The sequence below is a fragment of the Salvelinus alpinus genome, chromosome 5 (assembly GCF_045679555.1).
Source record: "Salvelinus alpinus chromosome 5, SLU_Salpinus.1, whole genome shotgun sequence".
NCBI classification, from domain to species: domain Eukaryota; kingdom Metazoa; phylum Chordata; class Actinopteri; order Salmoniformes; family Salmonidae; genus Salvelinus; species Salvelinus alpinus.
Genome location: NC_092090.1, coordinates 71570256 through 71689271, shown reverse-complemented (window position 1 = coordinate 71689271; position 119016 = coordinate 71570256). Strand labels below are relative to the sequence as shown.

At 43.3% G+C, this 119016-nt stretch overlaps 3 protein-coding genes, 1 long non-coding RNA gene and 1 pseudogene across 6 annotated transcripts; 1 reads left to right on the top strand and 4 right to left on the bottom strand.

Moving 5' to 3' along the window:
• Positions 1-9054: 9054 nt before the first annotated feature.
• Positions 9055-15602, bottom strand: LOC139576695 (uncharacterized). The gene is made up of 3 exons (XR_011675159.1): positions 15497-15602; positions 15110-15298; positions 9055-14871 (listed from the first exon to the last, which is right to left on the bottom strand). It is a non-coding gene; the product is annotated as an uncharacterized lncRNA (long non-coding RNA).
• Positions 15603-15748: 146 nt separating this feature from the next.
• On the top strand, positions 15749-19702 carry LOC139576694 (protein adenylyltransferase FICD-like; annotated as a pseudogene).
• A 605-nt stretch (positions 19703-20307) lies between these two features.
• Positions 20308-35016, bottom strand: LOC139576693 (squamous cell carcinoma antigen recognized by T-cells 3-like). Of its 2 annotated transcripts, none has more exons than XM_071403038.1 (19): positions 34747-35016; positions 33924-34050; positions 32895-32999; positions 32616-32800; positions 31874-31979; positions 30997-31121; positions 30584-30739; positions 27329-27467; positions 27012-27140; positions 26837-26914; positions 26692-26750; positions 26465-26574; positions 26232-26344; positions 25548-25624; positions 24266-24437; positions 23657-24129; positions 23406-23558; positions 22205-22395; positions 20308-21984 (listed from the first exon to the last, which is right to left on the bottom strand). In XM_071403038.1, exons 1-19 carry the CDS (start codon positions 34930-34932, stop codon positions 21795-21797), a joined length of 2874 nt encoding a protein of 957 aa, XP_071259139.1. In that variant the 5' UTR covers positions 34933-35016; the 3' UTR covers positions 20308-21794. The 2 variants fall into 2 exon arrangements, with proteins under 2 accessions (XP_071259139.1, XP_071259140.1); XM_071403039.1 differs by having other exon boundaries at positions 27033-27140.
• Positions 35017-40989: 5973 nt separating this feature from the next.
• On the bottom strand, positions 40990-46470 carry LOC139576692 (uncharacterized). Its single transcript, XM_071403036.1, has 2 exons — positions 46328-46470; positions 40990-42940 (listed from the first exon to the last, which is right to left on the bottom strand). Exon 2 carries the CDS (start codon positions 42923-42925, stop codon positions 42113-42115), a length of 813 nt encoding a protein of 270 aa, XP_071259137.1. The 5' UTR covers positions 42926-42940; positions 46328-46470; the 3' UTR covers positions 40990-42112.
• A 2448-nt stretch (positions 46471-48918) lies between these two features.
• On the bottom strand, positions 48919-118264 carry LOC139576691 (coronin-1C-A). 2 transcript variants are annotated; one of them, XM_071403034.1, is made up of 12 exons: positions 118142-118264; positions 112690-115258; positions 81980-82179; positions 66912-67034; positions 63354-63483; positions 62714-62895; positions 56274-56393; positions 55965-56069; positions 55637-55782; positions 55127-55184; positions 54719-54961; positions 48919-51980 (listed from the first exon to the last, which is right to left on the bottom strand). In XM_071403034.1, the coding sequence occupies exons 2-12, from the start codon at positions 115250-115252 to the stop codon at positions 51861-51863; spliced, it is 3990 nt and encodes a 1329-aa protein (XP_071259135.1). In that variant the 5' UTR covers positions 115253-115258; positions 118142-118264; the 3' UTR covers positions 48919-51860. The 2 variants fall into 2 exon arrangements, with proteins under 2 accessions (XP_071259135.1, XP_071259136.1); XM_071403035.1 differs by lacking the exons at positions 112690-115258; positions 118142-118264 and adding an exon at positions 102862-102999.
• Between the last annotated feature and the right edge of the window lie 752 nt (positions 118265-119016).

The window sequence follows — 119016 nt, the reverse complement described above, 5'->3', positions numbered from 1 at the left end:
GCCACGCAGAAGTGGGTGAACAGAGAGTACAACAGAAGGCTGAGGACACACCCCTAGGAGGCCCCTGTGTTAAGAGCCAGTTTTGAGGAGGTGTTGTTGCCAATCCTCAGAGTCAGTGGTCTAGTTGCAGAGGATGGTGTCCCGACCCAGGGCTCTGAGCTTAGTGTCAAGCTTGGAGGAAACAATAGGGTTGAATGCTGAACTGTAGTCAATGAACAGCATTCTCACATAGGGCTTTCCTCTTGTCCAAATGTGTTTGGGTTGTGTGAATAAATGGTATCTTCCGTGGAACGGTAGGCAAATTGGCATCTGTTGGAGCGGTAGGCAAATTGGAGTGGGTCCAGTGTGCCTGGAATGCTGGCCTTGATGTGGGTCATGACCAGACTCTCAATGTACTTCATGCTGACTGGGGTGCAACGTGGCGATAGTCATTTAGTCATGTCATCTCTTGTTTCTCTTGGGCACTGGGACAATCAATCAATCAATCAAGTTTATTTTATATAGCCCTTCGTACATCAGCTAATATCTCGAAGTGCTGTACAGAAACCCAGCCTAAAACCCCAAACAGCAAGCAATGCAGGTGTAGAAGCACGGTGGCTAGGAAAAACTCCCTAGAAAGGCCAAAACCTAGGAAGAAACCTAGAGAGGAACCAGGCTATGAGGGGTGGCCAGTCCTTTTCTGGCTGTGCCGGGTGGAGATTATAACAGAACATGGCCAAGATGTTCAAAATGTTCATAAATGACAAGCATGGTCAAATAATAATCAGGAATAAATGTCAGTTGGCTTTTCATAGCCGATCATTAAGAGTTGAAAACAGCAGGTCTGGGACAGGTAGGGGTTCCATAACCGCAGGCAGAACAGTTGAAACTGGAACAGCAGCAAGGCCAGGTGGACTGGGGACAGCAAGGAGTCATCATGCCCGGTAGTCCTGACGTATGGTCCTAGGGCTCAGGTCCTCCGAGAGAGAGAAAGAAAGAGAGAAGGAGAGAATTAGAGAGAGCCAAGATGTTCAAAATGTTCATAAATGACAAGCATGGTCAAATAATAATCAGGAATAAATGTCAGTTGGCTTTTCATAGCCGATCATTAAGAGTTGAAAACAGCAGGTCTGGGACAGGTAGGGGTTCCATAACCGCAGGCAGAACAGTTGAAACTGGAACAGCAGCAAGGCCAGGTGGACTGGGGACAGCAAGGAGTCATCATGCCCGGTAGTCCTGACGTATGGTCCTAGGGCTCAGGTCCTCCGAGAGAGAGAAAGAAAGAGAGAAGGAGAGAATTAGAGAGAGCATACTTAAATTCACACAGGACACTGGATAAGACAGGAGAAGTACTCCAGATATAACCAACTGACCCTAGCCCCCCGACACAAACTACTGCAGCATAAATACTGGAGGCTGAGACAGGAGGGGTCAGGAGACACTGTGGCCCCATCCGATGATACCCCCGGACAGGGCCAAACAGGAAGGATATAACCCCACCCACTTTGCCAAAGCACAGCCCCCGCACCACTAGAGGGATATCTTCAACCACCAACTTACAATCCTGAGACAAGGCCGAGTATAGCCCACAAAGATCTCCACCACAGCACAAACCAAGGGGGGGGGGGGGGGGCGCCAACCCAGACAGGAAGATCACGTCAGTAACTCAACCCACTCAAGTGACGCACCCCTCGTAGGGACGGCATGAAAGAGCACCAGTATGCCAGTGACTCAGCCCCACAATGGTGGTCTCCTTGAAGCAGGTGGGGACTACAGCCTGGTACAGGGACAGGTTGAAGATGTCCGAGAACACACCCTCCAGCTGGTCAGCACACACTCTGAGGATGCGGCCAGGGGTGCTATCCGGGCCGGTGGCTTTGTGAGTATTCCCTCTTTTGAGAATGTTCTTCACATCAGCCTTGGAAGGCGAAACCACATGGTCATCCGGAGCAGTGAGAGTCTTCCTGGAAGGCTCGGTATTGTCTGCCTCAAGCATAGAATGTGTCAAGCTCATATGGGAGAAAGGCGTTGGTGGGCACCACAAAGCTGAATTTGCCTTTTTAGTCCGTGATAGTCTGTTGTCCTTGCCACATGCGTTGCGAGTTTGAGTTGTCGAACATGAATTCAAGTTTGAGTCTGTATTGTCTTTTTGCATCCCTAATGGATTTGTGGAGCTCGTACCTGCTTGCCTTGTACGCGTTTTACCACAGAGTCATCAGGGTTCATTCTGCTGACATTGAATGCTGCAGTACAGGCTCTCAGCATGGTACAGATATCTCCTTTCATCCAGGGTTTTTGGTTGGGGTATGTGCGGATTGTTATTGTGTGTACAACATTAACACATTTCCTAATGAAACCTGTGACTGACAATATACAGTATATTACTCAATTTTGATGGATGAGACCGAGTGGATGAATCTTTGAACATATTCCGATCAGTATTCTCAAAACAGTTCTGCAGAATTGAGTATGTCTCCTCTGTCCAGCGCCTCACTATTCTCTGTGTTGATGGCTCCCTCTTGAGTTGAATTACCTCTGCTCTAGTGGCTATAAGCATATACACCACTGTACAATATCAAGCTGGATGTGCTGTACAGCAGAGATGAAAGTAGGCTGTGGCAGACCAGGGGGTTTGGTCAAGACGTTTACACAGATCAGACACGGACAGAGTAGGATTAGCTCGGTTTCAAGGGTGTTTATTTAAATAATAAATCAAAAAGAAAAGGATAGGTCTCCCCCATGAGAACCTCTCCGGGATACCGCCTTCTGGACTCCGGGTCTCGCTGTATCCTGTCAGGAACAAAACTACACTCCCTCCTGTTACCTCTGTAACCATCCCCAACTATACAGGAGTAACTTTCTTCCCCAACTATACAGGAGTCCTTTCTTCCCCAACTATACAGGAGTCCTTTCTTCCCCCACTCTCCCTTGTGTGCTGCCCTTCTGGCAGCTTTATGGGCCTTGCACAGCTGGTGAGCAACCAGCCCTTGATTACTCACCAACTCCCAATCAGCCCCAATTAGTCCTGGCCGGAGAACCTGTCGAGACCTGGCACGTCCAGCAGATGGAGCCATCGCCTTTTGATGTATAGCCTCGACTAGTTTCCCCCTGGTGGCTGACCTGGAAGAAATAGCCACGAACATGCAGTTTGGTCGTGTGGGATGGTATTGCGGACCTAGATGGCATACTAAGTAGACTGTCGATGGGAAACGGGGTGCAAAGCAATGGATGCTCCTCCTCAGAAGAAGGGGAGGACCTTCCGCCTCAGTGAATTTCATACAAATGAAAATAGTAAAACATTGAAAAAGTTATCCTTTTTAGATAAAACTATACTAAATATATTCACATCACAAAATAAATTATTAAAACACACTGTTTTGCAATGAAGGTCCACAGTAGCCTCAACCGCACTCTGTAGGGTAGCACCATGGTGTAGCTGGAAGACAACTAGCTTCCGTCCTCCTCCTCTGGGTTCATTGACTTCAATCCAAAATCTAGGAGGCTCATGGTTCTCACCCCCTTCCATGGACTTACACAGTAATTATGATAACTTCCGGAGGATGTCCTCCAATCTATCAGAGTGCTTGCAGCATGAAATGACATGTTGTCCACCCAATCAAAGGATCAGAGAATTAATCAAGTACTGAAAGCATACAATATTTGAACAGTTTTGAACCAATTAATTTCTTCAAAAATGAAGGAGACGCAAGAGAGACATATAGAGAGATCGAGAGAGAGAGCTATATTTCGTTTATTTTTTTCAATTTCACTTACACTTGTACCGTTCAAAAGTTTGGGGTCACTTAGAAATGTTCTTGTTTTTGAAAGAAAAGCAAATATTTTGTCCATTAAAATAACATAAAATTGGTCAGAAATACAGTGTAGACATTGTTAATGTTGTAAATGACTATTGTAGCTGAAAACGTCAGATTTTTTATGGAATATCTGCAAAGGTGTACAGAGGCCCATTATGAGCAACCATCACTCCTGTGTTCCAATGGAACGTTGTGTTAGCTAATCCAAGTTCATAATTTTAAAAGGCTAAATGATCATTAGAAAACCATTTTGCAATTATGTTAGCACAGCTGAAAACGGTTAAAGAAGCAATAAAACTGGCCTTCTTTAGACTAGTTGAGTATCTGGAGCATCAGCATTTGTGGGTTAGATTACTTTCTTCTGAAACTCGTCAGTCTATTCTTGTTCTGAGAAATAAAGGCTATTCCATGCGAGAAATTGCCAAGAAGACCATGCTGTGAAGGGTAGCATCCTGCATATGTCCCTACCGAAGAATCCAGGTTTATCTAACTCCAAATCTATCCTTTTGTACAAAACATGTGAAAATGTGAGAGCTCACGTGTAGCTGTATCTCTCTCTCTCTCTTATGGAATTTCAATTCACATTTCAAACCACTCCCTTACAAAAATGTATTTGTTGCTGCAAACTAGGGGTGTGCCGAGTACTCAGACAAAACGAGTATCGTAATGGATACAGTGGGGCAAAAAAGTATTTGGTCAGCCACCAATTGTGCAAGTTCTCCCACTTAAAAAGATGAGAGAGGCCTGTAATTTTCATCATAGGTACACTTCGACTATGACAGACAAAATGAGGGAAAAAAATCCAGAAAATCACATTGTACACATTGTAAATCACATTTTGTCAATAACAAAAGTTTATCTCAATACTTATGTTATATACCCTTTGTTGGCAATGACAGAGGTCAAACGTTTTCTGTAAGTCTTCACAAGGTTTTCACACACTGTTGCTGGTATTTTGGCCCATTCCTCCATGCAGATCTCCTCTAGAGCAGTGATGTTTTGGGCTGTTGCTGGGCAACACAGACTTTCAACTCCCTCCAAAGATTTTCTATGGGGTTGAGATCTGGAGACTGGCTAGGCCACTCCAGGACCTTGAAATGCTTCTTACGAAGCCACTCCTTCGTTGCCCGGGCGGTGTGTTTGGGATCATTGTCATGCTGAAAGACCCAGCCACGTTTCATCTTCAATGCCCTTGCTGATGGAACGAGGTTTTCACTCAAAATCTCACGATACATGGCCCCATTCATTCTTTCCTTTACACGGATCAGTCGTCCTGGTCCCTTTGCAGAAAAACAGCCCCAAAGCATGATGTTTCCACCCCCATGCTTCACAGTAGGTATGGTGTTCTTTGGATGCAACTCAGCATTCTTTGTCCTCCAAACACGACAAGTTGAGTTTTTACCAAAAAGTTCTATTTTGGTTTCATCTGACCATATGACATTCTCCCAATCTTCTTCTGGATCATCCAAATGCTCTCTAGCAAACTTCAGACGGGCCTGGACATGTACTGGCTTAAGCAGGGGGACACGTCTGGCACTGCAGGATTTGAGTCCCTGACGGCGTAGTGTGTTACTGATGGTAGGCTTTGTTACTTTGGTCCCAGCTCTCTGCAGGTCATTCACTAGGTCCCCCCGTGTGGTTCTGGGATTTTTGCTCACCGTTCTTGTGATCATTTTGACCCCACGGGGTGAGATCTTGCGTAGAGCCCCAGATCGAGGGAGATTATCAGTGGTCTTGTATGTCTTCCATTTCCTAATAATTGCTCCCACAGTTGATTTCTTCAAACCAAGCTGCTTACCTATTGCAGATTCAGTCTTCCCAGCCTGGTGCAGGTCTACAATTTTGTTTCTGGTGTCCTTTGACAGCTCTTTGGTCTTGGCCATGGTGGAGTTTGGAGTGTGACTGTTTGAGGTTGTGGACAGGTGTCTTTTATACTGATAACAAGTTCAAACAGGTGCCATTAATACAGGTAATGAGTGGAGGACAGAGGAGCCTCTTAAAGAAGAAGTTACAGGTCTGTGAGAGCCAGAAATCTTGCTACTCTGGTTATCGACCCCTGCCTGCCTTGCCCTGTCATTTGCCTGCCCTGTGTCTGTAAATAACATTGTTACTTCGACACAGTCTGCATCTGGGTCTTACCTTCAAACCTGATACCTGCTAAGCATTCAAAATGTAACTAGTACTTTTGGGTGTCAGGGAAAATGTAAGGAGTAAAAAGTCAAAGTGAAGTAAAAGTAAAAGTTGCAACAATATAAGTAGTAAAGTAGAGTACAGATACCCCAAAAAACTGCTTAAGTAGTACTTTAAAGTATTTTTACTTAAGTACTTTCCACCACTGCATATTTTTGCACAATTAATGTGATAGCTAGTAAGCTAACTAATGATTTTATGGATATTTTACACACATATTTTTGGGTGATGACATTGGTGTCTTTTAATACCAATATGCATTTCAATATGCTAAAGTCACTGTTCGTTAGCATGTTAGTAAGCACAACAGCTAAGGTAACGTTAGCAACAATATGACTTGACATCAAAGTAAACTTCACTTTTGCAGATGGATACCCTTCCGCTACCCGTGGTGTTGGAAGAGGCTGCATTAGGAAGAGATGTTTGTGGTGCAGTCACACATAACACTTTTTTTGAGTGATAAATGAGTGTATCGTCTTCAAGCTTGATAAGGTAAGAAAATGCATGTATTATTGTCGTAAATGTAGCAAATATATTCCTTTGTGTAACAATTAGATAGCTACAAGTTTAAAGCAATGAAAGAGCTAACTCATCTCTATCATGTGGTGTTCCTTCTCTATTTCTTTCTAGAAGCAATAACTTACCAGGCAAAAAGACAGATTGAGGTCTTCAATCAAACGGAGGACAGAGAAATATGCATGCGCCAGGTCAAGACTTCTTGCATGTATGGCCTTATTTAAATATAATTCATTTTGGAAAAATAATGAATTGCCATTTTAGGCATAACTACATTTTTATGTTGCTTTACTTTCACACCTGAGTCAGAAAGAAGTGACAACTAGTAGAGAACTGTGTCAGAAGGTGGGTGTAGCTGGTGCATGAGGTCAGGCGCAGGAGAGCAGAATGAGTGAGCAACGTACTTTACTCAAAATAAAGGCACAAGGTAACAATACACTTGACCAACAATAAACGGTAATCAATTACGCACGGGTGAAAACAGCACCCGTCGAAAACCAGCCATAATGTACCGAATGAACATAGAAACAATCACGCACAAAAACATGGGGGAAACATGAACATGTAATTGGGGAATGAAACCAGGTGTGTAGAAAACAAAGACAAAACAAATGGAAAATGAAAGGTGAATCGGCAATGGCTAGAAGACCGGTGACGTCGACCGCCGAACACCGCCCGAACAAGGAGAGGGACCGACTTCGGCGGAAGTCGTGACAAACTGGCTCTTGATGATGACATCCCCAGTCAAGATTGAAGATCATAATTAGTTGATTAGTTTGAATCAATTGTGTTGAGGCTTGGCTGGAACAAAACATTCTATGCTGCAGCTCTCTAGGAACAATTGGCCACACATTTAGGTAGATTTAGTAGGTCCCAGTTTATGCTAGTGTCATGACGTTGCCCTCTTTGGACACCGCGAGCACCATCCCCCTACCTCGGCACCATCTCTCTCTGTCTCCTACAACCAGGCTGCTGTGGTCAGAGAGGTTGTAAATTCCTAGGGAAGATCCTGCCTCATGGCCAGACAGTATAGAGAGAGAGTGAGTGTCAGAGTGAACAAAGGAATTTCTTCCACTTCACAGATCTGGAGAACCGAACAACATTTATGTTCTGGAGAAGGTATAAAAGATCGGTGAAGAATCCAGCTATGAACTGGTCCGTGTGGTAAAATTTTATGAAACTCATGGGACAATACAGCCACATTACCATAACGCTGTTTATACAATTGTAACGGGTGTCGTTGTCTGAAGAGGAATCGGACCAAAGCGCAGCGTGGTAAGTGTTCATGATTTTTAATTAAACTGAACACTAGAACAAAATAACAAAGTGAATAAACGAAACCGAAACAGTCCTGTCAGGTGCAAAAAACACTAAACAGAAAATAACTACCCACCAAACACAGGTGGGAAAAAGCTGCCTAAGTATGATTCTCAATCAGAGACAACGATAGACAGCTGCCTCTGATTGAGAACCACACCCGGCCAAACACAAAGAAATACAAAACATAGAAAATGAACATAGAATGCCCACCCAAATCACAGCCTAACCAAACCAACATAGAGACATAAAAAGCTCTCTACGGTCAGGGCGTGACAACAATAGCCTCAGATATGAGGCTTACATCTAATTGTTGTATAAGATGAATGAGTGAGGATGATACTGTTTGTGAAATTGTGTAATGTGATTTTGGACTGTTTAATGAAGGAAACTCCAATTCCCTTTGGAGTTTAACTAAATCAGAGGACCGCCCATGAGCACAGTTATGGTCTTGCGTCCTGGGACAGGCCCTTTTCTGCTCTTCCGAATAAACCCTCCCCCCCCCCGGGTTTTCCATCACCAGACCGAGCTTACCTCAATAACGAGATGGCTAAAGGTTGCAGACCAGCTTACCTCGATAACGAGAGGGCCAAGGTTTGAGACCAGACTGCTGAACTTTTAACCATCCCACGTGGTTAAACTCGTAGACTATCGATACCGACAGAATAAGAACAAGTCTTTGATATTAATTACTAGTCTGCAGCTAGGAATTCGGTATCATTGAACGCGAAGACCGACAACCGCCGAAACATCTATTCTATAACAACATGAATGAATGTCACTCTGAACTATCCATTCTAACCACGACAGAGAGAGAGAGAGGGCAGACAGACTCTCCAACAGAAACAAACTTTCAACAGAGATCCCGACGACACACTGAGCTTAAATATATATATTGATTGCAATTGTTCCTGAATGAGTGAGCGTTCATGTGCAAAGGATTAGCATTTCAATTGTTATAATTATCACTCTGTCTAACAAGCCGCAATACCGGTTTAGCCCACTAGGGCACATCCCCCAATCATTTCTTTGTAAACATATCTATTTTGTTTGTTTGTGTGATGCATTTCTGTGAATTACTTAGTTAGTAAATAAATGATTTTAAGACAATTGATGTATGGATGACTCATAGTGAAGACTGGGTTCGTGCAGATAACCAACAATTTACAACGTTTTAGTTTAGTTTATTAATTCGACCATTTAAAAAAAAACAAGCACACATAAAACTTAAAAGCCATACATGCACATAAATAAAATCATCGAGGATAACACACAATAAAGTCTGGGACTTATTTCCATTGTGGTCCTCTTGAGACAAAATGGCTATACAAGATCGAACACAGTATGGCAGTGAAATAATAAAACAAAAACATAAAAGAAGAACATCCATTTCATCATTCCAGTTACATCATAGGGGTTATTCATATGGGCACAGAAGACATCAAACATATTTTGACTTTATTTTTTAAAGCTGTCCAGAGAGGACATTGTTTTTATAGGCAGAGGCAACTCATTCCATTCTGAGGCTCCAGTATACAAGAAAGTACCTTTCCCAGCATTACTCCTGAACCTGTATAAGCACACATCAGCAACACCTGATCTGGTGCTGTTATTGTGTGCATCCCTAACACGAGGAAAGTAATTACTCACTTAAATATCTGGGCGCAGGACCATAAATACTCCTGTAAACTAAACCTAGTCTAATCTGGGACACCCTAGCCTCAACAGGCAGCCAGTTTAGTTCCTGAAAGCAGCTCCTGCCTATGTGAGTACGTGGACTCACCTTCAATACTAGCCTGATCAACTTATTCTGGGCTATTTGGAGCTTCCCCTTCATAAGTTTAGAGAAGCCCCCGAACCAGGAAGTACTAGCATAGTCAAAATGGCATTGAATGAGGGCAGTAGCTAGCACTTTCATGGAGTCCTTGTCAAGCAGCTTGGACTTTCTAGCCAAAAACGTAGTCCTTGCATTAACCTTCCCTAGCACCTTATTGGCCATGCTCTCACCTCCCAAGCTTCCATCAAGGATACATCCCAAGTAGTTAACAGAGGTTTTAGTAGTCAGCACCTCACCCCCTAACTACACTGAGTTTGGAATGAGACTAACGTGAGGTAAATAATAATTACAGAGAATTTGATAAAGATAAGTCTTCAGTTTTAATGATGCCAAAGACACGACACTAGCTACAGTACGTCATTTGTTTATATAGCATTTATACAACGCAGATTGTTACCTTTCTGAAGAAAAAAATATATAATGCAAGTTTCAGCGAGAAGCATAGCAACATCAAGGCAACTTTGTAAATGCTAAATGCCAAACCTGCCCATTAGCTGCTGAGTAATTTTTAAGATGCCAAAATAGAAAATGTTTCAGTAGGCCTATCTTAATGTTGTCTTTGTTTTATGTTTTCTGATTGTTTCAGTGCTTGCATTCAACAAGCTTTGGACGAAGGACTTCTAGAGAGCCGCCATCTCCAAAGTTCACTCAAAAAGGCAATAGTTCTGAATTGAGTTTGATTTTGTTGTTTTAATCATTTCGTATTGTTCATTCTCTTTTAACCTTCCATTGGTTTAAAGCTCATTGTTCAGTTATCACTTGGCTCGTGTACATTTCTGAAGTTGCCCCTTTAAACTCCTACGGTTAACATCCCCATAGTGTTCACATTTCTCATGTAAATGTTGTACCTGCATAAAAAAGATTAAACAAACAATTTATTTGGGAAATATTCAATCTTCCTCTTTTCTTCATTAGTATGCAGATGATTTCAAACATAATATTGTAGCAGTCTGCCTACTGTTTCTTTGTGAAAGATAAAAAAGAAATTTTTCTGTTAAGACATTGAATACACGTTGTTTAGTATATTTTGTATGTTTAGTTCTCTGTGAGAAGCAAGTTAATTTAAAGATATGTGATTTGTTTTATGTAGATAAGATATTTCAATGTTAACACACAAAGTAACTAAAAACCCGATCTAACTTGCATATTCATGAAGAGTTTGCAAAACTTGCATGTTCGGCACAAGTTTCCCAAAATATTTTGCCAGAAGTTCACAAGTTGCTGCAAATTTGCCGCAACAGTTTTCCACAAAACTCATTTGCATGTGAAAATTTGAGTTGGCGGGAAATTGGCCAAAGATTTGCCACAATTGTTTGCCAAAAGCCATTTTTTTTGGTAAGGGCCATCGTAGATGGTTTGAATCAGGTACAAATCTGACTCCTGGCCATGCGACTTGTGTTTGAACGGTCAAATCTAATTGATTTGCCCTCAATAGTTTATTAAAACTTATTTGGCATATCTTGTTGCTTGCTAGCTACTCTGACAGCTTGACAAGAACATGCGATCGCTAACTAGTTAATCGTTTACAAACAAAGTAGTGAATGTGCTAGAAAGCTAAACAGCTGCCTAGCTAGTTGATTGCTGTGGCTAGCCAAAAAGGACTTGTTTTGAAAGTTGGGTCATCTTATCCTTTAAAAGCATTCTTATACTATGATTTTGAACATTCAAAGCAACTTTGAAACGTCCATTGCAGGCATTGCTGTCACTTTAGCTTGCTACATAACTTCTGAGTGATAGGAAACACGAGAACCACCACCAATCAGCCTACACCACTGTGCATGCATGCACCTATCGTTACTATGACAATTAGCGTAGCCATATCAGCAAGTGACTGCTGTCTGAACACACACATTCGATTTGGTCTCTTGTAACTTGCTGTTTGGGCAGTCAGTATTCCAAAATGGATTTGAAAACACAAATGCATCTTTTGTAAATAATCTCTAAGTGTTGGAGTGTGCCCCTGGCTAAAAACAAGAAAATGGTGCTGTCTGCTTTGCTTAATATAAGGAATTTTAAGTAATTTATACTTCTACTTTTACTACTTAAGTATATTTTATCAATTACATTTACTTTTGATACTTAAGTATATATAAAACCAAATACTTTTAGACTTTTACTCAAGTAGTATTTTACTGGCTGACTTTCACTTTTACTTGAGAAACTTTATATTAAGATATCTATACTATAATGGGATGGTGCAATATTGAATTAGTCATATTTTGATAAGGTGCATGCATGGGGATGCCCATGCTTACATTTACATTATAGTAATTTAGCAGACACTCTTATCCAGAGCGACTTACAGTAGTGAGTGCATACATTTTCATGCTGTAGAGATACACCTAGCGGACTGAAACTTCACTGTTGTAGGCATAATACAGCTAGTGCTATCTAGACTTGCGCTGGCAAACAAATTTTTGCTAAGCACGACACATGGAGGGTTTATCTGATCACACAGTATAGCCCATAGATATCATGTTCATTAATATGTATATGCTACAAACATATTGTAAATATCCACTGTATTAACCGGAAAGAAATGGCATTTCAATTTGCAATAAACACCTACTCAAGGCGACAATGACTGATTATCAGTGGGTTAACAAAATATTGGCTTAGCTGATAGGCATACACTAGATCTATTCAATACAAGGAATACAGAGATATGAGCAGGTGGAACAAGATATCTGTTCAGTGAAATATGTTTGAGTGAGAGTTGGAGAGAATTAAATATCCAGCTCATGACAAAAGTGTGCCTTGTCACTGTTGAGCTCAAAGCTCCAGTGGATAGAATCTTTTTTTATGATATGTAATAGCTGCCGGATCTACAGTGGCTTGCGAAAGTATTTACCCCCCTTGGCATTTTTACTATTTTGTTGCCTTACAACCTGGAATTAAAATAGATTTTTGGGGGGGTTTGTATCATTTGATTTACACAACATGCCTACCACTTTGAAGATGCAAAATATTGTTTTATTGTGAAACAAACAAGAAATAAGACAAAAAAACAGAAAAGTTGAGCGTGCATAACTATTCACCCCCTCAAAGTCAATACTTTGTAGAGACACCTTTTGCAGCAATTACAGCTGCAAGTCTCTTGGGGTATGTCTCTGTAAGCTTGGCACATCTAGCCCCTGGGATTTTTGCCCATTCTTCAAGACAAAACTGCTCCAGCTCCTTCAAGTTGGATGGGTTCCACTGATGTACAGCAATCTTTAAGTCATACCACATATTCTCAATTGGATTGAGGTCTGGGCTTTGACTAGGCCATTTCAAGACATTTAAATGTTTCCCCTTAAACCACTCAAGTGTTGCTTTAGCAGTATGCTTAGGGTCATTGTTCTGCTGGAAGGTGAACCTCCGTCCCAGTCTAAAATCTCTGGAAGACTGAAACAGGTTTCCCTCAAGAATTTCCCTGTATTTGGCACCATCCATCATTCCTTCAATTCTGACCAGTTTCCCAGTCCCTGCCGATGAAAAACATCCCCACAGCATGATGCTGCCACCACCATGCTTCCCTGTAGGGATAGTGTTCTCAGGGTGATGAGAGGTGTTGGGTTTGCGCCAGACAAAGCCTTTTCCTTGATGGCCAAAAAGCTCAGTTCTAGTCTCATCTGACCAGAGTACCTTCTTCCATATGTTTGGGGAGTCTCCCACATGACTTTTGGCAAATATCAAACGTGTTTGCTTATTTTTGTCTTTAAGTAATGGCTTTTTTTTGGCCACTCTTCCGTAAAGCCCAGCTCTGTGGAGTGTACGCCTTAAAGTGGTCCTATGGACAGATACTCCAATCTCCGCTGTGGAGCTTTGCAGATCCTTCAGGGTTATCTTTGGCCTCTTTGTTGCCTCTCTGATTAATGCCCTCCTTACCTGGTCCATGAGTTTTGGTGGGCAGCCCTCTCTTGGCAGGTTTGTTGTGGTGCCATATTCTTTCCATTTTTTAATAATGGATTTAATGGTGCTCCGTGGGATGTTCAAAGTTTCAGATATTTTTTTATAACCCAACCCTGATCTGTACTTCTCTACAACTTTGTCCCTGATCTGTTTGGCGAGCTCCTTGGTCTTCATGATGCCGATTGCTTGGTGGTGCCCCTTTCGTCGTGGTGTTGCAGACTCTGGGCCCTTTCAGAACAGGTGTATATATACTCAGATAATGTGACAGATCATGTGACACTTAGATTTCACACAGGTGGGCTTTATTGAACTAATTATGTGACTTCTGAAGGTAATTGGTTGCACCAGATCTTATTTAGAGGCTTCATAGCAAAGGGGGTGAATACATATGTACGCACCACTTTTCCGTTTTGAATTTTTTTGAATAAGTTCTTTTTTTCATTTCACTTCACCAATTTTGACTATTTGTGTATGTCCATTACATGAAATCTAAATAAAAATCTAATTAAATTACAGGTTGTAATGCAACAAAATAGGAAAACCCCCAAGGGGGATGAATACCTTTACAAGGCACTGTATAATTAATCAGGAGATAAATGTTCTGGTGGCAAGGATGTCTTTGCCAGCAGTTGTCTTCCGTGAAAGAGTTAATAATACCCCTTTGAAAGATTTCTGTTTCTCCCAATCATCTAACTGCAGACATCATCTATCAGGCCCATCATCTCTCAGGCCGTTCTCCAACGCCAGGACACCTCAATTATTTAACTCTATTGCCATCTACTGGTGGTACGAGTTTTTGGTGTTGAATGAAAATGGTTGAATGAACTTTAGCGTATTATTATAGCTTGTAGGCTTTGTTGTGGGGATCTTAATGCTTGTGTGTAACTGACTTTTGATATTCTGGATTCCCCTTTATTGTCTATGCAATTGAAATATAGCTTAAAAGGGAAATAAAAGTATTACCAAAGTGTTTAATTTAGTCTGGGAGATGATGGGCCTGACAGGCTGACCAGACCGGTCACGTCGCATGCGTGAGCATTGCAAAATAAATGTACACATACATGCTATTCAATCATTGCACCCACACTGCTAGCACGCGTCAGCGAGCATCTGCGTGGCCAGGCGCTAAAATAGAAATTGGTTCTATTTGTGACGCTCAACGCGCTGCAAGTCCGTCCTCTGCCATCTTCTCATTGGTTTTTAGGAGCATATACCCACGTGGGTGATTGAAAGATGAATTTAGGTCCACACTCTGGTCGGTTGTAGTAATGCTGTAAAGTTGGTTGCCAACAGCCATATAAAGTCCAAAGAAGAAAAAGAAGCCTGAAAGAAGGAGGAGAGATGACAAGAAACAAATTCAGTTTACCATTTTATCTGTGGATTAATTGTTCAGAGTAGAGGACCTTGTGCATTTCAGGTAAAATAACAACCCAATGTTTATATACCAGGACAAATTAGCTAGCAACAGCAAGCTAGCTAGCTAAATTGCCATAAATGTTTAATGCTTTTTGACCTGTCCCCAAATTAATATAATTGGTTCAGAGTTGTCTTTTTGTTTTACCTGCTTGTCCTGATCACTTCTGGTGTGTGTGAACAAAATCAACGTGCGCGCGATGGCGTATGCACTTGTCCGGTTTTGTCAGCATGTGAGAGTCTGGGAGATGATGGGCCTGAGAGATGATGTCTGCAGTTGGACCCCTCTCGTTGCTCCGGCCAGTGTGTAGTTTTGTCAATTACCCACCCCCTAAAACTGGTAGAAGACTTTTCTCAGCACTGACTCTCGTGGAAAAATGAAATGGAAATATCTATAGGCCTATTTGCAATTTAGGACTGTGTTACATGATCACCAAGTTAGTCACTGCTGACTGTCAACATAGGCTGCAGGCTAGGTTATGATACAATAATATACAGGTCGACCAATTTAATCAATGCAGAATGATTTACTCACCAAAATCCAATGGCATAACCTGACAGTTATTACATTGCATAATATTCAACTATGGTTACATTTTAATCAGGCAGAACCTAATTTGTGCAGCGGTAGCCTACATCCAATCAACGAGGGCTAAAAAAAACGGTGTTTGTCTGGCTGAACACACGCTTGGAAGATCTGAGCCAATCAACCATAGCAAACAATTTTCAAGTGCCCAATCATATTCCAGTATATATACCAGCCTGCTTTCCCAGGAAGTTGATGTGTATGTCAGCTAAGCAGACCTTTAGCTACTTAAGTTATCTTTAGTTTACAAACGATAGTGGGTACTTAAAGACTGATACTTTTTATTTAACATTACACATAGCTTGTTGTATGATTTCTAGTCAAGAATGGTGCAATGTGGTGAGTACGCAGACGAAGATGCTAGTATTTTTGCAGTAGCCTAATTATTGAAAATGCTGCCTGTAGTTAGCTAGCAATCCGGCTGTCTTGTGTATTGGGTGACTTTTTATTTATTTATTTAAATATATTTAGCCATATAGCTACTCTTACTAGTTGGTTGAATTAATTCTTTGGCTACTCATTTAAACACAGTTAGCTATGTTTAACGTTAGTTAAAGAATGCCTCCTAAGTTTTTCGTTTGACATGCACACAACTTACACAGCTATCAAAAATGAAACAATCATACATTTTGTGCAGTGGTGTAAAGTATTTAAGTAAAAATACTTTAAAGTACTACTTAAGTAGTTATTGGTGGTATCTGTACTTTACTTTCTATATTTTTTACAACTTTTACTTCACTACATTCCTAAAGAAAATCATTTAATACATTTTCCTTGACACCCAAAAGACTCGTTACATTTTGAATGCTTAGCGGAAAAGGGTCCAATTCACACGTTTATCAAGGCAACATCCCTGGTCATCTCTACTGCCTCTGATCTGGCAGACTCACTAAACACACATGCTTCGTTTGTAAATTGTGTTGGTGTGCCCCTGGCTATCCGTAAAAAAAAACATTATGGCGCCACCTGGCTTGCTTAATATAAGGAATATGAAAGTATATTTTAAAAGTACAAATAATTAAGTCTATTTTTGCTATTTACTTTTGATACTTAAGTATATTTAAAACTGAGTACTTTTACTCAAGTAGTGTTTTACTGAGTGACTTTCACCTCTACGTGAGTCATTTTCTATTAAGGTATCTTTACTTTTACTCAAGTATGACAACGGGGCATTTTTTTCCACCACTGATTTTGTGTGAACTGCTCCTGATTCTGCCTCTCTCCTACACAGCTGTTCCTCGGCTAGCCCAACTGGAATAGATGGGGAATGTGTCACTTGAGAATGGTGGATACCATCATCAGTGATGATAGCTGCATTAACGGCGTGGTGGCGTTACAGCAGTGGCTGTCTCCTTGGCGGATGGGGACTGCTGCTCTGCCTGCTCCTGTGCTCTCTGGTGGCGCTGTTGGTGGGGGTGGAGGACCAGTGCTGTGCCACTCTAAAGGGGATTGCCCAGTTGCACTGCCAGCTATGGGGTAAACTTCCGCTGTCCAGTCCACCAGCCTCACTGTCCCTTTCACAGCCCTCGATCTCCTGCCCCTAAGGGCCAAGCCCAGTATAGGTATGTGTGAAGTTATCATGAATATATTATACTTCTGGTTGTAAGAACTAAAAACATTGGTCGGTGGTAGTACACTGTTCAAAATAAAACACAGTTGTCACATAATGGGGCTAATTCATTTATGGAGTGCATTAGTGGTGGGAAGATTGATACTAGAGCTCTGATGTGGTTTTCAAAGCACTAAATCAAATCAAATTGTATTTGTCACATGCTTTGTAAACAACAGGTGTAGACTAACAGTGAAATGCTTACTTACAGGTCCTTCCCAACAATGAAGAGGGGAATAAAAGAGATAATACAACTTATAAATGCGCAATAAGTAACGATAACTTGGCTATATACACGGGGTACCAGTACTGAGTCGATGTGCAGGGGTACAAGGTAATTGAGGAACATGTGCAGTGAGCTCAAAGTATTGGGACAGTAACACTTTCTGTTTTGGCTCTGTACTCCAGCACTTTTGATTTGAAATGAAATAACGACCGAGACTGTATTGGGTGAACCGTTTAGAAATTACAGCCCTTTTTGTACATAGTCCCCACATTTTAGGGGACTGAAAGTATTGGGATAAATTTACTTGTATGTGTATTAAAGTAGTCAAAAGTTTAGTGTTTGGTCCCATATTTCTTGCATGCAATGATTACATCTATCTTGTGACTACAAACTTGTTGGAGACATTTGCTTTTTTTTTGGTTGTTTCAGATAATTTTGTCCCCAATTGTAAATAATGTTTTGTCGCTTATTAAGAATAGATTGTTTCTAAACACTTCTACATTAATGTGGATGCTACCATGATTATGTTCATACAAATATTTACACATGTTAAGTTTGCTGAAAATAAAGCTGTTGACAGTGAGGATGTTTTTTTTGTTGAGTTTACTTCCCCACAGCCAGATTAATTTGTGGAGACCATTTTTATGTCTCTGCGTGCAGTTTGAAGGAAGTTGCTAACTAGTGTTAGTGCAATTCCTAACTATCTTTAACACAATCACAAAGCTAACTTTAACTTACTTCATAGTGCATGCAGACATACAAATGGTATCCATGAATTCATCTGTCTGGGGAAGTAGATAAAATCCCAAAGTATCCCTTTAACACACTTCTGACAGCACAGCCTGGTTATGTAATATGTGTGTGTGTGGTTTGCAGAGGCCCAGCTGGAGGCCAAGGCAGCGCTGCAACAGGCTGTGGAGATGAAGACGTGAGGGAAAAGGCCCACAAGTTGCTGGTGCATGCGCGCGACGTGAACCCGGACTTTGTGGAAGCTCTGACAGAGCTAGGGACCATTCTGGAGGAGGAGAATGATGTTGTCCAAGCAGACCACCTATATACCAAGGCCCTGGCCATCTCACCATGCAACGAGAGGGCCCTGGTTAGCCGTGACCGCACACTCCCCCTGGTGGAGGAGATCGACCAACGCCACTTTGGGGTTATTGACAGTAAAGTAAGCAGGATGATGTCCATCCCAAAGGGTAACTCTGCCCTTAGACGTGTCATGGAGGAAACCTACTACTACCACATCTACCACACAGTGGCTATAGAGGGCAACACACTCACTCTGTCTGAGATCCGCCACATCATTGAGACACGCTACGCCGTGCCCGGCAAGAGCCTCCAGGAGCAGAATGAGGTCATTGGTGTGGACGCAGCCATGAAGTACATTAACACCACGCTGCTGTCCCGCGCTGCGGCCATCACTGTCAATGACATCCTGGAGATCCACCGGCGTGTGCTGGGCTACGCAGACCCTGTAGAGCACAGGTGTCAAACTCATTCCACGGGGGGCCGAGTGTCTGCGGGTTTTCGCTCCTCCCTTGTACTTGATTGATGAATTAACATCACTAATTAGTTAGGAACTCCCCACACCTGGTTGTCTAGGGCTTTATTGAAAGGAAAAACCAAAAACCTGCAGACACTAGGCCCTCCGTGGAATGAGTTTGACACCCCTGCTGTAGAGGGTGGGCGGCTGCGTACCAGCCAGGTGTTTGTAGGGCACCACATCCCACCCCACCCACAAGCCCTGGAGCGCCACATGCAGGAGCTGGTGCAGTGGCTCAACTCAGAGGAGGCCCTGCAGCTGCACCCTGTGGAATCCGTAGCGCTCACCCATTACAAGCTGGTCTATGTGCACCCCTTTGTGGACGGGAACGGGCGCATGTCACGGCTGCTAATGAACCTGGTGCTCATGCAGGCACGCTACCCACCCATCACCGTCCGCAAAGTTCAGAGTACTACACTGCTCTGGACACAGCCAACAAGGGTGATGTCTGACCCTTCATCCGCTTCATAGCCAAATGCACAGAGATCACCCTGGATACCCTGCTGATCGCCACCACTGAGCACACTGTGGGGCTGCCTGGCTCCAGCCACCACCAGGCCTGTCCCAACTGTAAACAAACCATCCCTGTCCATAACAGTGAGGGGACGGGAGTGAGTGGCGCCTGACTGTTTGGCTTTGTATTTCTCTTTATTTAGATTTGCTAATTTGGGGTTAATCTTGCTCTAAGTGTAAAGATATGTCAGTTGATTTATGGATAAATAGCAGCCATGTGTCAATGATAGCATGACCTTGAAAATGATTACTGGGAGAATGCATCTTTACAGAAATTAATATTCACATATCTCATAGTTTGTTTCCTCATACCAGGTAGAGGTGCAGCTGTTTGAACTAATTATTACGTATGTGCCTTGCATAGAAAACATGTTTTCTGCTTCAGATTGTTGTCTGTAAAGGGATAAGGGTCAAATGTTTATAACATCGAATAAACATAAGGGTCATGAACTTGTTGGCGCACAGACACAAATGGACCTGTTTCCTATAATTCTGAATTTGCATTCCATTCTTCTGAGTTATTTTGATGACTGAATGCGTTACATTAACTGAAGGTGTTACAGTATGTGTACATGTCTGAGAAGATTGAGTTGTGATTCTACTTTGAATTGTCCCCATTATGGACAAGAAATACAGTGCACAGTAGATCACTAGCTGACGAACAGTGACGATTCAACATGTAAAATGTTCTGTGGTCAGGCAATAGGCAGGCCAACAGTCATGTTATTCTGTCTTGTCATTTTGAGAACATGGTTTGCATCAATGTACTGTACAGTATGACCCAGTTGGATGAGCTACTCACTTTCACTGAAGCACTTTCATGTATTACCTGTTGAATGTGATTTCCTTAGTTTCAAAACTCAACATCTATTTGAATTGCTTTAATAAACTTAAGGTCAGAAACTGCAACAAAACCACAAGATGATATTTTTACAACACTCAAATGACAAGTGTAAAACTTGGAACAAGCAGTAAATAAAAGAATCACTGAACAAAAGTAGACCAAGTTCAATCTCCTCACAGGGTTGTGTTGACAATTTTGTAAATAAAAAATAAGTTTTACATTTGTGTTCTCGTAATAAAAAAATGTGAACACCGTGACAATGATTTCAAAATTACTACACAATGTACATACATCATATTGGACAAACAGAAAGCAACTTCTAAAGCTCAAACATTTGTAGTCTCTAACTAGATTAGGCCACTGTGGTGATAGAATGTCGCTAGATATAGCTAATAATTCTCAAACATACAAAACTATGGCCAATCACTTGGAGTGTGTGAATTCTGAACACACATGACGTTCCCCACTCATCCAAACAGGATTACTGGGCTACAGAATTGTTAATGACCACATTCATTTGAAAGGCAAAGGAGACTTAGGAATTTAGTTCAAACCTTTACATTCCCATGATGTAATTTATTGAACTGATCAAATCTGCCTACAATATGTGGACATGGAGGGCTCGTGCAATCAAAATAGCTGCATAGATTTTCTTTCTCTCAACAATGGTTGATTCACTTGTGGACAAGACTGGTTAGAATGAGATGACAAAAGCCAAGGCCCTTTAGTTTATTCCCTACCCATCTCATAGCTTATTCAATACCTTAGACAGGAATGAGCAAATTGGAAACAATCTCTGGAATAAATGAGAATACACAAAAAAAAGTATTCCCTTCTAACCTTTCAGGTAAGACAGCCTAAACATGATAGTCAAGAAAAATGGGGCGTTGGGTTTTAATGACAAGCAGTCAGACAACCTTAAATTACAGTTATTTGTACAACTGCAGTTATGTCATATTGTGTAAAGCAAAGCATTAGTCATCCACTGCATGGAAACAAATATTGTTGCATGTAGAGCAAACAAAAGATGAGTGGTATGTTGACACCTTAAGTTTGCTTAACACAAAAAAATCTTTCATTGTTGTAATACATATTTACACATACATCTCAATGTCAAGTTCTTGCATATAACTTTTAAAACATGAGTCACAAGCTGGGTTTTTTTTATTTATTTTTATCCCTTTCCAAAACAGAACACACGATAAGTATTATTTACATACACATATGATACGTCTTCTATAAAACACCTTTCCCAATTAAAAACAAACTGAAATTGGTAATTAAAATAGGCACTCACACTTGTTCAAAAGGATGTGGTAATATGGGGTCTGGGGCCAGTTGAGCCAGGGAGATAAAGGCTTTCTTACAGAAAGTGACAAGGAAGATGGGGGCCATTGGTGTGGAATAAAGGGGAGTCAAAAATGTACAGCACAATATCTGCCATCTCTTCTCAAGGACACAAGATGGCTTTCCATACAAAAGGCAGTATTTATTATTTTCAGCCCATTTTCACTTTTTGAAAAGCATTTTTGCAAAGTCTGAATTAGACAAGGGCTTGGCTTGTGCTTCAATCCCAGCATCTCCAGATGCGCCACCTGTGGGTTTAGGTGCAGTCCCATTCTCTGCTTTACTTTCTGATCCAGTCTGCCGATTTAGTGAACGAGGGAGTAGTGAGAGCTGGGTGCGCCCTTTTCCCCTCCTGAAAAACAAATCCAAAGGAAATCAGAACTCTCAAATTCAAGTTATTGTTTCACATCTCTTTAGTGGGTGAGAATAGCAGTTTCAAAAAGTAGCTTATGTCTTATGAGTTAGATATAGGAATGAGTACCATGTTAAGGGAAATATCTTTGTCTATTAAATTGTTTTAGGTGCCAGTGTGTGTGAAGAATACATTATTGCTCAATCGCTGGGCAACTTACGATCCATAGACCATAGACCGGGGCATCATGGCTCCCACGGGTCTGCTGAAGCCAGGCTTGTCGGCAGTGTTTCTGCTAGGCGGGTTGCTAATGGCAACAGAGAGTGTGTGTTCCTGTAGTACTGTGCCATCCAACTTCAGCACGGCCTGAGAGGCCTGAGCCTCATCCCCAAACTCCACGTACGCCAGACCCTGCAGACACCACACAGTAGCACATTAGACCAGCAAAATCGAATGACCAATGTGTCAATGGAGCTTTTATGTTTGGATTCGAGATTTGACAAATAGAACATTTAATTAAACTGAATTTGTTGAAATCAGTTTTCCATTAAAACCACGTGAATTTACATTGCAGCTGTGCTGCCGCCAGCAATGGTTTGGGTCTCACGGTGTGTCCCTTTCAGAAGGCTAAGCATTGCACCTCAATTTCACCTCGCAAAGTTCACATTACATTTTCTTTTCATTTAATTTCGCAAAGTATTGCCATAGGAGGCTGCTGTCGCTCGCCTTTCTCTGCCATTTTTCCAACTTCATGACGTAGTGGTGGAGAGTCAACTCCAAAATAATTGACTCCTTGCACATCGACTCCCAACTTCAGTAAAGCAGGGCCTACCATCAATGAACAGGTTAGAATATTGAGATGAGCGAGATGCAACACGTCGCTCTCACACAGTATCTCCGCGTGTGCACGGGTTCACTTCATGCTGTTCTCCGGGTGGTGGTAGCCAATACACCAAAACAAATGAAAAGTTGAGCCTTGCGCTTCAACACTGTGGAAATTGACCTACTATACTGTTCACTTTCTGCATCTACATAAAAAAAACAGTTAGTGCTTTTACTTAATGTTAAGGATCCCAATTTCGTTTAAAATGTTCACACCCCTAGTTGGGGCTCCAGAGTGGTGCAGCGGTCTTAAGGCACTGCATCTCAGTGCTAGAGGCGTCACTACAGACCCTGGTTCGATCTCAGGCTGTATCACAACTGGCTGTGATTGGGAGTCCCATAGGGCAGTGAACAATTGGCCCAGCGTCATCCAGGTTAGGGTTTGGCCGGGGTAGGCCGTCATTGTAAATAAGAATTTGTTCTTAACCGACTTGCCTAGTTAAATAATAGTTTGGATGTTTTATTCACATTACAACAAATAAAAGACTCGAGCAAATAACTATTCTTAACATCTGGATAGAGAAAGGATTATGCTTCACCTTGGGTTTGCCTGAGCGGTTGGTGACCAAGCGGATGTCTTTAATGGTGCCATGATCCTTGCACAACTCCTCTAGCTGCTCCTTGGTGCAGGAAAAGGGCAGGCCCGAGATAAAGATCTTGTGTTTCTCTAGGTTTGTGTTGTACTTAAACACCTAGAGGAAGAGAAATTAAGTTACTTACTAGCCACATGGTGAACCACCATTCCATTCATCCACCTCTAAATGCAAACTAACACATGTGGGTCTCTTACCTTAAAATCAGGGTTCTTGTTTTTATCCACACAGGGTGATACGAACATGGGCCTGCCTTCCACCTCTTGCCGGTCCATCTTCAGGGCCTCGAGCACAGACGCCTTGCCCTCAAACTGTACGTAGCAGTACCCTCTGAAGCCCTTGGCAGCATAGACGGGGCGCACCGACTGGACAGGACCACAGGGCTCAAACAACTTCTTCAGCCTCTTCTCTGGATCGTCCATGGTGAAGGCCAGGTTACTGATAAACACACTGCAGTCGTCCTTGCGTAGCTCGGGGTCGTCTTCCTGGGTCTTCCATACGGTGGCTGGTGCCACCTGCTGGCCCCTCTTAGCACCAGGGGGTTCCTGTCTGCGGCCGGGGAGGGCTCTCCTCCCAAACAGCCCACTCTCTGTCCCAATTAACCCAGCACCACCGCCTCCCCCCCTGAAGCCTTGGTCGCTCTCCCCTCTGTGCCTCTTTGGCGGTTGCTCTGTCGCACAGAGGTGACAAAGATTGAGCAAACACACAGGATAACTTCTATACATGCCACTTTATTAGCAGAAGTGGAGACCAAGCAATAATATTCCTATGTTAAATAAAGGTATGATCTTCATGCTTCTCCTTACCCGATTCCTCTCCCCACTCATCCTCGTAATTCTTGTCCTCTGCCTTCCTCTTGTCACCAGGCCTGCTGCCTTTCTGGCCCTTCTTCTGGTTCTTCTTGTCTGCCTTGGCCCTCCGTCGCTGTTCAGTCTTCTCCTCCTCCTGTCGAGCCACATGGGCCTCTTTCTCTGTCACCTGAGAGGGACAGGGATGACGTTATGAACCTGACAGTTCCAGTCCTCAGGAACCTGATTTGTGTCACAGTTTTGCCCCAGCTAACACACCTGAATCCAATAATCAACTAATCATGATCTTCAGTTTAGAATGCATGTTGATTAATCAGCTGTGTTTGCTAGGGATGGAGAAAAAGTGTGACACCAATCAGGCCCCCCGAGGACTGGAGTTGCCCACCCCTGTGTTACAGCCTGAATTTAAAATTTAGTAAATTTAGATGTTTTGTGTCACTGGTCTACACACAATGTGATGGAGTATCAATACACCCAGTCACTACGAATATACAGGTGTCCTTCCTAACTCAGTTGCCAGAGAGGAAGGAAACTGCTCAGGGATTTCACCGAGGCCAATGGTTACTTTAAAACAGTTTGAGTTTAATGGCTGTAATAGGAGAAAACTGAGGATGGATCAACAACATTGTAGTTACTCCACAATACTAAATTAATTGAGAGTGAAAAGGAAGCCTGTACACAATAAAAAATAATCCAAAACATGCATCCTGTTTGCAACAAGGCACAACAAAATGTGGCAAAGCAATTAACACTTTGTATTCAGGACAAAAAGTTATGTTGGAGGCAAATCCAACAACACATTACTCTCCATATTTTCAAGCATAGTGGTGGCTGCATCATGTTATGGGTATGCTTGTAATCGTTAAGGACTGGGGAGTTTTCTAGCAATGCTCAACAACCAATTTGACAGAGCTTAAAGAATAATGGGCAAATGTTTCACAATCAAGGTGTGGAAAGCTCTTACAGACTTACCCACAAAGACCTACATCTGTAATCGCTGCAAAAGGTGCTTCTACAAAGTATTGACCCAGGGGTGTGAATACTTATGTAAATGAGATATTTCTGTATTTCATTTTCAATAAAAAAAAATTACATGTTTTTACTTTGTCATTATGGGGTATTGTGTGTAGATGGGTGAAAAAATAAATCAATTTCGAATTCAGGCTGTGCCCCAACAAAATGTGGAATAAGTCAAGGGGTATGAATACTTTCTGAAGGCACTGTGTCCACAGTCATAACTAGCAGCAGTGTTGTTTTGAGTGTTGCTGTGTCATCCTACCTTGGACCTCTGCTCATTGACTCTGTTCAGCCGTGTCTCAGTCTTCTGCACCGCTGCATCCCAGTCCTCCAGAGAACCTGGAGGTGACACAGAACACACTGCAATGAAACATTCACCTTACTCTCAGACTAAGGTTTACCATTACAGTGTTGTGTTTTCAACAAATAAGCCAATCCATCCCATTAACTGACACTCCAGATACCTGTCCACTTATTGAGGATTTTGATTAAGCTGACTCGGGAGCACGGTTGGTGAGAGTTTGCATCCGTGAAAAGTGATTACATTAATTTTGGAACCAGGCTGCCTCCCGGGCCTGACCTGGGTGCCACGCTATGGCCGACGGCGAAGTCATCGCAAAACAAAAGTGACACAAGTTAAGTACGTGGAGTAATGAGTAGGATTCTGTGTTTTCACATGCTAAAGTGATTGTTTGATAAAAACGCTTTCTGCCTTCCCAATGAAAACTAGTTTGAAAATACTAAAATATATTTGAATGGAAAATAGATGTTTCTGAACCATGAATCATGCTGCCTTGTTTTACAATATGACCAAGAGGCACAAAGTACGGCAAATTCGCACCTCCCTTGCCGGCTTTGCGGTCACGTGACGGGCCATAGTCCAGTGCAACCCAGACCAGCTTAATCGAATCCCCTCATTCATGACATTTCCATCACGTTGACTTACCCTCAACCCTCTCAAAGGTGAGCAGGACCTCGCACACATGCTCTGGGTAGTCGGAGGTACACTGGACAGCCCTGTGGAGGGCTTTCCTGCAGTGGAGAGCGTCTCCATACGACCTGCAAGAGTCAGAAAAGATCACACACAAAATCAGCATCAGATTTGTCACTGATAAATCAATATCTCTAACCATTAAATCAACAGTTTATAGGTGATGACTAAAGAGTGACCTCACTGACCTCTCCAGGTTATAGTACTCCAACCACATGTTGGCGAATTTGGCGTTCCCTTTTGTCATGATGCTGTCCCACAGTTCTCTGGCCTTCTGCATGTTCTTACAATGCAAGGCCTGGTCAAAGAGAGGAAAGAGGTGGTATAAAAATCACATTTTAATTTGTATTGATGCTGTTTTTGCACTGATAGAAGCAAGTGAACACAAAACGAGTGTCATAATCTTCACCCTTACCTCTATCTTTGCCCAGACCTGCATGATAGTACAAGAGGGGTCTCCACTTTCACTAAACCCTTAAAAGGAGCAAGACATGGTGGTGAGTCTCCAACACAAACACACAAAGACAGATGAACAGCACACAGGCTGCAGGTCTACTTACTCTCTTCCACATCCTGTTTCATATAGTCCAGAGACCGGGTGAAGGCTGCCCGCAGCTCCTCCAGCTCTCTGCTCGACTCTGGAAACACATAATGCCATTATCAATAGGGGACTTCTTTCATGTATACACTTGACTCCACTAATAAGATCGTATTACTTATGTTACTTTGCATTACCCAATGTTAAGGTGCTTTCACCTTTGCTGAAATCGACGCGCCGCCTCAGGTAATCGAGGTACACTTCCCAGATATTCACATAATCTGTGGCTTGTATGAAACCAGCATTCAGGGCCTTTTCAAAAACATCTGTGGAAGGAAAAAGAGATGATCTTCATAATTCCAGTCTCATGGGCAAAACAACTCCTGTAACCAAGTTCACCTATTTTCATTGAAACATACATTAAACAAATGTCTTAAAATATTTGTTTACATCCACTCCATGCATAACAGATATCAGTGCTGCCACCATAACCCTCCTGTGGTCCACTGGTTACCTGAGATAGTGTGGTGGTCGGCCCCATGCCTCTCCAGGGCCAGCAGGTAGTTCTTCCACAGGCCCATTGTCCAGGAGCAGTTCCTGACCGCACGGTCGTGAGAGGACAGGACGAGGTCTTTGATCTTCAGTTGGCGGTCCTGAGGCAACAGCAATTTGATTCAGAGTATCCGCATATTATTTTTGATGATATTATATTGATTCTATGTCTCCAAGTATCGAGAGAGATATATTAGTACTAGTCAAAAGTTGACACCTACTCATTCAAGGGTTTTTGTTTATTTACTATTTTCTACATTGTAGAATAGTATCCAAAAAAGGTATTACACAAATCAAAATATATTTGAGATTCTTCAAAGTAGCCACCCTTTGCCTTGATGACAGCTTTGCACTCTTGGCATTCTCTCAACCAGCTTCACCTGGAATGCTTTTCCAACAGTCTTGAAGGAGTTCCCACATATGCTGAGCACTTGTTGGCTGCTTTTCCTTCACTCTGTGGTCCAACTCATCCCAAACCATATCAATTGGGTTGAGGTTGAGTGATTGTGGAGGCCAGGTCATCTGATGCAGCACTCCATCACTATCCTTCTTGGTCAAATAGCCCTAACACTGCCTGGAGGTGTGTTGGGTCATTGTCCTGTTGAAAAACAAATATAGTCCCACTAAGCCCAAACCAGCTGGGACGGTGTATCGCTGCAGAATGCTGTGGTAGCCATGCTGGTTAAGAGTGCCTTGAATTCTAAATAAATCACTGACAGTGTCACCAACAAAGCACCCCCACACCATCACATCTACTCCTCTAGGCTTCTCGGTGGGAAACTCACATGCGGAGATCATCCGTTCACCTACTCTGCGGCTCACAAAGACACGGCGGTTGGAACCAAATATCTCAAATTTGGACTCAGTAGACCAAAGGGCAGATTTCCACCGGTCTAATGACCATTGCTTGTGTTTCTTGGCCCAAGCTAGTCTCTCCACAAGTTAACTTTTAAAAAGGCACACCTGTTAATTGAAATGCATTCCAGGTGACTACCTCATAAAGCTGGTTGAGAGAATGCCAAGAGTGTGCAAAGCTGTCATCAAGGCAAGGGTGGCTACCTTGAAGAATCTCAAATATAAACTATATTTTGATTTGTTTCACACTTTTTTGGTTACTACATGATTCCATATGTGTTATTTCATCGTTTTGATGTCTTCACTATCATTCAACAATGTAGAAAATAGTAAAAAATAAAGAAAAACCCTGGAATGAGGTGGTGTCTAAACGTTTGACTGGTACTGTATATATAACCAAATAATCACACTCACTACTTCCCAACTATATAACACAATAGTCAGATTCATTACTTACCAACAACAGCTGCAGATTCCAATAAAACTAATGTTACATCACGTTTTGAAGTTCACTTTCCTTGCTTTGTCTAACACTATCATGACTCTAGCAAAGAAATTGTGAGTGCAGTATTTATTTTGTTTGTGCTATGAATATAAAACTATTGTTAGCAAGTTTCACACACTGACATTAGCAACGAGGGAAAGGCCTGCCCCAGCAAGTGCAGTGGGGGGTTGCCTAGCAACACATGTCTGAGGGAGTCAATGTCTGTACTGCACAACAAATTCCAATGATTTGTGAAGATGTATAGCACGGCAGCTAAAATGGCTTTGAAAAATAAAGATTTCAGCTAATAGGGAGAAGTATCTAACAAAATAACTACATTATGGCATTCACTGATCCTAAACTATTTACCTATAATAGAAATGTTGATACATTTGTGGGAAAAAGTCTTAATTCTTAGCTGCAGTAGCCAAGACGAATGCCAGCTGAATTTTTGTAGAGCTGTCTTTCTGTATACTATCAACAGTAGCCTATTGCTAATTTTCAAATGTGTTCGCTATTGAAAGTGAACTTTTGTAAATCACTTTCCCTCAAAATAAACAAGCTCAGCGAGTGGATTGATTCGTTTTTTTGCTAGTCTGGACAGCCCGCATGTGAATTATATTTTACATTTACAATTTAGTCTGATGCTTTTATCCAGAGTGACTTAAGATAGCTAAGTGGGACAGCCACATCTCAGTCATAGTAAGTCAAATGTTCATAAATAAAGTAGTCATCAGCAAAGTCAGTGCTAGTAGGGGGACAAAAGTAAAGGGTTAGTCTTAGTTTACGAAGGTTCTTAGTTCTCAGTTCTTTTGGGGGGGGGGGGGGTTATTGAATGATTGATTTATCGACTCACCCATGTACTGCTCAATAAAATGCGACTTGCATCAAGTGTGGTGGTGCTTGAATGAACAGCCAATCATATTGCTCAAATATAGCATGAGTTTTCCACGTGTAATCTCAATGCGGTGCACCAGCAGTTTTCTATTGGACTTCTACAAGGCATGTAAAAGTCGAACTGGAACACCAAATGCACTGAGAAGTTACTGGCCCGGTTGGCAAATGACTACAGACTTGATCCTCTCAGTCAGCATATGAAGTGAGACACATTTGATAGACGAATCGAAAGTAACAAATTCTAGTACCAAAATGTTTTTTCATGTTATAGTATCAAAAAAGTACCCACGTTTCCATACACCGTGCAACACTATTGACAAGGAACTCAAAGACAGCAAATCTTCTATAATTTCTACCTGGGTGATATTAAGGACATGTTTTTGTTAGGTAGGTGCAACCATGGGATAGCAGAAAGGTTTCACTACGGCAGCTACTGATATTCCACACCTCTGTAGATGTGTTGCTGGTGTAGGTGTTTTCACAACACTGCACACAGAATAATATACTGCCAAACTCCATTAGGCAGTGTCATGATTTGATTAATGTGTGGAAGCATATAATTTAGTTAAATCACACTTCCAATGTAATCAATTCCCTGAGTATATGCAGGAGAGGACTAGATTTAATCACAGCACTTCTACAGCATATAGCTACCTTGATGGCTTTCTTTATTTCCTTAAATTCTATTAGTTGCTGAGCCTGGGTTCCTATGTGAGACACAGCAAGTGCCAAAACGGGGCTACTTAAAGAGAGCCTAATGGATTACAGGTTAGGAACCATATGATTAAAAGTAGTTTTTTTCTTCAAACTAGTAAAACGCCAAGGCTCTGATGAATTACTCTATGTCTGTGTTTGCTATCGCAGCATCTAATTACCATCCCATTAAAGATATTCAAAGGCCCATGAATACATTTCAGGAGCTGCTGGAGAGAGAGGGAGACGGCTGGCTGTGAGTAATTAAAATGGGGGGGGGGCACTCACCAGGTATTTGGTGTACTTTGCCCACATGTCTGGTACCAGGCAGTTTTCTGACAATGCCCGCTCAAAGATGATTTGGATCCGTGCTGGGTCACCCTCCTTTTGCTCATAGTCAATGTAAGTCTGATACTCTGCCAGCTTGGGCGGCTCGGCTATCATCTGAAACACAAATGTTGGCATGTTAAAGGCATTGAGGAGACAACCATGTCTAGAATACAGACTCACACAGAGATTTCACACATAGAAAAAAGCTTTGCTTAAGCACATAATACTTAAAATGATACATAACTTTACTACTAATCTACTGCTACTTTCTAGGCAGTGTAATCGAATTGAATGCTTAAAATCCATTAAATCCTTCCAAAACAAACAGTATGGTACAAATGTCCAGACTAGAATACAATCTAGGTAAGTACCAGAGTCTCCTCATAAGGCTTGCTCTTCTCCATTTGTTTCAGGGCCCTCTTGTACTTCTGGGAGACTGTATCAGACACCCCCTGGTCAGACCACTCCTCATACTCTGCATATGTTCCGTCCATGTCTGCAAAAGAGCACAGTTATCATTAGGAGAAACCTTTCACACTCAACCCCTGAATATGCATACAACAGCCAGCCACATTCTAAGTGTGGCTAAGAATGAAGGTGATTATATAAAAAGCATCCTGTGCGTTTATTACAATGACTTGAATGGAGACACACCAAAAGTTCCAAATCTCCTTTATTGGGATATTGGCTTTTGAAATGTTCAGAGTTCTTCCTCATTTGACCAATAACACACAGCCATGTAAATGCTTGACCGGTTTTCTTTCTCTTTGTGCCATCATCTTGTGGGGGTACAAAACACTGACTGACAGGCCATAGATAAGGAGGGATTATACACTGAGCTTTGGCACAGGTCATAGAAGAGAGAGATGGGTTTAGCCGTTCCAGAAATGCCTCCGGTGGCCGTTCAGCCGTATCAGAAAAAAGGCAGCAGACAATGCCAGACCATTTATCTCTTGGCCAGTCCTGCGCTTGGATGAAAGGTTGGTCAGGGACCACATTACTGGGCCTGGTGAGGATGAGTGCTTTCTCTGTAAACCTCTGTTTAGTCTTTGAAAAGCCACATAGTAAGAGAAAGCAACACACCACAACTCTCCTGACATTGCACTGGCTCTCCACATCTCTGTCCTGAAAAGGTCTTTGCAATGGGTACCTCCCAAGTCTGCCATGATGGACTCTTAAGGACATGCTATTCCATCCAACCGAATCCTCTCCCCTCTGTACAGCACCACCGCCAGAGACGAGCCTTACCCATTAAGGGGATGGACAGCTGGCGGCGGAACAGAGTGTGGATGCGCTCGAGCTGAGTGTTCAGAAGCTCCTGCTGCTCGCGGGTGGGAACGCTGCCAGGGGGCGGCTGAGGAGAAAGCAGGGAGAAAACGGATTCAAAATCCAGCAGAGACTGGTTTGTGTAATATCAGATTGAGTTCAAATAATGCGTTTTTTGTTTCTGCCTAATACTCAGAAATAAGATAAACGTGCCATCATTCATTTAGCAGATGTTCTTATACAAAACACTAGTGATTGGGAAATCGATAGTTACATATCGGCATATAATTTTAGGCGATAAATCATCATATCGTATTGACAATATCGCAATAATTATTGCACTAGTTTGCTGTACGTGCACCAAAACACAAGTATTTTTCCTTCATAGCTTGTTCTCCATCTTTTTTTCAAATAGGGAGGCAATTTATTTTAGGCAATTATATTTCCATGACTGATCAAAACTTGTTTTCTCATGGCTCTCTTGTTCTTCTGCAGCAGACATATGGTCAGCAATATGTTTGGAACATCAAATCACAGTATCGAATCGCAATACATATAGAATCGTGAGAACCGCAATACATATCAGCACCTAAGTACCGTGATAATAACGTATAGCAATTCCAAGCCATACAAAACAGCCTAAGAAATAAAGACATGGGGAGGTATAGAGAAATTAGTAGCATGTTGCAGCTACTTGAGATCATTATTCTTCAGGGGAGCTCACCTGAACAGTTGCCAGTATGGCATTCTCAAACTCCCTGTAGGCCTCCCACACTGTCGCTCCCTTGGTCATGTGCAGCCCCACGGCTGTCAGGGCTCTCTCGAAGATGGACCTCACCTTCTCCATCCCACCAGGCAGTCCCATGCCCCCGATAGAGTATTGGGCATATTCCAGCCAGATTTCAGGGCCTGAAGGCCACACAAGAATTGCAATGTTTAGTTTACAATAACATCACATCATATAGAATCGTAACACCAGCCAATGAGTGGGGGCAGAACTCACAGATATAATCTTTCACAGCCGTCTCAAAGAGCTCATAGACTTTCTCCCGGTTCGGCTCCTCTTCTGTTAGGTGGATCTCATCCTTGAGCCAGTCCAGCCAAATCTCTGCAGGAGAGGACAAGTCAGCTTTGCATACAGTTCACAACAACATTCAGTATGTTCAAAACAATGAAACCATCACAACTTTCCACAGGAATGTGTTGAAACAGTAAACCTTGTTCCAAATGATTAAATCATCATCCATAAAAGGCCAATCAAATCCCAACAAAAAGAGCAGCAGACCTATTTTCAACAAGTCTTAAATGCTGACTAGACCTGGCGTGCGCGTACGCCATCGCGCGCACGCCATCGCGCGCAAGTTGATTTTAATCCACCCACTCCAGACATGATCAGGACACGCAGGTTGAAATATCAAAAAGAACTCTGAACCAACTATATTAATTTGGGGACAGGTTGAAAAAACAAACAATTATGGCAATTTAGCTAGCTTGCTGTTGCTAGCTGATTTGTTATGGGATATAAACATTGAACTGTTATTTTACCTGAAATGCACAAGTTCCTCTACTCCGACAATTAATCCACAGACAAGTGTAAATCGAGTTAGAGAGATTACTAGAAACTTCTTTCAGGTTTCTTTTTCTGACTTTATATGGCGGTTGGCAACCAACTTTAAGGTGCATTACTGGAGTGTGGACCTCAGCTCATCTTTCAATCAACAGTATATGCTTCTAAAAACCAATGAGGAAATGGGATGGGCGGGCCTTGCAGTGTGTCACTCGTCACAAATAGAACCAAGTTATATTTTAGCGCCTGGCTATGCAGACGCTTGTGAGCAGTGTGGGTGCAATGATTGAATAACATATGTGTACATTTACTTTGCAACACTCGCTCATGTGACGGGTGGTGTGGTCAGCACATTAGATGTAATCCAGTCTACTACATGAAGCACTTCAGCTCAATAATAGAAGTAGTAATGCACAAAGCTGTCTGCAACACCGCATCTCCAGAGGGCATCAGACACCAACCAACCTTCAGTGAGTGGGAAGAGCTCACTCATCTTCTGCCTTGCCTTACGCAGCCGAGGAAGCTCCCCCTCCTGCCTCAGGAGTTTTATGAGGTCCACATGACAGTTGTAATCAAAAGCATTGATGGACAGCTGAAAGTTAGAGTATAGAGTCAGACCAACAGCCATTGGGGAGCATTTACAAAGTGTATTTGGTAAGCAAACAAACTTACAACGTAACTAACTAAACAGGACTCCACCACTTAATTGTGTAGTAAGTATTGTTTATGCAATCAACCAAATACTGTTCAATTTTGTTGCTGACTGTCTAACTAGCTGCAGCTCGCAAAAAAGGGCGCGTGTTTACAGCTGCTGTAAGCACGTTGTCGTTGGGGAAATCAACTTCGCAGAAAGCATGGATTTGCTGGCTATCTCGCTAACGCTAATGTAACTAGCTAGCTAACTCCCTAGAAATCCGTATTTGATATTTACTAAATTCTTAACTATTATATTATTGTGGCTAGGTAACATGCTAGCAAGTTATATATTGAGTCACCATTAGCTAGTATAGTAACGTTACATAGTCAACGTTACTCCAACGACGCTAGCTGGCTAATAGTAGCATGTGAACTACCGTTAGCTCGCTAGCTAGCTTTCGTTCTTTTCAATGTAAGCGGTGCAAGTCTGCAAACAAGCCAACTTGCTGTTTGTGATGTGGATTGCTTTCAAATCTCAATGTAACCGACAACGTTGTTGACAAACGTTAGATAAATGGCTAGCTAGGTTTCCATTAATTTCTCAAACAAAGCTAGAGTAAGTTAGCTTAGCTAGCTAAATTTGCTAACGTACCTGCTCCTCCAAACGCTGAATTTCGGCTTCAGTCTCTTTTTCGTCTTCTGATGAATCGTCTATTTCATCGTCGGAATTTTCAATTCCCAAACCCTCCTCTTCATCTGAATCCATTTCATTTTCCATCCCTGCCTCTTCCTCCATCTCTTGCACCTGAGTCTCCTCTGCGTCCCCCGTTGCTGCCATGTTGGAACTTTGTCTGCCTGGTAACAGTCAGTGAGAGCTTTCCAAGGTGAGAAGGGTGCAACTGCATCCCGTAATTCGGGGCGTTCCTGCATGTGGGCATTCCTGCACCTGCAGGAACCCCTCTTTATAAACTCAGCGAAAAAGAAACGTCCCTTTTTCAGGACCCTGTCTTTCAAATATAATTAGTAAAAATCCAACTAACTTCACAGATCTTCATTGTAAAGGGTTTAAACACTGTTTTCACTGTTTAATGAACATGCACCTGTGGAATGGTTGTTAACAGGGGCGGTTCTAGACCATTTCAACTGGGGGCCAAGCTGGGGCCAGTTGTACTGTTAGAGGGGCCAGTTACATTAGACGTTATTGTTGTAATATCGTTTTCTTCACTGCATTGCAGGCATTAGCAGGCAAAAGACCATGTTCATAATCATCATCGTTGCCACTGTCTAATAACGGATGTAAAAAAAGAACGATAGCAAAAAAAAAATGTTAAAATTATTTCGTACCCCACATTTGGGGGCCACAAGGGGGTCCAAAATTGTTGTCACAGGAGCACCCCCCCCCCCGCTAGTGGCCGTTAAGACACTAACAGCTTACAGACAGTAGGCAATTAAGGTCACAGTTATGAAAACTTAGGACACTAAAGAGGCCTTTCTACTGACTCTGAGAAACACCAAAAGAAAGATGCCCAGGGTCCCTGCTCATCTGCCGGAACGTGGCATGCTGCAAGGAGGCATGCAGATGTGGCCAGGGCAATAAACTGCAACGTCCGTACTGTGAGACGCCTAAGACAGCGCTACAGGGAGACAGGACGGACAGCTGATCGTCCTCGCAGTGGCAGACCACGTGTAACAACACCTGCACAGGATCGGTACATCCGAACATCACACCTGCGGGACAGGTACAGGATGGCAACAACTGCCCGAGTTACACCAGGAACGCACAATCCCTCCATCAGTGCTCAGACTGTCCGCAATAGGCTGAGAGAGGCTGGACTGAGGGCATGTAGGCCTATTGTAAGGCAGGACATCACCGGCAACAACATCGCCTATGGGCACAAACCCACCATTGCTGGACCAGACAGGACTGGCAAAAGTGCTCTTCACTGACGAGTCGCGGTTTTGTCTCACCATCGGTGATGGTCGGATTCACGTTTATCGTCGAAGGAATGAGCGTTACACCGAGGCCTGCACTCTGGAGCGGGATCGATTTGGAGGTGGAGGGTCCATTATGGTCTGGGGTGGTGTGTCACAGCATCATCGGACTGAGCTTGTTGTCATTGCAGGCAATCTCAACGCTGCGCATTACAGGGAAGACATCCTCCTCCTTCATGTGGTACCCTTCCTGCAGGCTCATCCTGACATGACCCTCCAGCATGACAATGCCACCAGCCATACTGCTCGTTCTGTGCATTATTTCCTGCAAGACAGGAATGTCAGTGTTCCATTGAGCACGTCTGGGACCTGCTGGATCGGAGGGTGAGGGCTAGGGCATTGCCCCCCAGAAATGTCCGGGAACTTGCAGGTGCCTTGGTGGAAGAGTGGGGTAACATCGCACAGCAAGAACTGGCAAATCTGGTGCAGTACTTAATGCAGCTGGTGGCCACACCAGATACTGACTGTTACTTTTGATTTTGACCCCCCTTTGTTCAGGGACACATTATTCAATTTCTGTTAGTCACATGTCTGTGGAACTTGTTCAGTTTAGGTCTCAGTTGTTGAATCTTGTTATGTTCATACACATATTTACACATGTTAAGTTTGCTGAAAATAAACGCAGTTGACAGTGAGGACGTTTCTTTTTTTGCTGAGTTTACTTCTATTGGTAAATTTTTAAGTTACTACTCCAGTACATAGGCAGAAGGGCTCCAATACAGTCAATGACGGTAATGCACCATAACATTGAATACCAACCGCATATAAACCCCACAGAAGAGGTGGGGGCAACAATGTAGCTAGCTATACTTTGTACACACCGGTAGAGTGTCCTTTGCCCCTGCCTGTCGGGCACTGTTTTCCCGCAGTTCTGTTAAATATGGCAAGGGAAGGTGTTAAGCAGGAGGGAGTGAAGGAAACTGAGTGCTACCTTAGCCAGCTAGTCCTAAGGAGGACACCGGTACATGGAAGGCGGGGGCGACACCGTATTCTACCCTTACAAAAAAGATTGCAGTAAGTGCAGTCGACTGGTATTTTGGATGCAGTAATTGCAGAATAACTGCAGTTATACTGCACTGTAACTGCAGTTACAGTAAGGGTAGCTAGTTAACTAGCAAGCTAACTAGCACACAGTGTAGCCTCCACCTCCCACCTGCTGTGTACCGGAGAAGTTAGCGGTAGGCGACACTGGTAGACAGTGTACTTCGCTCCTGCCTGTTGGGCAAGGTTTTTTCCAGTACAAAGCAGGCCGATGGCAGAGGCGAAACCGTGTGCTAGCTAACTAGTAAGCAAGCTAGTTAGCACATAGTGTCACTCCCACCTACTGTGCTAGCAGTAGACAGTGTCCTTCGCCCCTACCTGTCGGGCACTGTTTTTCCGTTAACAACGGTGAGAGCAGGTGTTCAGCAGACGGGATCGAAGGACACTGTCTACCGGTGAAAAAACTCATAATACTTTTATTTCCCTTTTGACCCACATTCAAAAATGTCACACATGCATGAAGATGTTGTGCTCGAGGGGGGCGTTCATGCAGGAACCAATGGGGTGCTCGAGGGGGGGGGGGGGGTGGGGGGGGGGGGGTTCCTGCAGATGTAGGAATGCCCACATGCAGGAACACCGTGAATTGCGGGCTGCAGTTGTTCACTATTGTCCAAGGTAGAGCCTGGCAAGTGAACACACCCCCAGATTCTATGCAAAATTCAAAACGTTATGTAATCTGGTACCTTGCCAAAATATCAGACTTCATAGCTTAGGTGCTCTAATGTGTATTGGTCAGATAGATAGCGAGACTGAGGGGCATCTTCGTGAAGGTATGGTGGTTGAGTGAGGCTCTTTACATTGAAGATTCCCTTCGACGCTTGCTTTCATGAACCAGAGACTTCCAAAATCCCTGGTTTTGATGGATGAGTATAGGGAGTGATGGATGAGTATAGGCAGTGTGGTTTCCACTGTGTAGGTATCCAGCTCTGTCTCTGGCTTTGTGGTGAAGCTGAGGTGAGAAACTTTCTCATTAGGCTGCAGGACCCGTGGACAGATAGACATGACAGATAAGGTGAGGAGCATGCAATGTGTGAGATGTGCTGGCTCAGCATACACCAGGTCAGTGGCCATCTTTAGCCTTCCATTAAGTAGCCACCGGTACAGGATGTCACACTCATCCTGTGGCTGAGGCGGAGCTCCTGCAGCCCAGAGAGGGCCCAGAGTAGGTGGGCCACAATACAGGGCTGGTTCCAGGCCACAGAAAGGACAGATGTGGTGAGAGAGATGGAGATGGGCAGGGACTCAAAGAAGACCATCAGCCCTGGGCGAGGACAGCAGCAGCCCTCGGGGCAGGGGGATGTCACAAGGCAGGCCAGGGGAGACACACACAGCAGTATGAGACCATAGAGGCGCCACGGCATAGCTCATTAGGAGGAGTGGGGGAAGAGAAGGAGAGGGAGGAGAAAGGACAAGGCAACGTGGAGACAAGCACCAGCTGCAATCTACCTACTAATGACTACTAAATCCTTTGGATAAAAACTACAGCAGCATGCACTGCACTGTCATTGTAAATCTCTAAGAAATAGTCTTAAATTCAGATACACAACCTGTAACTACTACCGTACTTAATAAACCATAATTGACCATTTTTCCAAGGCTCTGTTTCATCCGCTCTTCCCAAGAAGTTGGCCAGCCAAGACGGCTATAATCGATCCATTGTGTGACTGGCTCTCCAGAAACCATCGTCTTTGAGAATTTCAAGCAGCCGCCCATCAAAGTTTGACGATGCCCTTAAGATGCTCTATTACCTGTTTTTTATCCTCTTCATTAATTCATTTTCAAGGGCAGAGAAACAACACTGAAGTCTCGTAATAACATGAGAGGTAGAACCATGAAAATAGAAACACAGCAATTGTCTCTTTCAGGAGCAGACCTCCCTCAGGTAGCATCCCCTCTACGATTAACATCCAGGTCATAGGACATCCTCCAGCATCCTGCCACTCTGAGAAGCTGCACTAAATGAAGCCAAGCCAGACAGACGCGTTGGGTGGTCATGTCCTTTGGCTGTGTGCCTTCCGTTTTCCCGGTAGAAAGAAAGAGTGAGAGTGCAGGAGTAGTATATTGCAGAATTATTTAGCACCTTGTTGAGAAAGAGGGAATCTGACCCTGGTGCGAGGCTCCCTCGGGGCTCCATATTTCAGGCTCTACAAGGTTTGCACTTGCTTTTGGGCTGTTCTGCCTTCTTCTTTGATGTTTGCTCTTCGGTAACTTGGCTCTGAATAACTGGGATCAAAGTTCCATTTTTCACTTTGACAAATACCAATTTGTTTTCAATCATTCACCCCCTTTCTGTGGTAAGATATTTTATGATCATTAAATCAAACGTTTAAGATGGTAATCGATTCTTTCTCTGTTTTAACTATGTTCTGTTAAAATAAAGATGGAAATCGATACTTCATCTCTACGTTTTAACTGTGTTCTGTCTGGCAATGTAAAAAGCCGGTGCTTACAATACTTAAAACATTCACAGGAGGGCAGCATTTGCCTATCTTTAAGAATCCCTGGTACAAAATCATATACAGTAGAAGTGATCTGACTTGATCTGAGCTTGTGTGTACAAATCAGTGTCTTGTATTCAAATACACTCATGTCCCATTTCAATGCAAAGTACATAATGTAGCTGGATTGACAGCTGTTGAAATATTGATTGAATCTTGTAAGGAAGCTAGGGGGCAAGACATCAAGGCTCTGGTTCCTTTCACTGGCTTTGTGTTTGGGCATGACATTACATGGTGGTGCCAGCCTCCTTGAACTGGCAAATCACCAATGTGGATATGCAGGTGACACTACGGACACATTTCCCATGTAATGTGTGAGTGGACAGAGTATTTCAAAGTTTGTCACCAAAATATTTAGAGTATATATAATATGAACATAAACATACAACTGTAGGCACATCTGTCAATGCAGACAAAGTACATGCAGTGATGCGCATGTCACTATAATTGTCCTTTTGCTTTTTGAAATTTGAGAACAGACATAAACCAGAAAGCTTTTCTTCAAACATATTCTTGGGTAGAAATAAATGAAAATGAGGAGCTCCAAAGTTGTATTTAATGTACATGCAGTATGCCTCATCCCTTTCTTCAAAGGCTGTTTTTACACACCCTGTGACCAAACATGCCAACACTACCATTCAGAGATGGCCAAACTCCATATGGCAATTTATACTGAACAAAAATATATACGCAACATGCAACAATTGAAAATGTTCTACTTTAGTTCATATAAGAAAATCAGTCAATTGAAATAAATAAATTAGGCCTTAATCTATGGATTTCACATGACTGGGCAAGGGTACAGCCATGGGTGGGCCTTGGAGGGCATAGGCCCACCCACTTGGCAGCCAGGTCCAGCCAATCAGAATGAGTTTTTCCCCATAAAAGGGTTTTATTACAGACAGAAATACTCCTCAGTACCCCCTCCACCTCCCCTCAGACGATTTCCAGGTGAAGAAGCCGGATGTGGAGGTCCTGGGCTGCCGTGGTTACACGTAGTCTGCGGTTGTGAGGCCAGTTGAACGTATTACCAAATTCTCTAAAACGACATTGGAGGCAGCTTATGGTAGAGAAATGAACATTAAATTATCTGGCAACAGCTCTGGTGGACATTCCTGCAGTCAGAATGCCAATTTCACACTCCCTCAAAACTTGAGACATCTGTGGCATTGTGTTGTGACAAAACTGCACATTTTAAAGTGTCCATTTATTGTCCCCAGCACAAGGTGCACCTGTGTAAAGCTTCTTGATATGCCACACCTGTCAGGTAGATGGATTAGCTTGGCAAAAGAGAAATACTCACTAACAGGGATGTGAAAAATGTGTGTACAAAATATGAGAGAAATAAGCTTTTTGTGCATATGGAAAATTTCAGGGATTTTTTTATTTCAGCTCATGAAACATGGGATCAACGCTTTAGAGGTTGCATTTATATTTTTGTTCAGTGTATGTTTTAGAAACACTTAATGAACATGGTGAAATCTCACACTCAATGTAAGTCTTTTACACAATTTCCAGAAAAACAAATATCAACAAAATCTCTATTGAAACTGGACAAAAATAAAATAAGATCCATTACCAAACAAAATGACCATAATGTACAGCAGAACTGAGGGTCACTGTAAAACAATCCTTAAAGGGATTCAGGAGAATTTGGGGATTTTAATTTACTTGAGTAATGTAAATCCATTTTTAATAAAAACTTGCACTGACCTTTGTAACCACATCCTCGCACCTGCAAATCACAGTTGTTTTGATGTTCGGAAAAAATAGATAATGTAATACAAAAACAAAAGCAGCTCTACCGTCTATCCATATAGCATTAGCAAATTCTCTTCAATATTAATCCACAAAGCACCCAGTGTGACGTGTATATAATTGTAACATTTCTAATGAAGTAAAAGAGAAAAAGAAGTCCATTGCTTAAAGAAAATACATTTTCTCACATCAATCATTGACTGTGTTGAAATCAACTGGCCAGGTTATCACCATAGAGTTAGCAAACAGAAATAATCTTGGCTTTCTCTCGTTCACAGAAGATAACTTTCTTTTTTCTGTGTGATCTACATCTCTTTAGTTAAGCTTAACTGAGCAGTACAATTTCCCAACAGTAATAACATGCAAACATCCTATAAACACTGTCTTGGTATATGTTTTGATATGTCGCTTTGAAAGCTATCAATTGATGAACAAATCTCATATTTCACAATGACTGTTTTCTACAACAAGGAAAGTATAGGAGGAATAAATTATCAGATATATCAAAAAGGAGTCAGGGCTGAAATTCATTATGTTTTTAAGGCCTGATAGTATGCTCTTTAGACCTAATTGTACAGTATCTGTATGCTAAAAGGTATCCACAAGGTCAGATTCCACATACAAGTTTGGCACACAGCAGCGGACATACCCAGGGAGTTCCCTCCGCACAAGAAAAGGTTTCGCTCTCCTTTTTTTGCTAGTTTACATGGTTGGAGCCCCAACCTATACTTAGTGGTTGGCCTTCCTCAGGTGGCAGGTGCAGACCATAGGCTGGCTGGTGCTGGTGCTGGTGCTGGGGCTGGAGCATTGCTGCACCTCCTCAGCCTTCTGCCCTTTGTGCTTAGGCTCCACTCTCCGCGTCTCCTTCTCCTCTACATCCTTCACTTTCTGGACCTCCTTCGGTTTGGGCTCCTTGCCCACCTTTTCCCCCACCAGCGCAGCAGAAGGGGTGCGCAGATTCTTGGGGGTTCCCTGGATCTGGACCCTCCTGGCTGAGTCAGGCCCGCCGCACACCCTAGTCTGGACCTCACTGGAGGATTTGACTCCTTCCGCCGTGTGGTCCATGTACTTGCTGGGTGAGTTGGCAGGGAGTTTGTAGGCCTCCAACTTGCGCTTTTGGCTCATGGTAGCGGCACAGCAGATGATGAAGATCATGACAATGAGGAGGGAGGTGACCACAATGATGATCAGCATATTATCCTGGAGGAAGTCCACCACCCGGGTGACCATAAAGTCCTTGAGGCGGATCATGGTGGTGGTGATGGTGTTGGTGATGGTGCTGACCAGGGTGGGGGCTAGGGTAGTGGTGGGGGAGACAGGGGAGACATCAACGGGGCCGACATCGACGGTGGGGGCGACATCGGCGGTGGGGGAGACAGGGTGGTGGGGGCTATCAACGGGGAATATAAGATCCGGCTCCCCTCCGTCACCACTGCCATCCATGGAAATGCTGTAGACCATTGGCACATGCCTGGCACAGCCATGGCCCCAGAGCATAACCAGACTCACACATGACAGGTGAAGAATCAAGTGGTGCCTCATCTTTCCTTCAGAATCCTGTAAAGACAAGAGGGAGACTTTCAATAGAACCTTTCTCAAAATTGCAGATGGTTTAGAAATGTTTTGATTTCAAGAAGATAGGCTTTCATTTTCTGCATCTGTATTACAGCAGCTACTGTAGGCCTACACCAAGCCTCCTTTCCTCTCTACTAAGAATGCAGGGGCAGTTGGGTTTCTAGTATTAGTATGAAGAAACATTCATCTAATGGTCTGATACAGTGTGATGAGGGATTTTGTGTCATAACTCGGAACAAAGTAGAAACAGCTCTGGTGTGCGGATTTTCCCAATGACCAGATTAATATTTTTTATTTCTGTATTTTATTTCACCTTTATTTAACCAGGTCAGCCAGCTGAGAAAAAGTTCGCATTTACAACTACGACCTGGCCAACATAAAGCAAAGCAGTGCGACACTAACATAGTTACACATGGGCTAAACAAACGTACAGTCAATAACACAATAGAAAAAACCTATATACAGTGTGTGCAAATGTAGTAAGATTAGGGAGGTAAGGCAATAAATAGGTTATAGTGGCGAAATAATTACAATTTAGCATTAACACGAGTGAGATGTGCAGAAGATGATGTGCAAGTAGAGATACTGGGGTGCAAAGGAGCAAAAAAAGAAATAACAATATGGGGATAAGGTAGTTGGGTGGGCTATTTACAGATGGGCTGTGTACAGGTGCAATGATCTGTAAGCTGCTCTGACAGCTGATGCTTAAAGTTAGTGAGGGAGATATGAGTCTCCAGCTTCAGTGATTTTTGCAGTTCGTTCCAGACATTGGCAGCAGAGAACTGGAAGGAAAGGCAGCCAAAGCAGGAGTTGGCTTTGGGGGTGACCAGTGAAATGTACCTGCTGGAGTGGAGAGCGTGCTACGGGTGGGTGCTGCTATGGTGACCAGTGAGCTGAGATAAGGCGGAGCTTTACCTAGCAAAGACTTATAGCTGACCTGGAGCCAGTGTGTTTGGCGATGAATATGAAGCGAGGGCCAGCCTACGAGAGCATACAGGTCGCAGTGGTGGGTAGTATATGAGGCTTTGGTGACAAAACGGATGGCACTGTGATAGACTACATCCAATTTGCTGAGTAGAGTGTTGGAGGCTATTTTGTAAATGACATAGCCGAAGTCGAGGATCGGTAGGATAGTCAGTTTTACGAGGGTATGTTTAGTAGCATAAGTGAGGGAGGCTTTGTTGCGAAATAGGAAGCCAATTCTAGATGCTTAATGTGAGTCTGGAAGGAGAGTTTACAGTCTAACCAGACACCTAGGTATTTGTAGTTGTCCACATTCTCTAAGTCAGAACCGTCGAGAGTAGTGATGCTAGACAGGCGTGCGGGTGCGGGCAGCAATCAGTTTAAGAGCATGCATTTAGTTTTACTTGCATTTAAGAGCAGTTGGAGGCCATTGAAGCGTTGTATGGCATTGAAACTCGTCTGGAGGTTTGTTAACACAGTGTCCAAAGAAGGGCCAGAAGTATACAGAATGGTGTCGTCTGCGTAGAGGTGGATCAGAGAATCACCAGCAGCAAGAGCGGAATCTAAGTTTAATCACTACAGAACATCCACAATATTTCTCCCATTTCACATCTTGTATTACATCTATTTTAACTGTCTGTAGTCATTACTTATTTGGGGTGGAGTCCGTAAGTTTGGTTGAGGTTTTAATTTGCATAGAGAAGAGAGGCCACCCATCCACCACACCAAAGAGGGGAGGAAGCTATATATGCCACAGGGACCAGGGAGGCGTGGGAGACTTGTGACTGTGGCCTCTATATTTACACTGGGCTGCAGCAGGCTAACGACAGGTTACAGGCAAGGATCTGATGGGTTATTTCTGCTCATATGGAAGCCTGCATTCAGCCTGCCTTAGGAACGTGTGGACTTACAGTATGCTCTACAGACAAAGAATCAAAGTGTGTAGAGCATCTAATGCAGTTCAAATTCAGTCTCAACATTACCTCGCAGTCCAAGCTCTCTCTAAATGTAATGTCTTTCTGCCTCTCTCCCCCTCTCTCTCTTTAGCTCTGGTGAAATTATAATAAGAATATTTAGAGACTTGAAAATCAACTATTGAAGTGTTTAAAAAGGCATAGAACGGAGCTGAACTCAAATCTGTAACCCAGCACCTTCACTGTGTCTGGAAATACATGTAGTGTAATTACTACTCACTCATGAGGATGACTGGCTTCTAATCAGCCGCTTGTTACAATCAACCTCTGCTTCCTTACTCCTTCCTGTAAATGCTGTGCCCATGTCTGATTGTGTGGTCATGAATATGCATGTACTGTAAACCACAGTCATACTAAAATGGATGGTTATCTTGATCTCCCCACCCATGCATGTGTAGTCAGGGTGGCTACAGAGCCATATGCACTCTGAATGGACCATAGTATTAACCAGCCATAATTACATCTTCAGGAATAGTCATCATTTCTATAATCACTGTAGGCCCTCCACTGAAAGACCATCTAAAGAGAACCATCCTGAATTCCTCTCTCCATCTTCACCTACAAGCTACAGGAACAACATGTACACAGTTTACAGCAGGTATAAAAGGTGCGGCGAATTAAATGCTTGTGTGCCAGTTCCATCAACATTGCAGTACAATGATCAATATCAATAATAAGAGTCAAATACAAAATAACAAGTAATAGAAGAGGTAGTGTCGTAGTAATAGCCTCGTATGTACACGGTATGATATACAGTATAGATACAATAGGATAATAGACACTGAATGTGCTATGTCAATTATGACTGTATTTACACCTATAAAGTGGGTAGTATCTTGGTCGCGCAGTTGGATAAATAGTATACAATAGAACAGCAGAGTTGACTGTGTGTGCTTGTATGTAAGGGTTGGATGTGTGGATGTATATATAATCTCTAGGGTGCAGGTCGTCTCTACGTGCTAATAGTCACTAAGGTGCAGGTCTGTGCCGGGAGACAGCTAGGGTTACCAATCACTTGTGTGATTGTGACTTTTTCCCCTGTCATTATTAAGACCAGCTCTCTGTGACATGCACCATAACATCTCGTTAAAGGTTCTATTCGCTCCAGGTATTGACTTCTCTAATTTTGATATATATATATATATATGAGGAACTTTATGTTTATCATGTTCACGCTACACTTTTCTCAAAACATTTTCTGATGTCTTCACTTAAAAAGGAAGTCCACAACTGTTAGTAGATGACAAACGAAAAGGCATGTAAATGCAATTTCCCCAAAAAGAAAACATCTCCTTCTTGTCAGTCTCTAAACCTTAAATTGACAGGTTTGTCATCACTGTACAGTCTACAGCAATCAAAACAACTTGATTCTTGTTATACATGTTCTAACCATGAATTAAACTGAACAAAAATGTAAAAGGTCAGTACTTACAGATTGTATGTCTGGCTGGTGTCTCCTCTGGACTGAATGGTACTGGGATTCTAAACAGCAGAGAAGGGGAGAGGGAGCGCAAGAGAGAGAGAGAGAGAGAGCAGAGAAGGAAATTGAGGGAAAAAGAGAGAGAGCATCCAAGTTTCCACCCTTCTCCTATAACTTGAAGTATACTGAAAGTTATTTCTCCAGTTCTAAAAAACAAAAGCCTGCTGATTGCAGAAAGATGTCCATCCCTCTACATTTCCATCTTCTCCTGCTACCTCCCCCAAATCCTCCTCTCCTTGCAGAGGGACATTGGTGGATGCTCACACACTTTGGTGGATGCTTTGGTCAGTCTAGAAAGGGGGGACAGTTAGGGGCTGCCATACTGAATATATTTTCCTTGTCTGCTCCTAAACATTACATATGATGGGAGATATTGATGAGGGGGACTGGGACATATTTGTCCACTACAAATAGATACGTCTAATTATTCACAATCCCTGATTCACTGGTTCATGTGGCAATCCTGAAAGTTGAGCAATGAGGTCAAATACAAAATGAGGCTGAAGTGTTGTCGATGTTAGTGCAGGACTAAAGCACTGGAGCAGCAGCACAATATGTGCAGGACTTTATTATCAAAAGATGAAAATAAAACACTTCCCCCTTACCTTTACTCATAGTTGAATCAGTATTCTCTAAAATGGAAAATAACACTTATTCTTTGTACATTTTGAAGGTTAGTGGGTATTTTAGTTCTCCACAGGGCGAGTCCCTAGGTTTCTCTGCCTCCCACGGAGTCCTCTAATTACGTGTTCCAGATTACAGCCCGTCTCCACACGGCCTACAGGACCAGCTCACTGGCAGAGGGCCCGTCTTTCATCATATCACACACACACAAATCTAACGTATAAACTTTATGGTCTGCTATAAACACGTTGGCGCTGCAGGGCTTTTGTTCTGCCCACGGCTGTTTGGAGCACCTCGTGGCTCAGCCTTGCCATAATAAGATTTGAAATCATAGGTTGAACAACTCAGTTTGACAGATGTTTTTTTTCTCCCCCTATTGATGTATTTTTTGAAGGTTTTGTTCAGTAAGTACAGGAAAGGTCAGGTGTACACATGCTTGGCCTTAGTGATAGATTTGTATTTCTCAGAGTAATGCTGAAAGTTAATGCTTTTTCTGTATGAGAACAAAACATTTGCTATGTAGTTTACAGACTCAAAGCTCTAGTGTGTTATATATTGTGAGTTTGACTAGTGTTACAAGCCTCCGTCAAGGTCTGGGATGGAGCTGTTGAGAGTGAGGTTGTCCCCATCCTCTGCTGGACATCAGGGTTACGTTGCTTTTGGGACGTCTGGATCTCCCCTGGCCTCAATCAGTAGTACTGGTGGGGACCATTGCACACCATCTCTGTGCTCTGCCCCTGTAGCTGCTGGCCCGTGTCTGTACCTGCTGCCCCTCAGCTTGGTCAGGATGACGGTGCTAACAATGAATGTCATTACAGCAGCCAGCACAGCGATGGTGATCAGGCACTGAGACCTACCAGTCACTGGATGTCCTGGAGGATTTGGACATCCATTCTGTGGAGGAGTTGATGGCAGTGGTAGGGTAGGGGGTTGGATGCAGGGCTGTTGAGATGGGGGTTCGTTTACCGCTCACAGTGGTGTGGGCGATCTCAGTCTCATGGCCCGTCTCAAAGGTTTCAGTTCTCATTGTTTGCTGGGCAACGGAGACAGTTGTGTTTTCTAGCAGGTCTTTGGTGAGTGTTTTCTAGCAGGTCTTTGGTGAGGGCTACAAGGGGCGTTGTTTGATGTGGTAGCTCGGACAGGTTTGGGGTCTATGGGTTGCTACCTCCCTGTGGCTAGGTAGATATTTTGAGACAGCCTTGCTTGAGAAGCAGCAGTAAAACAAGAGCTGGACATCTCCCAGGCCGTGGGGGAAATATAGTGGAAATCTGTAAAGTGAAACGACAACAGCAAATATTGAGACTGAGTTGTACAACTGTTTCCTTGCACACAGACGTTCATCACAAGCACCAAACTTTAAGAGGCATAGATGTGCCCAATTCAAACCATGTTATGAGAAAATTATTAACTTGTTATTCTGTAATATATTGTGATACATTACAGAACACTGCACTGCCAAGCACAATTACCCAATACTTGCAATATGCATTTGCTTCATATTTAAGCTCATGTGATGCTCATCAACATTACATCACTTGAGCCACTTTAAAGAGATCCATTTCCTTCACAAAGAATATCAGTGACTGAAATAATCATCTGATATGTCAATCTACCCCATCAGTGATGTTGCAATGTTCCCTCAGCATTTCAGACAAAACCAAAGAAATCAATAAGTGGAGACTCTAGTAACTATACTTTTTTTTTTTTTTTACACTGACAAATGAGGAATGTGTGGTATGGTTTCATACATAGGTTTCAGACACAACGAAAGCAAGAATCTCCTGATAAAGAATAACAAGTCTGAGAGAACACTAAATACCTTGGCACATCTCAGATATTGCTTGTTTGAAGATGGCCAAGTCATGTTTGTTTTTTGCAGTCCTCTGCCTCACTCATGAACTCGACACCAGATGACAAACTTCTTTTCATTTCTTTATTAATTTTTCTGATAATGAGTTGTTGATACTTGAAGCAGGAAAAATTTACAAAAATGTTGAACAGACCTCCACAAGAGGCTGAATTCTTGTTTGTTTTTCTTCTGTAATTCATTTAGCTCTTTTTGTATCTATAATACCTGTGACAAAATGGAGATTCTGTTCTGTCATGATGCATTATGGCAAGGACAGGGAACGCAGACAAGAGGAAACATTTAAAACCCACCATAACCAAACACCAGCTCAAAAACAAAACAATTAAGAAAAAGTACAAAGAAAAATACAATTACATGGTCATGTTATTTACAAAGCTTTCAATCATATTCTAGGCCTTTATTTCAAAACATCACATACATGTCTACATATTTCGCCAACCTACAGTGTCCCTTTGAATCGCTATTCACTAATATTCCAAACATCACAGCTCTCACTGCCTCGAGTGGTCCAAGGAGGCTCAGTAGAAGCACTGATGTACATACAGGACACAAGGCCCAAGACAACCTCCCCTGGCCCTGGCCAATCCATATCGCTACAGCACAGTAGAACACCTTGGAGTCATTCTCAACCCCAATAAAATATTCCACAACACCAGACGGTGCATATTCTGTGTCCAATTGCATCCATGGTTATAATCTTAGATACTTGGATTCCAAGATGGATTGATGAAAACGTACATTTCTCAGTGCTTTCTATGCCTTTCTAGCCACTCAGGCAGCCCATTCACTCCCTATCCTGCTAAATAACTCACACCATTCTCAAACCCTGTCTTCCATAAGCACTTCCTGTGCACACCTCTGCGGCACTTTCTGATCTATTCAGTGGTAACAAACTTTAAAGGCTAACATTGAACCTTAACCCACCCCGTCTGGAAAATAAACAAAAATAGCATGACAACAGAACCTACTGTATTATCGTAGTTGGCAACACCATCAAATATTCAGATGATCCAAACGACTCCTTGTTCCTCTGATTCTCTAGTGATGTGACAGAGTATTTAAGGGTAGCTATTTAAAATTCTGCTAAGGAAGTACATAGTGGGATATCTGCAATGGGAGAGCCGGAGAAGGAAGCAAGGCTAAAACATACAGTATTTAAATTACTAGCATCACCACCACACCATCTAATTCTGTTATCATCGGCCAGAACCTTGGTCACACCCTACGGTGAATCCATTTCATATACAAAATCCCTCTCACATTCCCTATCTGGGAAAACAAAAAACTCCAACAAGGACAAAGTAATACGAGGCACATATTCACACATCCTGAAAGCCTTGCCTCTCCACGTTACATCTTGTCGTCCATTGTTAACAAACAGGGGTTCAACGCAGGATCAAATTGTTTTAGTTTCAGACACACCCGTCACTCACTCTGGTCGGCTGTACTGATATGGGCCAATGAGATGGTGAATAGTGAGCATCCTAGCACACGGACCCTGAACACAAGGGCATGGTTCAACATTGGGGTTTATGACTGCACAAACGACACACAAACACCTCAGAGGCAGAACAAGTCTGATATACTACTAAAAGCCTGTGGAAATGTTAACCAGCGACATAACCCACAATTGCATTGGTCCTTCTCTGGGCAGCACACAGGTCATTGGCACACGAACCCGTACAAAAGAAGCACCCCAGGTGACTGCATGTCATGAGTCAGTAGCACTGTGACTTACAGTGCAGAGCTTACAGTACATACATACCATCTGTGTCACAGGGAGGGGGGACATACTGACAAACAAACAGTGGCAAACTATGACAAATTTCTGTTTCATAAGACTGGAACTAACAATGTTGATGGCAGTGGTCACCTAAATGATTGAAAGGGATTTTTGGATTGGGGCATGTGCATTGTAAACTCCAAACAAGAAACCAGTTTAAGGTGAAATCTAAGGCTACGAGAAGTACATGTGACATCTAACCTGTCATTTTTATCTAGTTCACTAATACCCTTTCTGTTCCTGTGACACAAAATAGATGGAGATGATGAAAACGTTGTTCAAGTCGTTTACTGTGATAGATGCATACATACGTTATAGAAGGTATCAAATGATATGAAAGGACTTTGTTTGCTGCTTGCTTAGTAAGACAAGCTAGAGATCAAAAGATAGAGAATGAACAGTGGAGCATTTCTCTCTTGAGTAGAATATCTATTGCATGCATTAACTCTGGTCAGGAGATGTTAGCAAGTGTACAGACAGTGGTCCCGTTACGATGTAGTCCACTAAGAGGGGAGGGTAAGGGTTGAGTTTCAGAAAAAAGGGAACCGTCACAACACTTACAGCATGAATCATGTCACCACTTCTGTTGTCTTTGATATCTAACAGCTCTATGATACATTAGGATCAATTTCTCTGAGTGTTTGGTGGTCTGTCAGTCAGTTTCTCATTGATGTCTTTTACAGTATTTGATTGATTGTTGAAATCCCTCTCCTTGCATTACCAGCTTATTGCATTGTCCCTTATAGTTCGGATTTTGAATCTTCCCAGAAAACAAAAGAAAAAATATATACCGTCAAGGAGGTGTGTAAACAAAACTCCTTAAAAATTTGGCAAGATAAGAAGTTGGGGTATGGGGGAGACAAAATACTGATACCTACATATAAAAACATTTTGGTTTACCCAAATAGGAACTGTTCACATTGGAATTTTCTAGGTCACAATCTTAAAAAGGAATTTGTAAGAATTTTCATACAAACAAAACTAAACTGCCACTTATTAAAAGGAATGGAAAGGTTTGCCATATTTCATCTGTTTTATCTGAGGGTTAGGGGATGGCTAAGAAAAAAGTTAAATCTCGGAATGTTGCTTGGGATCGTTACTAGGCAGGTTTCAGGCGGAACACTGTCATCTAGATTGCCAGTGACATGTCCCGCCCACCTCCCCGCCAACGGATCGTCCTGAATTGTGTCGGGGCGAGGGGAGGGTCCTTAAATGGCGATCTTGGACATCTGCTCCTCGAGTTGGATGATTCGCTTCTCCTGACTGCTGACCAGGTCCTTGAGAGATTTGATTTCTTTCAAGATCTCTTCCAGCTTGCCTTCGTTTTTCTGAGGAATACAGAGACAGGAGCAAGACATAAGATACCTTTTCTGGAGAAGTTTGTGCCAGTTCCCCTAACCCCCCACCGGTTAGGTTTGGTACATTGTCATCTAAAAACAAACATACATTGTTTATATCCACTGAATTTCCCCAGATCCTTATTAAATCCTCACATCAGAGTCTATCCCTGCCGTCTGCTCTGCAGGCAGGCTATGCTGCAGGCAGGGCTCTAGTACCCTGTGGCACCCTGGGGGTTAACATGGCGTGCCTGCCTAGTCTGCTATGATTACAGGCCAGAGCTGCAGATAGAAGCTGAGGCCAGGGCTGGGTCCCACACGGGCGTCTGTGTTGTGGACGAGGTAGGGCAGGACGCCCAGAGGCAAAGTGCCCAGAGCACTCTGCCTCTGGGCAGGGGGGGACGATTTCTAGTAACCACCTTATGAAGCCAGGCAGCCGCCCCCTTCTAAATCACACCCTGCCAACATAGTGCCCATAAGAGTTTATTTTCATCCTGCATTAAGGCAGGGCTAGTGTCAAACGCATGTTAGTTTGCAATTTTGTCATGTAAAAACTGTCACACTGGCATTTTCCAGCCCTAAAGCCATGTTCAGCAATTTACCAGTCTTCTATCAGCTCGCTTACACTCAGATGGATGGGGTAGAAATTATCCAAAGTGCTAATTTCAGGCAGCACTGATAAGGATATTTATGACCAACCAAAAGCTGGTTTTAGCAGTAACGCAGTTGGTTATGTCATGAAATGTGACAGTGGAAACGCATCCTATCCAGGCGTGACGCACACTGCCCATATGAACATGGAACAAGAGTAGCTTAATGTGCTTTTGGTGCCCGTTTACTTCGTATGTAGAAACATTAAAAAAAACATGTTTTCCCCACCATTTTGTTTTATTTGATTATAAACCAAGTATAGCCTCCCCTCTCAATGAAGGCTTTTTCTTTGTCTGCCCAATGCAATCACGAAAAAGTCAAGACTGAAAAAGTCAAGATTCACCTTCCTGGAATTATGGTGACAACATCTATGGCGCGCTTGTGATGCAACTTCTGGAGATGTGTGAATGCGATCTGACCTCCAAGATGGTTCTGATCATGTTCATAAAACATCATATTTGGGAGCAGTATAACGGTGAGTGGACATTCTCCCTTTCTCTTTGTCCAGCGACTGAAAAGTTTGGATGTGTGTAAAACCCTCCATAGTCTGCGTTGTTTTAATATTATATGACCATGGGAAGCAATGATGGTGCCTGTTAGTGTATTTAGACATAGCCTATTTAAAAACAAGTTTGTTAATTTTGTTTAGAATTTGATTCAAATTTTCTCTTTTTAGTGAATTTAATATCTTGCTTATTGACAACATTTGGCACATCCATGCTCAGCCATAATGCAATTTACACTATTCTATGCATTTATTTCCACATTGTTCTAAGTAATTGCGTAGCTTCAATGTGGACTGCAAACAGGTTCAATTTAACATATTTAGCAAAGATGGGATAGGTCTACATTGTTATTTGGTTTCTGTAAGCTGTTTAACAAACTATAAATGGACTAACATTGTAATTTGAGTTGATTCCAAGGCAATACATAAAAAAACGTAAATACACAACTTGAAGCAACCACACTATTTAGCCATGGAGCACGTTCTGATTTGCCAGTGAGGGGCCAAGCCTCGACACACCTATAACTTGTTTATTCATCAAAACCCAGCCCTTTCGCGCCAGAGCCGGTAATTGTGCTTGTGAAACACCCCCGGACCTATAGTGCTACCGCCCAGCGCTTAGATTGACCATTGCATTAGGCAGTGGTGTAAAGTACTTTAAAATATTTTTACTTAAGTCGTTTTTTTGGAGTATCTGTACATTACTTCTACTTCACTACATTCTTAAAAATTAGGTACTTTTTACTCCATACATTTTCCCTGACACCCAAAAGTACTCATTACATTTTGAATGCTTAGCAGGACAGAAAAGGTCCAATTCACACACTTACCAAGAGAACATCCCTGGTCATCTCTACTAGAGGCGGACTCACTGAACACAAATGCTTTGATTCAGACTGATCTGAGGTTTGGAGTGTGCTCCTGGCTATCCACAAATTTAAAAAAAAACAATTGTGCCATCTGGTTTGCTTAATAAGGAATTTTAAATGATTTATACTTTGATATAGAAGTACATTTTTGCAATTCCATTTACCCTTGATACTTAAGTATATTTCTAACCAAGTAGTTTTTACTGGTTGACTTTCACTTTTATTTTTATTATTTCACCTTTATTTAACCAGGTAGGCTATTTGAGAACAAGTTCTCATTTACTTTCACTTATTTTTTTACTTTTACTCAAGTATGACAATTGGGTATTTTTTCCCACCACTGGCATTAGGTTTGTTAAAATAGAGCCTTACATGTTCCATGGCCCTAGCTGCAATGTGCCAAGGCCAGGGCTAAACTAAAGGCCATTAATGACTGCGTTTCAGTGGTGAAGGACGGGGTAGGCATGGTGATCATCAGACTAGTCCTGAGAAAGCACTGTAATCATACAGATATAGATACATACTGTAGTGTTGGTATACTGATCCAGTCTGGTGTCAACTTTCACTCAAATCACATTGCACATACAGAAGAATATCCTGGCATCTGGTGAGTAGTACTTTGTTCACTGAATTGTATGTAGATTGTAACAGTTTCTAGCATACAACCCAGGCAGAGTCCTCTCAAGAGAGACAGCAGTACTCACTATGGATGGCGTGGATGAGGCAGACTTGTTGACTGTGCCCGTGTTCTCCGCATTCTTGCTCAGCTTGTTGTCCAGGATGTTCTTCTTGACCACCTTGAGGTCGCGGTTCTTGCCAGGGACGTAACCGTTCTTCAAGGAAATGAGGATGGGCTCGCCGTTCCTCCCCTCGAACCAATCCTCCGCCTCAATGGCACAGTCTGGTCCTGCCGTGTCTGGGTACAGGTCATCCTGGAACAGGTCAGACTGCAGGGAGAGAGAAAGAGGGGTATAGAGACGGCTGTTAGAGAACACTGGACCAAATGCATATAATAGAGCCTGGCCTCAAAACAGAGTTTGAGTTAAATGTGGCATTGATTGTTGAAATCATTCGTATATTGAGTGTCTCTAGATCAGAATGAAGAAGCTCACCTTTCTTGGCACAGTCATGATGATCGGTTCACACTTCCTTTCGTGCAGTTTATAAAACCTGTCAACATAGAAGTACAAAGAAGCATATTATCCACAACATCATATAACAGACCTGTCTAATATCCTTTCACACACTCCAGCCCAGCCCAATGCACTTCTACTTCCATGACACTGGCAATACTCTCAGGGCAGCCTCAGTAAACATGGAGCTGTATAAAGGCATGGTACATGATTCTGATTGGCAGGGCCTGAGGTAAACAGATGAGAGCTCCCCTTCAACATCTGGTTCTGTACTGCCTCCTGGTGGACATAGCTGGCCAATAGCTTCACATCACAAGTCAGGTCTTCCTCTTAGACCCTCATCATAGACCCAGCCAAGCACCAAAACACCTGGTTCAACTAATCAACTAGACATTGCTGAAATGAATCAGGGGTGTGCCCGTCAAAGCATAATAACCAGATGAGCAGCCCTAAAATGGCTGATCTGTTTCCTTATCCAGCGAGCCGTACCTGGCGATCTCACACTTGTTGACATCCAGGCCTCTCTTGGGCATATATCCCATTCCCCTCTGGGGCTCCTTGGTGGTGAAGGTGCTGAGGTAGTGGACAAATGGGGCTTCGTCCGTGATCTCAAAGTAGCGAATGCTGCTGTCACCCTACAAACCACAGAAACAAGATAACAGCCTTCTGTGTTTGGAACAGTACAACGTTTTAGTAGTGCCTTTACGGCTAACACTTCATCATGCCTAACTTCATGGATCAGAGGCTTGTTGTAAGTTACATGCACAGCAGATCAAATGGATGTGTATGTAATATTTGCCGGAGAAACTCCACTCACCTTACCACACAGGTAAACCACATTGGTATCTGGGTCATAGAAGGGCAAGAGGACTCCATTGCTGGTGTCCATCTCATGCACTGAGATCGCCTCATCCATAGCTTGCTGTAAATGAAACATCGACAGTCAGTTACTGAGCAGTGCAATAAAATCTTTAAAAATCAGGGGGGCTGCGTCCCAAATGCCACCCTATTCCCTATATAGTGCCCCTATGGGCCCTGGTCAAAAGTAGTCCACTATAAAGGGAATACAGTGTCATTTGGGACGAAGCCCAGGAGTAGTGATGGTGAGGAGGACGAGGTGACCCACCGGGTTCCACAGGGCTAGCTGTCTCTCACTCATACGGCTGAAGCCTGTGGTGAACACGTTCCCGTCCGACAGGAAGATGGCCCTCATGGGCCGCGCCCCCTCGTGTGCCTTCTCCTTCTCCTGTGACACAGAGGGTCAACAGTCAACATACTGAGGGTACATCCTAAATCATCTCCTCAAAGAGATCCCTTTCAAATTAGGAAAAGAGTAGTCTCCCTAGGCAGATGGGTCGCCTCCCACAATGTTCCAGCATACACGTCAGCACGTACTGTAATAAAACGTCCGTTTGCATAGAGGAACCCACATCCCAACACAAAATAGTAGCTAGCAAGATGGAGATTACGGAGGTTATTTTTTAATGAGTGCATTTTGAAAGTGTCTTGTTCGAATCAACTACCTTCACTAAAACCACCGCAAAAGGTTGCCTGCAAATTTTAGTTTCGAATCACGACATTCTGGCAGGACTCACCCCAGAATTGTTCTCTCTCTCTCTCAAAGTTACCAAAAGAGTCCGTCATATCTACCAGACCCTAGTCACTGCTGTTGCCTAGGCCTGGGTTTACTAAACTAGGAAATGGTAACAAGTTGTTGAGATGAGTGGAAACATTAGTAAGATTACAAAATTCCAGTAACTTTCCCAAAATGTCCAGGTTTATCAGAATTCCCAGTAGGATTCCCGGATTTCCTACTTATTCCGTCCTGATTCCAGGAATATTCCAACCGGGATTTCAGGAAACGCTGGGAATTTGATCACCCTATAGAGCAGCAGGTTTGTTAGTGAAAAGTCCTGTCAGTGGTAGAGTTGAATACCGGTAAGCGGTATCCCGGGACTTCCCGACCAACTCCTTCCAGTTTCCCTCTAAAAATTATCGCAGTCCCGTGGACCAATAATCTCAAATGTTTATGCCGCACTAATGCAAAAATACAACATTTGCACTTGCGAATAACTGCATGAACCAGACATATCAAGTCTCTGGCTTCATACATCAGAATAGTCATCACAACTCTAGCACCTCTTTTGAATTGAACGAAACCTTCCATACATATTTGCCCATTATAGAAGAAGTGCTTGGGAAAGTGACTTTTTGGACCTGATTTCCCCACCATACCATGGGACGTCACTGAAAAATATAAACAGTTGAGATTGATAACATTTAAATTCAAATCAAAATGTTATTTGTCATCTGCTCCGAATACAACGGGTTTAGACTTTACCGTGAAATGCTTGCTTACGAGCCCTTCCCAACAATGCAGAGTAAAACATATATAATAAAAATGAAAAATAGTAACAAGGAATAATACACAAGAATGGAGTCATCTACATGGAGTACCAGATCAATGTGCAGGGGAACAAAGTATCTGAGGTAGATACTGTATGTACATGAAGGCAGGGTAAAGTGGCTAGGCATCAGGATACATAAGAGTCAAATATAGAACACATTAGCAGCTGCATATGATTAGTGTTAGTACAAAAACAAACAAAAAACGCACATAAACACACTTTGTTTTTTTATTAAGAAAGTACAAATAAAGTAAAAGAACCAAAAAAGATCTGTCAGTTACAGCACACATCATACGTTCACCTTTGACAGCCCACATTCTCTCCAACAAGGGTGTAGGGAGCCGGTCCGGTTTGATTTCAGTTGAGGTGTTATGAAGAAACATAACATTCTTCCAACAGAATTCTCTCCATGACCTTGAGTTGGTGGAGCTTTGTTGAGTCTCATATGTTCAACCATGTTTCATCAGTTCTTTCAATGTTAAGTTCCTCCTCCCATTTCTGTTTAATATAGTTTGTAGATTTTTATTTGAGGATTGAATACCCAAGTAAAAATTGGAAATGTTTTTTTTTTGATACTCCAAGTTGTATGAGTTAGTGAATACTTGGATTAATTTTTGAGGTGCTCGAGGGTCAATCACTTTTATCTCCCTTAAGAAATAGTGTCAAACTTGTAGGCATCTGTAAAAATCTTGTTTATCTAAGCCAAGTTTTTTTTTCTTAGGTCCTGGAAGTTATCTAGGTCCCCATTCCTTATAAATGTACTGAATGATGATGCCTTTCTGCATCCACTGTTTAAATCTGCTGTCCTGACTTGCAGGGATGAAGCTGGGGTCGTATACGGGCCAACTCAGCAGTTTGACCTCTCTGTCTAAATGAAGTTGCTTAACTACCCTAAACCATGTCTTAAGATAAATTAATCCACTCATTTTGTCTATTGTATATTTCTATTTCCCAAAACTGACTGTATGGGTATCTCTGTATGGGTGTCTCTGTATGGGTGTCTCTGTATGGGTGTCTCTGTATGGGTGTCTCTGTATGGGTGTCTCTGTATGGGTGTCTCTGTCAAAGTAGTCTCCACGTCATTCCATTTGGATTCGTATTCTGAATTGCACAAACACACCAGAGGTCTCAATTGGGCTGACAAAATAATCGTCTTTTAGGTTTGGTAAGGCCATACCCCCATAGTTTTTTGGTAATTGTAATGTTGTGCATCTAATTCTTGATCTCTTACTGTTCCAGATAAACCTTGATATCCATTTATCCCTAAACTGTTTAGGTGGGATTTCTATGGGCAGTGACTGGAACAAATACAGTAACCTTGGCAGGATGTTCATTTTGATTGTTTCAATTCTACTACTAAGATCCAAGGGAAGTGAATTCCACCTGTCCAGGTCATCATAGATTGTTTTGTTGATGTGATCGTTATTCATGTCATAAAGTTTGGGTGTATCTTTTGGTAAATTTACGCCAAGATATTTAATGGATGAAGAGGTTCAGTGGAAGTTATACCTCCTCTTCAGCTCTTCCTGTGGGGTAGAATTATATACTAGGGTCTTGTGTACGTTTAGCACATACAAACATTTGGAACATATTCAGGGTCAAACATCCATCAATCTTGGTACACATGAGCCTGGGTCTTTAAGGAATTACAGAACATCAGCATACATGCATATCTTATGTTCTGTATGTGTGTGTTCTGTGTAGGTGTGCATATGTAGTGTATGTAACTGTGTGTGTGTATATATAGCCTTGCGAGTGTGTGTATATATAGCCTTGCGAGTGTGTGTATATATAGCCTTGCGAGTGTGTGTATATATAGCCTTGCGAGTGTGTGTGTATATATAGCCTTGCGAGTGTGTGTATATATAGCCTTGCGAGTGTGTGTATATATAGCCTTGCGAGTGTGTATATACAGTGGGGAGAACAAGTATTTGATAACCTGCAAAATTGTCAGTGTTTCCTACTTACAAAGCATGTAGAGGTCTGTAATTTTTATCATACGTACACTTCAACTGTGAGAGAAGGAATCTAAAACAAAAATCCAGAAAATCACATTGTATGATTTTTTATTAATTAATTTGCATTTTATTGCATGACATAAGTATTTGATACATCAGAAAAGCAGAACTGAATATTTGGTACAGAAACCTTAGTTTGCAATTACAGAGATCATACGTTTCCTGTAGTTCTTGACCAGGTTTGCACACACTGCAGCAGGGATTTTGGCCCACTCCTCCATACAGACCTTCTCCAGATCCTTCAGGTTTCGGGGCTGTCGCTGGGCAATACGGACTTTCGGCTCCCTCCAAAGATTTTCTATTGGGTTCAGGTCTGGAGACTGGCTAGGCCACTCCAGGACCTTGAGATGCTTTACGGAGCCACTCCTTAGTTGCCCTGGCTGTGTGTTTCGGGTCGTTGTCATGCTGGAAGACCCAGCCACGACCCATCTTCAATGCTCTTACTGAGGGAAGGAGGTTGTTGGTCAAGATCTCGCGATACATGGCCCCATCCATCCTCCCTTCAATACGGTGCAGTCGTCCTGTCCCCTTTGCAGAAAAGCATCCCCAAAGAATGATGTTTCCACCTCCATGCTTCACGGTTGGGATGGTGTTCTTGGGGTTGTACTCATCCTTCTATTCCTCCAAACACAGCGAGTGGAGTTTAGAGCAAAAAGCTCTATTTTTGTCTCATCAGACCACATGACCTTCTCCCATTCCTCCTCTGGATCATCCAGATGGTCATTGGCAAACTTCAGACGGGCCTGGACATGCGCTGGCTTGAGCAGGGGGACCTTGCGTGCGCTGCAGGATTTTAATCCATGACGGCGTAGTGTGTTACTAATGGTTTTCTTTGAGACTGTGGTCCCAGCTCTCTTCAGGTCATTGACCAGGTCCTGCCGTGTAGTTCTGGGCTGATCCCTCACATTCCTCATGATCATTGATGCCCCACGAGGTGAGATCTTGCATGGAGCCCCAGACCGAGGGTGATTGACCGTCATCTTGAACTTCTTCCATTTTCTAATAATTGTGCCAACAGTTGTTGCCTTCTCACCAAGCTGCTTGGCTATTGTCCTGTAGCCCATCCCAGCCTTGTACAGGTCTACAATTTATCCCTGATGTCCTTACACAGCTCTCTGGTCTTGGCCATTGTGGAGAGGTTGGAGTCTGTTTGATTGAGTGTGTGGACAGGTGTCTTTTATACAGGTAACGAGTTCAAACAGGTGCAGTTAATACAGGTAATGAGTGGAGAACAGGAGGGCTTCTTAAAGAAAAACTAACAGGTCTGTGAGAGCCGGAATTCTTACTGGTTGGTAGGTGATCAAATACTTATGTCATGCAATAAAATGCAAATTAATTACTTAAAAATCATACAATGTGATTTTCTGGATTTTTGTTTTAGATTCCGTCTCTCACAGTTGAAGTGTACCTATGATAAAAATGACAGACCTCTACATGCTTTGTAAGTAGGAAAACCTGCAAAATCGGCAGTGTATCAAATACTTGTTCTCCCCACTGTATATAGCCTTGCGAGTGTGTATATTTAGTCTTGCGAGTGTGTATATTTAGTCTTGCGAGTGTGCGTAGTGTCTGTACAACTTTTAGGATCCGAGGGCCCATGCCAAATCTTTTCAGCCTCCTTAGGGGGAAGAGGCGCTGCCGTGCCCTCTTCACGACTGTGCGGATGTGTGTGGACCATGTTAATTAAGTCCTTAGTAAGCTTACAAACATGGGTTGTACAACTATTTTAGCCTTAAACGTCAATTATCTAAATGTGTGAACTTTCATATTGGCATTTGTTGTAGCTTAGAACCTATTTTACATCTGAGGTTTTTGTGTTGTGTCCAACATCAGTTGAGACACAGCATGCTCTTTAATAAAGGGTGGGCATCATGATTGGCTGATAAATGTACTAAAATGGGAATAACATTGAAATTTCAACATTCAAATGTTTTTTTGTTTTTTTAGATAATTTACGTTAAAAAGGTAAAACAATGTAATTCAAGAAATTATCAAATATCTTTTCCAGCGATGAGGACATGGATGTCTCATGGTATGGTATGCAAAATGGGTCAACTTTGAGCACCTCTATCTCCTGAATGTTTTAGCATTCAGGTCTAAAGTCACTGACCACTTCTTCCATGGGCAAACATATATGGAAAGTTGTTTAAATCAAAAGGGATGCTGTCAAAAAGTGATTGAATTCAAATGTACTTACCCAATAACGAAAGCGAGTGAACGAATCTTGACTAATCAGATTCGTGGGATTTGATCAATCGTGGCGCTATCCATGGCGCTGAATCTCCACTACTAGGCCTATTCACTTGTTTGTTTAGAGGAGAATTGGATATGTTCCCTGTGACAAAGTCACCACAATAAGCGGGTTGGGCCGACCAACCAGTGCTCCTACACATTGGCTAACCGGGCTGTCTGCATTGTGTCCCGCCACCCACCAACCCCTCTTTTACGCTACTGCTACTCTCTGTTCATCATATATGCAGTCACTTTAACCATATCTACATGTACATACTACCTCAAATCAGCCTGACTAACCGATGTCTGTGTGTAGCTTCGCTACTTTTATAGCCTCGCTACTGTTTATAGCCTGTCTTTTTACTGTTGTTTTATTTCTTTACCTACCTATTGTTCACCTAATACCTTTTTTGCACTATTGGTTAGAGCCTGTAAGTAAGCATTTCACTGTAAGGTAATTCACTGTAATACCGGTTGTATTCGGCGCACGTGACAAATGAACTTTGATTTGGTTATCATAAAGTAAAAACAGCCACAATCTTCCGAAATTCCCCTGATAGCCAGGTGCAAGGGAGCGAAAAGGGCCAACATCTTTCAGTCAAAGGTACACTAACTCAAAATGTAGTTTTCACTAGGTTGTAGGGTAATAACCTCAATATTTTAGGCCTTCATTTAAACTAGGCTACAACAACTGAGTTGATTAAATTGTGACAAATAGCCTACAACAAGAAACCTTTAGATTCTAGTCCATATTTCACCATTGACTGTGGTATAATCATTTTCGCTGGTATTATATGCCTTTAAATTTCCTTTATGAACGGGAATACCGGGATGGTACCAGGACGGTTGCAATTTTCTCAGAACAATTTTTTGGGGTAAAATACTCAAACCTAGTCAGTGGTGCTCACCCCTACAATCTCTTCCTTGCGGGGGTCGATGACGCGAATGGTCTTGTCCTTGCAGGCGGTGCAGATGAGGCTGCCGTTGCGGTTCCAGCAGGCGCTGAAGATGACGTCAGGGTGCATGTCCTCCAACTGGATCATGGCCTCGCCCGTCCCCACGTTCCAGATGATGACCAGGTTGTCACAGCCTGAGAAGAGAGGAACACACACATTTAATATACACACATTAATATACACATACTACACAAAAGAAAAAGGACAACGCCAAATAGCACTGATATGACAAGATAATACCATCTACAAGTCGTAGCTCATTCTGGTTTTGTTTTGACATGGAGGATAAAAACAGGGTAAACGGTCATTTTAAAGTCAATGAGGACAGATGTGCGTTGATCAGGCATCAGTGTTTAGGGGAAATGACGCAAGCTCACAGCAGGTTGCCACTTCTCTCAGAGCGAGGAGAAGATTAGGGGGGGCAGAGAGCAAGGGGGCCGGTGACGCCACAGATTACAACCACAAAAGCAGAGGCACAGAGGCTGAACCAGAACTATAAATGATAACATGTAAGATGTCCACCTCACACAAGTCATCCAGTCATGACATGTTACGAGAAGGGTTTTAAAATGGACAGGAGGACGCCACTCACCAGCACTGAGCAGGACGTTGCGTGCCGTGGGGTGCCATGTGATGATGCCAACCCTTTTGGAGTGTCCCTCCAGGACCACCACAGGCTCAGACAAGCCGATAACCAGCCCGTTCTCAGGGATCTGCCACACCTGCAGACAGACACGGGTCAAAGGTCAGGACCAGGACATAGCTAGGGTCATCATAGGATCATATACTGAGGTCAGACATATGGTTGCAGTTTCCCTGCTGTTAGCCTGTGTCATGAAGCTCTAAAATGCTGGACCACAGAAAGCAGTACATTCACATGAACTAACTTGTCTTTTAGATTGGCATCACTGTGACATGAAGTCAGTAGATCACACTTACAACCAAGAGACTGAAGGGGGAAACAGAGACCCAAGTTTACTCATCATATTGATGTTTTCAAATCAGAGTTTATTGGTCATGTACACAGATTTGCAGATGTTATTGCAGGTGCAGCGAAATGCTTGTGTTTCTAACTCCAACAGTGCAGTAATAATACCTAGCCATACACACACATCTAAAACGTTTAAATAAAGAAATATCAGAAAGAACAATGCCAGAGTCCGGAATATATAAATAAATATAATGGTGTATGTAGACAGTCTATGAATAGAAAAGGTGTGTATAGCAGTTCTATAGGATGAGCCATGACCACAACACAGTACATACATATAAAGTGGGTAAAACAAATGTGACCAGTGTTCAATGACTCGATGTACATAAGGAAGCAGTCTATAAGGTTCAGGGCAGGGTACTGGGCGGTGGGCAGCTAGAACAGTGACTAAGGTTCAGGGCAGGGTACTGGGCGTGGGCAGCTAGAACAGTGACTAAGGTTCAGGGCAGGGTACTGGGCGTGGGCAGCTAGAACAGTGACTAAGGTTTAGGGCAGGGTACTGGGCGGTGGGCAGCTAGAACAGTGACTACGGTTTAGGGCAGGGTACTGGGCGTGGGCAGCTAGAACAGTGACTAAGGTTCAGGGCAGGGTACTGGGTGGTAGGCAGCTAGAACAGTGACTAAGGTTCAGGGCAGGGTACTGGGCGGTGGGCAGCTAGAACAGTGACTAAGGTTCAGGGCAGGGTACTGGGCGGTGGGCAGCTAGAACAGTGACTAATGTTCAGGGCAGGGTACTGGGTGGTAGGCAGCTAGAACAGTGACTAAGGTTCAGGGCAGGGTACTGGGTGGTAGGCAGCTAGAACAGTGACTAAGGTTCAGGGCAGGGTACTGGGCGGTAGGCAGCTAGAACAGTGACTAAGGTTCAGGGCAGGGTACTGGGCGGTGGGCAGCTAGAACAGTGACTAAGGTTTAGGGCAGGGTACTGGGCGTGGGCAGCTAGAACAGTGACTAAGGTTCAGGGCAGGGTACTGGGTGGTAGGCAGCTAGAACAGTGACTAAGGTTTAGGGCAGGGTACTGGGTGGTAGGCAGCTAGAAGAGTGACTAAGGTTTAGGGCAGGGTACTGGGCGTGGGCAGCTAGAACAGTGACTACGGTTCAGGGCAGGGTACTGGGTGGTAGGCAGCTAGAACAGTGACTAAGGTTCAGGGCAGGGTACTGGGTGGTAGGCAGCTAGAACAGTGACTAAGGTTCAGGGCAGGGTACTGGGCGGTGGGCAGCTAGAACAGTGACTAAGGTTCAGGGCAGGGTACTGGGCGGTGGGCAGCTAGAACAGTGACTAATGTTCAGGGCAGGGTACTGGGTGGTAGGCAGCTAGAACAGTGACTAAGGTTCAGGGCAGGGTACTGGGTGGTAGGCAGCTAGAACAGTGACTAAGGTTCAGGGCAGGGTACTGGGCGGTGGGCAGCTAGAACAGTGACTAATGTTCAGGGCAGGGTACTGGGTGGTAGGCAGCTAGAACAGTGACTAAGGTTCAGGGCAGGGTACTGGGTGGTAGGCAGCTAGAACAGTGACTAAGGTTCAGGGCAGGGTACTGGGTGGTGGGCAGCTAGAAGAGTGACTAAGGTTCAGGGCAGGGTACTGGGTGGTAGGCAGCTAGAACAGTGACTAAGGTTCAGGGCAGGGTACTGGGCGGTGGGCAGCTAGAACAGTGACTAAGGTTCAGGGCAGGGTACTGGGCGGAGGCCGGCTAGAACAGTGACTAACAGTCTGATGGCTTGGAAATAGAAGCTGTTTTTCAGTCTCTTGGTCCCAGTTTTGATGTACAGTATCATCGTTCTAGAATGGTAGCGGGTGAACAGGCCGTGGCTCGGGTGGCTGAGGTCCTTAATGATCTTCTTGGCCTTCCTGTGACACTGGTGCTGTAGATGTCCTGGAGGGCAGGGAGTGTGCCCCTGATGATGCGCTGGGCTGACCGTACCACCCTCTGGAGAGCCCTGCGGTTGCGGACGGTGCCGTTCCAGGTGGTGATACAACCCATAGGATGTTCTCAATGATGCATCTGTTGAAGTTCGTGAGGGTCTTAGGGGCCAAGACAAATTTCTTTGGCCTTCTGAGGATGAAGGGGTGCCGTTGCACCTTCTTCACCACACCGTCTCTGTGAAGGGACCATTTCAGGTCCAGTGATGTGCACGGCGACGAACTTGAGGCTTGTGACCCGCTCCACTGCGGCCCCGTCGATGTGGATGTGCCCTCTCTCTCTGTGTTGTCGCCTGTAGTCCACGATCAGCTCCTTTGTTTTGTTGATGTTGAGGGAGATGGGTAAGGTGGAGGAGATAATGGTCCTGAACTAGCATCTCAAAGTACTTCATGACGACAAAAGTGAGTGCTACGGGGCGATAGTCATTTAATTCAGTTACCTTTTATGTACATAGTGAGTAGCTTACTTCCTAGTGAGAATACAGCCAGGAGAGACTACTCAAATATGGTAAACATTGCAGAATCAGAAAATGTACCTACGGAAATGAAGACTAAAGTTTAAAATCATTATCTCTCCGAACCCTGACAGCAGTAAACTGCACTGCTACACTATCAGAGCTCCTACTCTCGCTGCAAAAGGTTACTATGGATACAGAAATCTCAGAAACACAGTTCATCACAGCACTTAATCTAAAGTCAACATTACTTTTAGAGAACCTATTCAGAGTGCCTTTCTAGCCGCAATCGCAAATGTTCTGAAGAGGAACCTTTGACGGTTCAACTTCTGTAAATACACTTGGAACAACGTTCAGAGAGTGGCATGGGGAAGCCAATGCCTACAGGTGGGGAAGTGATAGAAGCATACCTAAGAACATAGCACACACTCTGATCACTGCCATTCACAGCCCAAATAAGGACATATAGTATAGCACCAGCCTCAAACAAGTTAGTGACCTCAGCCCTATAAAAAGGCTAAATCATTCCCCACATCTCTCTGGGTCTAATCTAATCCAGACTAGAGTGCAAGCTCTGCCTGCACGTACCCTTCGCTACCCTATCACCGTCTAATTCTGCACCCATCCCTACGCTGTCAGTGTCTGGCCTTTCACAATCAAAACTGGTCCTCTGTCAGTTGGAGTCGGTGTATACACTGTACATATGCAGGTAAAGTGTAAACAAACATTATTGTACTACTCCACTGAGAAGGACAGTCTCTGCTGAGGCGTGTGACTGTAAACCTTACCATGACCGTGCAGTCCTCCGAGCCGCTGGCGATGACCTGGTCATTGTGGGGGCACCAGTCGATGTCCAGTACAGGGCCCGTGTGACCACACACTGTGGGGTAGGCCTTGTCAATGCGGCCCGACTGTGGAGAACACACACAGAGACATGAGATTAAAACACCAGAAACACTGAGGTGTATGATCCACGGGGATCTGAGGAAACAACCTGACCTCAGCTGAACTGGAACCATGAAATAACAGGGTTAGAGTGACCAATCAGAGACTATGTACAAACCAATTGGCACTCCAATCACACAGAGACAGAGAGACAGAGACACAGACACAGAGAGAGACAGACACAGAGAGAGAAAGAAAGAGAGAGAGAGAAACACAGAGAGAAACAGAGAGACAACATTCACATTCTCCCTCTTAGAAAATGAGTTTCCCCATCATTCAAACCTTGGGCAGAATCATTGTTAGACAAATACAACTGTGGCGTAGCCTGAAAAGGGGGGGGGGGGGGGGGGGGCATGGGGGACTGAATTCTCAACCTCCACAAAAGAGGGAGAATGAGAGATGGCGCGGATGTGAAGAAACCATGCATAGCCCTGTGACTGTGTTGCTGTGTGAAGGAGGCCAGTGACTGAGGCGAGGAAAACAGGAATACCCCTCCAACCAAAAGAAGCGGCGCTCCATCAGGTACAAACCAGACATTTTGACTAGGGCTGAGCATTGCCAGGGACCTCATGATACGATACTTAGGTGCCAATATGTAGTGATTCTCACGGTCGCTGTCCACGGTTCTGAAAAAAAACTTTAGCGAGCCCTAGAATTAGCACCTTTACCTATGTCGCTATGTGCATACTAGCAAAGTTAACCAGCCTATTGGGATTAAGAACAATGTGGCGTAGGCAGCAGCAGAAACGAGGAAAAAGCCCTTAGCCTAATTGTATTCGAAAATTGAGGCACGACTCTGGTGCATTTATTTATTTAGTGTTGTTTGCATTGTTCCAAATGGTCAGAAAAAAAGATTGTAATCTAACAGCAACTGTTTGGCACATAATACACACAACACTCGCTCATATACCCTCCTTTTTATTAATCTTCAGTTGTTTCCACAACTAAGTCAAATGTCTTCCACAGATCTGACTTCCACTTTCCCGCCTGAGCAACCAGTAAACATTCCCCCGTTTCAAGTTTTTTTCCACATCCTCCGCATCCATTTGCGGTCGACATTACCGTGTTCATTGTTTGTTATAACCAATTTATTGATGTGATTATGATATGGCCTGACCTATAGCCTATTGGTCACATGCATGCAATGTTTACATGTTTCACAAAGAGAGCAAGGGTTGAGGGAATAGGTCATGTTTTTCGTAAACAAATGAGGGATTTCGGTAACAAAACTTTTCAGAAATATGAAAGAAACTAAAATCGCCAAATTGATGATGCTGCTTCAGCACGTACAGCGCAATAAACACTTGCTTTTCTCTGGTGCCTTTTTGCTGCAGTAGGGAGGAGAGCGAGACAACATGCACCAGTCAAAGGCACTCACTGTCTTTTTTTCTTTTTAACAGTGTGGCCATCGGGGTCATTCTTGATTCATTTGTGTGTATTAATTATTTAAATCAAACAAACAGTGTGCTTAAAGCATCAGACAGGCTCCGTGCATATGTAGTTAATTTTATTGAAACACTTAGGGTGTGTGTCTATAGTGCACTCGGAAAGTATTCAGACCCCTTGACTTATTCCACTGTTACGTTACAGCCTTAATCTAAAATTGATTAAATTGTCCCCCCTCAATCTACACACAATACCCCATAAAGACAAAACAAAAACCGGTCTTTAGTATTCAGACCCTTGACTCAGTACTTTGTTGAAGCATCTTTGGCAGCGATTACAGCCTCGAGTCTTCTTGGGTGTGACACTACAATATTATGGCACACCTACATTTGGGGAGTTTCTCCCATTCTTCTCCGCAGATCCTCTCAAGCTCTGTCAGGTTGGATGGGGAGCGTCCCTGCACAGCTATTTTCAGGTCTCTCCTGAGATTTTCGATCGGGTTCAAGTCTGGGCTGTGAGTCTTGGTAATTCCATACTTCCATTTAAGAATGATAGAGGCCACTGTGTTCTTGGGGACCTTCAATGCTGCATATATTTTTTAGTACCCTTCCCCAGATCTGTGCCCTGACACAATCCTGTCTCAAAGCTCTACAGACAATTCCTGCCCTGTCAACTGTGGGACCTTATATAGACAGGTGTGTGCCTTTCCAAATCATGTCCATCAATTGAATTTACCACAGGTGGTCTCCAATCAAGTTGTAGAAACATCAAGGATGATCAATGGAAACAGGATGCACCTGATCTCATGATAAGTTCCTTTTTATTTTTAATACATTTGGTAAGATTTCTAAAAACTTGTTTTTGCTTCGTCATTATGGGGAAGTGTGTACATTGATGAGGACTTAAAAAAAAAAAGTTATACATTTTAGAATAAGGCTGTAACATAAAAATGTGGAGAAAGTCAAGGGGTCTGAATACTTTCCGGGAGCACTGTATATGGAAAAATTTGTTTAAACATTTCGACAAATCGATTGGTCTAAAGAACAGGACGACTCTCGGTTGAACAATATTTATTTTTAGTTGGGAACAGCCCTAAAATGAAGGCATGTTGTTGGTAATAACGTCCTCATAGACATGCCAGCAGATGCTTCGTTTCTGCTCTTTAAAAGGAAACCCTGAGATAACCTTGAATCTGAGCCCTTATATAAACACCCTTATACAACAGGCCAGATGACCAGAAACAACCAGCTGTCATACAACACACACAACAAAAGGAGCCAGACAAACGGAAGGCTTTCCTGGCCACCCAGCTGACTTTGACTACGTCAGCCTAGCCTGGGAGGGCGGGTTCTATCTTGACCTCTGACCCCAAGTGATTGGAGGATCAGGTGCTCGCCACAGTGTGAAGTCTGAGTAGCGTGAGCTCTGAAAATGCTGTGGAGGTTAGGGTTGGATTTGGGAGACTGACACGCCCTTTTCTTTGCTCCCGTTTGTAGAATCCCCAGCTGGACCACCATAGGGCCTGACAGTCAGATGATGTCACAGGCAGAGAGAGCCCTGCTGTAATGGCTGCAGCCCTATTTAAAGTACAATGGATTGCCTCATGAATATCACTCACTGCCCACAGCCATTCTAGCACCATGACAACAATGATTTCAGAGGGGCTAAATATAAGTGCTACATATTCACGGGAAGAGAGGAGCTTTCCAGTTCTCTGTAGACATTAGACAATTCTTACAGGCCCTGTTTTTAGTTATATACTAGAGCCTTTAGTTTAACGTCAAAACTCAAGACAAATGTTTAGAATGACCATTCAGATAACTTAAGAGTGTGAAGTCAAAACAACCAGATTCAAGTATGAAGAAGCTCTGTCCTCATGGAGCTGTACTAGAGGCGTAAGTAGACAGAGAGAGGTTACAAACAATGAGTGGGCGGTCTAGGCCCTATGTCTAAACGCTTGTGTAATAGCAGGCAGTAGACAGGCCACTAGGACTCAGACAGCCATTCCATACCAGGATATGAGTCAGTATGTTGTCGGAGGACTCCACCATCCTTTCCCTGCCTACTGTGCCACTGAGGAAAACAAAGGACTGGCCAGTTCAACTCTGCTGCTCACATGTCCCAATACAGTCCTGTTGTTGATATTACTAAGCAACATGACTGACTCACTGTCCGATTTGGCAAGGACTAGATTATATGACAGTGGGTAGTTTTGTTAAACTGGCCTATATAAATAAATATATATTAACACCGTTAGTCACAGGCATTATTAAGGTTTCTCAAATAAAGGAACCATATGAGCCTATTAGGTTAAAACGTGATTACAAGTGGTCAGTGTGTCACAGTAGTTCAACCACTAATTTGGAGAAAGGGATTTTATGTTGGGAGTGGCAGAGATGGACATAATGGGAACAAATCACCTAGTCCATAGATGACGGACAGTCCTCCCTACAGCTCAGAGTCCCTCACAACCTCACCTGACTGACAGAGTTGGGCTATGACACATACTCAAACTCCAAGCTCAGCGACCAAAGTCCAGTCTACGGGAGTTTGCCATACGTGCGTCTAAAATGACAAGACCTCCATGCCTCGCCTTGTCCAGAGAACACTCCCGGAAATACATCATCAGAATACTAAGCACCTGTTCTGGGCCTGTGAGTAACATGCTGACTAGACCGGGAAACACGCGTCCAGACGCAGTCAGGACACGCAGGTTGAAATATCAAAACGAACTATATCAAAACATTTGGGGACAGGTCGAAACATGAAACCTGCTGATGCTAGCTAATTTGTCCTGGGATAAACATTTGGTTGTTATTATATCAAATGTACAAGGTCATTTTTTTCTGGATCTTCATCGAATTTTGACCCATTGAGTCACAAAATCGTGTGTTCCCTACTCTGACAATTAATCCACAGATAAAAAGGTAAACCGAGTTAGTTTCTAGTAATCTCTCCTTCTTTGGACTTCATATGGCAGTTGGCAACCAACTTTAGGACCTCCGTTCATCTTTCAAATCACCCACGTGGGTATATGCGCCTAAAAACCAACGAGGAGATGAGAGGTGGGACTAGGCGCATCAAGCAGACTCTCGTTGACACGTGTGGGCAGTTTGGATGAAATTGAATAACGTGTACATTTATTGTGCAACGCGGGCGGTGTGGTCAGCATGTCAGGGATAAGCTTCTCTGAATACTTAGCCAGAGAGGAAGGAAGACAAGCAGAGCAGGGAGGGAGTCGGTTGTGGAATCAGAGAAAGGTTGGCATGGTTCCAAGCAAAGTGGCCCATATTGCAGCAGTGGCCTGAAAGTGGTTCTCAAATTCCCCTTGTTGGGGGGGGGGGTGGCCTGTAAGCAGCAGGATGTGCAGCAGCAGAAGCCAGAAGGGAGGGACGTAGGATGCTGGGGTGTGTGAGGGAAAAGGGCTGTCTAAACCTCTATCAGCAGGTGACCAGGAGTGACAAAGGGATATAGGCTAGGCCTATACAAGGACACTGCTCAGTACATCCATTTCTTCTTTCCTGCTTAGGCCTTGCCCAGGTAGACAATATAATGTAGACGCAGAAAGTAAACAGCCTAGTGGGTCATTCATGTTGAGCTGCAGGTTTCCAGTAGTTTATTTGACCTTTATTTTAGCACGGAACCCCATTGAGACCAAGGTCTCATTTTTGCAAGGGAGCCCTGCCAGTAGATCTGATTGTTTATTTACAGGAACAAAGGTATGGAGATGGCAGACTATGACCTGGGTGTGTGCAGTAGATTGGCCTATATGTGCTGACTGTGAATGACAAAACACTGCTATATTATACAGTAGTATCCAATAAGTGCTGTAGTTAAGTCTTAATAGTTAAGTAGTTAAGTAATAAGTGCCGCAGCCCGTCTGGTGTTCAACTTTCCCAAGTTCTCTCACGTCACCCCGCTCCTCCGCTCTCTCCACTGGCTTCCAGTTGAAGCTCGCATCCGCTACAAGACCATGGTGCTTGCCTACGGAGCTGTGAGGGGAACGGCACCTCCGTACCTTCAGGCTCTGATCAGGCCCTACACCCAAACAAGGGCACTGCGTTCATCCACCTCTGGCCTGCTCGCCTCCCTACCTCTGAGGAAGTACAGTTCCCGCTCAGCCCAGTCAAAACTGTTCGCTGCTCTGGCACCCCAATGGTGGAACAAACTCCCTCACGACGCCAGGTCAGCGGAGTCAATCACCACCTTCCGGAGATACCTGAAACCCCACCTCTTTAAGGAATACCTAGGATAGGATAAAGTAATCCTTCTAACCCCCCCCCCCCCTTAAAAGAGTTAGATGCACTATTGTAAAGTGGTTGTTCCACTGGATATCATAAGGTGAATGCACCAATTTGTAAGTCGCTCTGGATAAGAGCGTCTGCTAAATGACTTAAATGTAAATGTAAATGTAGTTCTGCCTGCCTGGCTCACTGGTATTTCCTGCTTGAAATAGTCATGTTGTGTCCTCCAGTTGCCTGCCGGGTCCACAGACCCCAGAGAGATTAAGGCTGTGCCCCAAATGGCACCCTATTCCCTATAGTGCACTACTTGTTTTGGCCAGAGCCCTATGGGCCCTAGATATGGGATAGGGTGCCATGTGCACAGGGTCTGGGGAGAACATCACCACTCTACTCCAGACTCATATTCCTCAGAACATTTCACATATAAACTCTGGCTGTTAGACATCTCACACCCGTGTTCAAATTATACACTTTTGTCAACACTCTTTTGTTGCTCTTTACCAAAAAAAACACACCAGTACAGTACAGGCTCTCACCCAACCAGCATAATCATCTACATGGTTGGCTTGTGAAGAGAGGACATTGAGCCCAGCAGCAGTGATGGCAGCCCTGTGTGTTCGGTATCTGTGAGTGTACTGGAGTGCGAGTTAGCCGGGCCAAACTTGCTCTAGGACTGCAGTAGGCCTGTTACCACCACAGTTCACAGGGTTGCTTGCAGGCCTGTTACCGTCCCCAGGTTCACAGGATTGCTTGTAGGCCTGTTAAACCCCCCCGGGTTCACAGGGCTGCCGACAGTGCCGTCCAGCGGGCCTGAGAGCCTGTCATTCCAGACATTCCACACCTCAGCCACAGGCAGCTCTGGTATGGCTGTGACTAATGAGAGCGAGAGGGACCAGGGGTGTTAATCTTGTTTGTGTCTGCTATACACAATAAGGAATTCCACGGTCCGAGGGAAGTACATGAGGATCTCGCTTCAAGCCTGAATAAATATTATTTGATAGCGTTGTGATTATCTACATAAGGCTGGATAACGGGGAGGTCACGGATGGTTAGGAAAGAACTGGCAATCAACAGATCACAGCCAAAAATGTTTCAACATTTCTAAGGCAGGTACGGGCACCACCATGCTGCCTTTTTTGATAAGAGCACAACACATACACGTAGGCTCTCTTACTCTTTACACCACGACTGTTCAACGCATAATGAAAAACAGGCTTACAGTAAACAAATCAACCTCCTAAATTCGAAGTACTACTCAAGTAGTTGGTTTTAGGTATCTACTTCACTATTTATATTTTTGACAACTCTGTACTTTTTACTCCATACATTTTCCTCTGACACCCAAAAGTACTCGCTACATTTTGATTGCTTAGCAGGACAGGAAAATTGTCAGATTTACACACGTATCAAGAGAACATCCCTGGTCATCCCTACTGCGTCTGATCTGGGGGACTCACTAAACACATGCTTGATCTGAAAATTGTGTCTGAGGGTGAGAGCGTGCCCCTGGCTATCCGTAAATAAAAAATAAAAAGGGTAGCGTCTGGTTTGCTTAATATAATGATTTTGAAACTATTTACACTTAAGTACATTTAAAAACAAATACTTTTACTCAAGCAGTATTTTACTGGGTGACTCACTTTTACTTGAGTCTTTTTCTTTTACTCAACTATGACAATTGGATACTTTTCCCACCACTGCTAAATTCAGGTTAACAGGTAACTACACTACATTATCATTGAGATAATAAGGAGCAGTAAGGAGCACTGGCCTGTGGCAACCTACCTTGGCAGGTACAGTATCAAAGACACAGCCAGCCCTGAATCTTATTACACTGTCATAATATTTACCCCCATGTCATCCAGTAACCACAGCAACTATGTGCAACTGGAAACAGTCCGCAGAGGAAGGTGCAAGGTGAGCACTTGCCAAAGTTGAAGTTAAGGTGAGTGGATAGGCGCTGATAGAGAGAATAGTGCTCTAAGCTAGAGACCAGGCAGAGTTGTAAGAATCCCTACATTTAGGAACACAGTGAACAGCCCCTTTACATGCCTGCCTGTTAAAGTGACATCACATAACACTTCCACGACACAAGGAACACAGAGTTACTCCTGAAATAGACCAAACCCGCAGAGCAAGGAACGGTTAGACAAGACCGCTGATCATCATCTCCATGGCAACCAGCCCGGTGGGAGAGACAGGAGACAGGGAAGGAGTGTGCTTCATGTAGACGATGTGGGAGTGGAGATATTTGACAGCCTGTTGAGCAAAACACCGACATGAGTAGAACGGGGCTGAATAGCGCAGTCAATCTTGATGCGAAATTGAGGCAACCCATCAAATAAAAACGAGGCTAGATTGAATTAAGCATTCAAGACTAATCTCAGTCCCTAACGGTCTACACGTGTTTTGATGTTAATGACCAGAACACCCAGGGACCTGGACTAGGCTCTGTGCTCTATAATATCCTGTGAGAAAACGTGTGTCAAGCAAGCAGACCTGTTGCATAGCAACAAGTGAAGCTGCACAAAATGCGCTTGAACCTCATAACAAGATACACATTTTTTATGGACAATGACATCAAAAATAACACTTTCAATAACTAAATCAAAGAGAGGCGTCACGCACAAGTGCATCCTTACAAGCAGAACATGTGACGCGTGTAAAAGCCCTCCTAGAGCATGCTTCCCTCAGAGCACCATGGATATTTTTACTTTTCCACTTCCCTTTGTGAGTTTATGGCCTTGAAAGCACAGCTGAGTCTACAGCCTGCAGACCAGTCAGACCCCGGGCTGGTCTCCATGATTTACTGCAGCACAGAGGGGAGGGTACAGTACAGTCAGACTGGACACCACAGTTGGGCCCTCTCTCTGCTCTGACTAAATGGCTGGAAGTCTGCTCCAGCTTTAACACAGTAATGGAGGGGTAAAGCAGAGGACAGCTGGCCAGGCATGAGTGACGGCAGGGTAGGAGCCAAGACCAACATGTGGTTGCCCAGTCCCAGTCAGGTTGGGAGAGAGCCTGCAGGTACACAGAGAGAGGGAGCGAGAGAGAGAAACTGGACATCTATTGCTCATGGAAAGTGTTTGTCATAGAGATCAAAAGAGGAACTACTCCTGGGCCCACCATTCTTACAAAGCCCACTAACAAAAATATTTACAGCAGTGGTCACCAACCGGTCGATTGCGACTGGTTGATCTTTAAGGCATTCCTAGTCGATCACCTACCGCTGTTGGCGGTACCGCTGCTAGGTGCACTTGATTCAGAAGTCCTGTGCACCGGGTAGGCAAACAAAGTGTTCCCATTTTGAACCATTACATTTGTCTGAAAAGAACAAATCTGCCTACACGGCGGACCGGGAGATGTGTGGCTAAATCGAGAGCGCCTACTGCACTGGCCAATCGGATAGCTCAAATCACCGTGCCTTCCTACAGTTTCCACGACCCCGGCCACAGAAAATGTTGATACTAGCCGACGTGAGATTCCTTAACTTTTAAACCCATGACCAGAGAAAGACTCAAAGAATACAGCTAAGAGCTGTTTTTATGAGTGAGTTCATGTCCACGTTTAATTCAGCACGGTCACTGTTTTTATTCAACACTACAACAAAATATAACAGGCTTCTCTACTTGCAATGAATGAGTAGCCAAGTGTATCGATAGCCCTGTGTTTTTAATATTAGCAGCTTGTTCTGCCTATTTTAAGATCGAGGAGTATTTTGTCAAAGTATCTGGTCAAAGGAACAATGTGAATTTGTGCCCGAGGCAGATGCTACTTGAGTTTCACCATAAGGTGGAAGACTGTCCCCTCGCTCTGGTCTGTCTCACCGGAGGAAAGGAGAGAGCATGGACCGTGAGAGACGGACCCTCTGCTGCTCTCACCCTCTCGCCGCTGAGACTAATGCCATGTTCAAAACAACTGGGAACTCTGAAATCTCCGACTTCCCATTTCAGTGCGTTAAAGAAAACTGGGAGCTCGAAAAAATATATGTTTTTAACTGTCATCCAATTCGGAAACTCTTACTAATAATACAAATTTGCAACAAGCAAGCATAGTCCTAAACCTTCGATTAGAAAACCAATGACACTAATAGTCCCTACTAACCAACAGAACATGGCAATGAGACACCACTTGATTCAACAATCTCTCATCTAGGTCCCTCTCACCTCACCAGCCTATCCCTGAAATCACAGAGAACTGGCAATGCTAGCAGCCAATGGAAAGGCAGAGAGGAAATGGTCCTGGTAGGCCGTCATGCGGGGAGCAGTGAATGGCCATATATGGTCAAATCTGCAGTCAGCAGGGCAGCGGCAGCAGTGGTGACAGCAGTAGCAGAATAGGGATCTTGGAATAAAGATTGAGCAGTGGGGGGAAGACCCTTATAATACCACCCTTTGCATGTGTAAGACTTAGGGTGTGTGTGTGTGTGTGTGTGTGTGTGTGTGTGTGTGTGTGTGTGTGTGTGTGTGTGTGTGTGTGAGAGAAAAAGTACTTATTTGTGTGAGCACAGTCCACACACCCAGGGATTTCTGATGCTAAAAGATTGATGATTGGTCCAAACAGAACATGGTCAAATATGAGTGTTTGAACCACTGGTTTAGAACATGAGCCCATATACAAAGGAGTGCCCATATTGTAGTTTTAGCCCAAAAGATCACCAGAATGGACAGAATAAACCTATTGCCTCAATACGTCTGAATAACTGTCTTTTAACACAAGGACACTGTACATGGAAAATAGCCAGTCACCAAGAAGAATTCAACAAGTTCCTGCTTGACTGAATCAAAATGAGGGATTCCAAGGCTTGGGAATATAAATCAGAACTTGTGGTTCATTGAGATATATCCCCTCTCCTCCAGAGTAGGGCCCGGCAGATTGAGAGGAATAAGCAGGAATGTCTCGCTGCACAGTTCCTACAGCATTCAGTCTCCCACTGCTTCCTCCATATGGAAATGAGGGAATAAATGACAGAGCGTCAGGCGCAGAGACAGAAAGGAGGAGATTGAAAGCATGAGGCTTGAAGACCACATGCGTTTAGTCAGACACGTCCCCCATCTGTCCTGACAGGACACAATGCAGCCAAAGAGGCAGGCAGCAACAACGAGGTGCTAAGTCAACCTGGCCTGCTACAGGATCCCCCTCCTACACACAGAACCACGAGACAGAGAAACACAGACGGCAGACCCAGCCCATCCCTGCGCTAGACTGACCAATAGCACAGGCCCCAGCCCAAGTCACAGGCCAAGACCCATCACCGTCGGGCCTCACACACAGCATCGCTCCACAAGCTCAAGCCAACGTGTCCGAGCACACTCACACTTAAGACAATAGGCAAAGTGCCAGGAAAGTATTGGGTGTGAATCTAAAAGCCCATTTGTCAAAGCTCAAACCTAAAGTTATTTGGAGGGTTGCTGTGGTTCTTCTGACTTATCACCAACAATACTGGATGTGGATGGGGAGGTAGAACATATGAAGATAAGAGCCACAAAGTGCATATCAGAAGGTTCATATTCTGGGGGTTGGATCCCCCCCACCCCAGCAGGCCGAATGGGCCTGGCTGGGAGTAGGCCTGGGACAAAGGCCCGGAGCAGCTGGCTGCCCACACAGACTGGGAACAGCACAGCACGGGCAGATGGGCCAGCCAGACAGATGCACTGTCACATGGGCTATAGTGTGAGTAGGTGTGTGACCCAGCAAAAGAGCAGAGAAGGCAGTCTGTGTGTCAGACAGATATACGTAGACAAATTGATCTGAACCCTGCAATGAGGCTGAGAGGTTACAGGCTACCTCTGAACATCATGGTGTGTAGGGGTTGAGTCCCAGTCCAACAGCCATTTACAACCCTGAAACTGCAGTGTTTATATTAATGCAGTCTAACTTCTCTGTTGGCAGAGTAATATTTTCCACACTGCCATAGAGATTCGTGTTCTCTAAGCTTATATGGAGATAGCAGCCAGATGGACCCGTCCTTTCTCTAAAAGATTACTGTCCCGTTTCATTTTGACATATTGTGGAAACAAAAGCCACAAGCCAAATATTTCAAAACACAAAATGCCAATTTGAAACAATATTAAACTCTTCTTACTTAGAGTTTCAGCGCATGGCCTGTTGATAGGACATTAAAAGAAAATCTCCACACGATTCCAAGGAGATTAGTCCATGCAGCTGTAACAGTGTTACTTCCGTCCCTCTCCTCGCCCCAACCTGGGCTCGAACCAGGGACCCTCAACACATCAAACTGCCTCCCACAAAGCATCGTTACCTATCGCTGCACAAAAGATGCTGCCCTTGCAGACCAAGGTAAACAACTACTTCGAGGTCTAAGAGTGAGTGACGTTACCGATTAAAACGATACTAGCGCGCACCGCTAACTAGCTAGCCATTTCACACCAGTTACACTGCCAGCCAGATCTGAAAACAAAAGTTATTTTTTTTTTACACATAGCCTAAGGAAATTACCCTTTAATCTGCGCATAAAGCCATCACGCTCTCCGTCCACTTTTAATCCACCAGTCAAAGCAGACGATGTTCTGCCAACATACACTTACTGTACAAAGTCAGAGACAAGCCCACAGCAGAATCATCTGTCAGAAGTCAGAGAATCAGAAGCAGATCTGGGACCTGGGAGTGGGACAGGAAGGCGGAAGCTGTATTGTAAAGCTGTGTCAAAGCCAGAGTCAGATGACAAGGCCCACTGCCTTGCTCACAGACCTGTCAACATCAGACAGACAGACACATAAATCACTTACTGTATGTCACATAGGGTATATATCAAGCCTTGGTTGGCTGGCTGACACTGTGGCACTGCTGGACCAGAAAAATAGTAACACCACCAAGCAGTGTGTTTGCGCGCATGTTTGTGTGCGTGCGTGTATGTCTGGTGCAGCCAGACATATACTAAACACTAATGACAATGTAATAACACCTAATGGGGTTACTGCGGGACATTCCAGACCAGAGTGCCCCCCCCACGCCCACCCCCACCCCCGTTGGGTTCAACGAGTGTCTGACCTAAGTGGTCTGAGCTCTTCAAGGACCCTTATATGGAGGTGAGCAGCACAGGGAGATTCCGTCCCCAGAGGCCTTTGGTTCAGTTTGTGTTGTACACAACGCTATGATAAATGAGAGCCAGCCAGCCTATGTGAGGTTTCCTAACCCTCAACTCAGGGAGAACTGACAATCATCCCAGTGGTACAGACACTAACATTGTTCTCCCTGTCACGAAATCTGAAATGCAAATGTTTATTTACTGTATGCAAAACAGACATTTTCACTGGAAAACCACCTTGCTGCTACAAAAGGGCAAAGCTGAAAGCAAAAGCTTGTCTGGATGGCCTTTGCTGTCCATGTGGAGTACCCTAGCTTCCAAAGGCACTGTAACACTCCCCGCCCTGTCCTCCTTGGTCCCCATGTATGCATTCATATTGTGTCCATGTCTCAGACGTCATCTCCTCCTCATCCTGCTTGTATCAAATATCTGACGCCAGTTTGGATGCTTTCCTCTGAAAATACCCTAACACCCCTAAAGTAATATGATCCTCTTACAATGTAAGACTTACATCATCGCCACTTTAACGACACTATGACACGTGTCATCCCACCACGGAGGACGTAGGCGAAAGCCAACAGGCAAAAAGAAGAATAAAGGTGGATGATAGCTGCTACAGCATCCTACGGTACTGTTTTGTCCCTCCCTGAGCAAAGACGATAAATGAGATATGAGAATGAACTGTGAATCTTTTAAGACTGGGTCATTTAGAGTCCCGTCATTAAAGCTGAACTGCCTCTGGGCTGACAGGAGCTTCTTTCTGTTCAAAATGTAGAAGAGGTGAAAAAAAGACTTGTCACTATTAAGAGAATGAGTTGATACAGAGACAGCACTAATAGACCCCTTTCCAGTACACACTTACGTCACGCACGACTCTTGGCTGCAGTAAGAAAGCCATCTCTGCCATTCAACATAGACTAGATTTACGTTATTACTCCTAAACAAAAATCACTTTTTGGGGTCTCATACGCTTACAATGAAGCTCTGATTCTTGCTTGAACAGTCTAAGATTATAATTTGCTTGTGATCTTTGCAAAATAAATGATGGCTGCAGCAGTTGTTAGCTAGAATGCTAACGCTCACTGACATAGGCTGTAGCAAAAGCTAGCCAAAGAGCCATTTGACTGGGTGAAGTGTATATTTTTTTATTTAACTAGGCAAGTCAGTTAAGAACAAATTCTTATTTTCAATGACAGCCTAGGAACAGTGGGTTAACTGCCTTGTTCAGGGGCAGAACGACAGATTTTTACCTTGTCAGCTCGGGGATTCGATCTTGCAACCTTTCGGTTACTAGTCCAACGCTCTAACCACTAGACAACCTGCCGCCCCACAAGTATAATGCAGTTGGTTTACGATGACAAACATTATATTAAGCAGAACATTCATACGCACCTTAAAATCCAAAAGCAGCTGGAAACGCACTCATAAGCAACATGTACAGAGGCTGTTTTTTGCTGGCGTTCTACAAGAACTCCCCTGTGTTCTGCCAACAACTTGCACGCATCCCCCTCGTGCGGCAATGTTTGTAAACACAGAAATGTATAGGATCTTCCCCAGAATATAGAGTTTTGTACCAAAGTGTCAGTCTCCCACATCTGGGCCAGTCAGTCTGCAGTCTCTCTCCACTGACCACCACAAGCAGGTACTGCTGCCTGCACTGCTTAGCAACCCAGCCTGTCAAAATCCATCTTCATCTCACCCACTCAGCCAGGCCACCAGAGACCACAGTCACGCAGCTAGAAATCCCCTCGTCCTCCCTGTCCTCAACCACAGCCTGAAACATGCCTCCGTGATGCTGCTACTTCTTCCTCATGAATGATTAAGGAAAATATGACCGCACACAAAAAGTTGTGTTTTTAAACTGCACGGTTGGAATTTGTAGGTGGCCAATGTGTGATTTCCCCTGGGTGTGTGAGTGTCTATGTCAGCAGTAAATTGTGCTGTGTGTGACATGCCTGGTTGTTCCCGGCAGACAGGGCGTGTTGAAACCCAGGGAGCGTTGAAAGCCTGGCCCAGGCCTAAGTGTGTGGGATGGAGCAGGGTTGAAGTATGTTTCAAAGCCACAGACAGTGAGGATAGGTCAAACTAGGCCATAGTCCGAATCTGTTCAGGCAGCAAGTGCACATGCCCATATGAATGTAGAAACCCTCTGTCGCTTGACATAAGTTTCCTTGTGAAACCCACTGACAGATCCACACAATGCAGTGTTTATAGTCAATAATCCCAGACTCACCTTGTGAAGAGGGAGGACCAGGAAGGCCCCGCCTCCGCTGGCCTCTATGATGATGGCGACAAACTTGGGGTTGACGGCGCAGAACGAGCTGTCCCATGTGACCCTCGACACTCTGATGTCGTCGTAGCACTGGTCATTCTTCAGCGCCTGGCCGAAGACATGACGGAATTTGCTCGCTCGCACGACTCGCCTGAACATATCTGGGCAGTGGACGGAAGGGGGGGGTTAGAGAGAAAGTTGGGGTTTAGTTTCAGTGGTCAGTCAAGGATATAAAAGACAAAGCCAAGCAAATTATTTTAGGATAAGAATCTAGGCCTATAAAATCTAATAACATGAAATGGAAATTCTTTCCCCTGGTTACTCTGAGCCCCATTCCCCTCCCAGATATGAGGCTCAGCCTCATATGCATCCCATACTGCACCCTAATCTCTAGGGATGGCAATTGCCAGGGACCTCCAGATATGATATCATCACGATACTTAGGTGCCGATACAATATGTATTGCGATATCTATACTGTAATTTTATTAAGATTCCATGTTCCAAACATATTACTCATATACTGCAGATGGACAAAGGGGAGCCATAAAAAGTTTTGATCAGTTATGGAAATAAATAAATAAAAGTGCTGAAAACAAACTGACTCCCTATTTCAAAAGAAGATGGAGAACAAGCTATGAAGGAAAAATACTGGAGTTTTGGTGCAGGTACAGCCAACTAGCGCAAAAATAATATTGTGATAGTCAAAACGAGACACGATAAAGTAAAAAAATGATATCCCGATATGTAACCGTATTGATCCCACCCCCATCATTACTATTCTCCATGGGCCCTGGTCAAAAGTAGTGCACTATATAGAGAAAAGGGTGCAATTTGGGACAAAAACTAACGTAAGGTTCTCCAGCAGCATTACAGTACAGACAGAGGCACCATGTGGCAGATCAGACTAACACTCCTTCCCCATTCCTTCCCCATTCCTCTGTCATACTGACATTCAGCAGATACGAGCCAGCGTGGGAAAGTTAGAGTTGAGCAATGAGCATAACTGTATCATTCCTTTGATCCACCACCAGAAATACAAGAACTACGCCTACATTGGCTGTTGTGTACTTCCTCATACACTGGCAACGAGGAACCAGATAATTAGGGTAAACTTGCAGAGCGCTGAGAGTAGGGCTGGACGATAAATTCAAATTCCATGTTTTAGCGCGATGTTCCAAATGTCTATCGCACTAACAATTTTCTTTCCTTTTCCATTTTTACGTATATGTATTTTTGGTCTCGTCTCCTTCACCCCTTCTGTAAACTTTAACCACAGGTTCAAGTGTAATCACAGTCTAATAAAACCAAGAGATAAATCTTGGCTTGACAGGGATTAAAGGGCATCTTCAACCTCTCAGATACAGTGCCGTGAAAAAAAGGCTTTGCCCCCTTTCTGATTCTCTATTTTTGATACTGAATGTTATCAGATCTTCAACCAAAACCTAATATTAGATAAAGGGAATGAGTTTACAAATAACATGTATTTTATTTCATTAACAAAGTTGACTAACACCCAATATCCGTGTGTGAAAAAGTAATTGCCCCTTACACTAGGGCTGGGCGATATACCGTATTTTACTATACACCAGTATTTATGCACGAACTGGTTTGGGTTTTTACCTTGCCTTCTATAACGGTATTTGAATGTTTGGTTTGTTATATGTGATACGCTGTGTGTAACATCCATTTTTATAGTTTACTCAGTCATCCCTCTCCGCGCTCTCTCTCCATGTCGCTTTCCACAGACCTAGACCCACCCCGTCACTCAAGAAGCACATTTGTTGTTGCTTGACCACGAGACACTGTCGTTCAGTCTGCATGGTCAATACAGCACAAACAACAATGCTGATGACAACAATGTTGTTTCCACTGTGATCTAAATATAAATCCACAAGTGTTCTATAATTACAATATTAGTTTGTGTTTCTTACATTTGCAAACAGCTAGTTTGTATTTTCTTAGCAAGTTAAGCTAAATCGTGTTAGCCACTAATGCTAATCACTAGTTAGCTGGCTAGCTATACTAGCTAATAAAAGTACTGAGTCAGAGCAAACGTAGCTAGCTAATACAGCCTGATACCAGTACTGGTGGAGGCTTAAATCAGCATGTCGTTTGTGCAACAGTATCTTCTAAATCAAAGAGGAATAGACAAAGCATGAATATGTTGGCTATATGAATAAAGATTTAATGAAGCCAAAGATTATAGGGTCCCCTAAGACACTGTTAACTAACCTCCAGACGAGCTTCAATGCCAAACAACTCTCCTTCTGTGGCCTCCAACTGCTCTTAAATGCAAGTAAAACTAAATGCATGCTCTTCAACCGATCGCTGCCCGCCCGTCCAGCATCAATACTCTGGACGGTTCTGACTTAGAATATGTGGACAACTACAAATACCTAGGTGTCTGGTTAGACTGTAAATTCTACTTCCAGACTCACATTAAGCATCTCCAATCCAAATTTAAATCTAGAATAAACCTCCTACTTCTCAACAAAGCATCCTTCACTTATGCTGCCAAACATACCCTCGTAAAACTGACCATCCTATCAATCCTCGCCTATGTCATTTACAAAATAGCTTCCAACACTCTACTCAACAAATTGGATGCAGTGTTTCACAGTGCCATCCGTTTTGTCACCAAAGCCCTATATACTACCCACCACTGCGACCTGTACTCTCTCGTTGGCTGGCCCTTGCTTCATACGTGTCGCCAAACCCACTGGCTCCAGGTCATCTACAAGTCTCCGCTAGGTAAAGCCCCACCTTATCTCAGCTCACTGGTTACCATAGCAACACCCGTAGCACGCGCTCCAGCAGGTACATTTCACTGGTCACCCCCAAAGCCAACTCCTGCTTTGACTGCCTCTCCTTCCAGTTCTCTGCTGCCAATGACTGGAACGAACTGCAAAAATCACTGAAGCTGGAGACACATATCTCCCTCACTAGCTGTAAGCACCAGCTGTCAGAGCAGCTCACAGATCACTGCAACTGTACATAGCCCACCTGTAAATAGCCCATCCAACTAGCTCATCCCCATATTGTATTTCTCTCTACTCGCACATTCATCATTCCAGTGTTTAATTGCTATATTGTAATTACTTCGCCACCATGGCCTACTTATTGCCTTACCTCTCTTATCCTACCTCATTTGCACACACTGTATATAGACTTTGTCTATTGTATTATTGACTGTATGTTTGTTTATTCCATGTGTAACTATGTTGTTGTATGTGTCGAACTGCTTTGCTTTATCTTGGCCAGGTCGCAGTTGTAAATGAGAACTTGCTCTCAACTAGCCTACCTGGTTAAATAAAGGTAAAAAAATAAATACAAATTAAACCCTGAACATCACTTTGGATCCTACCCTGTCACAATAACTCATCCATGGCATTTTCATTCATTGTCATGTCAAACACTGTATTCAAAGTGCCCACTATTATTTATATTCTAAATATAGCATTATAATAAACATTCTATTTCCATGATTCCAAAAGCTCACCCAAGTGTTTTGATCGAAATCACAATTGCAACATTTGGTTAAAGGCATAGTATTTTTGCCCAAATCGTGGCAGTGTGGAAATGATCTCAAATGAGCGCAGAAAATGCAGAAATTAATGGAAACGCAGGAAATTATTTTAGGTTGAAGTTGAATTGAACAGTATAAAACATTCCAAATGGATAAAGACCCATTGAAAAAAAATAGAATAGGGTCACGCACTACTCAAAGAAAATGTAGAACTTTTATTAATCAAAAACATAAAATAAACGTCAAATACCGTCATAAATTTGAAAAATACCATATGATATTTTGGCCATATCGCCCAGCCCTACCTTACGCTCAATATCTGGTTGCGCCACCTTTAGCTGCAACGACCGCAACCAAATACTTCCTGTAGTTGTTGCTCAGTCTCACATTGCTGTGGAGCAATTTTGGCCCACTCTTGCATGCAGAACTGTTCTCACTTAGCAACATGTGGGTTTTCAAGCATGAACTTCTCGTTTCAAGTTCTGCCACAACATCTCAATTGGGATCGCTGTGGAGGAAGTGTGATGGTTTGGGGACGCTTTGCTGCCTCAGGATCTGGATGACTTGCCTGAATAAAAGGAACAATTAATTCAGCTCTGTATCAGAGAATTCTACAGGAGAACATCAGGCCGTCGCTGAGTGGAAGCAGTTCTGCATGTAAAGGTGATTTAAATTGATGAATGACGATGGATTAATCTAGTCAGCAACCAGGAGATCAGACCCACACCAAGACCCTCCTCCTGCCACTCAACAGAGACAAAATATTGCTTTTCGCCCCCACATGGACAACAAGCAGTTTCAACTCGCTATTTGCGTTTGAGCTGACATAAAATTGGTCGTACGGACACAGAAACACATTAAGACATTTTACTGTAATAGAGGAGAACTTAGCCTTTGTAATAATACCATTTATGTTTCAACTCCCAAATGTACAAGCAAGCTGACCCTACGGAGTATCAATGAACATGATTGTGGAAAATTAATGCTCAGTTTGTCACGAGCAGCACTGCGGTTAGTGATCAAAGCAAATTTTGTCACATGCTCCGAATACAACAGGTGTCGACATTACCGTGAAATGCTTACTTACAAGCCGTTAACGAACAGTGCAGAGTGAGGAAATATTTGCTAAAAGAAACTAAAGTTTTTAAAAAGTAACAACATAACAACAATAACAACAACAAGGCTATACACAGGGGGTACCGGTATCAAGTCAATGTACAGGGGTACGGGTTAGTCAAGGTAGTAGAGGGCATATGTAGAGTGTAGTGCTACGGGTCGAGTGAGTGTAGAGTTGATTGCTACGGGTCGGTAGTCATTTAGGCAGGTTACCTTGGCATTCTTGGGCACTGGGAATATGGTGGTTTGCTAGAAACATGTTGGTATTACAGACTCGGTCAGGGAGAGGTTGAAAATGTCAGTGAAGACACTTGTCAGTTGGTCAGCGCATGCTCCGAGTACACATCCTGATAATCCACCTGGCTCTGCGGCCTTGTGAATGTTTACCTATTTGAAAGGTCTTACATCAGCTATGGAGAGTGTGATCACACAGTCGTCCGTAACAGCTGGTGCTCTCATGCTTGCGTCAGTGTTGCTTGCCTCGAAGCACACACAGAAGTTATTTAGCTCATCTGGTAGGCTCATGTCATTGGTTGTGACATGGCTGGGCTTCCCTTTGTAATCCGTAATAGTTTGCAAGCCCTGTCACATCCGACGAGCATCAGAGCCAGTGTAGTACGGTTCTTAGTCCTGTATTGACGCTTTGCCTGTTTGATGGTTCGTCGGAGGTCATAGCGGGATTTATTATAAGTGTCCGGATTAGTGTCACGCTCCTTGAAAGCGGCAGCTTTACCCTCTAGCTCAGTGCGATGTTGCCTGTAATCGTCATCAAAGCACTTAATGATGAAGCCGTTGACTGGAGGTGGTATACTCCTCAATGCCATCAGATGAATCCCAGAACATATTCCAGTCTGTGCTAGCAAAACAGACTTGTAGCTTAGCATCTACGCCATCTAACTACTTCCGTATTAAGCGAGTCACTGGTATTCCCTGCTTTGGTTTTTGCTTGTAAGCAGAAATCAGGAGGATAGAATTATGGTCAGATTTGTTAAATGTAGGGTGAGCTTTGCACACGTTACTGAGTGTGGAGTAAAGGTGGTCTAGAGTTCTTTTTTTTCTGGTTGCAAATGTAACATGCTGGTAGAAACTCAGTAATTAGGCTTGTTCGTGAATAAACAGTTATTTTTGAACGGATCTTTTCGGTGAACGTTGGGAACTGAATCACATCGCTGTACATACAGCTACTAGTGTTTTTGTGGCTCAAAATAACAAATTACCTGCAAATAAATAAAAACAAATCTAAAGAGGGTGAATCCTCATTGCAGAAATCAATAGTGGGGAGAGTGCGTCATTCTGCTCCACACAGAGCGATCTATTTATTTATCCAGGTAAAAATGTATTTGAATGTGGATTTCACGATCTGATATAATGGAAGACCCCTTTTGGGGCTTTACATTGGAGATTAGCACATTTTCCTTGGTTCTAGATTGATTTTAAGCATTTTGAACGAGGAGCCATTTGGGAGCCTAATGAGCCGCAACGGAGGCTCACCGAAGACTAGGAAAGCCCATCACTAATTGCGGTACCAGGTACCGCTGGCAGCATTTTAGCCACAGACTTATGTACCTCGCTGTCTAGTCTGTTTTATATACTGAACAAAAATATGAAACTCAACATGTGAAGTGTTGGTCCCATGTTTCATGAGCTGAAATAAAAGATACCAGATATTTTTCATAAGCACAAAAAGGGTGAGCTAAGGAGTATTTCTGTCAGTATTAAAGCCCTTTTGTGGGGAAAAACTCATTCTGATTGGCTGGGCCTGGCTCCCCAGTTTCTGCACCCCTGGTCAGTCATGAGAAATCCATAGATTAGGACTTAATTCATGTATTTCTATTGACGGAATTCCTTATATGAACTGTTACTCATTCGAAACTTTGAAATTGTTGCGTTTATATTTTTGTTCAGTGTAAATGTGCAATGAGCATAAAATAAGCATTTGTGTAACAAATTGGCAACATTCTCATTCATGTAGCTGGTTCAGCTGAAATTCTCACCCAGTAATGAAGTCTGTTAGCAGATGAGGGAGCTTTGGAAAAAACACCTTTTCAAAAGTCAAATCTGAGCTGCCAATAAGCAGCAGCCTCCAAAAGCATGACGATAACCTATTACCAGGCAAAAGTAAATGGGCCACGTTGTCTTAGTTTTTAACTAGGCCTACAGTTCCTTTTGAAACAGAAAAGTGAATGCTGCCATCATTCCATCATTGACTGCAAAGAAAACAAAACCCACTGCTTGCAGACAGGTGTGATACTGCAGTGTGGGTCTGTTCTCCTGGTTGCTGATTAGATTAAGCCATCGTTGACATTCATCAATTTAAAATCACCTCTAGACCCGATTTGGCAACTAAACACTGACTTAACTTCAACAGATCAAATACGGTGTTGCTGAGGCAACCAGGTAAGGGAGGAGAAATAAAGATATTCTCCGATAATTTCGTATACTTTTTAGCCAGTAGTTCTGAAAGTAGAGCCCACGAGCCAAAAGTGTGCACCACGTCATTGCGCGCTCTCTGGCACTACTGTGTGTGATTCTTATTATCTGTCACTCAAATGTTGAGGGGCTGAAGCTCATTGGCTAAACTAAATTGCTAGGGGGCTGGCCCACGTCGGGGTAAAGGTAGGGGAAAAGCAGCTTTCAGAAAACAGGCGCTTTTAAAGTAGGGATTTCGTGGCTAATTGAGGTAAGGCAGTAATTCTGCTCAGAGATTAGCCATGCATGAACTAAACATTGATACATCCAGCCCAAAACTGGAGCTTAAAAAAATAAAAAATTAAAAAAAAAATATTTAAAAAACTTACGTCACCAAAAGGTACCAGAGCATGTCTAACAGTAACACACACAAAACAAACCATTTGAGTGTGTGTGTTCTGAGAGACTGAGCAGAACAAGGAGGACGCTATAAGGAGGGTTATCATGCATGTATAGATAACATGATGCTTATTCAGCTTTTTCCACAGAAAACTCTCAGTGAAAAGTGATGCCATAACAGCGAGTGAGAGAAATACCATAACAGCTGTATGGAACAATATGGCCACAACACAACACTTAGGCTAACGCTGCAAGATTTGTTCCATGCTCCTCTATGTCTTTTCACACAATATGATTGTGTGCTGCTGATATATAAACTGATTAAGTGAAAGAGAAAAGAAAACAGGTAATGTAAACAATCAAGCGTATTGTCCTGCCAAAAGCATAAACACACTGTAATGAGTGAGATCGGACAGGCATTAAGCCAACTGGGAGCTGTAGGGAATTAGCACAGAATTTAGACAGAAACTTGGAGAGAAAAAATGCCTAAAATGTCCTTAATGACGTTTTGGCATGGCGGCCATGTCAGCCTGCGCAGTTTGAGCCCTCTTGGTGTGGTCTGAAGGTTGCCTAATACCCATCAGCTTTAGGTTCAGTCACAGCGGGCAGTTTTCCCCTTTTTCACACCGTCATGCCGAACTAGACCGTACTGTACTAGCGCAGTAGGCCTACAGCTCCTCGAACCAAGCTGAGGACATACAAGACCCCAGTCTCGTATGTCCTCATTATCCAAGACTGAGGGAACACAGAGAGGAAACAGCCTGCTTACAGCAGACCAGTAGAGAGCATTGCAACAACCTGTATGAGTTTCCATCAAGCTGCCTGAACCTGCAGATTCCATACGGACAGCTTGCGATCCAATGCAGATCACACACACGCCAACTCCAGAAATAACACTATCTTAAGAAGGTATGATAAAGGAAGACATGTAGACGCCAGACATTTTAGTCCTCTATGGTGCCAAGATGTCAGTGAGGTAGAAATTATGCACAAAACAGCTTTATTCAGGAACAAACCGTGGCGTCCATGTTTAAAGGGAAGGAAATACTAATTTAGGCCCACTCCAAGTGTTCAATTAAAGACACTCTCCCCATACCGGGTTTGATGGCACCATATGGTCCCTTGGCTGAAGGAAGCCAACTCTAGAATGGGGAGGCAATCATTGACTGGTAGTCCACTGAACAGCAGAGCTCACCAGGGTCCTGGCTCAGTCAGAGCAGAGCCCGGTTGGTCCCCACAGTGTGTGAGGGACCATGGCTAAATAGTCAACTAAAATCAGTCTCGTTAGAGCGCATAGATGCCGAGTGGGTACATTTGATACCCGTTCCATTACGACAGAGGTACAGTTAAATAAATAAAAGTCAACAGGGTTCCTCTCCGTCTGCAGTGATTCATCTGCTGCTAACAGACAACACATTCCAGGTCTACTACACATCATACACAGATGGATGAGTAGGATGAAGCGATGCATGGATAATGAGCGTTTTGTTCCTGCAGTGACAGGACCTCCACCAGCAGAGCAGCCCCAGCTACCCTCCTGCTCATCACAGGCCTCGTCTGTCCAACCCAATGAACTATAGACCCCCCTCATAGTCAGACAAACATCCTGCTGTTCCAGTTTGGTCTCCACACTGGTCTGCCTGACCTGAATGCATAATGACCACAATCTCCATCCCTGGCGAGGAGCAATTCATGCTGGGACATTCTGCTATGTGTTACAGCCCCTGCATCAGAGGTCAATGCAGGGCCACGGCTACAGATATTGGCAGTTGGCAGATATGCTGCGAGCTAGGGGAGGCTGGGACATCTTTGACTGAGACAGCGAGAGCGAGGGTGGAGAAGCGTTTTCTCAGTTCAGTAAGGATGTGCTTGACAGGCTGGCTCTGTTTGGCCAAATGAACCAGTTGTCAGCTTTAGCCTAATTTGTGAGTCAGCCATCCCTATAGTTGAGACTTGGTCGAGACTGAACGCCCTGCCAAGTCACAGCAAGGTCTCCAGGCCATGTTTACAAACACTGAGACGCTGCTTAGCAACATCAGTAAAATACCAGCCAAGGAATGTTTAAAAACGTAACACATGAGAGAAGGTGCAGCCATAGACAAATAGCACAGTGAATTAAACCGTATGTCCATGAGTAGTATTTGAAGGCAAGCTGCTGTCAGATCAGTTCTGTTGAACAGGTACTATATCACATAGAGCGGAATGCACAACTTCATGCCATGAATTAGGCCTCACACTTTTCTCCAAACAAAAAGACAGGGAACGTTTTGATAAAAAGGCTATTTGACCTCTAAAACTAAGAAGAAAAAAAAGTTGTTTCATGGCAGTATGCAAACTTCTCCACACGTAAAAGAAAACATTGAAGGGGCTACATTAGGCTACTGCTCTGAGGACAACTGAGAGCCGGACTGGCAGTAGATTGGTGTGATATACAGTACCAGTCAAAAGTTTGGACACACCTACTCATTCAAGGGTTTTTCTTTATTTTTACCATTTTCTACATTATGTAATAGTGAAGACTTCAAAACTATGAAAAATACATTTGGAATCATGTAATAACCCAAAAAGTGTTAAGCAAATCAAAATATATTTTATATTTGAGATTCTTCAAACAGCCACCCTTTGCCTTGATGACAGCTTTGCACACAGCTTGGCATTCTCTCAACCAGCTTCACGAGGAATGCTTTTCCAACAGTCTTGAAGGAGTTCCAACATATGCGGAGCACTTGTTGGCTGCTTTTAATTCACTCCGTGGTTCAACTCATCTCAAACCATCTCAATTTGGTTGAGGTCGGGGGATTGTGGAGCCCAGGTCATCTGATGCAGCACTCCATCACTCTCCTTCTTGGTCAAATAGCCCTTACAAAGCCTGGAGGTGTGTTGGGTCATTGTCCTGTTGAAAAACAAAATGATAAGCCCAAACCAGATGGGATGGCGTATCGCTGCAGAATGCTGTGGTAGCCATGCTGGTTAAGTGTGCCTTGAACTCTAAATAAATCAGACAGTGTCACCAGCAAAGCACCCCCACACCATAACACCACCTCCTCTATGCTTCATGATGAGAAATACACATGCGGAGATCATCCGTTCACCCACGCCGTGTCACAAAGACAACGACGGTCGGTTGGAACCAAAAATCTCAAATTTGGACTCCAGACCAAAGGACAGATTTCCACCGGTCTAATGTCCATTGCTCATGTTTCTTGGCCCAAGCAAGTCTCTTCTTATTATTGGTGTCCTTTAGTAGTGGTTTCTTTGCAGCAATTCGACCATGAAGGCCTGATTCACACAGTCTCCTCTGAACAGTTGAGATGTGTCTGTTATTTGAATTCTGAAGCATTTATTAGCAATTTCTGAGGCTGGTAACTCTGCAGCAGAGGTAACTCTGGGTCTTCCATTCCTGTGGCGGTCCTCATGAGAGCCAGGGTCATCATTGCGCTTGATGGTTTTTGCGACTGCACTTGAAGAAACTTTCCAAATTTAAATTTTCCGTATTGACTGACCTTCATGTCATAAAGTAATGATGGACTGTATTTTCTCGTTGCTTATTTCAGCTGTTCTTGCCATAATATGGACCTGGTCTGTTACCAAATAGGGCTATGTTCTGTACACCCCCCTACATCGTCACAACACAACTGATTGGCTCAAACACATTGAGGAAAGAAATTCCACAAATTAACATTTAAGGCACACTGGGATTTTACAACTGTGGTATGTGACAGTGATAGCTAAGTGTGCGGGGGAGGTTAGGTGTGTGTAACAGAGCTCGGTCAGACAGTCTTGCATGACGGAACGCCGTAGCCTGGCTATCCTATCCTCTACAGGAGGATATCACATACTTCCTGCTCCACAAAGCATCCTCAGTCACCACTGGTGGTGAATAGATTAAATCAACCAGTTTCCAGGCTGGACCTGCACTACTGTATTCAGTCCTAAAGGGGTCTCATTGAATGCATACGTCAATGTTCACAAATACAATAGAGCACCAACATGAGTAGAGGTACTGATGCTTGATAGGTTAAAGTGATCCTGTGGGATTTTGACAATGAGGCCCTAAACTTCCTCATACTGGACAGACATAAAAGTGGTAACCACGAGTTCATCAGACTCTGGGGAAGTAGATAAAGAGCCTCATTGCCAAAATCCCAAAGGATCCCTGTAAAGGTTAGCCAGGGCTGGGTTCTCCGATAGCGATGGAACATAGGCTTACGAGTGTTTAATTGATGCATCGTTCCTACAATGGCCGAAGATATAACATGTTTCCCAAAACACCACGCGGACAGAACCTTCGCTAAGTGCATCGTTGAAGTATGTGTCAAAACTGATAGGATTGAAAGATAAAGCTGATCCGAGAGCAGCGCTCTCTATTAAAATATTGCTTTAACATTATAACTATTCCACAATACTGATGACAGATCAGCTCCGAGCTGCATCAAGCTAACTAGTGGCAAGAGCCGACCAGAGTCTGGGCCTCATCTGCCTAGTAACCCCACCAGCTGGGCGACAGAGGGTTGTTACCAATCTGAGTCTCAGCCATGTGTCACTGTTCCTGAGGGTGCCTTGTCATTCCCTCTACTGTCTCCTGGGTCATGTGGTTCACTGATCGTAGAACAGGCCAGTCAGATCACAGGGGAGGGGTCGACCTGCCCGTCTCCTTTACACCCAGCAGGGCTGAGACTGATGTTGAGAGACAGAAAGGAGGACCACCAAGGATCACACCATGGCTTTGGCTGCCACTGATAGGCCAGGACCCTCAGCCTAAGGAAATGATTAGCAGGAAATGGAACCAGTGTGACTTTTTTGAATCCTTCCCTGCATACCACTACTCCCCCCACACACACACAGAGAGTTTGAGGGATAACCTGTATTGATTTCAGTTAAAGCTGCAAAATGCAGAAAATCTGAATTTCCTGGTTGCTCAAATTTTAATAGTTTGCGACTAAACAAGCTGTCGTTGTGTAGAGAATCATTGTGCCATCTAAACCGCTGTGAAATATATTTTCTATTACCCAAAATATTGTATTTTCAGTTTGAAGCTGGTGTCCAAAACAGAAAGTAAAAGACAAAAACCAAACTTAACGGGAAGAATAGAAATAGTGTGCATAGAACAGAGCCGCTTCTTAAACTTGCTTTCAATGAGAATGACAGATCTATAACTCAGATTTTTATGTGAATTTGATCAGGTCGCCCAAAAAGTTACATATTGCAGATTAATGTTGCACAGCTCTTTCTGAGTGGTAAACTGAATGGGTTACATGCCAGAACACACCTGATATTTTATCTGTTTCCAGTTACTTCCTTACAGATATATGATAACTAAGAGTTTCACACTTCTCTTACCTGTCCATGCAGGCCCCCTGTCCTGTGTCAGTGTCACACAAAGTGCCCTTATGAACCAGGGAAAAGAATGCACACAGAGAGAACTGGCAAAATGTCACCGACAGACATGGCAGCTCTGCTTCTAGCTTCTAAGAAACTTTGTAGTGTTTTGGGGGGGGGGTTGTGAATTGTTAGATATTACTGCACTGTTGGAGCTAGGAGCACAAGCATTTTGCTACACCCGCAACAACATCTGCTAAATATATGTGTATGTGACCAATAAAATTTGATTTGACCGAGTATAGCATGTGAAGTAAAATCAGTTATAACTGAAAAATTCAGCCTATTCCCCCTTTCCTTGAGAGCACAGAGTTAGAGGACTCCTCTCCCCTCCACCAAACAGTCAAAGAGGAGTGCTGGGGAGTGGGGACTGCTGCCTTCTATTAAACCAAGGCACATTGTTATGCTCTGACATAAGGCTGGGAAGCAGTTACTGAAAAGAGGTGAAGAGAGTCAAAAAGAGGAGCGCGAGACCTTGTAGTTGCCCGGAGAGAACGCCTTTTATTTCCCTTGCAGCTCAGTCACAATCTAACACCATACATGGTTATGTTCATGCATCACAATTAGGCCTACTACTACTACAGGTTGTTTTCTGCATAGAAATTCTCGGGCAGGCAGCCTATTGTCTGAACAGTAAAACTAATTTGGGATGGAATAAGGTTCCGTTTAAACTTAAGACTAAAGCCAGACAGATGTAGAAAATATCAAATGGACCTATTTATTTTGAAATAAGATCATCTTTGAGAACTAACAAGTCACCAAAATAAAAGCAAGACGAGAATTTAAAATCCCTATTTATTTTTTTTACAATGTTTGAGTCACTCAGCATACGGCATGGCATAATGTATTATTGCAGGAAATAGGCTTTAAAACATCTACATTTTGTCACTGCGGCTAAAAGGAGAGCCTCAAATTTCCAGTCAGTGATTGCACCATTGGCCACGCCCATGATCACACCCCTATCACACCCCATTTTGATGCAGAAGAAAACCCGGTTCTAACAGCATGGTTACCTCATTCTGTCTACGGTTATCAGTGCAAAAACTGGTTTGTCAATAAGAAGCCTGCCACACTAATACGGCCCCACCCAGACAATGTTCCACAGGGATCGCTGCAAAACAATACAAACAAGGAAATAGAGACAGTATCAGTCTGAGGTAAAGGTTGGTTTACTGATCAATCTGAATCCTGAGTAAAGGGAAATTGTACACAGACAGGGAAATGAGGAGGAAGGGCCATATCCTGTTTGATCCCAATCCCCCCCACCCACACTGACAGATCAGGTCAGCATCCTCTCTGCTTTAAAGTCCCATCATGCCTCTCCCTCTACCTGTGAGAGCCACTGACAATATAAGACAAGGGACTTTAAAAAGTACATGGTACAGTACATGGGGTATTGGCAGGAGGTCAACCAAAGCCAAGGTGAACAATGTCAATCCAAATAGAATTCACAATTTTCTTTCAACATACCGTCACTACATAGTGGTTACTTGGGAACCAGACCGGTGCTGATGTTATCAAGCACTCAATTTCATAGCTCACTGCAGGGATCCCAGCTAGATTTGACCAGGAAATCCCAACAACACACACAGGCTCTATGTGAAGAAGCGAGGGGTAAAGTCAGCCAAGGAAAAAGATCAGAATTAGAAAAGGATCAAATATGATGGAACCACTTCATAACACACATCATCAACATTTGAATCTGTTCAATCACTAGGCTATATTCACATTTCACAACACACCTTGGTACTGATTCAAACTCAAGAGAAAAACTTGGCAAAAGTGGCCAATAAAATAGGACACATAAACAGAGGAAGAAAAAGAGCAATGACCATGTTTTTCAAACACCTGACATGTCAGAATTTAACCAGCAATGTGTGTGTTCTTTACAAGTTATGAAAGATGTTCCATTTGGTAATTTTGTCAATTGAAAGCTATTTGCCCAGAGGATACTAGTGATTTACAAAGTTAAGCAGAGAGAGCTTATTTTGTTGACAGATAATAGGCCTCGCTTCCTCAACTGACAGGACGAGCTAAACGGCTATGACATCTCAAGGAAAGCAATGTCACAACCTATTTGATGATGAAATGCATAATAACTACACCACATGCTATAGCTGTATGGTATTTGTTTGCCATCTGTTTGTCAGTGAGTGCACATTAAGTATCCCTAATTAAATAACTTACCAACAATTAACCACATAGCCACCACACTGGAGTGGAGGCCCCTCTCTTGCCACAGAGTCTGCCATCCATGTTGTCCCAATGCTTTTCTTTCTGTACCATCACCTCAATGCTCTCCATGTACTTTTGCCACACAAAACGCATGGAGAGATACCAAACATGAAATCCCTTTCCTGTAACCAAAGCCACAGTGAACTACTGTAATCAAATTCCATCTACATTCCACCGCTTTTCTTAAATGAGATAAGGTGCTGCTTTTTCACCCCTCTCTGCCCCTGGGTGACCATGTGGCCTGTGCTCTGCTTGTTGTAAAATACCATGCGGGTACAATGTCTGCAGCACAGTTCAATGGAATGTTGAATTATTTTACAAAACATGGGACTGGGAGGACAAAGGCCAAGAATAATGTATCCTGCAAAATACAGACAAAGCCAGTGCAAAAAGACAAAAGACTGGAACTGCTCCACTCATTTCCCTACCTATCTAGGCTTGGACGAATCAGACATTCAAACGGCACATCAAATGTCAAGTAAGGACAAGGCAGCATTCGCCATTTCATCTTGTTTTTAAACTGGAACGTCAGAATCTGATACAGGATCTTGCCAGGGTCTAGCCTAAACTATAACAATGAAAGATGTAAAACGTCTCAAATGAAGGCCTTCGTCTAAGCATGTACTAATCCCACTTCATTCCAAGACTTGAGAGCCCACGCCACCAATCCTATAAAGCTACTTAAATCAGGACAGGCTTTAGACAGACCACCTAGGCCTAGGTTAAATGTTCCCATCACAGCACAGGATTTTAAAGTGCAAGGTTCTGTTGTGTTACATCCGCCAAGACAATGAACCCCAGTAAATGAGGTAAAAAATAAAAATAAAAAATAAGCTGTGGGCAATAGTTGTGATGAAACAATCATTATTTTGACCAGAAGAATACACCACAGAAATCATGCTGAATGGTGTGCTCATCCAATCCGTGCATGATCCTGGTCACTTACCAAATAAGTCACATCTACAGTGCATCCAGAAAGTACTCACACCCCTTGACTTTTCCCACGTGTGTTAGAGTATTATGTATAGATCGTTGAATCCCACCTAAGTCAAAGTGAAAGAAACATTAACTTTTTGTTTCTTTTTTTACATCTTGATTACATGTTAGAATCATCTTTGGCAGCAATTACAGCTGTGTGAGTCTTTCTGGGTATGTCTTTAAGAGATGTGCACACCTGGATTGTACAATATTTGCACATTATTTTTTAAATTCTTCAAGTCCTGTCAAGTTGGTTGTTGATCATTGCTAGACAGGCATTTAAGTCTTGGCATAGATTTAAGCAGATTTAATTCAAAACCGTAACTAGGCCACTCAGAAACTTTCAACGTCATCTTGGTAAGCAACTCCAGTGTGTATTTGGACTTGTGTTTTAGGTTATTGCCCTGCTGAAAGGTGAATGGCTCCCAGTGTCTGTTGGAAAGCAGACAACCAGGTTTGACCTGTGCTTAGCTCTATTCAGTTTTAACTCCCTTGGTGATGACAAGCATACCCATAACATGATGCAGCCACCACCATGCTTATAAATATGAAGAGCGGTACTCAGAGAAGTGTTGTGTTGGATTTTCCCCAAACATTACACTTTGTATTCAGAGCATAGTTGATTTCTTTGCCACATTTTTTGCAGTTTAACTTTAGTGCTGTTTTGCAAACAGGAATATTTGTATTCTGTACAGGCTTCCTTTACACTCTCACTTAGGTTAGTATTGTGGAGTAACTACAATGCTGTTGGTCCATCCTCAGTTTCTCTCCTATCACAGCCTTTATACTATGTAACCGTTTTAAAAACACCATTGGCCTCATGGTGAAATCCTTGAGCGGTTTCCTTCCTCTCTGGCAACCGAGTTAGGAAGGACACCTGTATCTTTGTAGTGACTGGGTGTATTGCTACACCATCCAAAGTGTAATTAATAACTTCACCATGCTCAAAGGGCTATTCAATGTCTGCTTTTACCAATAGGTGCCCTTCTTTGCGAGGTATTCGAAAACCTCCCTGGTCTTTGTGGTTGAATCTGTGTTTGAAATTCACTGCTAAACTGAGGGACCTTAAAGATAATTGCATGTGTGGGGTACAGAAATTAGGTAGTCGTTCAAAAAATCCATACTACTTATTCTGACTAAAGAAAAATGTATTCTTAACATATGTAGGGGTTGAATACTTAACATTGCAGCTTTTCATTTTTAATTGTAAAAACATAATTCCACTTTTACATTATGGGGTATTGTGTGAAGACCAGTGACAAAACATCTCAATTTAATCCATTTTAAATTCAGGCAGTAAAAACAAAATGTGGAAAAAGTCAGGGAGTGTGAATACTTTATGAAGGCACTGTAGAGACAGACACATCACATGCTATCTTGCCATCAACCTCAAGTTCAACAAATCTCAGAGCAGGTTTGGCAGCACACAGAAGAGGGCAAAGGAAATGCAGCGGACAAAAAGACCATTATGCTGCTTTTAGACGAGGGACGCAAAAACCATCATACCAGTCGGTATAGCAGGACAAGAAAGCAAGAAAGAGGGTGACGGCAAAAGCAAGCCAGCACAACTGTATGCATTGCTATGGTGATTTCAGTAAACAAACAGTGCAAATCAACATCCAGTACAAAACAACGTTATGGCAGATGGCAAAAGTTGAAATATTTGAACTGGCGGCAAGTCCCGTCTACCGCGGCAGCTGACGACATTCACCACCAGCCTCAACGGCATTTACCACGTGCTCTCATGAAAACAATGACATCCGGTTCGCCGTCTATCTCATACCATCTAAAAACGCAGCATTACAATTGGCATCCCACAAAACAGGAGGAGGATACTATTAGCAAGTCACCAACACCTTTCCATGATGGGTCATGTTTACGGCACCAAGGTCCAAGTGCCTAAACAAAGAGACCGTCTCCATCCTATTTTAAACACTTATGTAAAACTCCTGCTGGCTATGCTGTTAATCACTGAATGGGATACATTTATCATATGCCTGTGTGAGGGTTAGGAGTTACAAAAACTGCTTGTCATAGTGCATCATGACTGAATCATTAATGGTGTTGGGTATGATAATCTCATCTTTAAATCTTTAGTAATGTTGTATACAAAATCTCTGAAAGACATATCTAAACATACCCTATGTTTTTTAAAATCATATTTGTACTTTAAATCCATGATTAGACCAGCTTTTGTCGGTTTTGCTTATGTATTTTTTTACAAATTGCCTAGTCTGTTTATTTCAACAAGTGTTATTTCTGTATATAAAACATGCCCGTTTGGTTTAAAAACATCTGAATAAAATAAATCTGTTAGTCCACAAATGAACAACCAGCAAGAACTCTGAGCACAGAGCAGGTGTGCATGATGATTTGACAACTCCACAGGGCAGAAAAAAATTGGCTGAATAAACCACCAAATGTAATGTATAGGGCTGTAGGCTTAGTTAGTTGCTTATGTGTACTCCAAATCGTTATCAAAATCCTATTTAAAGTTGAAGCCTTTAATTTTCCTGTAGAGGAGTCGTCATAACCTCGTCACCTTGGGGATATGGACTCAGATGCACTTTGCACAAAGAACCTGACACTAACTTAATGTAGAACATGGTTAACAGAGTTTTGAATTCTAAGTTACCAATAGACAGAATTGCTAGCTGAAAATGTGTGTGCTCTTGTGTTCTCGTGAATTTCTTAAGGACGTTCATCTTGGAATCCATTCATACAAATGCGGTTGGAGAAGAGGGGTGTTAGAGGACTCAACGTCGCCAACCCCACTCTCCACGAATCCCAAACCACCCCCGCCCCTACCAAATCACTCAGAGGGCCATTCGTTGTCACGTGTTGCTGACGAAACTCAACAGGGTGGTGACTTCCAGAGAGTGGCAAGGGGATCAATAAACCAATCAGCTTGGGGGACATCGTGACTTGAATGGTGCAATTAATGTTCCACTTTTAAATAATAAAACAAGTATGGCATTTTAATTAACAAATTGCTTAAACTCCAACCACATCGTGGTGCATGTCGGGATAGCACTTAGCTCTGAAGCCTACAGCCTTGATGGCTTGGCGGAAGAGGCTATCGGAGGGTCTAATTATTACCCTCGATAATGTTCACTCACTCAGCTTTGGGACACTTGTGCATTATGGTGGAGGCGCACATGAATGCGCAAATGGAAGGGAACGGGAGTGATTTGGGATTCAGTACCTCTCCCTGCTGCATCCTCTGTAGCCTAACACTTCCTTGCATCGCACGCTTAATTTCCCTCCGCATTCTGACCCACTTCCTCTCCCAGCTGAGCTATAGGAGGCAGGGGAGAGACTTCTAAGGAAACGACGGTGTGATCTGAGGGGCCAGCCAGCCCGAGGTTGATGTGTCCTGACATCCAGACCAAACATGACCGTGGTGTTAACATGCGCCCCTCAGGTCCGACTGACAGCTAGCAATGGCCAGTCCTGCACCCATGACTCACACTCAATCTCTCCAATGGAAGGGAACTCCCAAGCTACTTATGAACAAAACTAATTGAATAAAAGTGTGTTGAGGAGGATCAAGGCTAATAATTTATAGGCAAGTTAGTTTGTTCTGAAAACCAAAATCCAGTAAAAATCTAATTGGCCTGTTAAAGGTCAAAATGCTACTTTAACAGACTGAAAAGTGTAAATGCTGATAAAAGCTATGGCTGTTCAACACATCTAGCCAAGTCACACAAGTAGGTTGGCATTATACATGGACATTCATGGTGACCCATCACCGCCCGCCGCTGCTAGAAGGCAAGCAATAGAGGAATGTTTGTGGGGATCAGATACAAAAGGGGGATGCATAACGTCTTTATGGTCTCACTAAAAGATCTCTTTCTCCACTTAATTTGACCCAATCGGTCGTTGAAACATAGCTGTGTCGGTAGCGCAGCTGTGCTTTGCCTTGACCCCCCTTCCCTTTTGCTGAGCATTATTCAGCTGCAACTAACGTTAAGCTTGCTAGTACATTATTCATTCTCCCTTGGTCCTCCTGACTACACCAAACAAATTCTAATTACAGAATATTATTTTTCCAGACATAACATAAGACAAGTCTCATCTCAAGAAAGCGCCGCCAGAATTACATGTATCGTTATTAAGCCTATTCCTCTAACTATTTAAAATAAATTGTGGTGCAATCATTGCAACTATGTTCTTAAATTATCGACACTTCTGCGGGTATAATGCGCTTCGGTCAGGGAATTATTTTATCGGTGGACAAAATACTTTGATTTGATTGTGCTCAAAATTGTTGCAAACACACCAAATGACATTGTGAGCTGAACGCTGAATTAACCTCAACTCTCTGAATCAAGACTTTCCAGTTACCTAAATATTCTCCCATTTCGTTCAGTTTGAGGCTAAATTAAATTACCGTCTTCATCCTCTTTTTAGTGGAACCGCAGGTTAGTTTGATTCATCAGATACGATGACGTTGTCGTGGCTAATATACCCCACCCCAACTGGCTGCTCGACTGGCCATTCATTCCGCATGGAGGCTATCATAAATATTAGAGAAACAAGGTAGCTAACTAGCAGACATCACCTAACTTAGCTAGGTAGACAACTCCTTGACGTTGAAAACGTGGCGATCCTAATTCAGCTAGCCAATGTTAACTGTACTAGCTAGCTAACGTTAGCTTTCTTAACTGAACCCAAGCAATTGCCTCGCTAACGTCACTTAACTAAAGCGTAGACGGCACAGTTGAATACAATCAACCAAGCAGGAATGTCGCTTACTGTGTGTACAATATTAGTAAAGATAACGCAACAAGACGTACCTTCCAGATCAAAGAAAAAATAATATCCCTGACTGTTGAATTATCTAAAATAGGACTGCCGACGTTTATCCAGCTGAAGCCGCTGACAACTCGCCTGTGCTCTTTTCCACTGTCACTGCTGCTCCGGATACAACGCCCTCCCCCTATCCCCGCCTCAGTTATGGCATGCCCAGGCATTTTTGGACAAGAGCACCCACGGTGGTGTCATAATACCCATAAAACCTAGCGGTCAAACTGGGAAATGGGGCCAATCGTTTTTCCCTTAGAGAATTTTAGAAACACTTAACATAAGGTCTGTGCTTCGTGTAAGCTTACCCTGGCATGACGTTTTGATAACCATATAAAATCTCTCTCGGACAGGGTGACTTTTATCAATATATTCAGCTCTTTTTACTCTCAGATTTGAAAATCTAATTAGCATCGAAGTAGACCTCATGCAAGACTACAAATCCCTGCAAACTCTTGCACGTCATCTCTAGCTGACACCTTTGCTAATTGGTAGTGTCAATTTTAAACTTGTACAAGCCATTTCAAATAATTGTCAATGTAAAGAAATGCATTACTAAATTTAGTTGATAGTTGATCCAGAGATTCTTACATTTACCTCGATTCGCCAGATCATAATGACAAATGTAGTTCTTTATGATAGCCACATTAGCAGCTAATTAGCATTTCATTTTTGGAGGGTAAATGCAGGCGAATAAATTGAAAAGTCACTTTGTCCTAGAGAGATTTACACAGTTATCAAAACGTCACTCCAGGGTAAGCCTCCAGGAAACACAGCCCTTATTTTAAGTGTTAATAAATTCCCCTATGGGAAAAATGTATGGTGTAAAAACGATTGGAACTATTTCCTTGGTTGACTGCTATGTTTTATGGGTTTTATGACTCATACTGTGGTACTCTATAGGTGAGCAGCAGCCAAAGCCACCAATCATTGTTAGAGCTGGGTCTGGTATAATTAAGCAGTAACGCCGGAGGGGGTGTGGTATATGGCCAATATGCCACGGTTAAGGGCTGTTCTTATACTCAACGCAGAGTGCCTGGATACAGCCCTTAGCCGTGGTATATTGGCCATATATCACAAACCCCCGAGGTGCCTTATTGCTATTATAAACTGTTTACTGACGTAATTAAAGCAGTAAAAATAACTTTTGTCATACCCGTGGTATACGGTCTGATATACCACGGCTCTCAGCCAATCAGCATTCAGGGCTTGAACCACCCAGTTTATAATAATACATACAGCATATGTATTGTTTCAGTGTGATAAATGTTAACGCCTGCAAAAATCAAACTTGTGGAGCAAAAACCATTGCATAATCCCCCCTCTCTTTTCTTTTAATGGCAGACGTTAAACAATTTGAAGACATGGGAGTGGTTGGTGAACTGTAGCTATGCAAATGTCATCCAGACTCATGGTGCGTTACTATAACAGCTACCTCTGCAGCTGTTGACAAAATATTTCAGGCATTTTAGCTATTAGATTTAATAGATCATGAATTGAAGATCGAAATTGGGGAGAAAAAGAGTTGTCCAAAAAACAATAATGGACCTCAGGACTTTTTTTCTAGTTGCCACAAGATGGCATCATTTTACAAAGCCACCGTTAGCGGAATAAGCCACATTCTACAAATATTACAAATAGCAGCTTTATCCTATCAGCACACCAAATGTTTACCCGAGCCACGTTGCTTAGGGCCACTAGATGAAGGTAGATCTGAGGGTATTGGGATACATCGCATAACTAAGTAAAAAATATATAAACAAATTATTTATATACAGTACCAGTTAAGCGTTTGGACACACCTGCTCATTCAAGGATTTTTCTTTATTTTACTATTTTCTACATTCTAGAATAATAGTGAATATTATCAAAACTATGAAATAACACATGGAAAGTGTAAAACAAATCAATGTTTTACATTTGAGATTCTTCAAAGTAGCCATCCTTTGCTTTGATGACAGCTTTGCACAATCTTGGCATTCTCTCAACCAGCTTCATGAAGTAGACACCTGGAATGTATTTCAAGTAACAGGTGTGCCTTGTTAAAAAGTTAATTTGTGGAATTTCTTTCCTTAATGCATTTGAGCCAATCAGTTGTGTTGTGACAAGGTAGGGGTGGTATACAGAAGATAGGGCTATTTGGTAAAATAGCAAGTCCATATTATGGCAAGAACAGCTCAAATAAGCAAAGAGAAACAACAGTCCATCATTACTTTAAGACATTTAGGTCAGTCAATACGGAACATTTCAAGAACTTTGAAAGTTTCTTCAAGTGCAGTCGCAAAAACCATCAAGCGCTATGATGAAACTGCCTCTCATGAGGACCGCCACAGAAAAGGAAGACCCAGAGTTACCTCTGCTGCAGAGGATAAGTTCATTAGAGTTACCAGCCTCAGAAATTGCAGCCCAAATAAATGCTTCAGAGTACAAGTAACAGACATCTCTACAACTGCTCAGAGGACAGCGTGAAATCAGGTCTTCATCTTAAGATTACGCCGACAGAGGGCTACCTCGCTTCTAGTCCTTAGCAAACTTTGCCAAATTGTGTTTTTTAATGTATTTAAGACATTTAAATGTGTTAACCGTCGCAAGGCTGCCGGCGCAGACGGCGCCCCTAGCCATGTCCTCAGAGCATGCACAGACCAGCTGGCTGGTGTGTTTACGGACATATTCAATCAATCCCTATCCCAGTCTGCTGTCCCCACATGCTTGAAGATGGCCACCATTGTTCCTGTACCCAAGAAGGCAAAGGTAACTGAACTAAATGACTATTGCCCCGTAGCATTCACTTCTGTCATCATGAAGAGCTTTGAGAGACTAGTCAAGGATCATATCACCTTACCAGTCACCCTAGACCCACTTCAATTTGCTTACCGCCCCAATAGGTCCACAGACGATGCAATCACCATCACTCTGCCCTATCCCATCTGTACAAGAGCAATACCCATGTAAGAATGCTGTTCATTGACTACAGCTCAGCATTCAACAGGCCCTTGGTCTCAACCCCACCCTGTGCAATTGGGTCCTGGACTTCCTGATGGGTCACCCCCAGGTGGTGAAGGTAGGAAACACCTCCACTTGACTGATCCTCAACACTGGGACCCCACAAGGGTGTGTGCTCAGCCCCGTCCTGTACTCCCTGTTCACCCATGACTGCGTGGCCATGTACACCTCCAACTCAATCATCAAGTTTGCAGATGACAACAGTAGTGGACTTGATTACCAACAACAGCGAGATAGCCTACAGGGAGAAGGTGAGAGCAGTCGGAGTGTGGTGTCTGGAAAACAACCTCTCACTCAACGTCAACAAAACAAAGGAGATGATTGTGGACTTCAGGAAACAGCAGAGGGAGAACCCCTCTATCCACATCAACAGGACAGCAGTGGAGAAGGTGGAAAGTTATGTTCCTCGGCGTACACATCACAGACAAACTGAAATGGTCCACCCACACAGGCAGTGTGGTGAAGAAGGCGGAACAGCGCCTCTTCAACCTCAGGAGGCTGAAGAAATTTGGCTTGTCACCTAAAACCCTCACAAACTTTTACAGATACACAATTGAGAGCATCCTTTTGGGCTGTACTTAAAAAAGTATTACCTTTATTTAACCAGGTAGGCTAGTTGAGAACAAGTTCTCATTTACAACTGCAACCTGGCCAAGATAAAGCAAAGTAGTTCGACACATACAACAGAGTTACACATGGAATAAACAAACATACAGTCAAAAATACAGTAGAAAAGTCTATATACAGTGTGTGCAAATGAGGTAAGATGGAGGGAGGTAAGGCAATAAATAGGCCATGGTGGCAAAGTAATTACAAAATAGCAATTAAACACTGGAATGGTAGATGTGCAGAAGATGAATGTGCAAGTAGAGATACTGGGGTGCAAAGGAGCAAGATAAATAAATACAGTATGGGGATGAGGTAGTTGGATGGGCTATTTACAGGTGAGCTACGCGCAGGTGCAGTGATCTGTGAGCTGCTCTGACAGCTGGTGCTTAAAGCTAGTGAGGGAGATATGAGTCTCCAGCTTCAGTGACTTTTGCAGTTCATATCCAGTTATTGGCAGCAGAGAACTGGAAGGAAAGGCGGCCAAAGTAAGTATTGGCTTTGGGGGTGACCAGTGAGATATACCTGCTGGAGTGCGTGCTACGGGTGGGTGCTGCTATGGTGACTAGTGAGCTGAGATAAGGCGGGGCTTTACCTTGCAAATACTTGTAGATGATCTGGAGCCAGTGGGTTTGGCGACGAGTATGAAGCGAGGGCCAGCCAACGAGAGCGTACTGGTCGCAGTGTTGGGTAGTATATGGGGCTTTAATAACAAAACGGATGGCACTGTGATAGACTACATCCAATTTGCTGAGTAGAGTGTTGGAGGCTATTTTGTAAATGACATCGCCGAAGTCGAGGAACGGTAAGATGGTCAGTTTTATGAGGGTATGTTTGGCAGCATAAGTGAAGGATGCTTTGTTGAGAAATAGGAAGCCGATTATAGATTATTTTTGGATTGGAGATGCTTAATGTGAGTCTGGAAGGAGAGTCTACAGTCTAACCAGACACCTAGGTATTTGTAGTTGTCCACATATTCTAAGTCAGAACCTTAAAGAGTAGTGAGGCTGGACGGGCGGGCAGGTGCGGGCAGCGATCGGTTGAAGAGCATGCATTTAGTTTTACTTGCATTTAAGAGCAGTTGGAGGCCACGGAAGGAGAGTTGTATAGCATTGAAGCTCGTCTGGAGGTTAGTTTACACAGTGTCCAAAGAAGGGCCAGAAGTATACAGAATGGTGTCGTCTGCGTAGTGGATCAGAGAATCACCAGCAGCAAGAGCGACATCATTGATGTTTCCAGAGAAGAGAGTCGGCCCGAGAATTTAACCCTGTGGCACCCCCATAGAGACTGCCAGAGGTACGGACAACAGGCCCTCTGATTTGACACACTGAACTCCATCAGAAAAGTAGTTGGTGAACCAGGCAAGGTAATCATTTGAGAAACCAAGACTGTTGAGTCTGCCGACAAGAATGTGGTGATTGACAGAGTCGAAAGCCTTGGCCAGGTCGATTAATATGGCTGCACAGTATTGTCTCTTATTGATGGTGGCTATGATATCGTTTTAGACCATGAGCGTGGCTGAGGTGCACCCATGACCAGCTCTGAAACCAGATTGCATAGCAGAGAAGGTACGGTGGGATTCAAAATGGTCGGTAATATGTTTGTTAACTTGGCTTTCGAAGACCTTAGAAAGGCAGGGTAGGATAGATATAGGTCTGTAGCAGTTTGGGTCTAGAGTGTCTCCCTCTTTGAAGAGGGGGATGACCGCAGCTGCTTTCCAATCTTTGGGAATCTCAGATGATACGAAAGAGGTTGAACAGGCTAGTAATAGGGGTTGCAACAATTTCGGCAGATCATTTTAGAAAGAGGGTCCAGATTGTCTAGCCCGGCTGATTTGTAGGGGTCCAGATTTTGCAGCTCTTTTAGAACATCAGCTATTTTGATTTGGGTGAAGAAGAAATGGGGGAGGCTTGGGCGAGTTGCTGTGGGGGGTGCAGGGCTTTTGAACTTCTTCCATTTTCTAATAATTGCACCAACAGTTGTTGCCTTCTCACCAAGCTGCTTGCCTATTGTCCTGTAGCCCATCCCAGGTCTACAATTTTATCCCTGATGTCCTTACACAGCTCTCTGGTCTTGGCCATTGTGGAGAGGTTGGAGTCTGTTTTATTGAGTGTGTGGACAGGTGTCTTTTATACAGGTAACGAGTTCAAACAGGTGCAGTTAATACAGGTAATGAGTGGAGAACAGGAGGGCTTCTTAAAGAAAAACTAACAGGTCTGTGAGAGCCCGAATTCTTACTGGTTGGTAGGTGATCATACAATGTGATTTTCTGGATTTTTGTTTTAGATTCCGTCTCTCACAGTTGAAGTGTACCTATGATAAAAATTACAGACCTCTACATGCTTTGTAAGTAGGAAAACCTGCAAAATCGGCAGTGTATCAAATACTTGTTCTCCCCACTGTATGCATGTATGTATGTATGTATGTATGTATGTATGTATGTATGTATGTATGTATGTATGTATGTATGTATGTATGTATGTGTAACGGATGTGAAATGGCTAGCTAGTTAGCGGGTACGCGCTAGTAGCGTTTCAATCAGTTACGTCACTTGCTCTGAAACCTAGAAGTAGTGTTGCACCTTGCTCTGCAAGGGCCGTGGCCTTTGTGGAGCGATGGGTAACGATGCTTCGTGGGCGACCGTTGATGTGTGCAGAAGGTCCCTGGTTCGCGCCCGTGTCGGGGCGAGGGGACGGTTTAAAGTTATACTGTTACATTGGTGCCGTGACCCGGATCACTGGTTGCTGCGGAAAAGGAGGAGGTTGAAAGGGGGGTGAGTGTAACGGATGTGAAATGGCTAGCTAGTTAGCGGGTACGCGCTAGTAGCGTTTCAATCAGTTACGTCACTTGCTCTGAAACCTAGAAGTAGTGTTGCACCTTGCTCTGCAAGGGCCGCGGCTTTTGTGGAGTGATGGGTAACGATGCTTCGTGGGCAACCGTTGATGTGTGCAGAAGGTCCCTGGTTCGCGCCCGTGTCGGGGCGAGGGGACGGTTTAAAGTTATACTGTTACATATGTATGTATGTATGTATGTATGTATACACATACCATCTATTGCATCTTGCCTATGCCGCTCTGTCATTGCTCATCCATATATTCTTATTCCATTAATTTACTTAGATTTGTATGGATTAGGTAGTTCTTGTGGAATTGTTAGATATTGCTGCACTGTCAGAACTAGAAGCACTTCGCTACACTCACAATAACATCTGCTAACCATGTGTAAGTGACCAATAACATTTGATTTGATGGGCGAATTGCTGCAAAGAAGCCACTACTAAAAGGTCACCAATAAGAAGAAGAGACTTGCTTGGGCCAAGAAAAACGATGAGTCCAAATTTGAGATTTTCGGTTCCAACCACTGTCTTGAATTCAAGGCACACTTAACCAGCATGGCTACCACAACGATACGCCATCCCATCTGGTTTGCGTTTAGTGGGACTATCATTTGTTTTTCAACAGGATAATGACCGAAAACACTCCTCTAGGCTGTGTAAAGGCTATTTGACCAAGAAGGAATGTGCTGGAGTGCTGTATCAGATGACCTGGCCTCCACAATCACCCAACCTAAACCCAATTGAGATGGTTTGGGATGAGTTGGACCGCAGAGTGAAGGAAAAGCAGCCAATAAGTGCTCAGCATATACAGTTGAAGTTGGAAGTTTACATATACAGGTTGGAGTCCTTAAAACTCGTTTTTTAACCAATCCACAAATTTGTTAACAAAATATAGTTTTGGCAAGTCGGTTAGGACATCTACTTTGTGCATGACACAAGTAATTTTCCAACAATTGTTTACAGACAGATTATTTCACTGTCTCACAATTCCAGTGGGTCAGAAGTTTACATACACTAAGTTGACTGTGCCTTTAAACAGCTTGTAAAATTCTAGAAAATTATGTAATAGTTTTAGAAGCTTCTGATAGGCTAATTGACATCATTTGAATCAATTGTGTGTACCTGTGTACCTGTGGATGTATTTCAAGGCCTACCTTCAAACTCAGTGCCTATTTGCTTGACATCATGGGAAAATCAGAATAAATCAGCCAAGACATCCTTGGGAGCAATTGCCAAACGCCTGAAGGTACCACGTTCATCTGTACAAACAATAGTACGCAAGTATAAACACCTTGGGATCACACAGCCGTCATACCGCTCAGGAAGGAGACGTGTTCTGTCTCCTAGAGATGAACGTACTGTGGTGCGAAAAGTGCAAATCAATCCCAGAACAACAGCAAAGGAGCTTGTGAAGATGCTGGAGGAAACAGGTACAAAAGTATCTATATCCACAGTAAAGCGTGTCCTATATCGACAAACTGAAAGGCCGCTCAGCAAGGAAGAAGCCACTGCTCCAAAACCGCCACAAAAAAGCCAGACTACGGTTTGCAACTGCACATGGGGACAAAGATTGTACTTTTTGGAGAAATGTCCTCTGGTCTGATGAAACGAAAATAGAACTGTTTGGCCATAATGACCATCGTTATGTTTGGAGGAAAAAGGGGGAGGCTTGCAAGCCGAAGAACACCATCCCAACCGTGAAGCACGAGGGTGACAGCATCATGTTGTGGGAGTGCTTTGCTGCAGGAGGGACTGGTGCACTTCATAAAATAGATGGCATCATGAGGAAAGAAAATTATGTGGATATATTGAAGCAACATCTCAAGACATCAGTCAGGAAGTTAAAGCTTGGTCACAAATGGGTCTTCCAAATGGACAATGACCACAAGCATACTTCCAAAGTTGTGGCAAAATGGCTTTAGGACAACAAAGTCAAGGTATTGGAGTGGCCATCACAAAGCCCTGACCTCAACCCTATATCAAATTTGTAGGCAGAACTGAAAAAGCGTGTGCGAGCAAGGAGGCTTAGAAACCTGCCTCAGTTACACCAGCTCTGTCAGGAGGAATGGATCAAAATTCAACCATTATTGTGGGAAGCTTGTGGAAGGCTACCTGAAACGTTTGACCCAAGTTAAACAATTTAAAAAGGCAATGCTACCAAATACTAATTGAGTGTATGTAAACTTCTGACCCACTTGGGAATGTGATGAAAGAAATAAAAGTTGAATTAAATCATTCTCTCTACTATTATTCTGACATTTTGCATTCTTAAAATAAAGTGGTGATTCCCAACTTAACTATGACAGGGAATTCTTACTAGGATTAAATGTCAGGAACTGTGAAAAACTGAGTTTAAATGTATTTGGCTATGGTGTATGTAAACTTCCGACTTCAACTGTATATGGGAACTCCTTCAAGACTGTTGGAAAAGCATTCCTCATGAAGCTGGTTGAGAGAATGCCAAGCTGTGTGCAAAGCTGTCAAGGCAAAGGGTGGCTACTTTAAAATATATTTTGATTTGTGCAACTATTTTTTGGTTAGTAGATGATTCCATGTGTTATTTCATAACTTTGATGTCTTCACTATTATTCTACAATGTAGAAAATATATCTATATATTTTTTTTAAACCCTTGAATGAATAGGTGTTTCCAAACTTTTGACTGGTACTGTATATATTGGACTTACGGATCAGAAAAGCCTGTGGTTACCAAATACTTTCAGCATAGAAATCATTCAAATATATAGTGGTGTAAAGTACTTAAGTAAAAATACTTTAAAAGTACTACTTTTTGGGGATATCTGTACTTTACTATTTATATTTTTGGCACCTTTTTACTTAACTACATTCCTTAAGAAAATAATGTACTTTTTACTCCCTGACATCCAAAAGTACATATTACATTTTCAATGCTTAGCAGGACAGGAAAATGGTCCAATTCACATACTTATCAAGAGAACATCCATGGGCATCCCTACTGCCTCTGATCTGGCGTACTCACTAAACACAAATGCTTTGTTTGTAAATTGTTGGTGTGCTCCTGCTTATCCGTAAATTAAAATAACAAGAAAATTGTGCTATCTGGTTTACATAATATAAGGAATGTGAAGTGATTTGTACTTTTATTTTTGATACTGAAGTATATTTAAAACCAAATACTTTCAGTAGTATTTTACTGGCTGACTTTCACCTTTACTTGAGTCATTTTCTTTTAAAAAGGTATCTTTACTTTTACTCAAGTATGACAATTGGGTACCTTTTCCACCACGGTACATTTCTCATTCATCCACATGGTTCCATAATATCTTTCTTCATCCCCACTTACAATAGGCTGTCACATAATGCACATTTCAGATGATAACTTGTAAAGCTCCTACCTTTTCTCACAGATGGTTTCCTCTCCAGTGCCTTCTCTGGGGACTTCTTGGGGAAGTCAAAAGCCGCCAACATTTGAGCCACCTTCACAGACTGGGCTTGCTCCGAAACCCAATCAGGCTTTGCTGCCAATGGCTTTGTCAAATCTGGATGCTTCAGCTTTTCTTGTAGTAGAATGTTCTCCTTTATGAGTTCAGAAACAGGCCTCGATTTAGGAGTATCCTGGTGTTTGTCACACTCTGAGGCAGTTTCGTCGTTGTCCTGGGTAGACTTTTCATCATAATGTACTGCAGTTGTGCGCTCTGTGACTTGCTGTGACACAGGCTCTGTTTTTAAAGTCTCATTTTGAGACTGAAGCGTCTCATCCATACTCCCTTGGCTTTCTTCTGATAGAGCCATCCCAGTTCCTACTGAGGCCGGGGTAGCCTCTATCACTACAACTGGGATGTCTGTTATTTGACGAGGGTCCTTATTGGTCTTAGCCTCCTCCATAGAATCATCATGCAAGGCCTCTGAGGTGCATAGGCTAGGTGTTGTCTTCCCCGCAGTGATATTTTCTGTTTGTGATGGAGGAATCTCAGTGACAGGGATAGTGCTGGGTGATTCATCCATTTTGTGCAAAGGCAGGGGCTCTGTGGTTTGATCATCCTCTTTGTTGCAGGATGTAGACTCCGTAGACTCAGTGATGACCTCAGACACTGAGGAAGATGCAGGTTTTTCTGCGATGACATCACTCCTAGAGGAGGGCGTGCCCTCAACAGGTGGACTCTGTGAGCTCTCTGGTGACTGCGTTTCAGTTGGGCGTGTATTTTCCATCGTCTTCTCCTCGTTTTGGGGCGAGGAAACTATTGTTGCTGAGTCCTGCTCTGAACCTTTACAGTCAGCCTCATCCATTGGTGTGGATGTCCCCACTTCTCGTTCAGTGACAGATTCAGTCTCTAGAAGTGAAGCTGGTAGACAGATTATATCTGTGGAGTCCTGAGCAGTTTTCCCTGCCTGCTCACTCTTTGTCAGACTTTGTGGATGATCCTCCTCATGGCAGGGCTTGGTGTTAACTTCTGCTCCAGGGGGTCTCTCTGTTGCACATACAGAGGATGATGACAACATGGTTTCTTCCTCAACATCGCACTGTAATTCAGGGATATTCTTATCTAATGGAGCTGTCTTTGCAACATCAGCGGATGATTTTGGTGTTGTTTTCATTACGACATGTTTTGGTGTTGTTTCCTTAACGGCAGGTTTTGGTTTTGTTTCCTTCACTGCTGATATTGGTGTTGATATGGCCCCTGTCTCAACACCCTGTGGATAAGGCTTTGTCTCAGATGTTTTCAGCTGGTCATGGTCGTCAGACTGGTCCCTTGATACAGAGACCACCTTTCTAACTTTGGAGAGATCTGGAGACGCCTCATTTTTGTTTCTTTTCAGTAGCTTCTCCAAAATAGAGCTTGGCCCTACTACAGGCACCATGGGCAAGTCTTCTTTGTCCCCTTGATTGGGAGGGTCAATTGTAGGGGATCCTGCCCTGTCCAGCTCACTTTGTTTGTGATTATCATTCCGGCCAGACTGGAATGAGATGTCACATCTTGCTGCCTCTGACGCTTTATTCTCTTTCTCAATGTCACCCTTGTTTTCATCGTCATGTGGCTTTACCTTTCCCACTGTTGGATGGTCATGGTTCAAGGTCCCACCCACAACTGACAGACACTTTTTCCCTTTGGTCTTTTTCAATGATGATTGATGTTTAGTCTTATAGGGACCCGTCAGTTCTCTCAAACCGCCTACAGCTCCATCAGTGCACTTGGTGTCTTCATCCTCAACTGCCTCGGAGGTTCCATTTTTCATTTCCTGGTCTTTCTGAACAGGCAACTTCTTTCTTCCTCCCTCTTGTTCGACGTTATCAGTAGTTCCCGTATTAGTCCCACCCTTGCCAACTTCTACAGAACCCTCCTTCTTGTATTCCATGGTGGCCTCACCCATTGAAACTGTGGCATCAGTTTTCTCCACAGCTGTATTATACATCTGCCCAGTAACTTCCCCTAAAGCAGAGCAGAGGTTTTCTTCCTGGTTTTTCTGATGTGGCGCTGTTCTCTCATCTCGACGATACATCTTGGCAGTTTTACCCTCCTTCTTCTCCTTATCCCTCACGTTTTGGGTGGATTGTCTGGGTATTCTGGCCTTCTCCTTACTCTGTGTGTGACTCTCTGGGCTCTGGCTATTGTCCGGATCCTGTGGAGTCAGTAGAACAGTCCTGCCTCCCTCCTCTCCTCCAGCCCCTTCCTCTCTCATCTCCCCCTCCGTGGAAGGACTCACCCTTTTCTGAGTGCTAAGGTTTTTCTCTGCCGAAGGTGTTATTGGCTCCCTGCCTGGGCCTTCATCCAGATTCTCAGCGGCTGCTTTCCCTGGATCCTCCCCGGCGTTACCGGCCTCCTCACGGGGGGTTCCTCCCTCCATGGCACCGCCTGTGTCCCCACTTGCATCCCCCAGGTCGATGCAGGGCCCCCTCTCCTCCGCTTCTCCACCGCTGGCCTGTTTATCTCCCTCCACCTTATCTTGATTCTGCCCCATGCTAGTCTGTGGAGAAAGACAAGCCATTACCATCCTCACTCTTATGTAGCAGTCTACAACTGGCTTTGGCATGCCAGTCCACCACCGTTTATCTAACTGTAGACACTGTGCCCTGCTCTCCCACTGTGCCCTGCTCTCCCTGTCTCTCCCACAACCACTTTATTTCACAGCGGAGTGTATGAATAAATACATGTCCCACTGAGAACAGGCAGAGGTGGAAACATCAGCTGGAAACATGAGGTAGAGACAGGAAAATGAGCAGTGTAATTAGATATCAGGCACAAAGCCAGATTCATTTACTGTGAAATAGCTCAAATCTGACTATGTGTAGACACAGTGCAGACATTATATACCACTATGACATTATGTGAGCTAAAGGAGAGCAGAAAGTCACACTAAACAGAAGTAATTTACATGGTCTGCTCTGGCTAAGTGTCTTATGACCACAATCACTCTAGATTGTTCATGTTCTTGCAATGTTAACCCGTATTGGGTCAACTTAAGAAAAATACATTGGAGTCACAAGATTTAACTGAAACCTCCCTCATTTTCCCTCTGAGGATGATCATGTCAGCAGTCAGCACGTAGGACCTTAGCCAGGATTGTCAAATTCTGATGTATGTAAAAGTGGAGGTAGGGCATTAGTGAATGAAACAGCAGCCTAACAAAGTGATAAGATAATCCTGAAATAATATTTAATAGTAGGGTGAACAGAATGCAGGATATAGCCCTTTGATTCCAGGCTCTTAGATGGTCAGAGGGAAACCTGATTCGACTGCAGATGAAGCCCAGGCACATAAGGCCATTCGATATCTAAAGCCACAATGAAAATAATCCCTCTCTCTCTTTGGGAGTTTATGACGTTTTTGATAAAGTTGCTAGAGACTATTGTCTGCCTTTTCTGAACAAAATGTCTTTCCCAAGATTGGATTAAGTTATTTTTGTTCGATTATTGCAATTCAACCAATCACCGGATATTTGCTCTCACTAACAGTAGTTGACCTATTCTATAAATGAACGTCGGAAATCCAATACTGTATTTCACATATTTTAAAGCAGGATTTTCATACAATAACTTACTGCTTATACATTTTGCTTTTCTCTTTGTTATTCCAGTATTCCATCCATTGCTCTTTAACAGGCTGTTGTAAGGGTATTATCAATCTTAAAAAGTATATCTGGTGTTTGTTTCTTGTGTGTTTAGCTAATGTTTTTAGTTGTTTGCACATGAGTACGTCCAATAGCTACCATTGCTACCCATAAGTGATCTAGGCCTCCACTCCTGTTGCTAGAGTATGTCAGTTTGTCCACCATGTTACAGAGCTCATTTTCTCACACTGAACTGCAGGGGTAAGCAGAGAAAATAATGAAGCACAATGGACAGAGCTCTAGAACAAGAGTCTGTTTCCTGTCAATGCCCCCTTTCTCTTCTCTCCCTGTCTATCACTGCTGTGGCTGCTGCTTCCTTATCGTATGACTGCTGAACATTTACCAGACAGACAGAGACATGACTGGGTGAGAACATCTTATCTAACATTCACTCGCTGTGTCGAAATACAAACATGTTGAAAAAACATTGAATTCTCTGTGCGTGTATGCATGCAATTTGAAATGAAAATTACAGAACAATATATTAAAATGTTGAAATACATGTTTACATTACATGGTATATACATTATATATATCACTCAGCTCTAAGTCCAGTGTTAGAGTATTGTAGCTGAAATGAAGATAAGTGTAGCCTACCATCATTTGTCCTCTAGAGAGAGAGAAGGTTTCAGACTTGATAGTTTCTATAGCATTGGCACTGTACATCAAACTCACTATGGAGTCACAGCTAAACTGAACTCCTGTAGACTGTATAAAATAATTCCTGTGTGAAAAAAAACATTCCTTACATCACACTCCAGTCATGTGAACACTGATTACTACAAAGGCTCACCCTAAAAATACCCTCAGCTCAGACCCCTGAGAGTCCTGCAGGCCCCATCAGCACCATGAGGAGGACCCCTGCCTCAATGCAGCCCATCGCTGGCTACAACTACCCCATTGTCCTGCACCCTTCAGCCGTAGCGCCCAAGGCAGATCACTTGATCGCCTTGTGTTCTGCTGCTCCAATACACCCTGAATAAAGGGAAGTCAAACCAACAACAAGCCAGGAAGCACATGCAAAAATAGTTATTCTAGTCTTACAGTAGCATCCTGAATAAAGGCAGTTTACAGTAGGCTACCCATTCCCAGCACTCTGGTAAGCTGACTGGTGCAAGCTGGACTCAGGGGTAGCATAGTACATTTAAATCACAAACACTCTAATTAGTATGATATGTTACGTTTCGTATGGTATGTATTCATTTGTGTATGTCCATCATCCATTTCGTATGATATGTTACAAATTGCAATTTGTACAATATGCAAATAAAATTCATGTGTTACTATTTCCAATTTGTTGTGGCTAACGTTAGCTAGGTGGCTAATGTTAGCTAGGCTAGGGGTTAGGAGTTAGGTTCAAGGGTTAAGGTTAGCTAACATGCTAAGTAGTTGCAAGTAGTTGCAAAGTTGCTAAAGTTGTTCGTGATTAGATTCGAACATGCAACCTTTGGGTATCTAGACATTCACGATATACACCCACCCATCAACCCCAACCAATGACCCTACTTTAATTTTTCCCTTAAGTAACCTGTCTCATGTAACCATACCAAACGTAACATATCATACTAATTTGAGTGTCCCGGATTTACATTTACTATGTTACGTCTAGTCTATGAGACCAGTCTGACTGGAGAGGCAGCCAGGGTTAGGCCTGGCTCCTTACAGTCACTACAGTGAGGTGTTGAATATAGTTTTGATCTGTCCTGTGTGTGTTTGTGTAAGAGCGAGACGGACACTCACCGGTTAGTTGTCTCCCAGCCGATTGCTCTCCCAGGACTGACAGAGCACTCTTTGTTGGTTGGTTATGTTGAGTCCTCCCTCAACTGCACTAGCAAGGGAGGCTTATATTCCAGCCTTGGGACGTCACAGCACATTTGCCTAATACAATAAGTGTCTTGTCAAGGTTTATCAATTAAGGCCAAACTCCCAGTTTCTAATTTCCATACTGTGGTGAGATACAAAACACACTGAAACCTGTAAAATCTATAAATCCACCATGCAGAGCCCTACTCCTCATCAACTCATTCAGGATGTGTTTATATTGAGCTCTAGAGCACCTTTCCCCCAATTCTGGACATATTGAGCTGTTCCTTACTAGACGTCTGATATCCCCTTATCATGGTCAGGTATAATGCATCCACAATGCTTCAGGTATAAGTTGGAACAAAGCATAGGCCTACACAAAAATAAAAATAAATAGCTTGTTAGCAAAGAGCAATTTCTCAAACAAGAATTTTGGTAGAACTGACTGAGTGGGGAGGAGAAAACTGAAAACTAGCTGTTATTGGCAGAGAGGTTTGGAACTCTCTTTCTTATTGGTGTATTAACTAATTTACCACCTGGTGATGTCACCAGGCAGGCCAAGACTCCATCCCACCAAAACAGGCAGTCTTTTCAAAGAAATCTCATTTTTATCTGCACTGGACCTTTGAAGACCCATATTTAGAAACATCTCTGAGCGTGATCTTCACTTGTAGGGATATTCAATAGGGCACAGACAGAGTAGGCTATGATTGTGAGTGGATTTTTCAGAGCAGAGTTGCTAGTCTCCTAGGAAACAGCATGAGGGGTCTGGTTCAGCAGACGAATCCCAACACCATGAGCTATAGAACTCC

Bases quoted from the DNA above. Each gene is read 5' to 3' on its own strand.
- LOC139576693 (XM_071403038.1), bottom strand. From the start codon at position 34,932: ATGGCAGCAACGGGGGACGCAGAGGAGACTCAGGTGCAAGAGATGGAG. The intron at 33,000-33,923 runs GTTGGTTGGTGT...CCTCTCCTGCAG, and splicing joins GCTCTTCCCACTCACTGAAG to AGATTTGGCTGGACTGGCTC. The intron at 32,801-32,894 runs GTGAGTTCTGCC...TGTGGCCTTCAG, and splicing joins GGCTGTGAAAGATTATATCT to GCCCTGAAATCTGGCTGGAA.
- LOC139576692 (XM_071403036.1), bottom strand. From the start codon at position 42,925: ATGAGGCACCACTTGATTCTTCACCTGTCATGTGTGAGTCTGGTTATG.
- LOC139576691 (XM_071403034.1), bottom strand. From the start codon at position 115,252: ATGGGGCAGAATCAAGATAAGGTGGAGGGAGATAAACAGGCCAGCGGT. The intron at 82,180-112,689 runs GTAGGAGCTTTA...TCCACTGCCCAG, and splicing joins GAAACCATCTGTGAGAAAAG to ATATGTTCAGGCGAGTCGTG. The intron at 56,070-56,273 runs GTGGGTCACCTC...TTTCATTTACAG, and splicing joins AGCTAGCCCTGTGGAACCCG to CAAGCTATGGATGAGGCGAT.